At 51.7% G+C, this 140,078-nt stretch overlaps 5 protein-coding genes across 11 annotated transcripts in view; 2 read left to right on the top strand and 3 right to left on the bottom strand.

The window, feature by feature from the left end:
- The first annotated feature begins 21,797 nt into the window (after nucleotides 1-21,797).
- ASPHD2 (aspartate beta-hydroxylase domain containing 2) lies at nucleotides 21,798-33,056 on the top strand. The gene is given in 5 exon segments (XM_019426495.2): nucleotides 21,798-21,997; nucleotides 25,732-26,018; nucleotides 26,020-26,836; nucleotides 31,835-31,948; nucleotides 32,741-33,056. Coding segments are annotated over 4 exon segments (1,113 nt in total). The 5' UTR covers nucleotides 21,798-21,997; nucleotides 25,732-25,946; the 3' UTR covers nucleotides 32,851-33,056.
- An 8,232-nt stretch (nucleotides 33,057-41,288) lies between these two features.
- On the bottom strand, nucleotides 41,289-68,942 carry HPS4 (HPS4 biogenesis of lysosomal organelles complex 3 subunit 2). Of its 4 annotated transcripts, none has more exons than XM_019426501.2 (14): nucleotides 68,840-68,942; nucleotides 66,843-67,345; nucleotides 65,071-65,161; nucleotides 62,927-63,070; nucleotides 59,274-59,381; nucleotides 58,494-58,610; nucleotides 56,561-56,655; nucleotides 54,329-54,401; nucleotides 53,383-53,419; nucleotides 52,345-52,441; nucleotides 50,933-51,824; nucleotides 45,569-45,701; nucleotides 44,970-45,078; nucleotides 41,289-42,527 (listed from the first exon to the last, which is right to left on the bottom strand). In XM_019426501.2, exons 2-14 carry the CDS (start codon nucleotides 66,881-66,883, stop codon nucleotides 42,356-42,358), a joined length of 2,109 nt encoding a protein of 702 aa, XP_019282046.2. In that variant the 5' UTR covers nucleotides 66,884-67,345; nucleotides 68,840-68,942; the 3' UTR covers nucleotides 41,289-42,355. The 4 variants fall into 4 exon arrangements, with proteins under 4 accessions (XP_019282046.2, XP_019282047.2, XP_019282050.2 ...); XM_019426502.2 differs by having other exon boundaries at nucleotides 68,844-68,932; XM_053902221.1 differs by having other exon boundaries at nucleotides 42,410-44,273.
- Nucleotides 68,939-98,204, top strand: SRRD (SRR1 domain containing). Of its 2 annotated transcripts, XR_008422178.1 has the most exons (8): nucleotides 68,939-69,124; nucleotides 79,906-79,946; nucleotides 81,266-81,525; nucleotides 81,614-81,712; nucleotides 83,666-83,820; nucleotides 84,266-84,311; nucleotides 84,698-91,464; nucleotides 92,511-98,204. XR_008422178.1 is itself a non-coding variant. In XM_019426506.2 (7 exons), the coding sequence occupies exons 1-7, from the start codon at nucleotides 68,964-68,966 to the stop codon at nucleotides 84,917-84,919; spliced, it is 984 nt and encodes a 327-aa protein (XP_019282051.1). In that variant the 5' UTR covers nucleotides 68,939-68,963; the 3' UTR covers nucleotides 84,920-98,204. The 2 variants fall into 2 exon arrangements, 1 of the variants encoding a protein (XP_019282051.1); XM_019426506.2 differs by having other exon boundaries at nucleotides 84,698-98,204.
- Nucleotides 84,571-98,033, bottom strand: TFIP11 (tuftelin interacting protein 11). 2 transcript variants are annotated; one of them, XM_019426499.2, is made up of 12 exons: nucleotides 97,825-98,033; nucleotides 95,676-95,829; nucleotides 95,209-95,365; nucleotides 93,396-93,523; nucleotides 91,788-91,940; nucleotides 89,702-90,229; nucleotides 89,514-89,620; nucleotides 88,741-88,909; nucleotides 88,156-88,399; nucleotides 87,541-87,683; nucleotides 86,906-87,071; nucleotides 84,571-85,608 (listed from the first exon to the last, which is right to left on the bottom strand). In XM_019426499.2, the coding sequence occupies exons 1-12, from the start codon at nucleotides 98,031-98,033 to the stop codon at nucleotides 85,253-85,255; spliced, it is 2,514 nt and encodes an 837-aa protein (XP_019282044.2). In that variant the 3' UTR covers nucleotides 84,571-85,252. The 2 variants fall into 2 exon arrangements, with proteins under 2 accessions (XP_019282044.2, XP_019282045.2); XM_019426500.2 differs by having other exon boundaries at nucleotides 91,794-91,940.
- Nucleotides 98,205-111,017: 12,813 nt separating the features above from the next.
- The window catches only part of TPST2 (tyrosylprotein sulfotransferase 2), a 44,056-nt gene continuing 14,995 nt past the window's right edge, over nucleotides 111,018-140,078 (bottom strand). For both annotated transcript variants that reach the window (XM_019426508.2, XM_019426510.2), the window contains 6 exons: nucleotides 128,343-128,414; nucleotides 123,860-124,765; nucleotides 120,762-120,960; nucleotides 116,314-116,364; nucleotides 113,505-113,553; nucleotides 111,018-111,535 (listed from right to left, as the gene is read on the bottom strand). In XM_019426508.2, coding sequence (XP_019282053.1) covers nucleotides 113,512-113,553; nucleotides 116,314-116,364; nucleotides 120,762-120,960; nucleotides 123,860-124,701 — 1,134 coding nt within the window. In that variant the 5' untranslated portion in view covers nucleotides 124,702-124,765; nucleotides 128,343-128,414 and the 3' untranslated portion in view covers nucleotides 111,018-111,535; nucleotides 113,505-113,511. The remainder of the gene's footprint in view (nucleotides 111,536-113,504; nucleotides 113,554-116,313; nucleotides 116,365-120,761; nucleotides 120,961-123,859; nucleotides 124,766-128,342; nucleotides 128,415-140,078) is intronic.

Below are 140,078 nucleotides of genomic sequence, written 5' to 3'. Positions count from 1 at the left end.
CAGGGTCTTCCCCAAATCACGTCCTATGAAAAAGCATTGAGGGCCTAGGAGAGGGGTCTACTTTGGGGCAGAACCTGGTAGGCGGAAAGCTGTCCAGAACCAGATCTAGAAACCTCCCAACTCAGCCTGGATACTCCCCTAGGGCCCTGGGCTTGCAGAGGCATGGAATCATCATTGGCCCTCAGCCTGCAAGGAGAAAAATGCAGGAGAGAGAAATGGGGTGCCCGGCCTGGCTGCCTGAGTGAGACCCCTCCCTCCTCCTCCCTGCCTCCTTTCTGTCTTCGTTTTCCTTTTTCTCCCCGCTCTTGGAGCCTCTTCTCAAGTTCTCTCCCACCTTTTTTCTCCTCTGTTTTCTCAGGTCTCTCTTCTCTTTCCCTTTATTCATTTTTTTAAACTTTATTTATTTAAGAGAGACAGAGACAGCACAAGCGAGGTGGGGCAGAGAGAAAGGGAGAGCGAGAGAATCCCAAGGAGTCTCCACTCCGCCAGCTGTGGAGCCTGACTCGGGGCTGGAACCCATGTACCACGAGATCATGATGTGGGCTTACACCAAGAGTCGGACGCTTAACTGAGTCACTGAGGGGCCCCTCTTGTCTTGCCCTGTGAAGTCAACGGGTACTTTAATCCCTTCTTCCCGGTTCATTTTGGTTCCGTTTTTTATTCTTTCTTGGTCTTGCTTTCCTGTCTTCTCTCTCCCTCCTTCTGATTCTCTCTTTGTGGCTTTGAATCTCATTCAATTTCTCTCCCTGCCTTTTCCTGTGCGTTTCTCTGTCTCCTTTCTTGCTGCCTCTGTCTCCTCCCTGTTTCTGTGTCTCTGTTTTCCCTCTGCCTCTGTCTCTCTCGCTGTCTCTCTCATGGTCTCTGTCTGCATCCCGCCCCTGATCGGAGCACCCACCCCCACCCCCACCCCCGCACCAGCCCCCTCTGCCAGGGACCTGGCTGTCAGGCTGCTCGCGTTGTGAGCTGCCTTGAAATTCTCGACATTCTCACATTCTCGCGGCTGGATTTTTTCTCCCGTCCACCTCTGCTAGAAAAATCTTTTGACCTTTGAGATTCCCACAAAAAGAGCAAAGTACCACCTGGGGAACAGGCAGCACCTGCAACAAAAACCCCACTCCCAGGCTTTGCGTTTTTTAAAAAAGACTCACAGCCCCGGGGTTGTGTGGGCAGACCTGCCTCTGGCTGGTTCCCCTCCCACACCCGCTGTCACCACCAAGGGGAGTAGAGCTGGTGACAATTTTGTTTTCTGGAGTCAACATGTGCAGCAGATGTGCTGAGAAGTGGTCTCTTAATCCTGCTGAGCCATTTGCCACAAATCCCTCTTGTCACAATTTAGCTGTGAGTTTAGGATCGTGACAAGAGGGGCGCAGAGGGGAAACGGGACAAGGCTGTGAAAAGATCCTGGGGAGATGTTAAGAACACAGCAAGAAAGCCAGACATCCCCAGGCTCAAGGCTGGCCATCTAAGTAAGGGCTGGAAAACCTTGGGAAGCGTGACTGCCAACAGTCACACTGTGCCTGGTGTCACAATGACCTCTGCACGGATAATCTGGTTTAATCCTCCCAGCAACCCTGAAAATAACAAACCAGGAGAGAAAAGGAAGCTGAGGCCCAGAGAGGCTGGGTAAGTGGTCCAAGGTCACACAGCTACGTGGTCACCCTTCAAAGAGTCAGATTCCTGAGCGTGGGGGTCTTTGGGGAGGTCGTGGCTCCTGGGACCTCCTTCCCAGTGCCCTGACCACCACCTCAGTCCCCAAGGGAAGGTCTCATCCATCATAGGCCGGCCCCTGAGAACCGCCCCGCTGCCTCTCCTGCTGTCCTTTGCTGCGGAACGGGGTCCACGCGGTCCTTGCGAAGTCAGGGAACCAGAAGACCCTGGCTGTCAGGAAAGATGGGTATGCGAGGACGGACACTTATTTTCAGCACGTTTCCGGGGGAGGCTGGGTCTGTTTCATAAGCACCCAGAGCTCCAGCCAGCGGCCTCCCAGTGAGTGTTTCTGGGCCACTAGAAAGGAGGCAACCACGTGTGGGGCGTCAGCAACTCCCTTCCGGAAACGCAGCCAACGCCTCAGACAGGCTGTTCTCCGGGGAGGGAGGGCAAGATGGCCAGCAATCGAAGGCATTTTCTCTTTTCGCATTTGAACGCGTCTGAAATCAGGGCGTAGCTTACAAACGACGCGCCTTCGAAACGAGCGGGCGGTACCTTCTCGGGGGCCTGTAAGAGGACGGCGAGTCCTGCAATCAAAGACGGAGGCCTCCGTCCCAGGAGCCAAGGGAGCCCAGGGGCGGGCTCTCATTGGCCCAACCTGGATCACGTGCCTCGCCCTGGCCAATCACTGCAAGTCTGGTTGCAGTGCCTTGGTCAGGTGCCTCGCTGGTGTTGGGCGCTGGGGCCAGCACGACCTCAGCAGGTGGGCCGACAGAGTGAGGGGTGGTTTCTGAGAGGACCATCAGAAGGGAGGGCTGTGGACTCTGGCGCCTGTGCTACACAGGGTCATCCTGAGATTCGGTGAGACTGTGTGCGTGAAACCCTGGGCCCCTAGTAAGCGCCCATACTCTAGTCTGGTGTTATCATTAAAGATGTTAAGTTGACACGTTTCACCAGACCCACTTCCAGGGGCGGCTGGGTGGCTCAGTTAGTTGAGCCTCCGGCTTCCGCTCAGGTTATGATGTCACAGTTTGTGAGGTCAAGCCCCACATCAAGCTCTGTGCTGACAGCCCGCTTTGGAGTCTCTGTCCCCCTCTCTCTCTCCCCCTCCCCCCACCTCTCTCTCTCAAAAGTGAATAAATATTGAAAAAAACCCACAGGAACGTAAACAGATACTTGTACGTGGAGGTTCATAACGGCACTATTTACAATAGCCAAAAGGTGGAAACAACCCAAATGGCCATCGATAGACAAATGACTAAATACATTTTGGTATATCCATGCGATGGAATATTACTCGGCCGTGAAAAGGAATGAAATATAACACATGCTACCATGTGGATGAACCTAGAAAGCATTACCCTGAGTGAAAGAAGCCAGGCACAAAAGGTACCATATTATGTGATTCCATTTATGGAAATGTCTAGAACAGACAAATCCATGGGGGAGGTAGAGTAGCTGCGTAGCGGGTGTGAGGTTTTCTTTTGGGGTGATTAAAATGGCTCGGGCTAATACAGAGAAAGACAGATACCATATGTTTTCACTCTTATGCGGATCCTGAGAAACTTAACAGGAACCCATGGGGGAGGGGAAGGAAAAAAAAAAAAGAGAGAGAGAGGTTGGAGTGGGAGAGAGCCAAAGCATAAGAGACTCTTAAAAACTGAGAACAAACTGAGGGTTGATGGGTGGGAGGGAGGGGAGGGGAGGTGATGGGTATTGAAGAGGGCATCTTTTGGGATGAGCACTGGGTGTTGTATGGAAACCAATTTGACAATAAATTTCATATATGAAAAAAAATAAAAAATAATAAAAAATAAAAATAAATAAATAAATGAATAAATAAATAAATAAATAAATAAAATGGCTCAGGCTTCAGATAGAGACAGTGTTGCACAACACTGTGAACGTATTACGTGCCGTTGAATGGCCCGCTTTCAAATGGCTAAGTTTATGTTAGTGTGTGAATTTCACGCCAATGAAAACAAACGGGGGGGAAATAAAGTAAAAATAAATATACAAAAAGCCCGCGCAGGACGTATCCACAGGTAAGGAGGGAAATGAGGCAGGGAAAGAGAGGCGGTCAGTATAAGGTGCAGCAAACAAGCGTGTAACTTGCTTCATGCTGTTCTTTTCCACCTGGGTACCCTGGGAGCCAGTGTAGACACCCACCTTAGTCTCTGCATCCCAAACCGGGAGAGAGCAGAGATAATTGCTTTTCCCTTCCCATCAGTCTTTGCGGGAGGGCAGCTCTCAGAGGGCGCTAATTCCCCGACACTGCTGGCCTGTCACCTGTGCCAACAGATGGGACTGTCCGGAGAAATCCCTCGGGGCAAGGAACACAGGTGCAGAGAAATGGTAAGGGCCGTTGAGGACACGCGGCATCTCCTGCAGATTCTAAGACAAGAGTACAGACGACAAGACAGACAAAGGTCTAAGGTCTAAGGTCTTAGACAAAGGTCTAAGACAAGACAGACAAAGGCCTTTCTTCTGTGCCCAGATGGCTGGTAAAATCCAGACCAAACAAATACAGGTGCCTCCATTTGCATTTGTGACAGTAGCAATGTCTTTTGCTGAGTCTCACTGAGGATTATTATTATTATTTTTTTTAAACTGTGCCACACCCAGCTCATTAGGAAGCTGGAGAGGAGGGTCCACACTGCTTCGCTCTGAAAATGCCCCATCCCCAGGCCACCCGTAATTGGACTTTTGCAGGTGGGTCATACCCCTGCTGGGAATGTCTCCCCAAATCTAGCAGGACCTCAGGGGCTGTGAAAAATGTATGCCCCTCTCTCACCCTCACACACCAATATGTGAAACTCATGAATTCTTGAAGAACTAACGCAACCCGAAACTCCCTAGCAAGACAAGCTAGGGCTCCCGGGAATGAATTCCACAAGGAAGGAAATGCCAGCCAATGGGCATGGAACCGCCCCTTGCCAGAGCCGGCTGGTCCAAGCGCCGCGATCACACGTTCACAGGCAGCAGCCGCCGCACCTGTTCTGCTGGTGGCTTAAAAGTGGGACCGAGATGAGTGGGAGCGACTTGGTGAGGTAGAGAGGAACAGTCTCCAGGCCCAGAATGCTGGGGTGAAAGAAATGACTTCATCTCCATCACTCTGCTTCTCTTTCTTTACAAGGTCAAGTTGACCGGGTCAGAGAGAGCCTCGGGACGCGGTACTGTTGCCATTGACTCCCACCGATAGACTGACGCGCGCTCCCCGTGGTAGCTGATATGTGCTGAACCTGTCACCGCCTCTTCAAAACACTGCTGGTTTCCATGGAAACAAAAAAAGCACTTAGAGCCACTTGGAAATCTCAAGGCGAGATGTCCAAAACGATGCCTGCAGGATATTTTTTTCTACGACCTGCTCTGAAAGAGACACAACAGCGCGGCTTTGCGAAGAAGACACAAGAAGATACGTGATCATAAGAATGGCTTGACACCGTTTGTGGATCCCAACAGCCTGTCTGGAGTCTGTCCCTTTAAAAATAAGCTCAAGGGAGATATTGGGGGAGGCACATCCACTGCTCCACAGGCTCCTGACCTCAGACACGGTTTTGTTATGGCCACAAGCCTACTTGGTGTTCACGGAGCGTAACAGGACAATACAGCGACAGGACTCTTCATACACTTGCCAAATGAACCCAGAATTTCTTGCACGCCAATCTACCTCCTACTCTCAGAGCTAAAAAAGAGCTTCTCAGCTCGGATGATTATATATCTATTTTTTCAATCCACTCTGTAAGGCGGTAAATGTGAAACAAAAGATAATGTCTGCCTTTAACAGCTGTCAGATTGGCATACCATAAGGTGAGATTGTCTCTTAACCCCCTAGAGAAGATACTCAATTTGTTTTTAAGAAGTAAGTTCAAAGAAATAACTAGACAAACTTGAATTTAAAATCTTCTCTATTAATGTGTATAAAAACTCGCCAGCCACATCTTCCTATTCTGACTTTAGAATTTCGTTTGCACCATTAGAAAAGTGTGGCTTTATCCTCTTGGGGTTTTTTTGTTTGTTTGTTTCATTTTTGTTTTGTTTTGCTTTACAGATTTTATTTTTCAACTAATCTCTGCACCCAACGTGGGGCTCGAACTCACAATCCCGAGATCTAGAGTTGCATGTTCTACAGACTGAGTCAGCCAGGCGCCCCCCTCATCCTCTTGGTTTTACTCCTGATTCGAATCATCAGTGGAAAACTTCTGGCTTCTCCACTTCACATGGTGGAATCAGCATTTTTTTTCCTTCCAGATACCCTGGGGTAGAAACCTGGAAGCAACCTAGACTCTGCTTTCTCCCTCAACCGCCCTGTATCAGTCAGCTCAGGCTGCCAGGACCAAATACCATAGATGGTATTCTGTCTTAAACAGCGGAAGTGAATTTTCTGGTGGTTCTGGAATCTGGAAGTCTGAGATCAGGGCGCCAGCACAGCTGGGTTCTGGTGAGAGCCCTCTTCCTAACTTGCAGGTGGATACCTTCTTGCTCTGTTCTCACATGGCAGAGAGAAAAAGAAAAAAGAGGAAGAGAGAAACAGCAAGCTTTCTGGTGTCTCTTCCCCTTCTTAGAAGGACACTAATCCCATCATGAGAGTCTGCTCTCATGACCTCATTTAAATCTCACTGCCTCCCAAAGGCCCACCTCCAAACACCATCATGTTGGGAGTTAAGGCTTCAACACGCATTATAGGGGAACACAATTCAGTTAACGGCATCCCTGGATTCATCAATCACCAAATCTGGTGCATTTTATCTTCCAAATACTTATCTGGTTCTTTTTCTCCTCTCCATTGCCACTACCACTGTCCTAGTTGAGATGTTTATCATCTCTTGCGAAGACTATTGCAGTAGCCTACTAGCTAATCTCTCTGCTCTTGAACTTGCCCTCTTTAAATCTGCCCTATTATATTAGCCTTGTTTTTCAAAAGTTGAGGCCAGATAGCATAGAATGGGAAGCCAGCCATCATGGGAAGATATAAGTATAGGGGGTGGATTGTATTAGTCACAGTTGGTGCTCTACCTGTTGGAAAGCCCAGCCGCCACTACCACAGCCAAAGCCTCCACTGTCCCAGTGCTGGCTACCTTGCCTCTTTTGGAGTGAGGTTGAGGTCAGGCATGACCTCCATTCAACTTGCCATGGCAGGAGCTGTGGCTCCACCACCCAGGTCCATGACCACACCAGACTCCTTAAGACGCTGCTCTTCTCATCACGTCTACACTTGGACAAAGCTCCATAGGATAGGGCCGGGGATCTGGCCTGCCCAGCAGCTTCCCAAAAAGGCCACGTGAGTGTGTGGATTTCTTGCCCCATGGGATAAATTGGATCCAATGAGCATCAAGAGACTCTCTCTTCCTTTCTTCAGTGAACTGGCCTGAGGCTCAGTATTTCTCTGCAGCCTGTCCAGAGATATCCTATGTGACTGAACAACTGGCTGGACCTCTTCACAGCCCCTTGATATTCACTCACTTTGCCTCCTCCTTTGGCTTATCCCCACCCTCTTATCATCACCTGCCCATCCAAATATTGCTTCCTCTGTATCAACTTCCCTGTCTCCCCACCATCCCTACCCCACAAACAGGTCCAAGCCAGATACCCCTTCTGTGTCCTTCTACAGATATCTGCATTGTTGAAACGATCAGCTTTACTGAATGCTACAGCCCCCATCACTCTCTAATAGACACTGAACTCATTTCTGTAATCTTCAATGCCTAGCACCATGCCTGGAACACTCAATAAGGATTTGCTAAACTGAAAGCCCCATTTTTGATTACTTTATGAGGTCTAAAATAGTGAAAGAGATTTCTACAGACATAAGACACTGAAGAAAGGCATTCCTGGACATAGAGACAGCCTGAGCAAATACTCATTGGCAGGAAATTGCCACTGTATAGGGGATAGGCTAGGCCAGGTAGGTTGGGGCCCTCTTTTGGAAGGTATGGACAGTCAAGCTGATGAGTCTACATGTCTTTTTGTGCATAAATTGGGAGACTTTGAAACCGGAGAGTTGTTTCAGAAAGCTTAAGTTGTTGATGATGTGTGGCATGAATGGGGGTAGGGGGTTGCAGACTAGGGAATGGTGTGGCTCAGAATTGCTATGACAGCAGAGACAGTGGGAAAGAGACAGGGGAGGTAGGGTCTACTGGATGTTGCAAGCACTCAGGGGTAGAAGGAATCAAAGTTGGCTTCTAGTGTTCAGAATAAGGCTCTGGGAGGATGCAGGGGCCAGCAACAGAAACTGGAAAGACAGGAAGAGTTTTTGGTTTGGGGCTGGAAGGTGTTAGAAGCCTTTTCCTAAAGGAGAAGACTATTTGCTGTAATACACACACCACCGCCGCCACCATCAGCAACAGCCGACAGCCAGGGTGGGTGGTCCTAACTTTCATTTTTGCCCCTACTCTATCATCAGTGATGAGTCTAGGAGTAAAATAACATTTCCACAAATTCAGAGGGCAAGAGCCATCTGTCCGGCCAGTTTATGCTTTAAATGTAAGGTGAGTCAGCAAAGGCAAAAGCGTCAGCCCCCCACCCCCACCCCAGCCTTTGCTTTCCCTGAAAATCCAACTAAACATTCATACTGAGGGCATGTGCTCTTGAGACTCAATGATATATTCCTTTAGGGACAGGTAATTAATGTTTGTGGGGCAGGGAAGCAAGCCAAAGAGGAGGAAAGAGAAAGGGGAAGTTACGTAACAATAGGAAAATTCCTCTTTCCTTACATCAACTCACCGAGCTTCTGGAAAGGAGGAAACGGAGGTTGCTATCCAACAAGCTGTTACTATTACTGCAGTCATCGTCATGTTCACGTTTCAAGCACAGATTCAGTGCCCAGCTGTGGCTGTTAATTGGTCAGTAAGTTAAGAGCATTCATGGAGCATCACTTGGACAGCTGACCTAAAGGGAAGAAGAGAAGTCCAAGTTGCAAATCCCTGTCTCCCAAGCTTACTCTCTCAAGTGGGCGCTCCAAACACACAGGATCATTTAAAATTAAGAGACTAGACACTATCCAACACAGTAAGAGGCTAAAGGTAAAAATTCAGTGTTTTCATAGCGTGCAAGCAAGGAAAAGTGTTTGGGGAGCCCAGGAGCGCCATCTTGGGATGGACAGTTTGGAGAACATTCTCTCCTATTTTTCATCAAGTTATTCTCGGCGGGCTTCCTCAAGGTGATATATAAAGACGGGAAAAGCTGGGGCGCCTGGGTGGCTCAGTTGGTTGGGTGTCCGACTTTAGCTCAAGTCACGAAGATCTCACAGTTCGTGAGTTCGAGCCCCACGTAGGGCTCTGTGAGCCTCCTTTGGATTCTGTGTCTGTCTCTCTCTGCCCCTCCCCCGCTCACACTCTCTGTCTCTCTCTCTCTCTCTCTCTCTCAAAAATAAAATAAACAGGGGCGCCTGGGTGGCTCAGTCAGTTAAGCGTCCGACTTCAGCTCAGGTCACGATCTCGCGGTCCACGAGTTCGAGCCCCGCGTCAGGCTCTGGGCTGACAACTCGGAGCCTGGAGCCTGCTTCCAATTCTGTGTCTCCCTCTCTCTCTGCCCCTCCCCCGTTCATACTCAGTCTGTCTCTGTCTCAAAAATAAATAAACGTTAAAAAAATTTAAAAAAATAAAATAAAATAAACATTAAAAAAATTTTTTAAGACATGAAGAGCTGATATATGGAGTGCTCGGATATTACAAAGTGATCCTGACGTAAGTGAAGAGGAGAAGTCCATTCCAGAAGTGAGAATGGTTGAGAGGATCCATCTGTTTCTATAAGGCAAGGCCAGAATGTCTGTGTGGAGTTCAGAACCTCTGCACCAGAACCACCCAAGCTACTGGTAAAGGCAGGCCCCCGCATTCCACCCCGAGACTCTGATTCAGCCGGTCAGGACCAGGGACAGAGAATCTGCACTTTGAACCAGCCCCTGGTGGTGATGAGGCGCCCTAAGTTTGAGAACCCCCGCAAGCCTTTCTCCTGAGCCCTTCCATTGCCACCAATGCGTGGAATCACTCTCTCATATTCAATTATTTGTTCAAATATAGGTACTGAGCCTTGCTGCCTGCCAAGCTCTGTTCTAGGTGCCGGAGATGCACGAGACAACAAGAGACAAAGTCCCTGCCCTTCTGGAGTTTATACCCCTGGTGGAGGAGACTAACAATAAATAGATAGATAGACAATAAATGTGTAATCTGGTGACAAGCACCATCGGGGAGCTAGGCGGGGGAGGTTCTCAAGAGGACCAACAGAGTGCTGTTGCACATCCAACGTCGAGGGGGACCTCTCTGACAATGACATCTCAGCAGAAACCCGATCCTTCCAAGTCCCCTGAGACTCTTCACTGCTTTTCCCCTCCCCTGGTCCTCCTTCCTTATCCTCCAAATTCATTCCTTCACCAATACTTACCCGGCCTCCCGTGTGCCAGGCTGATCTCTCCAACACCCTATGCCCAGCCTCATTAGGGTTGTTTCTCAGCCATTCTTAGCAGTTTTTCACAAATTTTCACACTCCTTCCTGGCCCGCCAAGGCTCCCCCGCACCCTCACATTCGACGACCCTCCACCTATCCACCCCCTGTGCTTCCAGGTGTTTTGCTCTGGATTTTCAGCCTCCCAAATCCACATGGTACTTCCAACATCCCAGTCTGTATGACAACCTACAAGGGTTCCATGATGGCTGAAGGGAGGGAGCTATGCAATGAGCTTCATGATCCTGCTAACTCCTCTTGTGGTTAAGCAAGATCCTCAAGTTGGAAACTTGGATACAAAGGGTTAAAATGTGTATGCTTTGGCCAGGAAGGAGGCTGGGGACAGGAGGAAATGAATATTTGCGAGCACCTTTAAACCAGACAGCGTATTAGTGATTTGCCTATGCTATCTCATTAATCCTTACAATAATATATACAATGGAATACTACTTGGCAACGAGAAAGAATGAAATCTGGCCATTTGCGGCAATGTGGATGGAACTGGAGGGTATTATGCGAAGTGAAATAAGTCAGGCAGAGAAAGACAGATACCATATGTTTTCACTCATATGTGGATCTTGAGAAACTTAACAGAAGACCATGGGGGAAGGGAAGCGGGAAAAATTACAGAGAGGGAGGGAGGCAAACCATAAGAGACTCTTAAGGACTGACAACAAACTGAGGGTTGGTGCAGGGGTGAGGGGGAGAGGGGAAAGTGGGTGATGGGCAGGGAGGAGGGCACTTGTTGGGATGAGCACTGGGTGTTGTATGGAAACCAATTTGACAATAAATTATATTTAAAAAAAATCCTTACAACAGTATTGTGAGGTACGTATTAAGCCCATTTAACAGACAGACAACTGAGACTCAGAGAGTAATCCACGTCTAAGACCACCTGGCCAGTGATGGATGGAGCCGGGATTCAAACTCTAGATCCCAGCCTAAAGCTCCTTGCTTTCTTCCACCAAGTGAACTGAGAGTTTGTAAAGGGGAAAAAAAAAATTCTGAACGGTGCATCTCAGGTTAACAGAAATCATGACAACTTTGCCAGCTAAAGACTCAGAGGAAATTTGAGTCCACAGCCTTTCAGTTCTAGGTAGGGCTATATGTCAACCAGCAAGTTGAGTTTTCAACAGTCACATCGCGACCTGACCACCCTCCCACGCCACTGCCAGATCAGCTAGATAGATTCTGGCAGGGCCCATAAATTACCAACTTAGACAGGCATAAGCAAGAAAAAAAAATGCAGACAAAAAGACAAGCCAAAAGGAAGCTTACAAAATAAAAATAAAAATAAACTAAATCCTAATGCATCCGGTTCAGGCTGGTGCAAATCCCCAGATGCATGAGAACCAAATTAATTAATGAGAAATGCAAAAAAAAAGTCTTAGCGCCGTGGAGCTGTCCTAAATTGATTTACTGTGCTAGGGCTTGTCCCAGTGAACCAGGTGACTTCCAGGTAGGACTTGGTGGTGCTCACCTTCTCCCTCTAGGAATGTGACCTACCAGGAGGAGGCTGAGACTGTCTGGTCTCTTCCAGACAGACTTCTTTCCCCCTGGAATGCAGGAAATTCTGGCTACCTGCAGTGTGTGGAGGCAGCTGGCCCACCAAGGATGCTGACGCCAGGTCCCCGGGCCCCTCCCTGGAGGGAACCAATGCCTCTCGGGTTGCAGCTGCAGAAAGAGGGAGGAGACTCGGGGGACAGGATGGTGAGCTGTGGAGGCAGTGGTTTGGACATCCACTCGGTGAGTCATGCCCCCGGCAGCTTTATTCAAGAATTGCAAATTCCAGTAATAGCAGATCAGGGACATCTCTCGAGGGACTCCGGGCCAATCGAAGGTGCCTCCTGCCTCATCTTGGCAGTTCTGAGCCTGCATCTGAAAGGCTTATCTTCAAAACCAGATCCTGAAGTGTTCCCTTGCTTTGATCTCTGGGCTTCCTGCAGCCCGGAGGCGATTCTGCCCTGAACGTGAAAGTCAGATGATAGCCATTGTGGGTAGACATCACGCCTGAGTGTGGCCCCTAGTCCAAGCAGGGATGCGATTTTCTTTTTCCACGTCCTGGAGGGTGAACCCGGTATCTTCCTTTCGCCCCTCCAGGTCTGCTCTCTGGCTTTCTCCTCCCAGTTCACTGCCTCTAGCGAGGCTGACCTGTGTGGTCCCCACCAATGGGCTCCCTCCCCTCTGGCGTCCAGTTGGGTATGGCCCATGGGGAGCCCCAGCAGGAGATCGAAAGGCAGGGGGAGAGTGAGGTCGCAGCTTCCTCTTTTGTGGGGTCCCCAAGGCTGACTGTGTCCCTTATGAGAAGACAGCAGACCTCTCTAAACAAATACCTCTACCTCCAGAATCTGGGAACCCCTCTCTCCCTTGTCCCTTTAGGCCTAAGTGGGCAACAGCGCCCCCTGTCACTAGCCCGAGGTACTGCACCATCCTTGAGATTGCCTTAAACTGAGCCCAACCTCTTTATTAAAACCCTCTCAAATGATCCCCTGCCTGCTTTCGGGGCACCTGAGTGCTACTAACCCCTTAGGTGAAAGCCAGCCTTGCCTGCCTGTCTCCTCCCCTGATGTTGCTGCCATCCCCACCTACCCCAACTGACACGGGGGCTCGTCGACAGCAAAGACTTGTTCGGGAGCCCTTGCAAGTGTCAAGCAGGACCCATGGCGGGCCGCTTAGAACAAAACTCGAGCTCCTTCCCGTGGCTGAAGAGGCCTGAGCCTGCTCTCCAAACTCATCCCCCCACCCCATGCTCCCTCTTCTCTGCCGCAGTCACGTGGGCTTCTTAGCACCTTCGAAATGTGTCAAGCTTGTTCCTTCCCTTTGCATTCACCCTTCCTTCTTTCCCTCCACCTGCTACCAGGTCTTGGGGGCGGTGGTGGCACAGGGCAGGTGTGGATTCTCATACTTGTCAAGTTTAATCGAACTCCTGCAAGTTCCCTGAGGCAGACATTCATTTTACTTTTATTTTTTATTTATTTTATCTTTCGGCATCATTGTGTTCTGGGAGCGCCTACAGAACATGTCAGGTAACATAAACAAGGCAAGGGGCCAAGGCTAATAAAAACCATTCAGCCCTCTTGGTCTGGCTTTTGTTTTCCCACTTTTGACAGAGACACGGAAACAGAGAAAATTTTCTTCACTTTTTTATACACACACACACACACAGAGAAAAATTTCTTCACTTTTTTATACACACACACACACACACAGAATAATTTCTTCACTTTTTTATACACACACACACACAGAGAAAAATTTCTTCACTTTTTTATACACACACACACACACAGAGAAAAATTTCTTCACTTTTTTATACACACACACACACACACACAGAATAATTTCTTCACTTTTTTATACTCACACACACACAGAGAAAAATTTCTTCACTTTTTTATACACACACACACACAGAGAAAAATTTCTTCACTTTTTCATACACACACACACACACAGAGAAAAATTTCTTCACTTTTTTATACACACACACACACACAGAGAAAAATTTCTTCACTTTTTTATACACACACACAGAGAAAAATTTCTTCACTTTTTTATACACACACACACACACACACACACACACACACGGTGCAGAGTCAATGATGGTGGCAAGTGACAGTCGTCCTTGGTGTTGGGGAACAATAGGGAGTGGGAGGAGACTAGAGCAAACCACCTGCCCGCCAGTTTGCTGTTTTGCAGTCATCTGGCCCCCGTGGTGACCAGACGTTGCCATTTTTCAAGAGAAGCTGGGAAACCAGAATTTTTCGTAGTGTGTCCTAATTTTTAAATGTGGGCAATTTTAAAACCCCACGAAGGCCACGCCGAACACATTTTTGTGCCGGATTTTCTGCATGGGCTGCCAGCACTCAACCATTTCCATATACACAATGAGCATAGCACATAGTACATGTTCCACAATTAGGTGTTCGATAAATGAATTGTCTTCCCAGCTGGCTTTGCAGAGCTTAGAACTAGTTGACGAGCAGTACAACTTCCCTCCATGGGGAAGTTAAAAAGGTGAAAAGGTAGAAAAGGTGGGTTCACAATGGGAGGAAGTTTCTCCATATCCTGGAACTTCAGGATATGGCTGCTCTCGGGCTAGGATGCAACCTACATGAAATTTCATGAAGATTACATTTCTATACCACTTGGTCTGGGGCTGATGTGGCTTAGCGTTCGTTGATAGGGTCATGCCCACCTTGTAGTCCCCATCCATTCTGATGATTCTCACCATGGTGTACTGGTTGCTAAACAATCTAGGTGCAAAAAATAGAAACCTAGGGGCGCCTAGGTGGCTCAGTTCGTTGAGCATCCAACTCTTGGTTTTGGCACAGGTCATGTTCTCATGGTCGTGGGACTGAGCCCCGCGTCAGGCTCTGCACTGGCCATGGAGTCTGCTTGAGATTCTCTCTCTCCCTCTGCCCCCTCCCCTGCTCGTTCTCTCTCTCTCTCTCTCTCTCTCTCTCTCTCTCAAATAAAATAAAAAAGGAGACATATAATGATCATAATCTCTTACCACCAAGAAAGGCTCTTAGAGTTGGGACAGGAAGCATGCTGTCACGACATGAGCTAATTCATTTAGTGGTTGAATTCTATTCCAGGTTTTGTAGAGGGCTGATTCTTATGTAGAGGGCTGGCCTTATGAATCTGGCCATGCTTCTCATGTCTGTCTTCCCATCTCGGAGAATTCTCGGTTCTCACACCTACCTTCCACGCCCAGCCAAAGCTATTCCAAAGCTTCCAGAGAACATGGAATGAATGGAGTACTCCAGAGGTAGGTAATGAGCCAAATCCAGTGCCAGGTGACCCAGTGGAAGGCAGTGGCAGAAACAGGTGATGGTTTGGGGAAGAAGTTTTAATTAATTCACTTACTCCACTCTACAGAGCAAGCTCTCCCCAGGCTTCACGAGCAGCAGGCTCACGCCTGGTTCTAGCTATTTGCACGGTAAGCAGGAAGTTCACCGTCTGTTCAAAGGCTAAATAGGTGTTAGCTCGGCCCTTTATTGGATCAGCTCAAGGTGATTTAGATTTGTTCCGGAACACATTCAACATTTGATAACATGCAAGGGTGGTTCTGCTTTCTGGACAGATAGAATCACTCAGTGTATTTTCTAACCAAGCAAAGTGCACCATCCAGTGTGATAAATCTATTTCAATCTATAAACTCATTCCCTACAATTTCTGATGCAGGCTTATCCTGATATTTCCCAGAGCAAAGCTTCCCAACTTTTATTTGCCCTACAGGGGCTACTGGGAGCCTCACAGTTAGTTGGAACACAGTTGAAACAGCTGTGTTCTTGCAAATCTTCAAATAGCTCAAGTCATGTTGGAAACCCACAACCCAAACTTTCAAACCCAAAGTTCATCTTACCTGATCAAATTGCCTTTTCTTTTTTTTTAATAATTTTTTTTAATGTTTATTTATTCTTGAGAGAAAAACAGACAGAGACAGAGTGTGAGCAGGGGAGGGTCAGAGAGAGAGGGAGACAGAATCTGAAGCAAGCTCCAGGCTCTGAGCTGTCAGCACAGAACCCGACGCGGGGCTCAAACTCACAAACTGCGAGATCGTGACCTGAACTGAAGTTGGACGTTTAACCAACTGAGCCACCCAGGTGCCCCTCAAATTGCCTTTTCTAATGTATAAATGTGTCATAATTCAGACATTCATAGAGAATAATAGCACACACATTTATGTGCCTGCCACCCACCTTCAGCTAATCTTAACATTTTGCTTTTTTCCTTTTATCTTTATAAAGGAATAAAATATCACAATGTGCCCCTCCCTAATTCCATTCCCCTCCCCTCTTGCCTCCTTCCCCCAAAATAACCACTACCCTGAATTTGTATTAATCATTGCCACACAAGACTTCAGTATCAATACATTTATTAACACACGTTAATGTATATATTTCCCCCAAATATATATGTATATATGCATGCATATGGAATATAGTCCTATATTTTATATATATATATATATATATATATATACACATACATGTATACACAAACACACACACACACACACACACACACACACACACACACATAATATTCCCTCAACAGTATACTGTATTATTTGCATGAGTTCACACTTTATGTTATGTTTCACATGCCAATCTGCAGTTTGCTTTTCCAGCTCAATATTGTATTTTGGAGATTCATCCACATTGATACATTTAGCTCTGCCTCATACTGTAACTGCTGTCACATTTTGCTTTGTTCAAATTTTTGTGTGCATTTTCCTCTTGAATGTTTGTCGCCTCCAATTTTGCACATGTCCCAATGTGTCTTCTTGTCCCACTCTGAAAGCGTCTCTAGGGCAAAGGCTTTCAGACTTACCTGACTGCCACCCACTATCAGAAATGGATTTCACAGAGGCAGCTGTGCAACACACACATGCACACAGACATACAGTATAAGACACTGTCAGAAATACTCTCATAGGGGTGCCTGGCTGGCTCAGTTTGGTGAGGCATGTGATTCTTGATCTCAGGGTCATGAGTTTGAGCCCCACACTGGGCACAGAGTTTACTTGGGAAAAAAAAAACAACACATAAGAAATAAACTTAAGAGACACCTGGGTGGCTCAGTCAGATAAGCATCTGACTCTTGATTTTGGCTCAGGTCATGATCTCACAGTTCATGAGTTCAAGCCCCATACTGGGCTCTGTGCTGACCGTGGAGGCTGCTTGGGATTCTCTCTCCCTGTCTCTCTCTCTGCTCCTCCCCAGCTCGTGCATGCACATGTGTGCCCTCTCTCTCGCAAAAATAAACAAATCAACATTTTTTTAAATGAAACAAACTTAAAAAAAAGAAATACTCTCATAATTTCTATTGTAATTCATTATGTTTCATTGTCTTAAATCGTAGTCACGACTTACTTTATTCATTTTAGACCCGTCAGTGAGACCCCCCAGTCTGAAAATCCATGCCCTAGAACCAATGCCAGGAAGCTGGATGGCAGGGACGAGTGTGTGTGCTCACCTGTTGTGCTCATTTATACTTCCCCAGTGTGTGCAAAAGCACCTAGTACTCCACAGTCTCTCTGACACTTGGCATCAGTTGGCGTTTTAACATCTGCCAACATGATGAATGCAAGATGGCATCCCCCGGGACTTACTCTGTATTCCCGTGATGAACGGGCATCACAGCACCTTGCCCTGGGTTTCTTGGCCATTTTGTTCCCTCTTGCACGCCTTGCCTGCTTGTACCTTTTGCTCAATTTTTATTAGGTAGCTTCATTTGATCTTTAGACTTCTTGGCCCTTTGCTTTTCTATATAAACTTGGTGACCAATGTATCTTGTTGCACTGAAAACACTGGGATTTACATTAAAAATTGTTTCAATTTTAAAGATCACTAGGGGAATCTGTCATCTTTATGATGTTGTCTCTTCACATCCATGAATTTTGCATACGTGGTCATTATTCGCGATTTATTCTGGGCCCCTCAATATTTTTATTTCACTTTTTCCATCTTCCCCATTTTAGTTAAATTCTTTCCTGAGTTCTTTACAATTTTGTTGCTATTAGGAAGAGTTTTTTCTGTACCTCTTTCAAATGCCTCGTATTTCTTTTTCTTGCCTTATTGCCTTGGCAGAAAATCCAATACAGTGTTGGATAGGAGTGGCAAGAGTGAACATCCTTGTCTTGGGTCTGATCTTTGAGGGAAAGCATTTAATCTCTAACCATCAATATAATATCGGTTGCAAGTTTTTCATCAATGCTCTTTAAAAATATTTTTTTAATTTTTTAAGTCTATTTATTTATTTTGGGAGACAGCGAGGATGAGTGGGGTAGGGTCAGAGAGAGGGAGAAAGAATCCCAAGCAGGATCCACACTGACACAGCACAGAGCCCAATGTGGGGCTCGAACTCACAAACTGTGAGATCGTGACCTGAGCTGAACTCACGAGTGGGATGCTTAGCCAACTGAGCTACCCAGGTGCTCCTCATAAATGGTCTTTATCAGACTGACAGAGTTCCCTTCTCTTCCTACTTTGCTGAGAGTCTTTCCTCACGAATGGATGTTGAATTTTGTCAAATGCTTTTTCTGCACCTATTTTGTAGTATTTTACTTTAATTTGTTAATCTGATGAATTGTATCAAAAGATTTTTCTGGTGTTGAGCACTTGTTCGTTCCTGAAAAATAATTTTTAATGTAATCTTGAAATGTATTTTAAAAATCCATTTTTAATACTGCCAACAACATACTAATATTTCCTTTTCAAAAGCTAAAGTGTTTCTGTATAGTATTTGCAAACACACAGCATTTTCCTAGAGGATGCATGAAAAATTGGTTATAATGATTGTCTCAAGGAAAGGGAACCGGATGGTTGTGGGATAAGGGAGAGAGGTACTCCTAGTAACCATTTATTTATTTATTTATTTATTTATTTATTTATTTTATTTATTTATCCTTTTTGCATTTTGTTCCAGGGGCATTTAAATCCTTTTGAATCAAATTACAACATTCCAGAAAATGCTGGAGTTCCTTGTGTCCTCTGTGCCTAATGCTTTTTCCTTCTTGACCTCCTCCCAAAGTTACAACTCATGAATTTGGGGTGCTTCCTCTGCGGGATATTCTTTGCATTTGCCAATATTGTAATATTTTAAGTTTTAAAAAGGAGAACATACTAGTGTATTCCTCTAGTGCTTTTCTCCTGCTTTTGTATAAATATATGTATATTTATATAAAGTAGAGTAATGTTTTATGTTGTGTGTATGTGTTATGTAGATGTAATCATACTGCAAGCATAATTCAGAATTTTTTTGCTCTATTATTTGTTGAGGAGCACTATATATATATATATATGTATATATGTGTATATATATATACATGTATATACACACGTGTATATATGTGTGTATATATATGTGTGTATATGTATATATGTGTACATATATTTTTTTAAGATTTTATTTTTTTAAGGAATCTCTACACCCAACATGGGGCTCGAAACCACAGCCCCATGATCAAGAGTCACATGCTCTATGGGTGCCTTCATGGCTCAGTTGGTGCAGCCACCAACTCGCTTTCCAAACAGGTCATGATCTCCCGGTTCATCAGTTCGAGCCCCGCATCAGGCTCCATGCTGGCAGTGTGTAGCCTGCTTAGGATTCTCTCTGTCCCCCCACCCTCTCCCCCTACCCCACTTGTGCTCTCTTGCTCTCTCTCAAAATAAATAAATAAACTTAAAAAAAAAGTGCTCTACCGACAGAGCCAGCCAGGCACCCCTAGGAGCTTTACGTTGTTACATATACATCTAAGCTCCTCCTTTTAAACAGTTGTACAGGATTATATAATAGAAAACCATCACTACTTTGTAATCTATTCTAGAGTCTCTCCAGGATGGATATAGAGCAGTGAAATTGTTGGTTTTTAAGGTATACACATTTCTTGTTTGTTTGTTTGTTTGTTTTTAACAAATACTACTCAATTTCTCTCTAAAGGGACTATATTAGTTTCTTTAATGCACCAAGCAAGCATTTTCTTGAGTGACCTCGAATGAGCAAGGCATGTTTCTCTCTGGACCTCCAGTGACTCCATCTGCAGGAGGAGGGAGCTGGGTGGACTCCATGAGTGTATGAGATGGCATAATGATAGGTTGTGCAACCTCAGAGTGGGTCGGGAAGGACTGCCCTGAGGAGACAGCCGGAGGAGGAGGGCGCGGGCGGCAGCCAAGCTGGAGGCAGGCAATTTAGACTCACTTGGCCCTTATCGTGGCTCCTCCATTAGTGCAATGACAATTTATGTGGAGTTCTCATCCAAAAGCCCCCCCGGAAGGCCTGAATACCGTTTTTCTCTGGGAGAACTCCCCTCCCCTCCCCACATCCCAGTATCTCCCACAGGCAGAAATGGCAAGCAGGGTTAGCAAAATGTATAAATGGTAACACTGCCATTGAACAAATAAATACTTTTAACAAATACAGAGCAATATAATTGTGCCGGTCACAGATAATTACAGGATTTATAGATGATATTAATTCGTAATGCACTACAGATGGTGTGATCCAGGAATGGAACACACATTTACAAGTCTATGAAGAATGCTTTCCTTTTCAACCCTGTCGGGGTGATGCTCTGACTCAATGTATAAGCAACTTCCTGAAAGTGAGATGGACCAAATTCCCTCCCCCTTTCTCTTCCCTACCCAGGTTCAACTACTCTGAGGCTGGCAGTGAAAAGAGACATCTTGTTTAATGTTTCTAAATCGGATGACTGTGTTGATTACCCACACGTTGAACAAATCTGGATGTATTTTATGGTTTCCCAATGTATGCATTCTGGTTATTTTAGTAGAATAAGAGAAGGGGAAAAAGGTTCTTCCTCCTTTGGAGTAAAGACAAGGGAAGAGATGACAGGGATGAAATGGATTCTAAGATGTGGTAGAAAAGGGTTAGGGGCCACAGCAGATGTGGATTCTGAGCCACAGTCGAGGTGGGCTCCGGGGAAGAGACAAGATGGACTCTGGGACATGGTAGAGGTGAGTTGTCAGGTCAGGGACCAAGTGGGTTCTGGGACAAGGATGAGAGAGATATGTTCTGGGACAGGGATGAGGTGCATTCTGGAACATGGTGGAGGTGGGCTGTTAGGTCAGGGATGAGAAGTGGGTTCCTGACCAGGTCGAGGTGGATTCTGGGACATGGTAGATGTTGGTTCGGGACAAGGGTAAGGTGGATTCTGGGATGTGGTAACGGGAAGTTCTTAGGTCAGGGATCAGATGGGTTGTAGGACATGTGTGAGAGGGGTATTCTGGGACATGATTGAGGTGGGTTCTGGGACAAGTACAAAGTGGATGCTGGGACAGCCACCAGTAGATTCTGGGTCAGGACCCGTGGACTGTGGGCCAGCCATCCCACTCGCGAGTTCCCAGAACCTACCCATGCATAGTCCCCCTGGAGCCCCGAACATGTCCCATGGCCTTTGTTAGCTCATCCGTCTCCCACAGGCCCGAGCTCAAACATCACTTCCTCATGGAGTCCTCCGCGGGGAACCTCCCCGCCATCACGTTGCCCTTTTGCTTCACATGCTCATTCTCCCTGTACTTTCTCTTCTGCTACTCTGCGGGCCAGGTGATGGTGCATTTACACCTGTGATTCCTTGGGTACCCTTGACTCCTGGCCAGACTGTGACTTCTCATGGGCAGGCGCCGCGTGTGCCCCGCTCCCCACGGAGCACAGGGCCAGGCACAGAGAGGCTGCCCAACAGTCGCTTGCATCGAACGAAGGAGTTTTCCATGACACTAGGGATCCTGTGTGATTTACGGTTTCTTTCCAAGTGCCTGAGCGGCCTTCTAAGTGCGCGGCGAATCAACAAATAAAGGAAAGAAGGGTGTCGGGCGAGAGGAAGTGAGGGAGGAAAGAAGAGGGAGGGAAAGTGAAAGAGACTGGAAGGAGGAAGTGTAGGAGGGGAAGCCGGGGCAGGGACGGAGCCCGGGGGAGGGGGAACAGATTGGGGCCCAGAGGGAGAAACGCACAGCGAATGAATGAACGCCCGCCCGGCCGCGCGAACCACCCCCCGGCCCCGCGGGCCAGTGCGTCCTGCGCGCCCGGCCCCCGCAAAGCCGCGCGAGCAGCCCCGCGCGCTGCCAGCGCTCCCCGCGCCCGGGGGTCCGGGCTCCGCCCCGCCCCGCCCCCGCGTCGGCCCCGCCCCACCCGCGCCCGCGCCCCCTCCCCGCGCCGGCCCGGCCGCGCACGGCATTGTGGGAGTTGTGGTCCGCGCGGCCCCGCGGAGCGCAGCGCGGCGTCGGCACCGGCGGGGGCACCGGCTCGCCTCCGGCTCGGGCTCCCGCGGCGTGGGCCGGGCGGTGGCCCCGCGGCGCGGGCAGGGGGCGTCTGCGCGTCCGCGCCCTCGGGCGACGGCGTCGCCCCGGCCCCAGCGTCCGCCCCCGCCGCCCGCGCGCAGGTAAGCGGCGTCTCCGGGGGGCTGCGGGGAGGCGGGGGGGACGGCGCGGCGCCCACCGCCCTCCCCCCGGGGAGAGTGGGAGGAGGAGGGGGACGGGCGGCTGCAGGCCCGCGGTCCCCACGCCCGGCGGCGGCGCGGCGGCTGGGGATGCTAGCGGACGCCGGCGCCCTCCCGCGCCCCGCATCCCGGCCGGGCCGAGGGGCCCCGCCGCCCCGCGTTCGCTACGTGCTTAGCGCCGCCGCCGGGGCTGGCTGTGTTTGCGGCGTGCCGGGCATCACCCTCCTCGAAGCCCCTGCCCCGTAGCGGCGCCTTCCCCGGTGTTACCCGCGCCACCCCCCCCAACCCTCCTCCTCTTGACCCTCCTCCCCGGTCTCTTTCCCAGCCTGCTCTCCCCCCTCCCCCCAGCCCTGAGCGTCACCCACTTCCCAGATTTCCCGCGGTGACCCTCCTCCCCTGTCCCATGAGCTATCACCATAAGCCACTTTCCCTAATCTTTAGTTGATTGCCCACTTTTCCAGTCAATAGTCACCTTTCCGTGGCCCCATCCCCCTCCTCCCCTGACCTCCTGGTGGTCACCATCTGTGTTAACCCATCCGCTGCTCCCCCGTTTGCCCCCACTCTCCAGAGTGGGTGGATGCTGAGAAAGGTGGCCCGGAAAGTGAGGAGGAGAGGTCTCCGGTTGCCCATGGGGAAGGGCTGGTCCTGGGCAGCTCAGTGGGTCCTGGGTGGAGAGAGAGTGACCTGCATGGCACACATTGCTTGGGGTTGCTCTCCTCCTTGGGGGGCTTCTGGGGTGGCCTGGCCACACCCTGGGAGTGACCAGAAGCCCTTTAGCACAGGGCAGCCACTTAGGTTGTAAGGTAAACTGCGTTAGCCAGGTTAGAGCTGAGTCTGTCCCCCAGATGTTCATCATATCAGAAGTTATATTTCATTGGACTCGCTCACCAGCTGGTAATGAATTTGGACCCTGTTCCCCAGAGCTGACTGACCTTTAAGATCTGGAGTTCTTAAAGTGCAGGACTGCAGTACAGGTCCCCGTCCCTAACGAGGACAGACATGAAACAGATGTGTGAGGAAACTGAAAGTCACTGTGGTCACTGAGCTGGGAACTGGGGAGGGGGAATCCGTGCCCTTCCCACTGGAGCCTTGGGGGTTGTTCCTGCGTCCTGTTGAGTGTCAAACGTTTGAACCAGTGCTTAATACGCTGTCAGTCACCCTGCAAATGTAAGGTTGGGTTTTTTTGGGTTTTTTTGGTTTTTTTGTTTTTTTTTTTTTTGTTTTTTTTTTTTGTTTTGTTTTGTTTTTTTCAGTGTCACATTTCAGTGGTGAGCTTTTTAATCCATCTTTGGGCTCAGGGGCCTGCCAGCATAATTTGGGTAAAAGTAACTGGCAGCAGGTAAGACAAGTCCTAACTTCAGCTCTCAGTGCTGTCTATGAGGACAGAGTCCGAAGCTGGGTTCAGGGTATCTGGATCTTTTGCTGCCTTTTGTTTATAGCTCAGCCCAGGGAGCGCTCATGGCTGATGTTGTGTAGAATGACGCTGGAGAGGGTAAGCGGCCCGTATGTCCAGTGGAGAGATCCCCTCATCACCCGCCCTGTCTTCCAAGTCTTTGCTGTGCTTGGGTTAAGTGATTAGCAGGGCTGATGGGAACTGACACGTAACAGGTGTTTGTTAAATTATCACCGTCTCACTTCTCATTTAAGAAAAGCCTCTTCTCCTGAGAGACTCAGTTTAAAAGTTCCAATTAGAGGTTTAGCTCAGTGAAGGGGGAAATCCTTTTAGTAAAAGTGCTGGTTTATCACGCAGATGACAGTTTCCTGCTGAATTGCAGGAACCCCGGGGTTCTGTTTGGGAGACAGGCTTGCAAACAAAACAGAGGAAAACCATCCAGATTTTCTTTCCCTTTTCCTTGAGAGGAAACGTGCCAGTTATGGCTGGGACAGAAGCAGGGGCACGGAGGGGTCTGTTTTCATGCCGTGGGGCCCAGACCTGGGAAGAAATGGAGAACAGGTGCCAAAGAAAATTGAGCTGCTAGCCTCCCCACTCTTGTATTTTTCCTAGAAACATACAAATGGCCCCGAATATTTAGCATGTGTGTTTTCTGACATAGGAAACCTTATAGTCAAGTGATCCTTAATTTGACCTAGGCAGGGAATGTGCAAGTAGGCAGTTATATGAGCACCTGAGGTTTGTTCTTTTTCATTTTTAGTTTTGCAAGTCTGGGACCGAAAAAACAAAAACAAAACAGATGTGTGGCGGTGACAATGTCCAGAATTGGCCTTCAGGGTTGCTAGTCCTGAGATACCTTTCCCCAGTGCCCCACCTTTGCCTTGCTGGCTGATCAGCATGGGGGTGCCACATGTGTAAGCAGTCGTCAGCACATATTAAACGCCTGCCGTGACATCCTAAGTTCTTTCAGCTGTCATCATTCACCTCCCTCCAGGGGGATGAGCATGACCCGGTCTGAGTGATGAGGAAACTGAGCAGGAAGGCAAATGACCCGCCCAGGGTCCAGCCCACCCCCAGTTTGGGTTCTTGGCCTGTCTGCCAGCCTTGCAAGAATTTTCCAGCCAAATGTCATCCCCAGAGAAAGGGGAGGGCTTTTAGAGTTTTTAAGGAGTTGTTTTAGTTGCCTTCTATTCCCAAGAGAGAGAAGAGAGAAGGTAGAGCACAAAACGATTTTTCTGAATTTATTCGGCCCCTGGCGCCGAGGGAATGTATTAGGCCTGGAGGAGCTCACAGACCTGGCTGTTCTTGGATTAGAAAAAAAGCAGCCTGGACAGAGGGTTTCAGCTGGGAGACACGGCTGGGGTTTGATAGACACGGGCAACCTGACTGCTGGGCTCTGATCATACTCTTGGGCTATTAGGATGATCAGGGTGCTAGGCACCGGCCCTTAACCATTGGTGGGATATGTGGCAAAGAGACCCGAGAGGGCTTCTGTTTCCTTCTCCCCCATCCCTTCTCTCATAACCTGTGGGTGAGACCAGCGAGGAGCCTCCCAAGCAGGTAGAAACACCCTGTGTCTGCCATGGGGATGGCGTCCTCTTCCAGCTCGGTGTAAGCCCAGTCCGTGTCCAAAGGGCAAGAGAGATTTAGAAAGAATGCCCAAGTGCCATGAAAAGAGAAAGTAAAATGGGGATTTACGGCTCCTTTGCCATTTTTAAGGATTCTTTATTTATTTAAGTGATCTCTCCACCCATCGTGGGGCTTGAACTCCCTGACCACAACATCAAGAGTCGTGTGCTCCACCGACTGAGCCAGCCGGGCGCCCCCTCTTTTGCCATTTTAAAGATGCTTTGGAACCCAGGCCGCTCTGTAAAGGTACAGAGACCAAAGGAAAACAAGCATTTATGACATAGCTACTGTGAAAGAGCAGAGCAAAATGGATGGACCTGATGCTGAAGCCAGCGGTTGAGGTCCCTGTCCTGGCTGCGTGAACCTCTCTGGGCCTCAGCTTCCCCATCTGTAAAATGGAGCTAATCACACCCCCTAAGGATGACACAGAACAGGCCGGGCGTCTGTACTTCTCAGACAGTACTAGATAAAGATTAAGCGCCACCGGCCCTTTGGGCCCCGGGGGCTGTGATAAAGTGGGAGGGGACACACAAGATTGAGAAGTGTGCCCCCTGCCAGCGGGGACCTTACAGGATGCTCCGGGACTGTGCGCTTCAGAGGATTTGCCCAGGTATAAAAAAATTGACGCTGGTCTACTTTCCTTTTCCCATCTCAGGTTTGGACGTCCTAAAAAAATCCTTTCACGGTGACCGACCCCGCCTGCCAGGGTGACGTGAAGCGTCTCCTTCCAGCCTCCGTGCAGTGACTTTTGCCGGGAGTGGAGTGGCGAGCCCAGACGTCTGTCGATGCCGCCCTTGGCGGGCTCCGAGGAACAGTGGCCGCCATGCCTCCCCCCGCCCCAGCTGCCCCGTCCCCCGCGCGCTAAGCTGCATGGTGTGGGTGCCCCCGGGACCCCCGAGGACTGACTGCCTGACCTTGCTTCACACCCCCACCGACAACCCGGCCCCCCAAGATGTCTCTCGAGTGGCTGGTGGCCTGGAGCTGGTCGCTGGACGGCCTGCGAGACTGCATCGCCACGGGCATCCAGTCGGTGCGGGACTGCGACACCACCGCCGTGGTCACCGTGGCCTGCCTGCTGGTCCTGTTCGTGTGGTACTGTTACCACGTGGGCCGGGAGCAGCCCCGGCCCTACGTGTCCGTCAACTCCCTGATGCAGGGTGCGGACGCCAACGGGCTGCAGAACGGGTACGTGTACTGCCAGTCGCCCGAGTGCGTGCGCTGCGCCCACAACGAGGGCCTCAACCAGAAGCTCTACCACAATCTGCAGGAGTACGCCAAGCGGTACTCGTGGTCCGGCATGGGCCGCATCCACAAGGGCATCCGCGAGCAGGGCCGCTACCTCAACAGCCGGCCCTCCATCCAGAAGCCCGAGGTCTTCTTCCTGCCCGACCTCCCCACCACGCCATACTTCGCCCGGGATGCGCAGAAGCACGACGTGGAGCTGCTGGAACGGAACTTCCAGACCATCCTGTGCGAGTTTGAGACCCTCTACAAGGCTTTCTCAAACTGCAGCCTCCCGCAAGGATGGAAAATGAACAGCACCCCCAGCGGGGAGTGGGTCACCTTTTACTTGGTCAATCAGGGGGTTTGCGTTCCCAGGAACTGCAGGAAGTGCCCACGGACGTACCGCTTGCTCGGAAGCCTTCGGACCTGTATTGGGAACAATGTTTTTGGGAACGCGTGCATCTCCGTGCTGAGCCCCGGGACTGTGATAACGGAGCATTACGGACCCACCAACATACGCATCCGATGCCATTTAGGTATGTCGCAGGGACGGGGGTCTCCTGACTCACGGCGGCCCAGGCGGCGTGAGAAGCTCGGTAGCCAGAATTGTGCCTTTTCGCTTTCTTCACTGTCCCATCAAAGATTGATGAGTTGCATGTAAACGTGTCTCACAGCAGAGATTGAGCCGAGAAGGGGACTTGAGATCGGTATTACCCGACAGGTAATACAGAGAAAGCTCTGTCCGGGGGACGGAAGTGGTGATGGCAATGGTCTCTATCTGCGCTGTCCAAGTACAGAAGCCACTAGCAGCGGGTGACCGTTGAGGGCTGGAAATGTGGCCAGTGCAGGCGAGGAGCAGAATTTGTCACTTAATCTGAATTTAAATCGGCCCGCGTGGCTAGCGGCTACCGTATTGGACAGCGTATCTCTAGAGCCAAAGGCTGTTGTAACAGTCGCTGAGGTTCATGATGACATCCGGGAGGCCGCGAACGATGCCTTAGCGCCTCCCGAATGGAGGGCGAAGTCACGCTTGGTGTTAACACTGATTTTGTTCCGCTTCTGGGGAAATCGGTAACTTGCGTGGCGGTGGTTTCGAGAACAAGGTCAGAGTCCGCGTGGCCGTGTTTGCATCCCGGCCCCACCGGCAGCTAGCTGTGTTACTTCGGACAAGTCACTTCACCTCTCTGGGCCTCAGTTTCCTCATTTAGAAAAGAGGAGGGGAAAAGATCGTCCCCTACAGAGTTGCCTTGAGGGTCTGCTAAGAGGAGTCTTTAGTCATGTGGAGCGAGGACTCACCCTTTAGGGGGGTTTCACGACAACTCCTTGTTGTCACTTCCCCAGGATGCCCTGTTCCTGGTGAGTCTCTAATGGGATGGTTACCGGGGCGAAGGCGCCACCAGTTAGCATCCCAGACTGGGGGAGCGCGCCCAGAGCCTACGCAGGGTCCAGCTTCGGGAAGTCTGCGGCGCGGGCTGCCTTGGCTCCAGAATGGAGGAAGAGAGAGCACACGTGGGGGGTGGGGGTGGGGGGGCGACCTAGGCTGGAGCAGGGGGTTCATGAGTGTCCCGCAGAGGAAGCCCGGGGCTGCCCGGGGGCACCTGAGCCAGACACCTGGCCCTCCAGCCCTGCTTCCCCCAAAGCCCTCTGCTTCCCCTGCCCCTGTGTGGGGATCCCGAGGAAGAGGTGACTTGGACAGAGGGCTTTGCCGCTTCTAAAAACAGCTAGATTCGAACAGTTGACTCTTTGAATATTTCAAGAGCAAAGGGCAGGGCCGAGGCGCGCCAGAGGAGGTGTCCTGGCTCCGTGGGCAGCTGTGGGACTCTGGGCAAGTAACTGAGTCCCTCCGTGCCTCAGTCTCCTCCTCCGTAAAATGGGGAGGCGGCACTTACCTCCCCAGGATCGTTGACCGGGTTAAATAGTCTCTTCTGCGGCTGCAGAAGAGGCAGCTCTACCTTTTGTGACGAAACACGTGTTGGGCAGTGTAAGAAAGGCTGCCTAAGACGTGGGGCCTCAGGAAACCATGGGAAATGATCAGGTTTCGGAAGCACGCACACTTGGACTCTGCTCTGTGGGCCCCACCTGCCAAGTGATCTTGGCCGGGACCCCGGAACTCCGAGCCTCCGTTTTCAAGGAGAAAACGGAGGTAAAAATACCTGCCTGGGGGCTCTCTGGGGGGTTAGAAGTGGCACATGTGAGGTATTGGCAGGTGGAGGGCAGTCAGGTAAAGGGCACCCTGATCCAGGAGGTGAGGCGGTCACCTAAGCCATCTCAGTAAAGTCACTGTGCAACGCACCGGGGCACGCTGGGGTCAGAGCTCACGGGGCCACCAGGGTGGAGTGGAGGAGCCACCCCCCTTCCCCCACTCCCTCCGCACGTGGCTTGCTGTGGAGTCCACGGTCAGGCTGAGGTTAGACCGCTTGGGTGGGAGCAAACCGCGGAGGGCCCCCGTGCGGGGCTTCGGAATTGAGGCTGTGGGCCGTGGGGAGCGGTGCTGGCTTCTTGTTTGAAGGTTGGCTTTGTAGGTTTTTAAAGAGCTTCGGAGTGACACGTAGGGAGGGGCGTTTGTGGGTTGATACAGAATCCAGGCAGGTGCGTTGAGTAGCAAGGGCCGGGGGCCACAATGCCTCTCGTGCGTCCGCGCAGTAGATGCGCATGTGTAACCCATGCCCGCGCGGGCCCTCGTTAGGACCTGTCGTTCCCTCCTCAGCTCAGCTCGTTCTCGCCACCAGCAAAACTGGGCCGTGTCATGTTCCCTTGGACAGCCAGCAGCCTTGGAAGAGGTCCCGCTGGATTGTGGCTGCTCCCCCACGGCCAGGGCAGGCTCCGTGGTCGGGTTTGCTCAGCATTTCCTTCTTTCCACTGTCATGCCCACGTTCACATCCACCCCGGAAGGAAACAGAGGTGTGTTAGGCTCACGTGACCTTGTCGGTGACCAGAGAGGGAGTCCGGAGAACAGGGTCGGAAGCAGAGTGACGGGTACGTCCCTGGCAGTCACGCCTCTGCCAGCTTCCCTGGCTAAAGTGCAGGAAGCACCTGGAGTCCCTGAACCGAGCTCCTGACTCGCCAACCTTTGTCCCCTTTTCCTGCCTTCCGTCTGGGTCGGGTGAGGGGAGCTGTCCCCGCCGACAGTTGAAACCCCAGCCACTGCCCCGCCTTCGCCCAGTCTCTTCATTTGCCAAGGACGGCGTGGAGCCGCCTCCAGAGGTGGCGTCACTCCGTCTGGACCCCACGTAGAGCCCTGGGACGAGCTGTCACCGAGCGTGTCACAGCACATAGCACAGGGCTGGGACGTCCCGACCGCGTCACCGCAGACCTCCAGTAAACACCGTCTGATGCCAACTAGGCAGATTTACCGGGGAGGCTGCTGTCCTTGCATGTGGCCAACCCTCAGGAAAGGGCAGGTGAAAACGCACGAGGGTGTTCAGCCCATTCACACTAGTAAATAAGCAGTTAGACTCTCATCGCCTCCCGTGTGCACGCTGTTGGATCTCTCGGCCGGCCGGCTGGGTGGAACCAGCTGGTGTTCGCCTTGCCCACCTGTTCAGCATCCTCAAGTGGGGGCCGGTGGTGGACAGAGCCCTCTCTCTGCCCTTGACCTGCCTCACTGAGTGGCTGGGGACAAAGCAGCAAGCCCTGCGCCGGAGGACACGGGGCCTGTCTCTGTCCCCGAGAGCCACCTGAACACTCTGTCTTGGGAGTATCGATCGTTTCTGCCAACCGAGCTGGTTTGTGGGCAGGAGGCAGGAATGGTGGGCCGCTGGAAGGCGGGGCCAGAGTGAAGGGGAGAACCCGAAGAAAGTGAGCAGGGGGCTGGCAAGCCAGCAAGCCAGGCCATTTTTCTCTTGTACCGTGGTGACTGCTGATGAATCATTCGGTGGCCCAGAGGAAGGAGGGCTGCTTTCTGAAGGCCTGGGGTGGACTGTCTCTGCAGAGAGCGGCCAGTCCCCTCAGTGAGGGGCACCCGTGGAGAGACGTGGCTTGGAGGGCCCTCTCCATCTGGGCCCATCACAACCCTAACGCCCCCTCCCTAGCCATTAACAGTAGCAGGAGATGGGAGAGTGTGGTTCCGGAGTCCGTCACTCAATGAAGTGTCCCATCCATAGTCAAAACGGTAACTACAAGAAGGGTCCCTTTCATACCACAACTCCTGATGGGTGACTAGTATTTATGCCGCAGAGTCCAGTGTTACAAGAGCCCGTTCTTCGGAGCCAGGAGGATCTGGATTGAAATCCCAGGTCCCGCAAGGACTGCGTTGCAACTTCCGGCAGGTCACTGACCTTCTCTGAACCTCGGTGGCTCCATCTGGAAAATGGGTAGGGTGATGTCTGTAAGTGCTGACTTAGCCCGGACCTGCGCCCAGCTAGGCGTTACGTTCTTGGTCACGCGGCCCTGAAGGCAAGTGTGTTGACGTTCCCCTTCACAGAGGACGAGGCCCTGGCTCAGAGAGGTTCAGTGACTTGCCCGAAGTCCTACAGCACATAGGGGTCAGAGCCAGTCATCTGGCCTCAGGTCCCATGTCCTTGTCACTCCCCTGTGCAGCCTCTTTGTGTGACTTCCTACTCTACCTGTGTTTCCAGCCATGCATTCCTGGTTCAAGGAGTGAGTTAAAATGCTCCGTTAGAGAGAACTCTGTCTCATGCTTGTCCTGAAGACTAAATTGGAGGGGGTGCCAATTGGTTCTGGGCCACGGCTGTCCCGGTAGTCACCGAAGACAGACCGGAACACCACGATCCCACCCCCTCTGCCGGTTTCCTCCCAAATCATCCTTCTTGAGAGCCGTAGGGCCGGCGCCGCCTCTCGTGAATCGTAGATGGCTGTGGTGGTGCCTTCATTGACAGACGGCCGTGCACTGACAGGGGCCAAGTGTTTCCTGAGACCCTCGTATGTGAAAGTGCGTGCACGGCGACATTTCAGCCAGGCCCCCTTTCTGGGGTTACGCACCGAGCTGGGCGCCGGCCGCTTGCAGTTGGGCGCATATGGCCCCTTACGAAGGTGTGGGCCTCTTTCTTCTTGGAGCTCAGGCGTTTCCTTAGGGGCGACCTCCAGTTTCTCGGAGGGAGGCCGGAGGAACTGAGACTAAGAGCATGCTATCCTCAGGCCCCAAAATGCATTTAAAGCTCGGAACCCAAAGAGGAGGACACTGTGTCAGCTCTGCCAGAACAGCCCTGGAGACAGGGCTGTAGTAAACAGAGTTCTGGGACACGGCAGGCTGTGAACCTGGCCTCCCTCGATTAACGGGGGGTCCCACAGATGGGCTTCGGGGGTCTCACAAGTGCGGCGCAGAGCCTTGACCGAGAAGCCCATGACCCCAGACCCATTAAGCCAGTGGAGGAATGCGTGCCTCCAGGGAGTGACGCTCAGGGTACGCAGCCTGTATTTGCCCGGTCGAAGTACCCCCTCCCCCCACGCCCCCAAAGAGGGCCCCGAGGGGTGAGGCAGAAGGCCCGGTGCTTTGGAATGGAGAGCTCACCCCAGAACAGGCCACCCCCGATCCCACCCGCCTTCATTGTCTCTTCTCTCCTTTTGCCCCAAAGGTCTCAAAACTCCCAGTGGCTGCGAGCTGGTGGTGGGGGGAGAGCCCCAGTGCTGGGCGGAAGGACGCTGCCTCCTCTTTGATGATTCTTTCCTGCACACTGCATTCCACGAGGGTGAGTGCCCGCGGTGGTGGTGGGGGTGGTTTTAGTTAGAGGCGCGTGTTTTTAGCACGGTTTTAGGTTTCCAGAAGAACTGAGCAGAAAGCACACACCATCCCCACACACAGTGTCCCCTCTTGTTACCCTCTTGCATTAGTGTGGCACGTGTGTCCTAACTGATGAACCAATATTGACACGTTATTATCTTTTTTAATGGATATTTATTTTTGACAGAGAGAGAGAGAGACAAAGCATGAGCGGGGGAGGGGCAGAGAGAGAGGGAGACACAGAATCCAAAGCAGGCTCCAGGCTCTGAGCTGTCAGCACAGAGCCTGATGCGGGTTTTGAACTCACAGACCGCGAGATCATGACCTGAGCCGAAGTCGGATGCTCAGCCAACTGAGCCACCCAGGCGCCCCAACACATTGTTATTAAACAGACTCTCCAGTCTCCGTTAGGGTTCGCTCTTCCTGTCACACGTCCTGTGGGTTCTGCCAGATGTATGGTGACATGTATCCACCGTGACAGGATCCCACAGAATAGCCTCGCTGCCCTAAAAGTCCTCTGTGCTCCACCTACCTCGTACTCACCCCTACCTCCCTGTGCCCGCTTCCCTTTATACGCTCTGCCCAGAGCCTTATGGAGCCGTGCTAGAGTCCTTGTTGAGAAAGGAGGTGATCTTCCCGCCTATGCCAAGGGACAGGATGGGTCCCTGCCCGCAAGCTCACTGTGTGCGGTCCCGCGCTGCGCGGCTCCTGGCTCCGGGACGGTTCAGACCTCTCCTCTCTCGCGCCCTCCCCTCCCCAGGTTCGGCAGAGGATGGCCCGCGGGTGGTTTTCATGGTGGATTTGTGGCACCCCAACGTGGCAGCGGCCGAACGGCAGGCTCTGGATTTCATCTTTGCTCCAGGACGATGAGAACAGTCCCCGTGCTGGAGTCGGCGAGAGCGGCCGCGGGTCAGCCTGGGCAGGCTGGGGTCCGGTCCAGCCCCCAACCCGTGCTGGGATTCCATGCTCAGAAGCCTGCCTCGACGGAAAGTCCTTACTTGGGATTTTGAGATCACGTTGGGTCCCTCTTTCCTTTGATTATTGTAAATGGGAAATTTTTGGCTTGTATTTCCTTAGATTTGTTTTTTTTTTTTTTTTTTTTTCCTTCCAGTCATTTGCTCCCGCGACTCCTTCCTGCCTAATAGCGCATTACTTTGCTCCGGGGCCGGAGGCTCAGTGCCCCTGTCCTTGCCGTATCGCTGCTCGGTTTTCCCAGTGCTCTGAAACAGCGTAAGCAAACGGTTATGTGTCTGAATGTAATAACGTGAAACTTCTTGTGGTCATCTTAAGAGAAAAACAAAAACAAAACTCGACCAAAAAACTGCACACCAGAGCGCTAGAGACCTTGGCCTCTGTTGCTGTCACGGCCACACAGGGGATCCTTCGGCCACGCTGGGCCGGCGGCCAGGAGAGCGTGCCGCCCCCACGCCCGGCCGGCTTCCCGGGCAGGGTGGACCCGGTCAGGGGCGGCGCGTGGCGGCCGGGCCCCAGCGGGACCCTGTCGCTGTCGCTCACCTCACTCCGAACCCTGTCAGGCCCCTGACGGCAGGGAGCGTCCGGCTGGTGGGACTGGCGGCTTTTCCGTAAACACGGCTTCCCCGCAGAGCTGGGGCTAGTGTCCCCGGCAGCCAAGTCGGGGCTCCCACGGATCAGCTGCGGATCGTGCGATCCACTTACCTCACTGCCTACCGAAGCCCTACTGCCAAACCGGGCCTGGAAAATTCCCCGTGCAGCTGTTTCGAGTCCACGGTGACGAACGTCAAGACCGCCAGGTTGGCTGGTAGGAGCCGGGGGGTGTGCGGTGAGACCTCGCTCGTCCAAGTGACATTCCAGGAACCACCTTCCTCTGGCAAAACTGGAATCGTAGATCCGACCAAAAAGTGTCCGTTCTGCTTTGGAGTTCTGTTGCCTATGAGTGTTTCCATTTATCCGTCTGTACATAAATGTTCAAGCGCCGGACGCCGAGACGGTGGAGGCATCGGCCCCGTGTCCCTGTCACCGCACGGGTGCATGCCGAGCGACAGCGACCCAGGCCAGTGTGTGTGAGAGAGAGAGGCCACCGGGAAGACCCACGAACCCGAAAGACCCACAGTCACGGTGCTGGCCTCTTGGTCGCCTGTGAAGGACATGGCCAGTTTGAGGCACCGATTCTAGAAACGTCCTCCTGTTAGCCGACGTGTGCAAGAGTAGCCTGCGGCCATACTCGAGACGCCTTTTTTGAATAGTGCGTTACGAGCAGTGTCCGATTTATAAAGCCGTGGGGCCGTGTGGAACATGCAGTTTGTCCCGCGGACAGGGCCGGGGCCGTGCCTGAACGGAAACCGGCAGCGCCTGCGAGGAACAGCCGTCAGGAGGAACCGTGATCCAAAACGCAGTAGGCCGTTACTGGCACGCGAGCGAAGAAAACCTGTCTCTATTTGGGTAAACTTTCTATACAGACGTTTTTCAGCGATCAGAACGCGGGACAGGGCAGACGTTTCGAACACACCTGAAGTCTTTTTACTCATTAAGTATCTTGTTCCGGAATCACCGAGGTGCATGATTTCTATACATACTGACTGCTGTACGTTTACAAAGCCAACAGCCCACGCAGGTACCCGGCTACCTGAACTCATGTCACATGGTTGGGGAACAGGAGATAAATAAAGGATCTTGCCGAAAACCAGAGTGAAGTGGTCAAGTCTGTTGTGGTGGGGCTGGGGGGAGGGGGGGCAGGTGAGGAAGAAGGGTTTGTAAGGAAGAGGCAGATACACGGGAGGAAGCAGGCCCCTCAGTAGCTACATCTTGATTTTTTTTTTCCTTTTAAAGAGGGGTGGGTGACGCGGGTGGCCTGGAGCCCCAAGAACAGCCCAGCTGCCTGGTGTCTTCCCAGCGCCGCAGTCCTGGCTGGGCTCCCTCAGCAGGCGGGAGGGAGGAGCACCACTCGCCCCGGGGCCAAGACATCTCTCACTCTCCTGAAGTGTGCATTGCCAACTAGGCAATTGCTAAAGTAATTTACACGCTACAGCTAAGGATGCTCAAGGTGAGAAGAGGGAGCCCGTGTGCCCACCCGGCTTCAGATGAGAAGCCTGCATCGGCTTCAAGGCCAGACTGCACTAGGTCACGTACCGGGTCTCCCAGGCACCTGCTCATTATCCCCCAAAGTCACCCGGCTTGTCTGGGTTCTGGGTACAGTGACCACACTTGTAACATCGAATGCCCTACAGCATATGGTCTGGGAGGGGAAGGGGGATCCTAATCTGCCGGTCCTTGACTTTGCGTGATGCGTGATGCGTGATACAGTCACCGGCTTTTGAGAAACACTGATGCCCCGCCCCCACCCCAAAGCCACTCATTTCTTTGTTCAAGGGGTGGGGCCCAGGTCTCAGTGTTTGTTTTAACTCACTTCCTGCCCTGATTCTAACATGTAGCTGGGGCCGAGGGTCCCACTCAAGAATGGCAAGGCCTTTGAAACCAGCCAGCTCTAGGTGAAAGTCTGGACTGTGCCCCTGTGCAACGCTGGGCAGGCTACTTAACCTGGGTCTCTAACAGATGGCCCCTATTTATTTTTATTTTTTATTTAAAATTTTTTTTTTTATTTTGAGAGAGCAGGCAGGGCAGGGGCAGAGAGAGAATCCCAAGCAGGTTCCTGTCACCGCAGAGCCCGATGCAGGATTTGAACTCACGAACTGTGAGATCATGACCTGAACCGAAATCGAGAGTCAGATGCTTAACCAACTGAGCCACCCAGGCGCCCCAGATGGCCGCTGTTTGTTTTTTTTTAATGTTTGTTTATTTTTGAGAGAGAGAGTGTGAGCAGGAAAGGGGCAGAGAGAGAGGGAGACACAGAATCCAAAGCAGGTTCCAGGCTCTGAGCTGTCAGCACAGAGCCTGACCTGAACTCCCGGACCGCGAGATCATGACCTGAGTGGAAATCGAGAGTCAGACACTTAACCAACTGAGCCACCCAGGCGCCCCAGATGGCTGCTATTTTTAAGACTCTTCCAGCAGTACCTTGTTGAGCCTCTTGTAAGATGTAACACCCCCATTCTCAGCTCTTGGGTTTCTAGGATCTGACCAGCCCCAGCTGTAGGACTGGGCTCACCATCCACACCCAGCCAGTCAGAGCCTTCCAAACCCCTGGCACTCAGGCGCTGGGTGAGTTGCGGTTGCTGTCCTTTGCCACCAGGAAGTCCTGATCCATTCTGTGAGGTTCACCTATAAAACGGGCCTGATGCCTACTTTCATAGGCATAAAGTGAGGTTCGAATAAGATAATACTGTCAAGTTCTGGGTGGATGGGAAGGGCTCCGTTCGCATTTTTTAAATGGAAATATGAGAAGCGAAAGCTGAGCACAAAATGCTGTTTGTGAGGACCATCGGGCGCTGCTGCTCGCAACCTCCCCCTACGATTTACCTCCCAGCTAAATCTTGCAAACCAGATGTAAACACAGGGAACGGGACAGAATAAGGCCATATATTTTCGAGCTGCTGACAGATGGCAGTGAAAATACTCAAGCAGATTGGAGCATTACGTGGCAGGAGGCGACACACACAGAAGCTGATTTACTTTCTGCCTCCTTCCCAGGCACCCGCCTTGGTCCTGACTTCTGATCGCCTCCCCATCCCCCTGTCCCCCCGCTTCTGATGCGTTAGCCACCCCGGATCCGAGGGGAGAGTCCGTTTCTTCCTTGGGCACAGAGAGCACCGTGCACTCTTAAGAGATTCCTTTGCAGGTGTTATCATCCCACGAGTACTGGGGGCCAACACTAGGGTAAAGTGGAGACAGTTGTGTGCATTTAACACAGAAGATGTGGGCTCAGAGCAGCAGTTGCCGGGAACAAGGTCACGTGGCCAGCTGGAAGAGGAGCGGGAATTAGAAGAAAGGTACCAAACGCACGGTCTGGCAGCATTTGGAACCCCACCCGTATCTTCAGCTCTCATCTTCATCGCTGGCACGGGGTCCCCCCTGGAGATGCCATTTGCCCTCTTGGGACACTCACCGAACCCCCCACTTTCTGAGGGTCCCCACAATATGCCACCCCTTTACATAATTACCCTTTCCTCTCCGTTCCCAAGAAGAAGACACTGAGGTTCCGGGAAATAAAGTAACTTGGCCCCGTTTCCACAGCAGTAAAGTTAAAGGGGGTGTGATCTGAGCTCCGGCCCTGTCACCAAAGCCCGCGTCCCTCCACTGCGGCAGGAACCCCTTTGGGCTGGTTGGAGCAAAGGACATACGCAGTGCCTTGTCACCAGTGCGTGGGAGGTGGGGGCCGGCTTGTCTCCTCCTCCCTCCGGCCACGGGGCCTTGTGGGGTCTAGTGTTCAGGTCCCCCGGCCCTCCCCTGGGAGTGCGGGGCCCAGCTGAGCGGGAAAGCAGGGCCGAGAACACCACCGGCTCTCTGCTCGGACCCGAGGGCACACGGGCAGCCAGCTTCTTGGCTCTAACAGGATCCAGAAGCTCCGTGCATTTCATTCCCAGGAGAAAGCTGATTTCAGGTTCTGACACTTAAAGTAAACAGAGGGGAAATGTTCTTTTTTTTTTTCGTTAGCCTTGAAGCCCTCGGAACCTTCCCCTTCAGCTTCCCAGATTCAACAAACGCACTGAAAAAAGATCCAGAGTCTCTTTTTTTCCTCCTCGGCCTCGTAGTCAAGTGTCGGCTCCCCAGTGTCCTCGCAGGGGCCCCAGGGGACTTGCCCCTCCCGTTGTCCTGCTTCTCATCCATTCAGGAGCCGATGGACCCACTCCCCTTTGCCCCAGGATGTTTGCATGGGGGCAATGCTGGCAGGGCGGCGGGGCGCGTTAGTCTCCCGTGGTTGCTGTGACCAGCTGCCACCAAAACAACAGAACTGCATTCTCACGCACTTCTGGGGGCCCACGTCCGCAATCCGTTTCACTGGGCGCGAATCAGTGCGTCACCAGAGTGGCCCCCCCTTCCGGAGGCTCTAGGGCACAAGCCGTCCCTCACCTCTCCGGGCATCCAGCGGCCCCCGGCGTTCCTTGACTTGTGACCGTGGCGCTCCAGTCTCTGCCTCCACGTCTCCCCCTCTCGGTGTGGATCGTCCTCCTCTGCCTGTCAGATGAGGACACTTGTGGTAGCACTGAGATAATCCAGAACGTTCTCTGCATCTCCAGATTCTTAATCATGCCAGCAGAGCAGTTATCGTACGAGGTAACACAGGTGCCAGGGATGAGCACACGGTACCTTTGGGGGCCACCATTCGCACAGCACAGCACAGAGCACGTCACACCCCCTTGCTGCGGGGTGTGCGGTGTCAGAGGGGGTGCGAAGGGCTTGTTAGCCGCCGAAAAGACCGCCATGGGGTTGGCACTCGAGAGACCCCGGAGCCAGTCACTGCAGCCAGGCCTCCCGTGCTACCACTGTCAAGGTGACGAGAGCCAGTGATCCTAGATGCTTCCCTCCAGCAAGGAGCCAGTTTGATGAGGCTCAGGGGCCCCCCTAGGGACTGGAGGTCCTTTCCCAGCAGGAATCTGGTTGTCCCTATTAATCACTCCAGGGGAACTTGATCCTTAAGGTTCACGAGCTGTAAATGCTGGGCAGCAGGTGCAGACTGACCCCAAACAGACCCTTTCACTCCCTGCTCATCCTGTGTTCCCCGCTCGCATAAAGCTGTCATCCAGGATGACCGGGGCATTCAGGTGTCACCTGTAAACCAAGGCAGGACAGGATCTGTCCTGCAGATGCCACCAGGGAGCACCTCCCTGGGGGCACGGGGCCCGCTCCAACAGAAGGGCCCCTGCTCTGGGGAGCCTCGAGTCTAGAGGCTAATTTTGAGGGTAGGGGCCCTCCGGGCTGTCATTAAGTGATGTCCTCATAGCCACCGGAAGCTCTGCAGTATCACACAGGAAGACGAGGGGTTAAGCGTTCCTCTTCTAGCAGCCTTGGGGCCACAGTCATGATCAAGGCTGCTGCTGAGGTCCCTGAGCCAGGCTCCACTGCAGAAAGTAAACGGGACCACAGAAGCAAAGGGAAGGGGTGTACAACGTGTATGGACTTCACCTTTTCTGGATTAATCCCGGGTGGATGAGACTCGGTGGCGGGGGGCGGGGGGGGGGGGGTGGTCCTTTTCCATACACAATGGGTACGTATTGGACAGTCCCATCTTGGTGGAGAGTGGAAGAAGGTTCTCAGCACAAATTACTTTATAAAGCTGTCTTCTTCGGTCTGGTGCTGGGGGTGGGGGTGCCGGGGGGCACTGGCTGAGGGCAAGTTGGAGCCAGAGGACCGTGTGCCAAAGCAGCTGCAGCTGGGAGCCCAGAGGGCTGGGCCAGGGTGATGGTGAGCCGTTCAAGGCGTCAGCAGTGGGAGGCCACCCTCCAGACTGACCCCACCTCCTGGACAAGAAAAAAGGTGAGGGGGCTGGCCCTCACCCCCTCTTCTTGCTGCCTCCTGCCAACTCCCCCTTCTCAGCTCCAAGGCACGCATTCTAGGACCAAGAAATGATCATCCAGGGACCTTCCCAGCTTCCTCCATCGTGCTACCCATGCTCCAGCTGCAGCTGATGGGTTTCCTCAAACTGCAGGGGAAAGCCTCACTGGTGCCCACACACCTCCATCACAGGCCTCCCAGAAAAGTGGGACAGGTGGGGCCAGGAAGTCTGGGGGCCTGGGGCCATTTGGGTGGACATTCACTTTCAGAAGAGGGTAGCCTGCATGGGGGCACCTGGGTGGCTGGAGTAAGAAGAGGGGCCAGGGCAGGGCCCAGACGACAGGAAGCGGGGACCCGGCTATCAGTGTCAGGCTCTGGGAGCCGTAGGGAGAAAGCTGAGGGAGTGATCACAGTATGTTCCTCAGTTTTCCAGCCCGGCTCTCCAAGGTGGGAAAGGGGGTACCCGGCGTCTGAGAAACTGCAGCTTTGTCTAGCATCAGGCTAAAAAGCAGTGCCGAAGCAGTACGGAAGCTAGTTTGGTGGATGGGATATTGGCATAAAAGTTGTCTTAATCATCTACCACCATGTAACAAATGACCCCCAAACGGTGGCTCGGGACCACATACGTTTATTAGGTCACATGCTTTCGGAAGGCTGGGAATCCGGAAGCAGCTTAGCTTGCTGGTTCTGGTTCAATTTCTCCAGAGGCTGCACTCATCTGAAGGCTTGACCGGGGCTGAAGCAAGACGGCTCCCTCACACGGCCGTGGGCAGGAGACCCTCACCACGAGGGCTCCTCCATGGGCTGCTTGAACGTCAGCTTGCCCCAAATGAGGTGACCCGTGAGACGGAAGCTGCCGTGCGTTGTGTAACCTGCTCCCAGAAGTCATACTGTCGTTGTTACAATGTTCATTAGAAACGAATCACTAAGTACAGCCCACGCTCAGGGGAGGAGGAGCAGATCCCTCATTTGTAGCAAAGCATCTGTGGATGTGTTTTGAAATGACCATTGCATGTGGCTATCCATGTAACTGTTAAGACTTAATTTGGGGGGGAAGGTCTAAAGGGGGAGCATCTGGCTGCTGCCTCGAGCGTGGATTCTCAGAAACAGAGACATTTTGTATTAAGAGTGTTTTTTTTTTGAGGCTCAATGGCTGCCCTGAGAATGTAGAAGGAGAGAGAGGTTCCTGAAAGCAAACCCAGCAAGATTCAGGTCTGCAGATGGCGTGACATCTAGGAAAGCCAAGCAACTTGCTCGTGAAACAGATCCGGTCTGGAAGAGTCCTTGAACTCGGGCAGTTAGCTGAGCTGTGAGGAGGCAGATGACCATGGGTTCCGGGCTCCAAATTCTGTCCCCGTTTCAATACGTGACAGGTTGTGATGCCCCTGAGCTCAGAGCTGGGGCCCTCGGAATTCTGGTGTCCCAGCGAGCAGGAGGCAAAGCACGGCTACTTGAAAACACCCCACAGCAGGAAAGGACTGTGTGGTGTGTCTGTCAGTCATGGGAAGGTTCCTTGGCAGGCTGGCACAGAGGCTCATAGTGAATGTCTTCTTGGAAAATTTAGCGGAGCAGTAGGACAGTACATGTCTGCCCTAGCTTGGGGAATGGTCCTCCATCTGGGAACAGGACCCTTGTAGGCCGGCCAGTGGCAGCAGGGACTCCAGGGAGAGGCGGAAGGAAGGGTGGCTGGGCCTGGTGTGCGGGGCCAGCCACGCTGACGCTGACACAGCAGCTGCGGCCGGTCACCCTCACGGACAGACCATTCTGAAGTGCGCCTGCACTCACCTGCCTGCGTCGGTTCAGGCATGGCAAACCGCGTCCGTGCCAAATGGGTGCATGTGCGTGCACACACACACACACACACACACACACACACACACACACAAAATATCTTTACCTTAACTTTCTCACTAGAGAGGTCACCATGACTCACAACTCAATAGCATCTGGGGCTGTTTTATTTTTAGCCCTGGGCAACTCCTTTCAAGACAAGACACGGTCACAAACATTAGGCACTTGTTCACCGACATGAAACTATTAACATTGCAGTTTCCAAACGGAAGTCTCAGGTACTCCCAGTAAACAGTTCAGACCCTGGTAAAGATCTCATCCTGTGTTCTGTATCACATTATTGTAAACTTTCTGCCTGGAGCATGGGCCCGGGAACACGGATGAACGCTGCTCCCTTTCATGCAGCCACTGCTGGAAAGCACAGCTTGGCTTCTGCCCCGTTTTGAGAACTCCTGTTTGAGGACCTTCACTGGAGAGGGGCCAGCTGGATGGCCCATGTCGCACCAAAGCCGCATGGCCCAGTGTGCCATCACCCAGTTCCCGGGGCTCACGGCTGCCTTAGAACCCCAGGCTCCCACCCATTTTGTCAAGACTTGCCCCCACTGTGGGTGTTCCAAAGAACAGAACTCCTGGTTTTGAATATAGTTCTAGAAGCATGCAAACGAGGTGGTTCTGGCATCCCTGCCTGCCTCCCTGCGTTGCGCGTCCAGACCTCCCAGGGGGGCCACTCCAAAGAACACCTACCTGAGGTGTGGGGGTTCAGTCTGCTGGCTGACAAATCCCACCCCCTGCAGCCCTGCCTCACACCGCCCCCTGGACTCAGGACAACAGGGTTGCAGAGAAAATGCTCATGGTACTAGTTAGGGTCCAGATGCAACAGCAGCGAAAAGTGGCAGGTGCCCAAGACCGCGTGTGACGGGTCAACTACCTGGCCCTGCCCCTCTTTGGTTGGGAGCCAAAAGCACCCGGCCCGGCCGCAACCTGGCCAGCGTAACAAAGCCCTTTATCGCGTGCTCTAGGTCCGCTGCCCCGAAGAACTACCCGCTCAAGCCCCAGCCTACAAAAGGAGTGACACGCACGCACGTATCATCATGTTCCTACAAGGGGAATATGCCGAGGAAACTAGAACACAGGGACTTTCAAGAAGGCGCAACTTCTGTGCTGTTCAACTTGCTCATCGTCTCCTGGGGTGATGAACTTCCTGCCGCGGCCCGGTTCAGAGCAAGTTCACCCCGTGCTTCAGCAGCTTCTGCTTGGCTTTGCCGGGGAGGCTGAAGGCACCGTCCTGTGGGCTCGGGAAGCCGGAGCTCCGCGCCGCCACCGCCAGCTGCTGGAAATAGGTCTCCTGGACGGGGCTGCAACAGGCATACACGGCCGTGGAGGCGTTTCTGAGGGGGAAGAAAGAAGACAACGGTCCCAGGCTGCCTGGGCAGGCCTCTGACCACACAGAGACCTCAGGAGGTGCTCGGCAGGGGCCCAGCGACGCCAAATGCTGGGGGGGGGGGGAGGGGGGGGAGGGCAGCTGCTGCGGTTCTGGGTTCGACTTGCACACTCGAGTTCCAGGCTTCGGTGCCAAGAGCCGTCTTCTTTCCTTTTGACTCACTGGAGGCTGGCGCCGTCCGTGGCGGCCCCGGCCACAGAGCCCGAGGTTAGGGTAAGTGCAGGACTGCGCTGGCGGGTGCACGTTTGGCTGACGGCAGAGCAGCTCCGCCAAGTGCGCTTGGGCAGCCTGGCTCAGTCCCCGCCCAGCCTTACGCAGCAGCGGTGAGGGCACCCGGAGGCGCAGGGCTGGGCGATGCCGCCAGGACGACAAGCACGGACAATGTCCACGGAAGGCGGCTGGATGAGTGGGGGCAGTGAGGGCAGAGGAGAGGGCTGCGACATCAAGTGACAGGAAACGTCACAGAAGCGGAAGGAGGGGTGAGGGGCCCCGGGCAAAGGAGGACCCACTAGGGAGGAAGTGACTCCAGGGCCAGGCAACCACCTGGTTCCCTGATCCTGCCTGTCTCGGACTGTTTCCCCACTGGGCCTTAGTTTCTCCAAGTCTAGTAAAAGGGAGTGGAGTCAGGGACCCCCGGGCCCAGCTCACTGGGATCGCTGCTTCCAGGGGAGGTAGGAGGAGAATCCCGTCTTCCTCCAGCTCCCCCCTCTGGGACCTCAAGGGGCCAGAAGGGTCCACCTGGCCTACGTGTTTTGTGGTACTCGCTGGACAGCGGGATGAGTCACGGGCGAGTCCTCACAGGCACCCGGAGGGAGCACCGCGGCCTGGTGGCTACAGGCCTGGAGCTGGGCTCACACACGCATGATCGCAGCCCCGTGGCTTCCTAGCTGGGTGCCCCTGGCTAAGTTACTCCTCCTGAGTCCCAGCTCTAAGTCCCAGATCTGCAAAGTGGATATGACAACAGTGAATCCCATTGCTGAGATTTTTCTTGAGACTAAATGAGGAAAACACACAGAAACTGCTTAGTACATGGTGAGTGGTTAAGAAATGGTGGCAGCTGTTTCTGTTACTATTAAAATAAGCCACGGATGCCAACACAAAACCCCACTTGGCTCCAAAATACCGCAGGGCCACAAGGTGGTTAATACATCCCAAGCTGACATTTGACTCATTTCCATCCCTCTCTAAACAACCCCCCCCCCCAAAACACACCCTGACACAATCGGTTCCCAAACCAGTGACTGTAAATGTCCCTCTAGGTTGCCAGCTTGGGGCAGCTCTGACTTAAAGCCAGAGGAGGCACATTTATTATGGGAAAATATCCTGAAATACTGACCCCCAGGTACAGGGCATTAGCACCACGTCACCATGACGGCCGAGGCCCCCGTGTGCATCTGTGGGAGTCCAGAGCCCGTGCCCCTCCCTCTCGACCACCCTGCCCGCCCCTGAACTGGAAATATGGGGACACAATGGGCACTTCAGAGTCAGAGAGACGTGGGTTCAAATCCTGGCTCTGCCCCTTAATCAGAATGTGACCCTGGGACAAGTTGCTGATCCTTTTTGTGCTTCGGTATCCGCATCTATACAATGAAGAGGAAAAAACACACTTTCCCAAATCGTTGCCAGGATTTGGTGGAATCACAGACACACAGTGGGCCCTCCCCTTCTGCCCTCTAACTTGCCTTATGTTCTCCTACCGGTTTCATAAGAGAAGCATGTAGGGAGAGAAAGGAGAACTCAGTTGGTTAAATACTATAAATTACAATGCTAATTTATGGAGCTATACCTACCGACGTGGCGATGGGTAGGATACGTCATAAAATGAAAAAAGAAACTTATAAAAACAGCATGTTAGTGTGATCCTGTTTTCTAGAAGAAAAGCTATTAGCATAATGAAAATACTGACCGTCTATGTTTTATAAGCAAAAAAGCAAACCCCAAACAACAAAACCTGGAGTACGAGACACCAAACGATTATCTGTGGGGATCTTTTGGGTGTGTGGCGGGTGAGGGGAGACGAACGTTTTACTTCACAGATTCGGATCAGTCTGTTTTGCTGTAAGCACGTGACTCAGGTCAGATGGCAGCAACAGCACTCAGGCATCGCTCCAGGCAAGGGACAGAGGCCCCCTGTCCCCGCAAGGCGGTGGGGACCTCAGCTTTCCTCACTGTTGCAGCTTATCGTCTAAATAGGTCCGAGCCCCAGGCAAGTCCCCAGAAAATACAGGACGTAGGAAAGCGTGACAGGAGGTGATGGCGGACAGGGGAGCGGACCCAAGGAGAAGCACTGGAATGTTCTTCATCTCGTGATGCGTAAGGCTGTGGCCCGGACCCCTGGGAAGGCCACTCTGGGTGCAGGACTTCAAGAGGGACCCTGGGGGACGCTCACCTGATGGTCATCTCATACAGCGCAGGCAGCCGGGCAAAGTCCGAGTGCATGAGGCCGACGGCCCGGAGAAAGCGGCGGTCCTGGGCGGTGGCCACCTGTGGCAGGTTCGCTTGCGGAAGAGGACACAGAGGTTGTGGCAGGGGACTCCCCCGGCCGACCGGCCCACCCCCGGCACCGTAGGCTGGGAGAGCGTGTGGCTCGCGGCCATGGGCGCAGGGGCCCAGGGTGCCGGCCACCTACGGCTGCCACCATGCGACGCAGCACGCGCTGTCCCTGTGAATGAGCGACGCCGGGTTTCCGCCCATGGATCCCACCGCTTTGAGGCAGACCTTATCACAGATATTTGAACATGTGTGTGCTTCTCTCCAAATGTTGGAGAAACAACCAAAAAAAGACAAATGAGTAAGGGAGTGTTTGCCAAGCGGATTCTAAACTCAGTGGGAGCTGGCTCCAAGCGAGAAAGCAGCCTCTTAACCGCGGGCCACAGCTCCGGGCAGAGCACCAACAACGGGGCGCCGGCCCCGAGCATGAACCCCCCCCCACCCCACCCCCACCCCCCACCGCGAGGAGACACCCCGGCCCCGCACGCCTCTCCTTACTGGTCAGCACGTTCTGGATGCGGTCATAATGCGTGAAGTTGTACGTCCTGCTGGGGAAGGCAGCGGCGTCTTTGGGCAGCGTCTCCTTCAGGTGGACCTCCAGCCCGTTCAGGGACGCCAGGCTGCTGTGGTACTGCGGACGGGCAGCGGAGACTTAGGGATATCCCCGCGGCCATCCGATTGAGCAAAAACGACCCTTGGGGCGGCGCCTGGGCGGCTCAGTCGGCTAAGCACGCGACGCTCGGTTTCGGCTCAGGTCGTGATCTCATGGTTCGGGAGTTCAAGCCCTGAGTCAGGCGCCACGTGGAGAGTGCGGAACCTGCTTGGGATTCCCTCTCTCCCTCTCTCTTGATCCTCCCCCGCTTGTACACGTGTGTGCACACACACTGTCTCTCAAAATAAATAAACTTAAAAAGAAAGGACTCTGACTGGCGTTTTTACCGGTTTTTAGGGAAGTACTAACTCTTGCCCTTATGTTTTGATGTTTTCCTAAAATGGCAGAAAAATCAGAAGACAGGGGTGAACGGAAAAGCTGAAAAGGAAGCAGAGAAAAATGGTCCATAACCCGACCACACAGTCGTCGCTGCTGCTGGCATCTCGGTACATCTTCTGACCGTGACTTTCCCGCCCGGGCACACATTTTCACGGCACGGGTGGCCGGTCCCACCCCCAGTGCTTCTCGCCAGGAGCCTGGGCTGAGAAGCCCCTCCCACCCCCACCCCCCCGACCGTCTGCAGTGAGTTTGCCTCTCTCTGGGGCGTCTAGAATAGTTTACCAACCACACCCCCAAACAGGGGTCAGATGGATTTCTGTGCTCTGTGGTTCAGAGGAGGAATCTGGCTGAGGAAAGCTGTCTGGGAGGGGAGGCCCAACCACCTGTATTTTAAAACAACCTCCCAGGACGAGTCACGTGCAGGTACAGCTGAGAACACAGAACTACACCATTTTGTAGGATTCTTTCTTGTTTTTTTTTTTTAACATTTATTTATTTTTGAGACAGAGAGAGGCAGAGCATGAACAGGGGAGGGGCAGAGACAGAAGGAGACACAGAATCTGAAACAGGCTCCAGGCTCTGAGCTGTCAGCACAGAGCCCGACGTGGGGCTCGAACTCAAGGACCGTGAGATCATGCCCTGAGCCGAAGTCGGATGCTTAACCAACTGAGCCACCCAGGCGCCCCGTAGGATTCTTTCTTTATAGAATAAAAATGGGATCAAACCATAAATAACGATTGATATGAGTTTTATAGCTTAATGATACAGCATGAACTATGCTCTCCGTCCTTAAAACTATTCTCTTGCAACGTCAAATGTCATTCTCCAACGGCTGTCTGGTAGTCTTTGAGTTCCACTTTGGACTTGACCAAATACATCGGTCACAGCCTGAGGGACTCGGTCTGAAGCAGGGCCCCCTCCCGCTCCTGTCCTGAGGCTGCTTTGGCCACGAGAAGGCCGCTGCCGCCCCAGGGAAGCAGGTGGCTCATCCTGGCCAGATGATCAGGGGCAAGTTAACTGAATTTTCTGTGTCTCACTTTTTTTTTCCATCTGCAAAATGGGACGACGACAGGGCTGTTGAGTGCAGTAAGTGAAAATAACACACATAAAAGTCCACTGTAAGCTCTGAAAGTGCTACCCTGGGGGAAAGGCATTTTTACAGAGTCAAGAAAGCGAAAGTTATCGTCAAAGAAGAGGGATCTTTTTAACGGGCACTTTTAACCACCACTCGTCTGTGGACTGTTACTCAACAGCCGTGTAGAAAAATAAGCACACGTGAAAAGTACAGAGTTGGAAGTGTACTGGGCTCATGTTAGTTCTTCTCTCTGGGTGTCTTAGAAGTGATTTGCGGGGCGCCTGGGTGGCTCAGTTGGTTGAGCGTCTGACTTAGCTCAGGTCACGATCTCGTGGTTTGTGAGTTCGAGCCCCGCATCGGGCTCTGTGCTGATAGCTGGGAGCCTGGAACCTGCTTCAGATTCCGTGTCTCCGTCTCTCTCTGCCCCTCCCCCGCTTGTGCTCGGTCTCTCAAAAATGAATGTAAAAAAAAAAAAAAATTAAAAAAAAAAAGAAGTGATTTTCAAAGGCAATACATCTGCACACAAGGGTTCAACCTTTATATCCCCAGCGCCTAGCACAGTGCCAGGCCCCTAGTAGGTACGCGATAAACATCAACACAGTGAGCAGATAAAGGGGCACATCCAATGCAAGCACATCCCACTTATGGGCTATTGCGTTTAAACTGAGGTGCGTGGTAAAAAAGTCAAAGGACCCAGACTCAGGGATCTCCTGGTCCGATCATCGCTATAGCATAACAGACACAGCCCTTCACCGATGCTAACGAGACTATCTGAATAGATGGGTGCACACGCCCGCACAACCCATCACCAGGAAATCAGACCACAGACTCGCTGGAAGTTTCTGGACCTCAGGAACCTCGTAACCGTCATCCCTTCCATCCTGAGCTGGTGCCCAAAGGAGGGGATAACGGGGACAGAAAGTGAGGTGTGCTAAAACCCGAGTTTTTCCTGTGGGTACTGAACTCTGCTTCTGGAATTTTCTGCCCAACTTGTAGTCAAGGTAAAATCACTTAAGCAAAAACACACATTCACACGATGTTGTGTCAAATGATATGCAGACGAGTTTTTACTGGGAACCAATGCTGTCATCTATATGAGGGGTCAGCAAACCATGGCCCAGGTGCCAAATCCAGCCAATTTCCTGTTTTCATAGAGCCTGAGAGCTAAGCATGGTTTTTACAAATTTAGATGGCTAGGAAAAAAAAAAAATCAAAAGAATAATATTGTGACATATGAAAATCATACGAAGTTCCAATTTCCGTATCCATGAGCAACGTATTATTGGAACACAGCCACTACGTTTATTTACATATTGTCTGTGATTGTCATTGTCTTACAGGAGCAAAGCCGAATAATTGTACAAAGCTGAAAATATGTGCTAGGTCTTGCTTTACGTTCCAAGTTCGCCAAGCCCTGATATATGCTGACACACACGTGATCCCCACGACGGCCCCAGGATATACAAAGCTGGGCTGATTCCTGGACCCTCCAGCTTCCAATCCACAGTAAAGCAAGGGGCCTGAATGTCAGCGTGTGCCTAAATGTGCCGAAGAAATGATGCACTAACATGCACTCACCCAAAGCACTAGTTTCATGGGGGACGGGTGCATTTTCATGAGGTATTTTGTGCTAACACCGTGGCACTAACCTCAAGCCTCATCTACTGTGCACAGACAGCTCAAAGTCCTACTGTCGCGATGAATAACTGATCTGATCACTGTACTTGAAGGTCGGTGAGATTATCTTGGGTTTTGAGAAGGAAACTATTGGTGGCTCTATGCTGCCCCCTGGTGTGAGCGTACTCCGTTTTCTCCGAACCATTCCCCACCTCTCTTAGCGGCTCCCCCCACACCCCTTTCCACCTGCTCCCCACCCCCGGCCGAGGCAAACACGAAGAGGTGGCAGATCATCTGCTGAAAGACGAGTGCGCAAATGACACGAGGATGACCTGGTGGTGTGTAACGTGACCAAGGAGTCCTTTCAAAGAGGGCGGGGGAGGGGGTGTCCTCACTGCCACATCTGAACTGTAGTTTACCATTCTTCAGGGGACTGGCTTTTCTAGACAGCAACAGAGGGTCTGGAGGGAAATCAGGTCAAGTGTTTTGGATGCAGGCCCAGGACAAAAAGGCAATAAAACATCTCTCCCAATTATAAAACAGGCAACCTCTGGGCTTGGTTAACAAAACCTGCTCTCAAAACGGCAAGCCGATCAAAGTTAGTTATTCCTGACCCTTTTTAGAAAAGACGAGTTTTTCTTCTTCATTAAGCTGCCTCTCTTTCCTGGGGCCCACCCATCTGTTTCTCCTTTGCATGAAAGCCCACAGAGGCCGCTGTCCTGATATGGAGGACCTGCACGTGATAAACCAAGTCAGACCCCTCCAGGGTCAGATCAGTGGGGGAACAGACAGGCAGGGGCGGCGAGACGAGGAACGAACAAAAATTCCAGACCCTCCACTCCCATCGGGTCTCCTGGCGAGGCTGTTTTCTTCCTGGTAGAACGGGGATTACAGTGCCTACCCCCAGTGCTGTTCTCAGGCTTGGCTGAAGTAACAGATGTAAAGGCTTCAGCATATAGTGAATGCAGAATACATTTTAATCTACTTCCTTCCTCAGGAGCAGCCTGTGCTATTTTTTCTTTTTCTTTTTTTCTTTTTTTTTTTGGTGGGGGAAAAGTAAAGGTATCATATCCACTTCACTGCACCCGAATGCTGGGCCTTCAAAACAACCTGTCTACGGCTTGGCACGGAGCAGAAGAGGCCATGAAAACTACGGCATCGGGGAGAGGACGCCCACAGAACCACCACCATGCGTCCCCGTGCAGTGTCAGAAGGAGACGGATAAGTCACTCAGAGCTGTGGGGAAGGAGGGTGCGGGAAGCGAACAGGCCGCCCCTGGGTACTGCGGGGTCTGTGAAGCGGGGAGATAAGCCAGCCAGGGCTGGAGAGGGGCAGCGGCTTGCCTCGGGGCTCTGTGCAGAGGAAGCTGCCTTCCCTCCTTGCTCTGTGCTCCAAGGTGACCCGCTCACTTATGGAGGGTCACCAGCCCTGCATGCTAATGAGATCAGCTTAGAATAATATAGATTTAAGAACAAAAGCAAGGCAAGCCCCAGGACACCATCTGCCCTGCAGCAACTTCTGCCAACTAAGGCAAGACTGTTACTATAGCAACTGGATCTCCAGCGTGGGCCTAAGCTCCAAGCTCAGAGCAGGTCAGTTCACTGCTACAAGCAGGGAAGGGGCTGGAATGCTCAAAGGGGAGCCTTCCGGAGCCAGTCAGCATTTCAGATGCCCAAGGTCCTTTAGGAAGGAGCTACAGATCACCGCGGTTCGGTGCAGGGAGACTACGGCCTCCAGAACACTCTGCACCCGGGCTGTGGCACGTGCAGAGGACAGACTCCAGCCGACACAGAACACCCAGGTGCCCGGGCTGGGAAGTGAGGCCCCGGGGGACGGGGGGGGGGGGGGACGCACGACAACGGCTGTGCTCCCGGTCTCCACCTGCCAGTACCCCCCACACTGCCGAGGGGGAACCAGAGCATCGCAGCCCTGCGCTCTGGGAAACTGGAGGAAGCAGGGAAGGGCCAGAGAACGGACTCCTGTTGGACACCCCAGCCCCCGGCACTGTGCTCTGCGCTGGGCGCACTCGTCCCCACCGAACCCAGGGCGTAGGTACCACCCTCATCCCCTCCTCGTAGAGCGGGACTTCGGTGCAAGGTCACGCGGCACCTGTGCGCCGCCCTGAGGGGAGCACCTTCCTGCCCGTCCCCTCCCAGCAGACAGGTCTGTGCACACTCACCACTTCCTCGATGGCTGCGTCGTCGCCCAGCAGCGGCTCCTCGGCCAGCAGGGACAGCACCAGCCCGTTGACATCGTGGGTGTAGAGGTTCATCGGCACAAGCCCCTCACGGGATGTGGAGGCTGACCTCGGGTCATTTCTGTCTGCAGAGGGACCATCGTCCTGAGACTCTGCCAAGTCAGAGCCACTGGGTGTTGAGCGGCTGTCACGAACCCCAACAGGCTGCTCTGTGCCTCGTTTGCCCACGGGAAGCGTGGTTCCTTCCTGCCTCGAGTCTGAGCAAGGCCATGACCACGGTCTGCTCGTCCTTCCAGGGAGGCGGTCTTCCCTGGGAGAGGGGGCTGGGCTGCTGTCCCCTGGAGGGTCGTTGTGCCGCTCCAGGGCTCCGTTCTGGGGGGGGATCTCAGGAGTGGACAGAGACAGGAAGCTGCTGAGGGCATCAGGCGGCTTGGGTTCCTGGCTGCCAGAGTCACTGGCACATTCCTCAAAGCAAGGACTGCCACGATCTGGGGTGCACGTACTCGGGAGGGCAAAATAACCTGGGCACATTCCTGTTTCCCGAGCTTCTGGAATGTGGATCTCAGACAAGTCCGGTTCCTCCTCCGCCCAGGGCAGACGAGGTTCCCTCGCCAGGGAGCCGCGGAGACCAGGACCCTTGTCCCTGGCCGGGCTGTGCTGTCTTGCAGGCTTGACATTCTCCAGATCATGGCCAGGCAAGCGCCTGTTCTCCCCCTTGCCATCTGGCCATGCTACGTCAGGACCCGGATGCTCGGGAGTGGTTGCCAACGTCCAGGCCGCAGATCCCACGTGGCCAGTGGCGTTTTCGGTGGGGGCAGATGTGCTCCAACGCTGGGCTGAGTGCTCCTGGAGTCCGGCCGGCGGGGCAGCCGAGCTAGCAAACCAGACAGACGGGAGGGAGGGGCACCCGACTGAGGGCAGGACAGGTGCCCTTCCCCGGGGGAGACTGAAGCATTGCTTCTCTAAAGAGCAGGGCTCTCGGTGCCAAGTGGGTGCCCAAGGCCACAGAGCCCAAGAGGCCATCGTGGTCAATCCACAGGAGTAAAAAGTAAGGCGATGTCTGGCCCTCGGGGCTTCACGCGGTGCTACGAGACCGTGTACCGGCAACGGCAGGACCCCTGCTGAATGAGAGCCACCCCGCCTGGAAGTCTACTCTGAGTCGAGCCTTATGCTAGATGTTGTACGTATGCTATTTCCAATTTTGACTCCGAGCCCATGAAGTAGGTTATTACTGGGTCCGATTTACAGCCAGTGAATGGACTTGCCCAAGGTCACACAGCTGGTAAGCGGCAGAGCCGGGACCTGAAACCCACACCCATCTCGCGAGGCCAGCCGCCCCAGGTGCCCCTTCCATAGCAGAACGTGGGGAAGATGGAAGGCTGGCCTGTTTGTACCTAGTTTCCTGCTCCATTGGGAACTCGTGGAGACTGATGGCTTCCTCTTCGGTCAGGAACACAGGCAGGATCTGGACATTTGCGGGGAGTGCCGCTCCTAGAATCACAAAGCAACACAGACAGGGCTCTGCCATGGGCCGGGAAGATGGAGGGACAGTAACTACGCTTGGGGTGACCCATCCAAACGACACGCCGACTTGGGAGAGCCGCCCCCGACACACTCCTCAGCCCAGAACAAAAGACGCAAAACCGCAGCTAGAGTTCTGTGCCCGGTGGGGAAGGAGCTCTTGTGGGCAGCTTTCTTCCTCGCTGTGGATAAAGGTGACTTTGGGGGAAGAAAAGCTACTGGCACTTAAAAAACAAACAAAAACAGAATAAAAACTGGAAAAATCTCCTCCAACTGACAAAAGGGATCTGCCCTAACTTATGCTTCAAACTAAAACAAAATCACCCGCTCAGGGATGCCCCTACATCCTGCAGAAGGTCTTTCTGGCAACTGCTGTTTCTCTTGGTCTCCTGTAAGCATGATCCCCTGGACCTCGTTTGGGCAGTCCTAACAATGAGGTGGTGAGCATCTGAAAACAGGGATTGGAAAGGTACACGTAGACTCAGGAGCTTTACAACTAGGATTCTGATGGGTAACTTTGTTCTTTTTTTTAAGTTTCAAAAAAAACTTTTTTAATATTTACTTATTTTTGGGAGACAGAGAAACAGAGTGCAAGCAGGGGAGGGGCAGAGAGAGAGGGAAACACAGAATCCAAAACAGGCTCCAGGCTCCGAGCTGTCAGCACAGAGCCTGACGTGGGGCTCGAAGCCACGAACCGTGAGGTCATGACCTGAGCCGACGTCGGATGTTTGACCAACTGAGCCACCCAGGCGCCCAGGGTAACTTTGTTCTTAAAGCTCTAGTCTGTTTCCCTAATCTCTGAGCATAGGAAGTAACGCACGGGACCGCTGGGCCTCTCCCGTGACTTATGTAGGGACAGGCGGCATAAAAGGCTATGTTCTCAAGAGGCAGCGATGCACCTTGCTACTTACCATGTTCCTGCAGGGCACCCCCTCCTGCAGGTATTCTCTGAAAATAAACACACACAGAAGTTGGCTCCGGGTTCCGCCTTCTCCTCCGGACCGAATCATCGGCACTGTGTGGTGCCATCTGCTCGTAAAATGTAGCCAGGCCCAGAACGCTTGCCCCGGCCACATGCCAGCAGCGAAGCAGACGGCACAGAAGCTCCCCCAAGCTGCTTGCTCTCCACCACGGCCGGGGTCAGGCGAGAACCTGCGCCTCCCCAGGCCGCGGCTCCCCGCAAACACACATCAGGCTTCACGGTCTGATCTATTTCCCTCCTCTGGGAATGAGGGCGAGGATTCCCGGTGTCTTTTCCACCTCGGGAGAACTCACCTGCCGTGGTATTCCCACGCCTGCCGCAGCCCCGGCGTGGAACGCACACACATTCCACCGTAACAAATACAGGAACGTCCGGGACCCTCATGATAAAGGATGTGACCTAAACCAAATGCTGTGCTAGATCTCTCTTGTTTATTCTGATTCACAGTCAAGGTGACAAGCCTAATTTTCTCTGAAACTGGGAATTTTCTCAAAAGAGCTTTCCAGACAATTCATCCAAAGGTTCCCAAACAACCCACAAAAAAAAAACAAAAAAACAAAAAAACAAACGAAAACTCTTCCGGCCAGTATGACTTTTGCTCCTAAGAAATGGTGGCTTTCTTTCTTTTTTAGTGGCTTTTTAAAAAACTTATGTTTCAAGTTATATAATTGTACTTGAGACAAAAATCAGCTCCCCAATCACATAGAATTCCCTCACCCACAAGCTAATACTGTTAATCTTGGGTATATTTTCCTTCAAGGTTATGCATTTTTTTTAATGCCTTGAAATCACAGCACATAAAATTCTATTTTTCTGCTTGAAAGACTAACGCTGTGGACGAAGCATCCCAGCCAGGTGGGTGGACTTTACAATACCTGGTCCCGAGGTGCAGCTGGATGGATCAGGACCTTAGCCGTGAGGGACGGTGGGAGCTGGGTGCTAACAATCCTAGGTCACAGGAGCAAGAACAAAAACAAGGACACCGTGAGACAAAATACACTGCAGGATTCTTAACACCCCATGTTGGCGAGGGTCTTGGGGACGCAGACAGTGGGAGTTTCAGCTGACAAAGCCCTTATGGAGGGCACTCTGGCCATTCCTACTTAACTTCAGAATGTCCAAACGCTTTGACCTGCCTTGTACCAAGATGCATACTTAAGAGTATTCATTACAGGGGCACCTGTGTGGCTCGGTCGGTTAAGCATCTGACTCTTGATTTCGGTTCACGTCATGATCTCACAGTTCGTGAGTTCGAGCCCCACATCAGACTCTACAGACTACTTGATATTCTGTCTCCCTCTCTCTCTCTGCCCCTCCCCTGTTCGCTCTCTAAATCTCTCTCAAAATAGGAGTGCCTAGGTGGCTCAGTCAGTTAAGTATCTGACTTCGGCTAAGGTCAAGATCTCACGGTTCATGGGTTCGAGCCCCGCATCGGGCTCTGTGATGGCAGCTCAGAGCCTGGAGCCTGCTTCGGATTCTGTGTCTCCCTCTCTCTCTCTGCCCCTCCCATGCTCACGCACGCTCTCTCTCTCTCTCTCTCTCTCTCACACACACACACAAATAAACATTAAAAAATTTAAATCTCTCTCAAAATAAATAAAAATAAACTTTAAAAAAAAGAGTTACGTGCTACAGAAAAAATGGTAAAATAGTCACAAAATGGATGAACACCTAAATGTCCATCGAAAAGAAGACGCAGTGAAGTGAATCATGGCACAGCTGTAATACCAAAAACCGTGCGGCAATTACAAGAATGAAGTGGATCAGCACGGACTGATAAATCTCTACTGTACACGTTGAGGAACCGTATGGGTTCGTTGACAGAGGCAGCAAAAATAAACAGAAGCAACATATGTGACGTTGTACTGGAACCACATGGAAAAGCAAAGGATACAGATCAAACTGCTAGCAGCAGCAAAAATGCGTTCGTGCATTAGGTGTCTGATTTAAAAATACACCAGAAATGCAACATGAGGGGAAAATACCATTCTTGATGCAAGGCCACTGGTGAGCCTGGGGGCACCACAAGCAGGTTCGGAACCATCATAATGAGAGGGGCGCCTGGGTGGCTCAGTTGGTTAAGCATCTGACTTCAGCTCAAGTCATGATCTTGCAGTTTGTGGGTTCAAGCCCCGCATCAGGCTCTGTGCTGACAGGTCATATGCTGGAGCCTGCTTCTAATTTGTGTCTCCCTCTCTCTCTCTGCCTCTCCCCCACTCACACTCTGGCTCTCTCTCAAAAATAAACATTAAAAAAAAATTTTTTTAAAGAGCCATCATAATGAGCAAACGGGGAAAGCATGAGGGTCTGCTGTGCCAAGGGCCACCGGAAAGCAGGGCCTGTGCTCCGTCTGTCCACATCTGCCCTCTCTTTTCATTCTCCACAAAGGTGCTTTCCCAGTAGAGAAAATTCGAAAAGCAACCTGTCCGAGGCCAGGACTGGAAACCCACCAGGCTGTCAGGCCCCCAGACCTTCTCCAGTCACACATTCATCCAGGCATCAGAAAGCTCTGGACGCAAGCAGCGGCCATCCATGAGGAGAGTGGCCTCAGGCCACACCCTCAGGCACTCGGGCTCGCTCTGATGCCCTCAACCACATGAAGAGGTGTGGGGAGATCTCAGAGGCCAGCCAAGAGATGGACCCAGCCAGGCGGCAGGCAGGAGCCCAAGCAGAAGCAGGTGAGGGCGCTCTGTGCTGTGCAGAACCGGCCACAGAAGGGCAGCAGGGCCCCAGGCAGCGGGAGGGGGCTGCAGCAGGCTCCCACACCCCTTCACCTCCAGTGCTGTTGGCAAGCTGGGGTGCCCCAAGTCAGCACTTTGTAGACTGATGACTATAAAGGCACGCCCCATCATGAGACTCACGCGGATCTCTCTAAAACGTGCCTTTTACATTCCTAGCCCTTTTCTGGACATGATTGCCAATTTCCCAGTGTGGCCGAAAGACAGGTATGTGCCCTAAGTCAAATCTCGACTATCTGACATTTGCCAAAGCAGCCCTCTTGGAACGGGCCAGGGATGGGGCTCCCGGCCCGTGATCTGGAGGAGGCCGGGCCGGTCTGGTTCGGCGGCAGGGGGCTGGGGTGTGGGGGAGACGCTGGCGTTACTCACAGTCCCTTGTAGAGGATACAGCCGGCCAGAATGTGAGGCGAGCGCTGGCACGTCTGCAGAATGAGGGCTGCCTTCAGCAACAACAGGGGCTCCACCTATGCAGGGCAAGAGGCACACCCACAAATCAGCGTGCTCACCATCGGCAAAGGTGGAGAGAGCAGGGGGCTTCATAGAACACGTGGACAGGTCCTAACCCAAAACTGGGGAAAAGGACAATGTGCCACGTGGTAAAATCTGTGTCACGCCTTGGGTCTATGTTCCACCTCTCTACATCCGGAATCCCGGCCAACACGAAATGCCCAATTCTTGGAACGAGGAGGCTTCTGCAGAAGCGAGGAGGTGCGGCGAATACGGCACACGGCCACTCGTGGGGACAAGGTAGGTCTCCCTCAGGAGAAGGACTACGGATGCTGAGACCAGGAGGCAGTGGGAGAGGGGAGCCCACCCCTCAAACACACGGCGTGGCACCAGGTAAAGCCACACACCCCCTCCTCTCCCCTCCCTCTCAAGCACAAGCCACAGAGCTGGCTTCGTGTCCCACCAAGTCCCATAACTCTGTCCCGTCACATAAAATGAAAGCATCAAGGTCTCTCACTCAGGGAAATAATCCTCAACTCGACGTTCCTTGCAAGGAGTCCGTTGCCTAGAAGTCCCTAAGAATACCGGAAGAGGATCTGAACCTGGTCAAGAGTCGCCAGCAGTAGCTAAAAGCTTCTTCCCATTACCTGCCGACAGCTAGAACCTGCAAGCACCATACTGGTCAGAGTTCAGTGCCAAGGGAGCAAGCTCTGGAGCTGAGTTTGCTCTTTCAAGCCTCAAGACAGTGCCTGGTCCCAGCCAGCCATTCCGCAAAGCTCTGTGGCCAACTCTGAAAATCCCTCCAACCGGAGCCAGGAAAGCCCGTCTCCGATTCCAGCCAGAGTCACGCTCTGTGAAGGCACAGCCACGACCCCACCTGCCCATTGACGGGACCCTCTTAACTCCTGTGGTGAGACACGGCCCACACGCCTCCTCAGGTATTGGGGCGCAGGAGGACCATTCTTCAGGGGGCACAGCCTCGCGTCTCCCTTTGGCCTTGACAATGAGGACATGATGTTCACCAAGATCAAGGCCACTGAGCAACAGGCAGCGTCGGTGGTCAGGCCAACCACGCAAGCTGCCTATGTGTCACTGAACACCGGTGGCCAATGGAGCGGCTCTGGGACAAAACGCTCCCAAGGACTCCCTCCCAGACAGAGACACCTTGTTTGTAAAATGGTACCACTGGGGGCGGGGGGGGGGGGGGGCGGTACGCCTGGGAGGCACAGTTGGTTGAGCATCCAACTTCGGCTCAGGTCAAGATCCCATGGGTTGTGGGTTCAAGCCCCACATCCGCCTGTGTGCTGACCGTGCGGAGCCTGCTTGGGATTCTCTCTCCCCCTCTCTCTCTCTGCCCCTTCCCTGTGTGCTCACGCACTCCCTCTCTCAAACTAAACTAAACTAAAAGTCACACTGGGCATTTCTGATGGTGAGAATACAAGTCAACTGTATCATACTCACATCAAAAAAGATGTGGGGACCTTCAGATGCCAGAGTCCAACACTTCTGGGGCACTAGCAAAATAACACCACCCTTTACTGAGTATTTACTTTGTGCCAATTTAGCTATGGTCTCGCTGTACTTTCAAAACAGTCCTGGGAGCGGGCATCCTGACAGCAGTTTGCAGATTGGGAAACCGGGGCTCTGAGAGGAGACCCGGGCTGTCCAAGTTTACACGGCTGGCGAGTGGCAGCGTGGAAGCAGAGCACAGGTCTTAATAACCCTCCCCCTCCCCACCGAGAAATGACACGTTCTAGTCTCTTCTCTGGATAGAGAGGTCACAGAAAGGGAAGAAGAAAATGTCCAGAAGCTCTGTTCCTTTAGGCAGAATGGGTAAGGGGGAGGAGGGTGTTACTTTAGTTCGGTCCAGGTTCCAGAGGGAGTTGAATATCTTGTGCAGGTCACTGGTGTTCTTTAGGACCTGAGCAATGAAGGTGTCCCAAGCAGCGTGCAAGTCTTCCGGAGAACGGTTCTACAACAGAAACCACTGGAGGTCAGCATCCGAGATATGGAGAGACACCCCCTTTGGCAAGGATCCCTACTACTACGAAAATCATGGGGTGCCTGGAAGCCTCAGCCGGTTGAGGGTCCAACTCTTGATTTGGGCTCAGGTCACAATCCCACGGTTTATGGGTTCGAGCCCAACGCCAGGCCCTGTGCTCGTGGCACGCAGACTGCTTGGGATTCTCTCTCCCTCTCTGTCTGCCCCTCTCCCATGTGCTCTGTCTCAAAATAAATAAATAAAAACTTAAAAAAAAAAAATCGTTCCTGACACAGGAAACTGGCCAGAAGGTTTTAAACTTCTGTTTTAAACTTCTCAGGCACACGGGACCCCCCCCCCCCCCGCCCCAATAACTCACCCACCACAGACCCAGCGCTCGTGCTGGGGGTGGGGGGCAACCTGGTCTTCCAGCCGTCCCAGGGAGGAGGACATGGGGACGGACGTTCGCAGTGGATGTGACCTACACCACTGGGGAGCAAAGGCACCTAGGAGGGACTCCCGGGGCCCTTGACGTTGCCGCTGGATGTGACGTGTTTATGAAAAGTACGAGAGACCCTAGAGCAATGCTGTGCACTGGCGATCCTGGACCTGCTGCAGAAGTCCGCATGTGACTCCTCACCACCATCCTCATACCTGGTAAGCCAGAGAGACGGGCCCATTGTAGAAATTAAAGACACCAATGAGCTGATCCAGAAACTGCTTGCAGCTAACGTCAGGGAGCTCCACAGCACAGCCCAGCACCTAGAAAGAGGGAAACCAGGAGACAGGCATCTTCCTTTGCTCTGAGTCCAAACCTGGAATCCCGGCATCCAGGGCTCCACAGGGCTAGAAGGTACTGACCCGCTGAAAATGGACGGGTCTACACCAGGCCTACCGTGTCCACTCCAGCCCCGCTGGTCTCCAAGAGAAGAAGTGCTGTTTGTATCTACTCAAGTTGTCCAACCTGGAATGTCCTCCTTTCCTCTGTCTGTCCAAGGCTCACCCATCCCCTCTGCGCCCACTGCAGATTCCAGCACCTTCACGGTGCCCGTTCAGGTCACTCTGACCAATGCAGACCTCTTTGCTGACCCCTTATATTATCAGGACTGTTAGTCGCACACTGGGTGTTTAATGTGGGTTCTGTTACAAACGCTGGACGAGACTTCGACTGTTTCGTGAATGGCGTTCTCGTCTCCCGAGCTGGACCAACTGCTTCGGGAGAGGAAGCAAACCAATCATCACACAGTTCTAGACTTCCAGAGTGCCGCGGTGCTCGGTTCCGCAGAAGAGAAACGTGTGCTCCGTCAAAAAGCAATCCGGCTGCATATTGAAAGAGCCTGAGAAGAGTCTGTATTCTTTGACCCGGTCATTCAACCTCTAGGGATCTTTCCCAAAGGGAATCACCAGAAACCAAGAAACAAACAAACCCTGACATAAGACAAACAAATTCCCGACTGTAAGCTCCACTGAGGCCAGGATCTTTGCTTTGTTCACTGATGCAACCCAAGGGTTTACCACGGTCTGCACACAGTGCTTATTTCTTCCGTCATTGATCCATTAACCTATCGAATGCAACTCTAACAATCCCACCGGCAGAAACTGACATACTGAAACCCAGAATATAAAATAGCTAAAGCTGCCCTGGAAAAGAATAAGGCTAGAGGACGTGGACTATCTGATTTCCAGACGGTGCAGTACTCGTACGGGATCTTCCAATCGATCAATGGAAAAGAACAGAGCCCAGAAACAGACCCCCACTGACGTGGTCACCTGATTGTCAACAAAGGAGCCAAAAGAAGCCAAGCGGGAGAGTTTTGTCAAGAGTGGTGCTGGAACCACTGGATATCCACATGGAAAAAGAGGACCTTTGACTCTATTTCACACCACGCACCAGTAATAACCCAAGAGGGATTACAGACCTAAGTTTAAAAGCTACAACTACGGGGGCACCTGGGTGGCTCAGCTGGTTAAGGGTCCAGTGCTTGATTTTGGTTCAGGTCATGTCATGAAATCGAGCCCCGTGTTTGGCTCCGCCTTGACAGTGTGGAGCTTACTTGGGCTTCTCTCTCTCCCTCCCCTGCTTTCGTGAATGCACATGTGTGCGCTCTCTCTCTCAAAATAAATTTTAAAACAATCAAAGCTAAAACTATAAAGCTCAGAAGAAAAAAACTGGAAGGCAGCTTCTCCAGTAGGATAGGTAGTGGTTTTACACAGGATACAGAAGGCACTAACCACAAAAGATAAAACTGGTATGTTAGGAATTAAAATTAAATTAAAACTGAGACATTCTGGGGGTGCCTGGCTGACTCAGTCTGTAGCATGTGTGACTCTTGATCTCTGGGTTATGAGACCGAGCCCCACGTTGGGTGTAGACATTAAATAAGTAAGTGAACTTTGAAAAATAATTACAATGTTCTGCGCATCAAAAGACATCATTAAAAAAATTGACAGGCACATCACAAAGGGGGAGAAAATATCTTTAAAATATATATCTGACAAAGAGCTGATATCCAGGATATATAAAAGTCTCACAGGACTTAGGACTCTGTAAAGAGAGAAAACCCAATTTAAAAAATGGACAAACGGGTGGCTGGGTGGCTCAGTCAGTTAAGCCTCTGTCTTCGGCTCAGGTCATGATCTCACGGTTTGTGAGTTCGAGCCCTGCATCGGGCTCTCTGCTGTCAGCACAGAACCTGCTTGGGATCCTCTGTCTCCCTCGCTCTCTGCCCCACCCTGCTTGTGTGCACATGTGCGCTCTCTCTCTCTCTCTTCAGAAAATAAACATCAAGGAAAAACAATTTAAAAAAGTAAAAATAAAAAATGGGCAAACTTTGGGCAGATACTTCTTGAAGGGAGACATACCAGTGGCCATTAAGCACACGAAAAAGACTTCACAGCATTGGTCATTAGGGAAACGGAAACACAAACCAAAATGAGATATCAGTACACCCCCAGCAGAGTGGCTCAAACCGAACAGGCTGACAGCACGGTTGACAAGGACGTACACGAACGGGTATTCTCACACACGGTTGGCAGGACTGTAAAATGGAACAACCGCTTCGGGAAAAGGCCTGGAAGTTTCTTATAAAATCAACCTACACATAGCCCGTGACCTAGCGAATCTCCGCCTAAATATTTACCCACGAGAAATGAAAAGTGATGTCCACAAAAAGACTCGTATAGAAGCGCTCCTAGCAACCTTATTCTTGACTGCCCCTAACTAGAGGTGGTTCACGTATCCAGAAAAAAGCAAGGGCGGGAGTGGAGGGATATATTCAGAAAATGGACATTCAGACAATGCTGTTCCACAATACAGAGAACAAACTGTGGATGATGCCCAGCGAGGTCACAGGAACGACAGAAGCCTGCAGAGAGGGATACTGTACGTACTCTTTCACTCCTATTGACAGTCTAGAACGGGCACAGCTCACCTGCGGTGGGAAAAAATCAGAACGATGGTTGCCTAGGACGCGCGAGTAAGGATTAGCTGGACATAAGGGAGCTGCCCGGAGCGATGCTAACATTCCGCACCTTGATGGGGATTCGTGACATGCAGGGTGTCATCCGTCCAAATGTATTAAGTGGCACGCTCAATATTTGTGAGTTTCAGGGTATGTAAATCTTACCCCAAAACAAAACAAAAAACCAACACAAACCACTACTGAGCTCTAATTAACGTCATACATAATGAGGTCCTAGGGGTGGGGAGGAGTATACTAGTGTGTGCAACTTTGGCAAGCATTAAAATAAAAACTGGATTGCCAGAAGATGAAGGCATGGATGGAGAGATGTGATAAAGCGACTATAATAAATTATAAATAATACATGTAATGAAATGGTAACTGCAGAACCTTGGAAATACACAGGACTGTTCACTGTAAGATTCCTTCAACGGTTCAGTATGCGCCTGGGTGGCTCAGTCAGTTGAGTATCTGACTCTTGATTTTGGCGCAGGTCATGATCCCAGGGTCGTGGGATCGAGCCCAACGTCGGGCTTCACGCTTAGCGTGGAGCCTGCTTAAGATTCTCTCTCTCTCTTTCCCTCTGCCCCTCTCCCCTGCCCATGCTCGCTCTCTCTCTAATAAAGAAATAAAAAAGAGACGTTCTGGAGAGTGCTCAGTTATGATGGCACCTGCAGAGAGGGACACAGGAAGCGTGGACGTACTGCATGCGGCACCTGGGGGTGTGGAGGGGGTCCCAGGCTCCAGAGCCACGGAAAGCACTACCTTCTACACCTTACCAGCACAACACTCATCACCAAGGCAGATGGCCACCCTGTCGGCACGGGTTCTGTCTGGCAAACTTACCCAAAGGTACTCTCCGTCAACCTTTACGGCGAACTTCAGTTTCCGCAGACGAACGAGGGTGGGAGCTGAGGCGGAGAGGTCAGAAATACAGCGCACCACGCCCGCAATCTGTCCACAGAGCAACTCCTGCTGGTCAAGCAGAGTCTGTGGGAAAGCAGCAAATTCCAGAGGGGAAGGTGAAACCGCTGAACTCGTGTATCATTCATTTAAAAAAATTTTTTTTAACATTTTACTTATTTTTGAGAGAGAGAGAAAGAGAGTACAAGCGGGGGAGGGGCAGAGAGAGAGAGACACACACACACACACACACACACACACACACACACACAGAATCTGAAGCAGGCTCCAGGTTCTGAGCTGTCAGCACACAGCCCGATGCCGGACTCGAACTCGCGAACCGCGAGATCAAGACCTGAGCTGAAGTCGGATGCTTAACCGACTGAGCCACCCAGGCGGCCCCACTCATGTGTCATTTCTTAGAGCAGAGGCTGGGGCAACAGCAGACTGCAGCCTGCAGGCCAGATCTGGGGGGGCTGCCTGGTTTCAGAAGGCCCAGGAGCTAAGCATGGTTTTGATATCTGAAGGCCGTCAGGACAACAACAAAGAACGTGTGATGTAGAGCTCACATGGCCTGCAAAGCCTCAATACTCACTCTCTGGCCCTCTGCAGGCAAAGTGTGCTGACCCCTGCCTGGGATAACAGAGCTGTCTCAGAACGTCCCCGGCTGCGTGCATAAGGTGACTGGGCAGAACTTCATTTTCGTTCCGAGGACTCGGGGCACTTGCACACGTAGGAGCAGGAGCCGTTCATCCCCATTCAGATCCCCTGCAGAGTGGCCAGAGCAGCCTAGACTAATCCCAACTACCCCAGCGGGAACGCGATCACATGAGCGAATGCAGATGCCGTCTGAGCGTTAACTAAACTGCAGGACAGCCAGACGCTGTGTGACGCAAGAGAAAATGTACATGCCACCTAGGAAGAAGTCCTGCCTAAAAGAGCTTGAATCTACTCGAGGCTCTACGTCTTACTAAGAGCGTAAAGGAGACACAGGGGAAATAAGACCTGAAGTGACATCTACCACGAGGAAGTGATTGGGCAGAGATCAAAACAGGAAGGCAAAATTTGAATATAGTATCACATGATATTAAGGGATTATTGTGACCAATTAACCGGTGACGGGCACAGGAGGGTCCATGACACTCTCCTCTCTGCTTTTGTATACGTTTGAATGAGACTGTTTTGTGGTTGTTGGCGTTGTTTTTAATTTTTTTAAGCTTATTCATTTTTTTGAGAGTGAGTGAACGGGGGAGGGACAGAGAGAGAGAGAGCGAGAATTCCAAGCAGGCTCCACGCTGTCAGCACAGAGCCCGATGCAGGGCTCGAACTCACAAACCGTGAGATCGTGATGAGCCGAAACCGAGAGTCAGGCAGTTAACCGACTGAGCCACCCTGGCGCCCCATGGAAGTGTTTTCGATGAGCCGATCAAGGGGTGCCTGGGTGACTCAGTTGGTTAAGCGTCTGACTCTTGATTTTGGCTCAGGTCATGATCTCACGATTCTCAGTATTCCTGAGTTCCAGCCCCACATCGGGCTGTGTACTGCGGGTACAGAGCCTGCTTGGGATTCTCTCTCTCCCCCTCTCTGTCCCTCCCCCACTTGTGCTCTCTTTCTCTCTCTCTCAAAATAAATAAACTTAAAAAAAAAAAAAGAGCCGATCAAAACTTGGGAGCAAGGAGAGGCAGACAGAAAATCAGCATGGTGGGACGGCCTGGGCGGCTCAGTTGGTTTAAGCACCAACTTTGGCTCAGGTCACGATCTTGTAGTTCCTGAGTTCGAGCCCCATGTCCGGATCTGTGCCTGTCCTGCTTGGGATTCTCAATGTCTCCTCTCTCTGCCCTCCTGCCACTCGCACTTTCTCTCTCTCCCAAAATAAATAAACACACTTTAAAAAAAAAAAAAAAAAAAAAAAAAAGAAAATCAGGACGGTGGCAGAAAGCCAGAGAGGACGGAAGTACGGAGCTGTCAAGGGAACGTCAAGAATGCCTGGCTTACAAACTGTCCCGATGTAAATGCTCTGCTTCTGAAAAGCCACCACGCTGAGGCAGCCGCATCCCCACCGAACAATAACGTGCTGTGGCGCTCACCTGAGGAGGATAGAAATAACAAATGCCAGCCCTCGTCGGATCGCCTTCTTCCTTCACCTTTGAACCATCATAAAGGAAAAAATAATTCCACCTGGCAAGAGAACAGAATGGAGCCATGTTTCCTTTCATCCGGCGATCGAGGCATTTTAAAACACAGCTTCCTATGCCCCAGCGCGAGAAGGGCTCATTACTCAGGATTTGAAGAGCCTTCTGGTGGCCCCAGAGAAGAAAAAAATCCAGTGGCTACAAATAGATAACAAACCACTTCGAAAGTGCTGTCGAGTCCAACTAAAAATATGCCTCTATCCCGTCGTCAGACCGTCTGGCCCAAATGACCAAAGTGTATCTGGGGGAGAGACAGAGCGCCCAGGGACATCTCTTGTTTGAGACACTGACCCTTAACCATACCACCACGTGGTTTGGAACACTGTCATTTAAGGCTCTGATAACCAAATTAGCTGGGGACGTCTTAGCCACACGCCCTGCAACTGCTGGGCACCACAGTCTCTGGAAATATCCCTTTGACCAGAAATCCACGTGTTCATTTAACAAACAATGAGGGCGACAGTGTGCTCTCCCCTTTGCCAACCCTGGGGCCATGGCGCTAAAAGAGAGACTGTAAACATTTCATTTCAACGCAGGACAGTGAGTCTATAACAGGAAAATGGGGCTTATGAGAGCTCACAGAGGTGCCCCAAACCCCTCTCTGCCCTCACGGTGTGTTAACTCCAACACGACCCGTCATGAAACTTCTGATTTCCTTCCAGAACCCTCTGTTCTTTGCTAAGGACTCTTCTAGTCTACTCTGCAGTATAATTACCTCTTTAAGACCACAAAGCAGACCCCCCCAAAGGCTGAACCTGGGTTTTACCTCTCCAAAAGCACACCCATCAGGCTAGAGCATAAGGAGGAACTGTGACCACTCTTTTGCCACCTGCGCTCTTCTCCCTGGAGCTACACCCTCCCCCTATCACCCTCCCTGGCTCCCAGCTTCTCTTCCTGATGACAAGGCTAACTCTTGTTTCCAGCCGCAGTCTGCTTTCCTGAGTTGTAGCACCAGATGTGGAACCACCTGCAGGGCAAGCCCAGATCAAAAAGCCTCAAAAACGTGTCAAACCCAATTCAGAATCCCACTGCCGGGCCCCACTGACCCTCTCCTTACATCGTCGGGGCAAAAGCACCCTCACGCTTTCTGGCAATGCAAAAGACACCCTGGGCGTCATAATGGACGGCTCCCTCTTTGTGCCTTCCACACACATAACTGGTCACTGAATCCTGCTCCTAGTTAAACCAGCCCTTTTGTTTGCATTGTTCAATGAAACGTTTGCTGAGCCAAATTGGGAGAGAGGCTTAACCCGTGTGGGGCTGAGAAGGGAACGGAGTTTCAAGCAGACGTTGTGTAATAGCCTTCAAGAGGCAGACGGGCCAGACCTCTTCTCGTGGTGTAATTCTGCACTGTAACCGTTTCTTGTCTCTTACAAACGAAGATTACAATGCCCACAGTCTCATCGAAGCTGACTGCGTGACCCAGCCGCGGCCGGCTTTTCTGCAGTCAACCAGTAATGCTCGACTCGCTTGAACACTGCAAGGTTTGAGCTCTGGAGAGAGACCATCGGCTCACATGCCTGACTGGGCTGCTCTGAGAAAAATGCCTTCTTTTTCCCCCCCACCCTTAGAGAAAGCAAGACGGTCTGGCTGGGGATTTTCAGTTCATCCAAGGCATCGGTCCAGCAGCTGGGCAGGAGGCAAGCCACACAGGCCTTGCTACTCACCAGGAGGCTGACGTCGGCTCCGTCAAGGTAGAAGTGGCCATTTACTTGCCAGTGGCCCTCATTCTACTTTTTTGGGTTTTCTTGTCCAGTATCGCCTCTTGCGCCCCAGCAGTAAAGCCAGACGTGAGAGATTTAAGTGTTTTCAGCCACAACTGTCACCTGCTTGGTTTTCACGCAGCATGAAAAGTGCTACTTCCTTCCTCGCAGGCTCTTCGGTGCCATGAATACCTCCATGCCTCTTAGAACTCTGGGAGAGAATCTAATAAAGCGAGAGAAATCTACCAGAAAAGTCAAATCCACTAAGCTGGTTCCATGAGGATCAGCATTCTGGCTCCCTGCAGAATGGACTCTTCAAAAAGCTCCTGGCCAGGAAAGCCCAAGGGGGGAGAAGCATGCTGAAGGCGGTGTTCCGAAGCGATTTTCTAGTTTGTCTGATTCAAAGCCATTTGGAAGATTCTTTTAAACATTGTGAAGCTGCCTGTTCAAACATCAGTGCCTTGGTCCTAAAATAAACACAAGGAATAGATTATTTCAGAAACCCATGAGACAGCATGTGACCCAGCAGGGTTAGGCAAACGGTATACTTCAAAGAGTCTTCTAGAAAGTTGAAAATTGTGTTTCAGAACAAAAAAAAGAGAGTGGGGCAGGACTTTAGAGTAAGTTCTTCAGTTTTTTTTGAACAGTTCTGCCACACAGAAGACAAAACTACACAAATAGTGTGAAATAGGGACACTATACAAATAAGGTCCCTATTTGTATACACTATACAGGGACAGCTATACAAATAAGGTGGTTGTTGCAGTAATCACGGAACTCAAATTAAGGAACTGTCACCTTGACAGCTCAAAAGTCATCTGAATGTTAAATCCAGAGCTGGGCAAGTTTTTCAAAACAAAAAAAGAGTTTAACAAGTGGCTCTCAAACTCCAAGAGAACAGGCAACAGAGCACCATGGAATTTCAGAATCAGAAGGGACCCCGGCATCTTACCCTGAGGCTTCTCTCTCGTACTGTCAAAAATTAGCTGGTCCCTGGCCTACTCCCTCCAGAGACACAGGCAGCTCGTAGTGTTAACTTTATCCTGCCACCAAACCAAAACTGGCCTCCCAGGAACCTCCCAACGCCGGTCTGGATAACACACCAGGAAAACAAAACAGGGTCTCTAATTCTTCCTCAAGAATTAGAGTGGTCCCTTCAGAACTCTATTTCTATTGTCACTTTGTCCAAGCTGGATGTCTCAGCCACAGGGTTTCAACTGCTTGCTCACCATCTGTCGTCCTCCTGAGAATACTGTAGTTTTCCTAAGGCCCTTTTCTTAGAAGTACCTAGAGAGGACCCCACTGACTCTCTGAGGCCTGTGAAACCTCTTATCTTTCCTCAGCTTTAGGCATCTTGAGGTAGGCCTCCACAGGCCATACTCATGGTGTTCTCTGAAGCATTATCTGGGGCATGTCAGCTCTTGGAATCCAGGACAGCAGCCTGAGACCCCCATCCCTCGTTCCCCTAGGACCGAGCCCCAGGCTGCCAAGGTCCACCCTCCTAACTCTAAAAGGTCCAGGGGAGGCCGGTAATGTCCCCGGGGTAGGGCAGGTGTTGGGATGCGACCAGAGAAGGCTCCAGCAGTCTGGGAAGTTGCAGTAACGACCCGGAGGAGCCAAGAAGTGGAGGCAGGAAGGTGAGGTGTAGGAAGTGGCCTCAGTGAGTCAGCGGGCCAGGAAAAGGGGCGCTAACGACTGCGATCAGGAACGGGTTAAGGGCACTGAGCAGTGTCTGACCTCAGCTCCAGGGGGCCGGGAATTGGTGGGCAAAGGCGAGAGGGGACGTCAAGCGGGGCCGATTGCCGCGCGGAGAGGCCGCCAAGAGGCGCTCTCGGCCGGGGTCCCGCCCCTCGGTGTCCCTGCACCGCCCACCCGCCGGCATAGCCGGGCAGCCCGGGGTTTCAGGGCTCGGGCCCCGCAGGGTGGGCAGCAGCGGGGCGCCAGCGACTCCCGCCCGGTACCTACTCGCGAGGCGGACAGGCCCGAGGATCACGCGCCGCCAGCGCCTGCCGCCCCCTACGATTCCCGGAGAGCTGGCGCGCGGTGATGACGTCAGGCGGCGCGCTCCGCTGACGTCAGAGGGCCATGGCGGCGGCGGCGTTGGAGCCCTGGCGGGCTGCTGCCCCGCGCAGGAAAAGGCGCTCGGCGGCGCGGCGTCCGCGAGGGAGGGAGGCGGCGGCGGGGGGCCTGGACGCCGAACCAGAGACGGACGGCCGAGTCGTGCTTCGTCGCATCCGGGAGGCCCGGTGAGTGCGGAGTTGGCCCTGGGACCGAGTCTTCATCCTTGGGAGGACCGCTCCGAGCCTCCGTCTCGCCACCTGTAAAGTGGGCATATCTGCAAACCCTTAGGGTTATTGTGAGGGTTTTACGCAGGTGAGGAGCTTATTACAGACTGAATCGGAGTCAAGGTCGTCACTCCTCTTGTTGCACTTCCAGCTGCGCGACGTTCGGCAAGTTCCATAATCTCTGTGCCTCAGTTTTCTCATCTGAGAGATGGCCCTGAAAATAGTACCCGTATAGGCTTGTTTTGAGGATTCAGTGAATTAGTAAATGTATGTAAGTGTAAACCACGGTGCCTGGAGCGGGGTAAGTGCAGAAACAGTGTTTGGTATTAATATCACACGAGTGTTGGTTATTATTGCTGACGCCAGGGAAGCAACACCAACGTGATTGACATCTTCATGGTGATCATCATTAGTTAATTGAGGAGCTGCTGTGTGCCTGCCGCTGGCTCATGCATTCTACTTAATACATCTTTATCAATTTGAACATCTCAGACAGCTAGGATCCTGTCAGGGCTCAGAGTCTTAGAGACACCGGTAATGTATGGAACCAGATTTGAAACCCATAGCTTTGCAGCTGCAACACCTGTGCTTCAAAGTTCTCCATTATTCGGGCTTAGCCCAGACCCTCATCCCTCCATGCTTTGCTCTGCACCTTGCAGTTTAGAACAGTACCTAACAGAGGAAGCACTTTAATAAATGTTACCTATTTTTGTTACTTATTTTTGTTGCCATTATTTATTTGCAGTCCTTTAAGGGCCCAGTAAATAACAGCTTTTGTTAGTGCTTCAGATCAACAACTGGGGGAAATTAGACTAATTTTATATGCTCCTCTCCCCCAGAATTAAGGTCAAGAGACAGTTGCTGACTCCGAGGTTACCACTGAATAGAAAGGAGTTGGCTGACCAGTTGATTGAGCCTGAGTAAACAAACAGCAGCGACTTTTTCTAGGATCTTGGAAGACGTCTCTGAGAAGGAGTGTGCCCAGGGATTTGGAAAACCCTTAAGGCACTTTCCCTACACCTTGCATTGTTATTCTTCCTCAGCTTCTCCGGTATCCCCCCCCTCCCTTCCTGGGAGCTCCCTGCTTCTTCTTGTACCCATAAATGTGGTGCAGACCCCACTGCTCTGAGTAGAGAGGAGCCCAGCACTTTACACGCTGTTCTGTGCGCAAGCTCACCAGTTTCCAAAGCACTCCCAGTACATTAAAGCTCTCCTGTACCCTCTGTGATGAACATGAGGGCAGCCTCGGGCAGATGTTTTCAATTCTGTATGGTAAACGCTGGTGTGTGGCTTGTCTGTTCAAATCCAATTTTGTTTAAATTTTTTTTTTCTTTTTTTTTAGTATTTATTTTTGAGACAGAGAGAGACAGAGAGCGAGTAGGGGAGGGGCAGAGAGAGAGCAAGATACAGAATCCAAAGCAGGCTCCAGGCTCTGAGCTGTCGGCACAGAGCCCAAAGCGGGGCTCAAACTCACGAACCGCGAGATCATGACCTGAGCCGAAGTCGGACACTTAACCGACTGAACCACCCAGGCGCCTCCCCCCAAATTTTTTTTTTCTTATGAGAACTTTTAAGATCTACTCTCTTAGCAGCTTCCAAGTGTTATTACCTATAGGGGCCATGCTGTATATTACATTCCCATAACTTATTTATTTTATACCTATAAGTTTTTACCTTTTGACCCCCTTTATCCATTTCACACCCATCCTCCCCTCCACAACCATCAATCTGTTCTCTATCTAGGAGCTCAGTATTTTTGTTTTTTAGATTCCGTGTAAAAGTGATGTCATATAGGGGCGCCTGGGTGGCTCATTCGGTTGAGCATCCGACTTTGGCTCAGATCATGATCTCGCGGTTTGTGCATTCGAGTCCCACATTGGGCTCCGTGCTGCCAGCTCCGAGCCTGGAGCCTGCTTCGGATCCTGTGTCTCCTTCTCTCTCTGTCTCTCAAAAATAAATAAATGTTAAAAAAAAAAAAAAATTTTTTTAAGTGATGTCATCTAGAATTTGTCTGACTTATTTCGCTAAACATAAGGCCCTCAGGGTCCATCCCTGTTTTTGCAAATGGAAAGATTTCATTATTATGGGTGAATAGTATTTCATCTTTTTTCTCGAATCATCCCTCCCTGGACACATAGGCTGTTTTCATACTTAGCTATTGTAACTAATGCTGCAATGAATATGGGGGTTCACATATCTTTTCAAATAGGTGTTTTTGGTTTTGTTTTGTTTTGTTTTGTTGATAAATAGCCAGAAGAGAAGCTGCTGGGTCGTAGAGTAGTTCTATTTTTAATTTTTTGAATAACCTCCATACTGTTTCCCATAGTGGCTCTGCCAACTTATGTTCCTACCAACAGTGCGTCAGGGTTCCATTTTCTCCACACTCTTGCCAAAGTTTGTTATTTCTCGTCTTTTTGATATGAGCCCTTCTAAACTGGTGTGAGGTGAGATCTCACTGTTTTGATTTGTACTTTCCTGATGGTTACTGATGTTGAGCATCTTTTCACGTACCTGTTGGCTCTTGGTATGTCTTCTCTGGATAAATATCTATTTGGATAATTCCATTGTTTAATCACATTGTTTGGTTGTTTTGTTATTCAGTTGTATGTGTTCTTTATATATTTTAGGTATTAACCTTTTATCAGGTATGTGATGCACAAATCTTTGCTCCCATGCAGTAGGTTGCCCGTTTTTTTTTGTTGGTGGTGGTTTTCTTGCTGGGCAGAGGCTGTTTAGTTCGGTGTAGTTTTGCTTATTTTATTGTTGCTTTTGTTGCCTTTGCTGGAGTCAGATCCAAAGCCAGGCCTTTGCCTTTGTTGGAGTCAGATCCAAAGCCAGGACCTAGGTCAAGCAGCTTGCCGCTTATGTTTTCTGGTAAGAGTTTTATGGTTCCAGGTCTTCCATTCACGTCTTTAATCCATTTTGAGTTCATTTTTGTGTATGTTATAAGATAGTGGTGCACTTTCATTCTTTTGCATGTGGCTGTCCAGTTTTCCCAACACCATTTATTAAAGAAATTGTCCTTTCCCCCTAGGATATTCTTGGCTCCTTTGTCATAAGGTACCGGACCATATATGTGTGGGTTTATTTCTGGGCTCTCTCTTCTGTTCGGTTGATCTGTGTGTTTGTTTTTATGCCAGGATGCCAATAATCATTATAGCTTTGTAATAGAGTTTGAAACCAGGGAGCATGATGCCTCCAGCTTGGTTCTTTATCAAGATTGCTTTGCTGTTCAGAGCCTTTTGTGACTCCAAATTTTAAAGATTGTCTTACGTGAAAAATGTGATAGGAATTTTGATAGGAATTGTATTGAATGTGTAGATGGTTTGGGTAGTGTAGACATTTTAACACTGTTCTTCTAACCCCTGAGCACGAATGTCTTTCCATTTATTTGTGTTGTTTTCAATTTTTTTTCCTTAACGGCTTATAGTTTTCTGTATACAGGTCTTTCACCTCCTTGGTTAAATTTATCTCTAAGTATTTTTTTTTATGCAATTGTAAATGTAATTGTTGTTTTGTTTTTTAAGTTTATTTATTTTGAGAGTGTGTGTGCGTGTGTGTGCACACACATGCACAAGCGGGGGAGGGACAGAGAGAGAGGGAGAGAGTCCCAAGCACAGCTCCCACGCCGTCAGTGCAGAGCCCAACACAGGGCTCAGTCCCACGAACTGTGAATCATGACCGGAGCCAAAGTCGAGTTGGATGCCTGACTGAGCCACCCAGGCACCCCAAAATGTGACTGTTTTTTAAATTTATTTTTCTGATAGTTCATTATTAGTGTATCGAAATGCAACAGATTTTTGTGTATTTTTTATCCTGCACCTTATACTGAATTTGTTATTCTAGTAGTTTTTGGTGTCGTCTTTAGGGTTTTCTTTATAAAATACCATGTCATCTGAAAATAGTGGCCGTTTTAGTTCTTCCTTTCCAATCTGGATGCCTTTTATTTATTTATTTTTCTTGTGTAATTGCTCTGGCAAGGACTTCCAATACTACAGTTGACCCTTGGCAACATGGGTTTGAACTGTGTGGTCCACTTAATACGTGAATTTTTTTCCAATAAATACAGTGCTGTAAATGTGTTTTCCTTTAGCATTTTCCTAATAACGTTTTTTTTCTAGCTTACTTTGCTGTATGAATTCAGTATTTAATACATCTAACATACAAAGTAGTGTTCATTGACTTTTTTATGTTATTGGTAAGGCTTCCAGGCAACAGTAGCCTATTAGTAGTTACATCTTGGGGGAGTCAGAAGTTATACTCAGATTTTCGACTGCACAGGGGTTTGGCACCCCTAACCCCTGTGTTGTTCAAGGGCCAATTGTATGTCGAATAAAAGTGGCAAGAGTAGGTATCCTTGTCTTGTTGCTGGTCATAGAGGAAAAGCTTTCGGCGTTCACCATCGAGTACGATGTGGCTTGTCATATGTGGCTTTTCTTATGTTGAGTTACGTTCTCTCCGTACCTGCTTTGTTGAGAGCTTTTATCAAAATGGATGTTGAATTTTGTCACATATTTTTTCTGTGTCTGTTGAGAGGTCATATGCTTTTTATCCTTAATTTTGTTAATGTGGTATATTATTTTGATTAATTCCTGGAATAAATCCCACTTGATCATAGCATATGGTCCTCTTACTGTATTGGGTTAAGTTTGCTGATATTTTGTTGAGGACTTTTCCATCTATGTTCATGACAGATATTGGCCTGGAGGCCTCTCTTCTTATGGCATCTTGGCTGGTTTGGACAAGGGCAATGCTGGCCTCATAAAATGAGTTGGGAAGCATTCCTTCCTCTTGTTTTTCCTGGAAAAGTCCTGGAAAAGGACTTTCCTTCCTGGAGAAGGATTGGTATTCATTCTTCTTGGAAGATTTGGTAGAATTCACCAGCGAAGCCATCTGGTCCTGGACTTTTGTTTGTTGGGAGGATTTTGATGACTCATTTAGTCTGCATACTGGTGATTGGTCTGTTCAGAATTTCTGTCCTTGTGATTCAGTCTTGGAAGGTTGTATGTTTCTGGGAATTTACCCTTCTTGATTGCCCAACTATTTGGGGTGAAACTGATCATAGTAGTTTCTTATGATCCTGTGTATATAGTATTGGCAGTAATATCTGTTTCTTTTCTGATTATATTTGTTTGAGGCCTCCGTTGTTTTTGTTTTTTTTTTTTAACCTCGGTGAGTCTAGCTACAAGTTTGTCAGCTCTTTTGTTGATCTTTCCATTGTCTTTTTAGTCTGTATTTTCACTTATTTCCTCCCTTCTGCTAACTTTAGGCTTCCTTTGTTCTTTTTCTAGTTCCTTGATGTGTAAAGGTAGGTTGCTTATCGGGACTCTACTTGTTTCTTGAGGTAGGCCTGTTTCACTATAAACTTCCTTGGAACTACTTTTTTTTTTTTTTTTTAAGTAAGCTCTACACCCAGTGTGGAGCTCGAACTCACTACCACATGAGATCAAGAGTCACGCGTTCCGCTGTGAGCCAGCCAGGTGTGCCATTCTGAGAACCACTTTTGCTGCATTCTATAAATTTTGCTAAGTTGTATTCCACTTTCATTTGTCGTGAGGTATTTTTTGGTTTCTCTTTTGATCTGTTCATTGACCCATTGGTTGCTCAGCAAGCTCCGTGTTTGTGAATTTCCAGTTTTCTTCTTAGAATTGATTTCTAGTTCCATACCACTGGGGTCAGAAAAGATGCTGGATATGATTTCAGTGATCATTTTAGAAAGTTCCAGTCTCAAGTTTATTAAGGCTTGTCTTGTGGCCTGGCATGTGATCTGTCTTGAGAATGTTCCATGTGCACTCGAGAGGAATGTGTTCCACGTACTGCTTTTGGATGGAGAGCTCTAAATGTACCTGTTAAGTCCATCTGGTCTAACTTGTTGTCTGAGGCTGATGTTTCCTTACTGATCTTCTGTCTGGATGGTCTATCCAATGATGTAAGTGAGGTGTTAAAATCCCCTACTATTCTTGTACTGCTGTCGATTTCTCCTTTTAGGTCTGCTCATATTTGCTCTACGTATCTAGTTACTCCTAAAATTGGGTGCGTAAATATTTACAAATGTTACATCCTCTTGTTAGATCGATTCCTTTATCACATAATGTTCTTCTTTGGCTCGAATTACAATGTTTGGGTTTTTCTTTTCCCTCCTTCATTGGACTGAGAATCAGAAGATGATTTGTTAGCTGTGCAACCTGGAACAAAGCACACCCCTTCTCTCAGTCTGTTTTTCTCTCTGTAAAATAGAAACAACAAATTCTTCTCCCAGGCTCAAATAAGAGAGTGTGTATAAAAGAGCTTTGTGAACTATGAGGTGCTGTCCAGATACGAAAAGTGACAATGCTCGTGATGATTATGCAACAACCAGATGTTCAGGAGAAGATTTTTTTTTTTAATTTTTCTAATGTTTATTTCTTTTGGGAGAGAGAGAGAGAGAGAGCAAGCATACACAAGTGGGGGGGAGGGCAGAGAGAGAGGGGGAGAGAGAATCCCGAGCAGGCTCTACGTTCAGCACAGAGCCCAACACGGGGGGCTCAGTCCCAGGAACCATGAGATCATGACCTGAGTGGAAAGCGAACCAGACGCTTAACCAGCTGAGCCACCCAGGTGCCCCCATAGATTAAATTATTTGAACCTTTCACAAAAAATTGAGCATCAAAAGATGCTATAATTGGGGGCACCCAGCGGGCCCAGTCAGTGGAGCATGCAGCTCCTGATCTCGGGGTCCTGAGTTCGAGCCCCAGGTTGCAGGGTAGAGTTTACTTAATTAAAAAAAAAAAGGGAAGAAGATGCCATAATTGGACTTGTTTTCCTTTTGACCCCTTTAGGCATTTCTCCCACCTCCCACCCCCTACCTCTGGCAACCACTCATCTGTCCTCTGTATCCGTGAGCTCGGTTTTTTGGTTCTGTTTTTTTTGTTTTGTTTCGGTGTTTTGTTTTTGTTTTTTAAGATTCCACATGTAAGTTATTTAGAATATTTCTCTTTTTCTGTTTGGTCTGTTTTACTAAGCACAGTGACCGTAAGGTCCATCAATATTGCAGATGGAAAGATTTCATTCTTTCTTATGGCTGAGTAGTATTCCATTGTGTATATACACCATAGTTTCTTTGTCCATTCATCCATTGATGGACACTTAGGTTGTTTCTATATTTTCATTCATAAATAAGGCTTCAGTGAACATAGGGGTGCATGTACCTTTTCCAGTTAGCGTTTTCATTTTCTTCAGATAAATACTCAGAAGGGGAATTGCTGGATCATATGGTAGTTCTATTTTTATTTTATTTTTTAATGTTTATTTGTTTTTGAGAGAGAGAGACAGAGCGTGAGCAGGGGAGGGGCAGAGAGAGAGGGAGACACAGAATCCGAAGCAGGCTCCAGGCTCTGAGCTATCAGCGCAGAGCCCGATGCGGGGCTCGAACTCGTGAACTGTGAGATCATGACCAGAGCCAAAGTTGGACACTAAACTGACTGAGCCACGCAGGTGCCCCTATTTTTAATTTTTATGAGGAACTTCCTTACACTTTTCCATAGTTGGCTGCACCAATTTACATTCCCACCAACAGCGAATAAGGGTTTTCCTTTTCTCTACATCTTTGCCAACACTTGTTCTTTCTTGTTTTTTTGAAAATAGCCATCCTAACAGATGTGGTGTGGTATCTCATTGTGGTTTCGATTTGCACTTCCCTTGTGATTCATGATGTTGAGCATCTTTTCACGTACTCGTTGACCATCTATATGTCTTCTGTGGAAAAATGTCTATTTAGATCTGCCCATTTCTTAATTAGATTGCTTGGGTTTTCTTGTTACTGAGTTGTAGGAGTTCTTCATATTTTGGGTATTAATCCCTTATCAGATACATGATTTGCAAACGTTTTCCCATACCATGGGTTGCCTTTTTATTTTGTTGATGGTTTCCTTTGCTGTGCAGAAGCTTTCTGGTTTGATGTAGTCCCACATGTTTGTTTTTGCTTTTGTTTTTACTTTTGGTAATCAAATTTTGAAAATCACTACCAAGACCTATGTCAAGCAGCTTTTCCCCTCTGTTTTCTATGAGGAGTTTTATGGTTCCTGGTCTTACATTCAAGTCTTTAATCCATTTTGGGTTAATTTTTGTGTACGGTGTAAAATAGTTGTTTCATTCTTTGCATGTGGCTGTCCAGTTTTCCCAACACCATTTGTTAAAGAGGCTGTCCTCTCCCTCTTGTATATTCTTGGCTCCTTTGTCGTAAGGTGTTTGACCCTATATATTTGGGTTTATTTCTGGGCTTTCTCTTCTGTTCCATTGATCTGTGTGTCTGTTTTAATGCCAATACCATATTGTTTTGATTACTGTAACTTTGTAGTAGAAATCTGAAATCAGGAAGTGTGATGCCTTTAGCTTTGTTTTCCTTTCTCAAGATCGCTCTGGCTATTCAGTCTTTCATGACTCCATACCAATTTGGGGATCCTTTTTTCTATTTCTGTGAAAACTGCGATTAGAATTTTGATAGGAATTGTGTTGTGTCTGTAGGTGGCTTTGGGTAGTATAGACATTTTAACACTGTTCTTCCAATGCATGAGCATGGAACACCTTTCCATTTACCTGTGTTTTCGATTTCTTTCCTTAATGTCTTATAGTTTTCAGTATATAGGCTTTCACCTCCTTGGTTAAGTTTATTCCTCGGTGTTTTATTCTTTTTGATGCAATTTCAAATGGGATCACCTTCTAAATTTCTTTTTCTGATAGTTAATTATTAGTGTATAGAAACGGAACAGACTTTTGTGTATTGATATTGTATCCTGCAACTTTACTGAATTCATTTATTAGTTTGAACAGGTTTTGGGGGGGAGTCTTTAAGGTTTTCCATATATGTCATCTGCAAATAGCGAGTTTTACTTCTCTCCTTTCTTGTTTCGATGCCTTTTATTTGTTTTTCTTGGTAATTGCTCTGGCTGGGATTCTAATTCTATATTGAATAGAAGTAGCAAAAGTGGGTATCTTTATCTTATTCCTGATATTAGAGAAAATAATAACAGCTGAAACTTCTCGCCATTGAATGTGATGTTACCTTGGGCTTGTCACATGTGGCCTTTATTATGTTGAGGTATGTTCCCTCTATACCCACTTTTTGGGTAATATCCATCATAAATAGATATTAAATTTTGTCAGATTCTTTCCCTGCATTTCTCAACATGATCATATGATTTTTATTCTTCATTTTGTTAATGTGGTGTATCATGTTCATTAATTTGCATGTGTGAACTATCCCTGCATCCCTGGAGTAAATCCCGCTTGATCATAGTGTATGATTCTTTTAGCATGTGGGTGAATTTGGTTTGCTAGTATTTTGTTGAGCATTTTTGCATCCAAATTTATCAAAGACAGTGGCCTGTAATTTTTTTGTAGTGTCCTTGTCTGGTTTTGGCATCAGGGTAATGCTGGCCCCAGAAATGAATTTGGAAGCATTCCCTCTTCTGTGTTTTGGGTTTTTTTTTTGTTTTTGTTTTTTATTTTGGTTAGGGGGAAGCTTGGGAAGGATCAGTATTCATTCTCTGAATGGTAGAATTCACCATTAAAGCCGTCTAGTTCTGGCCTTTTGTCTTTTTGGAAGTTTGAAATTGCCAATTCTTTTGGGTTGTCCAAATTGTTGCTGTGTATTTTCACAGTAGTCCCTTTGATCTTTTGGTTTTTTGTGGTGTCCGTTGTAATATCTCCTCTATCATTTCTGATTTTGAGTCCCCCCTCTCTCTTTTGTTCTTGGTGTGTCTAGGTAAAGGTTTGTCGATTTTGTTCCTCGTTCAAAAAATCTGCTCTTCTGTTGATCTTTTTTCCTATCTTTTTTTGGAATCTATTTCATTTATTTTTGTTCTGGTCTTTGTTATTTCCTTTCTACTAACTTTGGGCTTTGTTCTTTCTAGTTTGTGAGGTGTAACATTTGGCTATTTATTTCAGACTTTTCTAGCTTCTTGAGGTAGGCCTGTATTGCTATAAACTTACCACTTAGAACCGTTTTTGCAGCATCCCAAAAATGTTGGTCTGCCTCTAGGTTAAATTCTATTTTGTCTGATATAAGTATAGCTCTCCCAGCTCTCTTTTGGTTTCCACTCGCACAGAACATCTTTTCTGTCTCCTCACTTTCGGTCTGTGTTGTCCTTATGTCCAAAGTGCGTCTTTTGTGGGCATCGCATGGATGGGTTGGTGTTTTCAGTCATTGTATATCTTTTGATTGGACAAATTCATCAGTTTGTTTTAAATCACTGTTGACAGTGTTTTGCTCTGGGTTTGCATAAGCTGGTAGACCTGAATAAAGAAAGCCTAGACACTGTTTTTGTCTCTCCTTTTACTTCCACCTTGGAATTAGTTGTGATAAGGCAAAGACTGTTTATTGAGTACCTGCTGCATGCAAGGCACAGTGCTGTGTGTTGACTCATTTGATCCCTTTCATAATCCTGCTTGATAGGTATGATTCTTTTCCCTATCGTAGGGGTGAGGAAACTGAAACTCAGAGAGCTTAAACCTGGGCAGCTAGCAACTATTTATGGAGCTCTGCATCTGTGCCAGGCGGTGGTGTGGACTGACTCAGACCAGTCCCTGGGAATTGGGTCGTCCTCCAGCCACCCTTCTGCCCTCTCGGAGTGCCGGCAGTGCTGGTCTGGCTCTGGACATGCATACTGTGAATCCCCGCATCCAGCTCATGGTCAGGAGGAGGGCCACTGGTGGGGCGGCCTGGAGAAGGTTGGGAGATGACCATGCCTTTTTTTTCTTAACAGGGAGGACCTGCTTCTCTCTGATTTCTGGAGTCTGGCCCTAGGTGGGTACCGCCTGGCGAAGGCTGGGGGTGGTAGGTGTGGGAGGAGAGCCTGAATGTGGGCAAAGGAAGGAACGTAGTCCTCATTGGATGATATTTTCTTCACAGAGCGGTGTCCATGCTGGGTTCTCATTCTGACTTCCCACTTATAACCGTGTGCCTTGGCACTTAACTCTGAGCCTCAGTTTTTCTTTGAAAGAGAGGTAACAAAGTACACACCCTGTGGTGTAATTTTGAGGATTAAATGAGGCTATTCAGTTAAGTGCTTGGAACAGTGTTTGCCTGTGCATGGGAGACCATACGTTCAGCTGTCACTGTCATTGTTGAAATGTATACTTAGCGAGCTCTTTTCCCCGACTTTGCAGTGGAGGCTTGTTTTTCCCCACGCGGTTGTAACCTCCTCCTCAACAGAACCTGTGGCCATCTGAATATTAACATGTGCGGCAAACATACCAGCAGTCACAGTCTGTATGGAGGGACATTTAGTTATTTATTCCTTCATTTTTCAGTCATTCTACATAACGGTGCAGGGAGCACCTTTATGCATAAAGCTTTTACCAAATGTAGGGTGATTCTCTTCGGACATCTTCCCGGAAGAGGAATTATGCAGTGAAAAGGCGGTGACTGAGTTGATATCTGTTGTCAGGTTTTTCCAGAACTTCTTTTACCAATCAGTTCCTCACGTGCCCTTTCCCAGCCGGGGGTCTCATTCACAGATCTCTTTGCTAAGAAGTGAAAACTGCCGTCTTGCTGTGGAAATATAGGGCCTTTTGTTTTTCGGGTGCAGGTTTGTTCAAGTAAGTTCAGTGCCAGTAAAATGAGAGACCAGAGAACCCACTGCTGTAGGAGAAGATGTAAACAGATTATTTTTTGTTAGACTCAAAAGCCCCAGTCTACCTTTTTTATTCTTTGAACTTTTTACACGATGTTGAGAGCTCTGCTCCTCGGTTCTTTGTTATCATCAAAAAAGTACGTACTTCAGAGCATAGCCCGCACTTACCAGGCACCTCCCACCAAATTAGAATGAGCTCCCATTAGAGCTTTAGGTGGAAACTGTGCCCATAAATGAAACCTATTTTTTGCTGGAAACATCTGTGGGGTTGCAGGCCGTGGGCATGCAGGGACCAGGACAGCCTGTCTGTGTGGGCAGGCGTGGCCGCAGGCCCCAGGCATGTTTGGGAGCGAGGCCTGCAGCCTTCTTTCTGAGGAGCTGAAGCCTTTGCTGACCTCCTTTTCTCCCTGGGGCTGTGGCCTCACGTGGATGGTTGGGTTCACGGGGCCAGAGCATGCCCGCTGACACTGTTCCGGGCCTGCTCTTTCAGAAACCATCAACGGCTGTCTGACAAAACATCTGGAACAACTGAAGGCCCCAGTGGGGACTCTCTCGGAAGTCTTTGGAAACCTGCATCTCGACTCCTCACCAGATGAGTCGGATGCGGCCCCCGGCTCCCTCCCAGGAGAGACCGTGGTGCCAGGAACCTGCCGTCTGAAGTGTGTATGCTACGGCCTTGGGAACTTTGCCACCTGCGTCATGGCTAGAAACCAGCTAACATTTTTGCTTCTCTTCCTGGAAAAGTGCCAGGTAAAGTTTTGGATTCTTCTTTATCGCCCCTCCGCTGGTCTTGCACACGGATCTTCGGGTTGACGGGACTCATTCTTCCCTCCCGCAGATTCCCAGAAGGCACTGCTGGGTGTACGACCCTGTGTTTAGCCAACTAGAAATTGCAGTTCTGAATAGCCTCGGTGTGATTGTCCTCAGTGAGAACGAGGTGAGTGGGGGAGGGGAAGGGGAGGGGGGAGCTGTGTAACTGACGGGACCCCGGGCTCTGCCATGTGGACACCCTCGCTCGGAGACAGCAGTCATCCCTTCCCACCACGCACTTGCCTTCCCAGTGCCTGGAATGTGGGACCCGTCAGTACCCACGTTGTGGCCTACGTGGTACCCATCACAGAAAAATAAATCGTACAAGTGGCATGAACTGAAACCTGTTATATTTGCAAAATTCCTTTTATTTCTTTTGAGAAAGTGCAAGAAGGGGAGGGGCGGAGAGAGAGAACGAACAAGAACGAAGCAGGCTCTGCACCAGCAGCATGGAGCCCAATGCAGGGCTCGAACCCACGAATTGTGGGATCGTGACCTGAGCCAAAAGCAACAGTCAAGGCTTAACTGACTAGGCCACCCAGGCGCCCGTTTGCAAAATTCTTGTGAGAATTGTGTGTCCAGGAACTATGGTAATTTACTAAATTGGTATTTACTGTGGGATGAAAAAATGAAGGGCTACAGTCTCGGTGCCTCCAATGAGGGCCTCCTGGTTGGAATTGACTATCCTAGGGGAGGTTATGGAAGGGGACAGAATAGCTCTCTCTGAACCTGTAGCCATCACACCCGTAGCGTCGGGCTGGGTGGCGGGTAGATGCTGTGCCCTGCATGCCCTAAATGGTTGGCATGTGAAATTTCTGAGCCCTGGAGGACAGACAGTCCTTTCCTAGGCAGAGGGCAGAAGCCAGCATACAGGCACAGACTTCTGCAAGTAGTTTTGCCTTGTTTGGGGGATTGCAGACGGAATAATCCTCTGATTCCTGTGTTCCAAAACAGCCATCTCCTTGCTTTTTACGAAACTCGAACGCTAGGCCCGGCTGAGAGAAGAGAATCCTTCGCCGGTGTTGGCGAGGCCCTGAAACGCTGCCGCTCCCTTCACCCCATCTTTTCTGAGTGCCTGCCCCGTGCTGGGCGAGATCTGGGGGGAGGCCAAGATAAATGCAGGCCCCGTCTTCAGGGAGCCCACGGTCCCATCAAGGCGTGTGGCCTGTAACCAGTAAACGGCGAGCAGAACAGTGAGGGGGAGCCACCACATGCTGGAGCCGAGAGGGGAAAGCACCCCGCGCCAGCTGGAGGGAGTCCTGGGTCAGAGCCGAGCCGGGACCGGAGGTCCACCGGGTGTCTGCTGGAGGGACTGAGGCAGGGGCACAGGCCGCCTGTGCAGAGCGGCTGTTGGGGAGCCACTGCCTGTTCGTGAACACAAGGGAGAAGAGGACGGAGCGCAGAGGCCCAGGGGAGGCAGGCCCAGGCAGCAGGGGGAGGGCCTGTGTCCCTGCCGCGGGTCTGGCTATGGAGCCACGGTTCTCAAAGAGGGGACAGTTGTATCCCCCGGGGGACAGCTGGAAAGGACCGACTGTGATAGGGGTCTGCAGAAAGGGACACAGGAGGCCTGGAGTTCACCAAGCACAGTCCACGGGCACAGTAACCGTTGCCCTCCATCCTGCCCTTGCTGTCACGGACCCAAAGGCCCCTCTGCGGACCCAGAGCTGCGTTCACAGGACACACATTTATTCAGTCGACACAGGTTCTTTCTGGACATCGTGATTTCCAGACTTGTAGCCCCATGTCGCTGTATAGATTTCAGTCGTGCTACATTAGGACAGAAGTGTTCCAGAGAGGGGGGCATCTGTTTCCAGGGGATAGGTCAGCCTGCCTTCCCCGCAGCTCACTGTTCTTTCCAGCGAGGCTGACCCAACCTGGAATACGGGTTGAAGGCGTCCGGGGTGATCGGACACACGTGTCCGTTGTGAAGCGACTCCAGCGAGGTTCGTTACCACACGTGTCCCCTCACACTCATCCGCTTTTATTTACTTTGTGGTGAGAACGCTCAGCTCGGTCCTCCCCTCCCCCTCCCCTCGTGCTCAGAGCGGAGGGGTTTACACTGTGTGTGTGGCACCCCCAGGAGGGAAGACGCAGCGTGTGGGGCGAGCCCACCGTCTTTTACATGCCCCACTGCGGGACGGCCCTGTACAACAACGTCCTGTGGAGCAACTGGTCGGTAGACGCCCTTTCCAAGATGGTCGTCATCGGGAACAGCTTCAGGGGCCTTGAGGAAAGGTGAGCGGGGAATGGGGACGTGCCCGTTCCTGACGGACCCGCAAGCGGGAGACGTTGCCATGACTCTCGTGCCCAGAGACACTTTTCCGTAGGAACCCGGACGGGCTCAGAGGGGGGGGCGTGAACCCCAAGTCGGGCTGCGGCACGAGTTAAGGAGTCTTTTGCCAAGATTCCCTCCCTTCCCTTATGACGGACAAGTTTCCGAAAGTGGGGGAAACCGACCTCTCCCACAGCTGCTCACACCTACACACGCCCGGGTGTCCACCGCCACATCTCCCTTGATGAAAGGGGGGGTGGGGGGGGCTCACGCTTTCTCTGATTACTGCACCTGTTCCACAGTCCCCCTCCTTTTTAAAACGTTTGTTGCCTTTAAGCCGCCTTGCCTTCCTGTAATACGCTCTCATTCCTCCTAGTCGTGACGGGTTTTGTTTTCTTTAATTTCTAGGTTGCTGGCAAGGATTCTGCAGAAAAATTATCCCTACGTGGCAAAGGTATCTAAACAAAGGGGCGGGGATGGGAAAGGGTGTGGGACCAGACCGCTTCTCCCTTCCTGTGAAGAACTCTGCCTGGACGTGCGTGGGAGAACGCTGACGAGGGGCTCACAGAGGGCGCGGTGACGGTACCGCGCCCGCTGAGCTTTCTCCATCGCTCTGTGTCACAGAAAGCGATGACCTGCCCTTCGTTCTCAGTATCGAGCCCTACATACTCACTGCCCTTGGACCTTCCGGTTCATCACCAAAAGCACTTGAGTTAAAATATCCTAGTCCTTTTATTTTTTTTAAGGTAACATGGGGTGACTAACAGATCACGCACAGGAGCGTGGGGTTTACTGTGACCGTCCGGTTTGTACATTTTACATCTGAATGTTCCTGCTCAGGTTATGCAGGGACTGGAGGAGCTTGGGCTGCCGGAGACGCCACAGTACGCGGACGTATTCAACGACACCTCCGTCCACTGGTTCCCTGTACAGAAGCTGGAACAGCTCCCCACGGACACGTGGGCATTTCGGGAAGAACCAGACTATGGGGACTGTGAGGACCTTGAAATCATCAGGAACAAGACAAGAGGTCCTTCGGCTGCTGACCTGAAGTCGCCATGACATGGTGCCAGCCGAGGCAGAAGCAGCTGCCCCCGGAGAGGACGGGGGAGGCTCCACGGAGGGAGTGCCGACAGCCCCCTTCTTTGCAGTGGGCCAGATTGCAGAGCACCGGGAATATTCCATTCGGTTCTCCCCCTTAGACGAGGACGTGCTGTGGAAGGGCTCGGCATAAAGATGCACCTCCTGAGCGTGTGTCTTATGTCCTTTGCTGGCAACCTGACCCGATAGGGAATACTCCCGGATGGAGAGTAAGTACTCTTTCAAGGCCGGTTTCAAACACTGTTTATTCATAACCACGTCCGTCTCCAGTGCATGTGTCCAGCCTGCTGCCCTCTACTTGGCCATGTCAATCAGGCTCTGCAGGGAGGTGGGCACCCAGGTCTTCTCGCCCTGGACGAACACCACCCCGCGGTCGATGTAGATGACGATGCGGCCAAACGTGTAGAGCTGCTTCCCTTCGTGTCGCTTCCCGATGACCGGCATGAAGACGATGTTGTGCTCCTCGGCCTTGGTCTCAATGAGGTCCTTGAAGTTCATGGGCACAGAGCTGGCGGCCACGCCGATGCCCCTCTGGGCCATGTTCTCAGCTTCCCGTCGCTCCTGCATGGCCTCATACTGGAAGTCCTTCCTCCTCTCCGTGTGGGTGAGGTAGGCAATGTTCTCCCGTGCCCCGGGCTGCATGTAGGCACCTGGGAGACGGGAGGGGAGGGGGGGAGTGAGGACAGGTGTTGCGACACACAGAGAAACAGAGACTGCTTTGGCAAAACCTGCCTGTGACTCTGTGAAGGGTGGCGGGGCCTTGGGGGCACAGAGAACTGAGACGGACACTAAGCACCTTCCGGGAAGCTCGGGCAGCTGTCCGCCGCCACAAGAAAACTGGAATGATGTGTAATAACCAGAGAGATGCTGAACATAAAATACCACAAGAGATTCATCCTCCCAGGGCCGGAAACCTTGACAGCACACGGCCTAGCCTAGTTCTATTTTCAACGTCTCCATACAGGCCCGGCCCCGGAAGGATTCAGAATGCAACTGGGGAGCCAAAACAGCTGCTGAAGGACAGCACGGGGCCCCAAATGCCCGGTGCAGAGGGGTGTGGACGGGAACGGCTCTGGGAGGTGGCCTGGGCCTGGGGTGGCTGAGGAAGAGTTTCTAGAGAGGGTGGAAAAGGGAACAGCCCCCTGAAGGACCTGGGTAAGTAAAGAGCACAGAAGTACACCCACCTCATTAAACAGAACGTATAACCTACGAACTCAATTTTTGTGGAACAGACTCAGTCAAAGGATTAAAGGCTCAGGAAATAGAAACTACAACCCTAGCTGTCACTCTGGCTGGGTAACCTTGAACAAGCTCTCGGCCCTGAGGAGCTTATCTGGGAGGCAGCGCTGGCCTGGGTCCTCCAGTGGCCTTCACGTGGAGACTCAAGCACACTGACACAGGACTGACGGACCTGGTCGGGAGCTGGGGACGGATATTAAGTGGACAGGCACCTGCCTGCTGCGGAGACAGCAGAGACCCCGCCCGCCAAGTGCGACACGCACACTGTAGCTCACTCCATCCCTGGAAGTGCGCATTCGGCCTGTTTCACAAGGAAACAGAATGGGCCAGGCGGGCTTAGCAACTGCTACGTGTCAGGCTGTGCTCCGGCTCCTGGTCGGGGGGCCATCACGCCTGAACAGCACACACAGCTGTTCACGGAGGCATGCTGGCGAACGTGAAAAGCCACACGGCAGTGATCGCGAGGGTGGCCCCAGAGGTAGGCCCCCTACAGTGAATCCAGCCACAGTCAGACTCGGGTCAGGGGCAGATGCCCCTCCCAGTGCCGGGAGAGCTGGGCAGCGTGTGCTGGCTAACCGTGTAACAGGGTCTGCTGGGCGAGTGTCCGCGTTGGAGCGGGCCGCCCACAGGGACTTGATTCCGCGTCATTTACGTGATCAGAAGCACGGCGCTCAGGGCCAGGATGTCCAAAGCGGACTCTCCACTCACCAACGTTGGAGGACACTGCCCTGTTCATGATATCGAGCGCTTCGTTGAATTTGTCCTTGACGGATGGGTGTGCCAGCACTTGATCTGAGAACATGGACTTCCAGCCCAGGTACCACTTGGTGATCTCCTCGTAATTTGGGCTGTTACTAAGCCAAGAGCATAGCACCTGCCAAAAAGACAACAGGAACCATGCATCCATTAGGCAGAACTTCAAAGGGACCTTTTACTTTTGTTCTGATTGTGGTCCTGCAAGCTGGTGACACTTGTAGGGGTTTATAGGGGCTGAACAGTCTGGCATTTAGACGGTGGAATTTGGAGTCAGCTTGGCAGCTAAGTGCTTTGAACGTAAACTCCCTGAACCGCATCCGCCCGTCTAAACAAGACGCCAGTCCCTACCCCCGAGTTTCTGTGTGAGGAGTGGAGGTGACGCACATCAAGTACTTTGCATCTGGCACATGGCAAGCGTCCAGTAAATGCTGGTTTTACTATTCCTGCTTATTTCTGTTACATATCACAGCTCTGTCATCTGACAGTTGTCCAAGGATCAAGCTCCTAGTCAGACCTTGGCAGAAAACTGAGTGAAGCCTCTCTGCCTCCAGCCCATCCCTCAGAAGACACAGCAAAGCAGGGTGTACCTGAAGCCACTTGGGGAAGAAGTGCTTTTCGAGAAGCCCCACCAGGCTGGAGACGGAGATCATCCCTTCCCAGTCGATGACCCAGTAAAAAGCATCCATGTGCTGCTGGTGAGGGTTAATGACTAATTCCCCAAGACACATCCCTGCAAAAGAAGCCCGGTCTTTAAGGCAAAGCCACAGAAGCACAAAGGGCAAACTCTCCAGCGGACAATGCTGGTCGTTAATCCATTTCTATACATCAATCCCAAGCTCTTGATAGGGCAACTCTTAAAAACCATTTTCCTCTATAACCCAGAAATACTGTATATTTAAAATCAAACACCACAAAAAAAGGCAGAACGCCAACGTTTCTCATGTTACCAGAAGCCCAAACGAGACCAGTTAGGAACCAAGAGGCACGGGGGCTCTGATGTCCCTGATGCCAGAAGAACCCCGGGCACGTTTATATCCCAGCTCTGTGCACGAAGCGGCACTCGTGGTAAGCAGCACCATGTGCCGGGCTCTCTCACGGAGCTCCAAGAGCGGGCCTTACAGGGCACGGATCACGTCGCCGCTGGCCACAGACACCACGGTGCCACGGCCGCTGGACCTAACGCACCTTCCCCGTGTGCTCACCCAGCTTGGGCACTATGTTCTTGACCATGAATGCCTCCCAGGAGCCAGGGGTGAAGACGTCTTTCCAGGGCTGGAGGATGAGCTTGGCCGAGGAGTCGCTGGGGTGCCACTTCTGCAGGGCGCTGGACAGCTTGCTGCGGATGGGGGAGTAGAGCGGCTCCAGGCGCGCCTGCATGAGGGGCAGCCACGGGTGGACCCACGAGTGGATGGGCACGGTGTCCGTCAGCGGGTTCCAGTTTTCCACCTGCGGGAGCAGTTCACGATGCGCCGTGCGGTCAGTGGCACGGAGGCCGAGTGCTCCCCTGGCCAAGGCCCACGGGCCCCTCTGCACGACCAAACTGACACACCCACACAACTGCGGGAGGTCTCACAAACGGCACAAATTCTAATTAGAGAAACCAAAGAGATGAATTCCCTGCTAGGGGACTCTGGGGGAGAAGTGCCGACAAAAGGGCCGGAGTTGCCCGCAGGACAGCAGCTGCGTCAGCAGATTCTGTCAATCCCAGGCCCTCCGACAGCACTGAGGGACTGGAGAGGTGCCCCTGGTCCCTGCCGACGGCTGCCCCCTGCGGCTCTGGGCCCTACCTCCTTCTGCAGCTTGGGGAAGATGAGCTGGTCCAGTATGTTATCTAAGATCCACACGGGAATAATGTGCACCCAGCTGTCCAAGAAGTCCACCATCGGCTCACAGTTCCTCGGCTGCCACTGAGTGACGATATTTCGAACAAACGGCATCCAGACTTCCCATATCAGCCTGCGGGGGAAAGGCGAGGGCAGCATGGCGGCACCCATGGGGTTTCAAAGCAGACAAAGTCCACCGCCAGCAGCCCTCCAGAATAAGAAAGAAAGCGGCACGGACGTCCAGGCACAGCAAACCCCCAGGCCAGCCCCCAGACTGCCGGACCTGCGCCTGCCTCCCCCTTGCCCTGCCAGCCGCCTGCTCACCCCCCAGGCCTGTCTCCCCGGCAGAGCTCACCTGCTCGGCAGTGATGCTGCGGGGGCACAAGGGTCCCCTCTCCAGGGACTGCAGGCCTTCCCACCTGGAGCTCTGACGCCTCACCTCTCGGGTCACAGCTTCAACGTCCCTCCTCTCAGAGACCTCCACCTCCAACTACTCCCGGCCCCCAAGGAGGCATGTGTCCCGGCTTTATTTGTACGCTTCCTTACCCCCACCTACCTCTCCCATTCCCCGCACACTGAGGCTGGCCGCCACCTGGCACAGCACGGCCCTGACAGACACGTGACAAGCACGGTGTGAGCGAGCGGACTCCCGGAACGGGGCCGGCACGCGCGGAGGAGGCGGTAGAGGCCAGTCCCCGCCTTCCCCAGTGGGATCGTCCCCCGCCCGTGCCCAGTACCTGTGAAAGGCGTCCGCCGAGAGGTCCTGCCCACCGTGAGATAAGAGCTGGTCATTCTCAAGGAGGCTCTTCCACCTGGAGATGACCTCCGTGCCGTACGCGCAGTCCTGGGGAGAGACGCAGCCGTCAGCCGAGCTCCCTGCCCCGTGCGGCCCTTCCAGGCCGGGCCCATCCTGCCAGCCACTCACCTTGAGCGGGTCCCACTCCTTAAAGTACTCCTTCACGAGCGGGTAGACGATGGCCACAGCCAGGTCCACACGGTCGGACATCCGGTACTCCTCGTAGTACTTGTCCTGCAGGGTCTCGAAGACACGGGCGCACTCGTCCAGGGTGAGGGGGTCGCCGCAGGCGGGCTGCATGCGCCGCTCGCACTCCTCCACCATCTCCAGGACCTTGCTGAGGTTGGCGATGACCCGCTCCTCGTGCTCCAGGACCTCCGACATCTTCTCCAGCTCGTGCGACAGGTTGACCACCATGTCGCGCTCGTACTGCAGCTGCCGGTCACTCTGGATGATCTCCTGCTCCGTAAGGTCGATGAGCAGCTGCAGGTTGTGCTCCAGCTCGGGCAGCGCGAAGCCCGGCGCCTTGGCCTCTTTGCCGGGCAGCGGCAGCGGCTGGGACTGCGGCGGCAGCCCGTCGTCGGGGACGCTGTGCTTGTGGCTGATCTGGCTGTAGCTGTAGTAGACCTTCTGCTCCCGGCCGGTCATGTCGATGACCTGGGGGAATGCGGCAGGGGGGACCCGGGTCAAGGCTCACCATCGCTGCCCTGGGACAGTGCGCGCCAGGCCGGGCGAGGGCAGGGCGCCGGGGCAGGTGCTCACGAACCACACGCTACGGCAAGGCCAGGAGGGCGGTGTTTCCCACAGTGGAGCCCCTGCCGCACAGACAGGACGGTCAGGGACGGAAGCACCGCGCGCAACCAGCAGCTCCAGACTCGGTCCCTCTGGACAAGATGGACAAGGCTTTCTAGGAAAAGCCGTGAAACTGGAGTGCAGACAACTCAGCTGAGGTGAAAATCTATTGCCATGCATAGTAGAGGCTGTACTGATCAAAGCGGGTAATAAAACACGTATGATCAAAATATCACACTTGCTGTAAGAAAAATGCATATTTAGGCAGACAGATCTAGAAGGACGTGCATCAAGATGTTAAAACTAGTCGCCTATAGGAAGGAAGGAAAAGAATACTTTTGCCTCTGTATTTTCTAATTGTCTAGAAGGTACCACACCCTGCTCCGTAATAATACAAAAGTTGTATTTTGATTTGAAAACAAAACGTCAAAAAAAGTTACCGGACCAAGGCAACCTAGGTGAGCATTTTGAGAAAATAGGGGAAACTGGTCTATACTGGAATATAAACCGTACTGAAACACAGTGACCCATCAGCACTTGAAGTAACAGTACGACCCAAGAACCACGTGCATTAGAATCAGCTGGAGAAAAATGAACAGAGTTCTCATGCCCTGCCTCGATCCACGGACTCCAAATCTCCGACGAGAACCCACACGTTGGCATTTCTTACCAGTCCTCCCCGCCCACAGCTGGCGCACGACGCCCTGACATTTGAGAACCCCACGCGGTGACACACACAATCTGTCCTACGCCAAACTGCACCAGACAACTGTCACCACCCTCGTTCTCTGGCTACTCAGGGGAGTAACAGAAAACCCAGGACTGGATGCACGGAACAGCGGCTGAAAATTCCATCCATTTTTACAACTGAAGATACTCCAGTGCTGGTATGCCCTGAGGACTCTGTCCTGCGCTCCCAGTCAGGGCGAGCTCGTGCACCCTTTCCAGTAGTCGGGAGCCTGAGAAAGCTTCCTATGTTTAACCTGGCGACTGTACTTCTAAGGATCTATCCTTACAAAACGTCCGAAACAAAGACAAGACTTGACACAAACCGGCCAGCCCGAACCGAGCCAGGAAAAAGCTGAAGGTCTAGGACGGAGGTAGGACCAAGTGGCCTAGTACTTCATTGTCTGGAATCACACACTCACTAAACGTGACGTTCATGCCAGGTTTTCCATAATGGAAATGTTTTTAAGTTCACGGACCGGGCGCTTCGGAGAGAAGTGGTTTTGCACCGCTGCCGCGTAACGAAGAGCGCCCAGCATGGGGCGGGACAGCTCTCGCGGGGCACACGCTACCGCCGAGCGATAACGAACAGAACAGAGCAAGCCCAGAAGACCCCACGGGATCCGAGAGAACGCTGGGTGATTGACTTGACGCGGGTGTGGCAGTGTTTCCCAGCGCCCCCCTCCCCGCCCCGTACCTTGACCTGAGAAAGCTCCTTCTGGGGGGCGGCGAGCTTCTTGCTGATCCTGCCCTTGGCTTTCAGCTCCTCCACCGTCTTGTAAGAGTATTTGGGCTTCTTCTTGCTTCCGCTGGGGTCTTTCCTCCACTGGCTCAGCTCCTTCTGAAACTCCTGAAGCAGGGGGAGGCGGCCAGTGACACAAGGCAGGCCGCTTTTCACAGCAGGTGGGGTGACTGAGACCGTTCGCAGACACTCGCTAGGCACGGTCTGAGACATACGCAAGGTTCTGCGCCAAGCGGCGTGCCTGAGGGACACTAAAACTATCTCCTGACACGCCCCTGACACTCAGCCCCTCGTAGAAACAAGAAGGTTCAGGAAGCAGGTACTCCAGACACCCAGGAAACGGCCACCCCCACTGCGGGCAGGCACTACGCTACTTTTAAATTCACCTCACGTAAAACTTAAACAACATACGGGATTTAAGTACATGAAACCTTGGTTCTAATCTAAGATGAAGGCAAATAAACAGGTCCCTAAGTATTAAGGCCAAGACACCTTCTGTAAGCAAGGTCTGCAAGCCTCTTCCACAGGAAGGCCTACGGTAGATAGAGAAGGAAGCGTGGTCGGGGAGAGTAGAGTCCAGCCCACCGAAGTGGGTTTTGTGCATGTCCTTCTTTGTTTCTTACACTGGTTTAAAACTTGTACTCGTTTTTTCCAAAAATGTCTGGACTTCTACTCCAGGAAAACCAAAGATCAGGCACTACTGGGCCAGGTCGATGGCAACAACCGCCCGGACCTGAGTAGCATCTACCTCTTTAGACAGCGAGGCCCTGGCCTGTCCGCCTCACGCCCGGCTCGCCTACTCGCTTCTGCTGCACACCTGCTACCTGCCGTCCCACGCCATCCAACGTCTCCCGCCTCAGCAAAAGGAGAGGGTCGGCGACGAGCAGTGACAATACGAGGCTCTGCAGCATCCCGCTGTCCCTCATAAACGCAAAGGGGAAAAACGGTGTCGAGACAGCCGGCCCCTCGGGGGCCAGAGCAGAGCGACCCCCAGCTCACAGCTGGCTCCCCGCGACACTGGAGACGAAAGCCCAGCACCTACAAGTGGCCTTCGGGGCCGGTGCCGTGACCCGCCCGGTCGATGCGCCTCGTCCCCTCCCTGCTCCGTGTGCTGCCTTCCCACCACAGCCCCCTCCGCGGCCTCTCCGCCACCAGGCTCGGAGACGCGCGCTCGGTGGCCTCTGGCCTCACGACTGGCCCCACGCTCGCTGCCTTCTCCTGCCGGGAATCCACTGAAGCGTCTCCTCCCTGACAGGCCTTCCCTGACCGCCCTACCTAAGTATGTCACCCCTCCACAGCCCCCCACTCCCCACCTCACCTCCTACTCTGACCCTTCTCAGCACCTACTGCTCTCAGCAACCACACCACAGCTGCTTGTTGACTGTGTCTGGGCGCCAGGCTCTAAGCCGTTCCTCGTGGAGGAACCTCCGGCCTCCAGCACAGCGTGACACGTCACGTGTGCAACAGACCTCTGAAGGCCGACAGACTGAATGAGCGAGCGAGCGAGCGACGGTGGGAAACAGCACAGACACCCCCCGCCCGTGACCCCTGACTTCTGCTTACCTCTTCCGCTTCTTCTTCTGAGTCAACCACGGGGAAGTCTTGCAGGGACTGAGTGGTACGCTCAGAGCCGTAAGCGCCCACGGCACCTTTGCCCTTTCTCTGTCTGGCTTCGATTGGGTTAATGATACCTGACAGATTTCAGCAAAAGGTAAAAAGATTTCAGATGGTCACAGCGATTCCTGTATTCGAACAAGGCACTCAGTGAAACCACCCTTCCTCAGTCCTGACACAGAATAACACAGCCCAGGAGGGAGGGCTCTTCTCTGCCCCTGGAACCCTGTCTGAGTCCCCTGTGATGTGAAATTTCTAAGCATTTATGGTACAAGAGGATGCAGACATCAGCGTATCGATGTCCTAAATACAGATTTTCGTATCTGCTTTGGATTTGTCTTTTTGAGATACTGGGAGAAAAAAGAACTATTCACATGTAACTGGGAACTCTGGAGTACTAAATTCTACACTTTCCTTGGAAGAAGGTTCCGGTAAGGAGAGTGAATTATTCGCAGAATATACTGACTGAATGAGGCGAGGTGAAGCAGCAGTTCAGTAGGAGACCCCGTCAGTTTTCCTGGGTAGCTCCTGTCTCCTGGACTTCGCTTGCTTTATAGCACGCGTAAGCCTTGGAAATAAGTATTTTCCTCTAAGAGTCAACAGACAGGACTACCGCACTTCAGTGAAAACTGCCCAGCCTCCCCTTCAGCTAGTACTGCTGAAATCTCAAGTCAGACCTCGTTCTCCTTCCGGGTCACCACTGCCAGCTCCGTGAGATTCATGACTTTTCCTCCAGCTAACGCTGGGTGTAACCTGAACAACTACGTAGGAGTGGAGCCTGGACTCTTACAGACTATTACTGTTTCCATCCAGTTGCTGCCTGTTCACGGGAAACAGGACAAGGAGAGAGAAAGCAGGTTCCTGCAGGAAGAACCCAAGTGCTTGGCTTGTGCGGCTTTGATGTCAAGGAGACAGGGACATGTGAGAGGAGCTGTCTGGACGGGGCTGGGGCCTGGGGACAGGAGGCAGGGCTGCTGAGCGCAGACAGAGGGCCCCACGTGGGATTTGCTCAGCCAAGTTTACGGCCACACAAGGGCGCATAAAAAAGCTACACGAAAGGGCACCTGGGTGGCTCAGCTGGTTAAGTGTCTGACTCTTGATTTTGGTTCAGGTCATGATCTCATGGTTCGTGAGCTCAAGCCCTGCATCAGTCTCTGCGCTGATAGTGCGGTGCCTGCTTGGGATTCTCTCTCCCTCTCTCTCCACCCCTCCCTCACTCACGTGCTCTCAAAATAAATAAACTTTAAAATAGCAAAAAAGTTGGGGCCTACAACCCAATGCTCTAAACTCTTTATCTTAAAAAAAAAAAAAAAAAAAAAAAAAAAAAAGCTACACACAATGTTTCATGGATATTCCTGGACTACAAACTCCTATGCCTCCAGGGCCCAGGAAAGCTGACATAAAGTAAGGGGTATCGGGACCAAAGACCACAGGGGGTGGAGACTGCTTCCCCGAGGCCACGAGCACTGTCTGTGGCAGCTAAAACCAATTCCTGCCAGACAAAGTCAAAAATGTCAGGTAAAATTATCTTATTTGTAAATGCTGGCAACAGGCTCAGTCTTAAAGAAGCCTCTCGTCTGCAGCCTGACTGAGCCTCTTCCTCCTGCTCAGACAAGCTTCCGTTTGGGTCTGAGAAAGCAGACAGCCGAGGAGCACAGCCATCAGGTGCCAGCGGGCCAGGCCGCAGACTCCACGGACTCGGAGAGGAGAAAAAGCAAGCCTTGCCTCCGTCCCTCAAGACTACAGGGTGCCCGCGCCCTACCTTGTGCATTCTTCCCGAGCCCCCTTCCAGGGACGTAGCCCATCTTCTGCAGAAGCTTCTGTCCAATTCCCTTGGTGTGTCTTTCCCAGCTGCCAAAATCCATGAAAGACTTGGTTCCTCCTGCAAAGCCTTTCTGGCTGGGTTTAAAATTGCCACCCTGAGGAGGAAAAAAAAAAACAAAACCAAAGCTTAGTTGACAGGGAAAAAAAAAGAAAAATCTAAGAAAGCTTACTCGGACGATGGGGAAATGGCCTGGCAGTCAGAGCATTATAAAAAGTGTCACACAAACTAAAACCAGCTCTGTGACGTGCGTCAGGAGAGCAAAGAGCCCGCGCTGCCCACGTCACACCTCGCAGAAACCTGCCGCCATGAGGAGAAACCCACACAAGCCCCCCGCCCGCAGATGCCTGGCCGCATGACCTTCCGAGGACGTTACTAAGGTCACAAGCCTGAAGCAAAGATGCTACCGTCTTTAACTTCTTGGGTCCGAAATCCTTAGGAAAGTCATCCTGCTTAACAGGCTTCTCCTCGTCGTCGGAATCTTCCAGCTCCGCCTCCTCTGCTGCCCCTTTCTTGAGGCCGGCGCTGATGAAGTTGACTGGTGCGGAGTAGTCTCGGGCCCTGCGAGCAAACACAAGGCCCCCAGGGGGCTGTCAAGAACCTTCCGTAGCCATCCCTTGTAGAAACTGTGCTGGCCAGGGAACCCCTTAGGGTGGACCTCCAGGGATCGTTTTAAAAGAGCAATACATTCACTTATACCCAAAGGGCCCCAGATCCTGTAATCACAATAACATTGTTACCTGCTGGGTTCAAGTCAATTCTGCGGGTGCAGTTATCGATGTCAGTGTCAGGGTGATTAAAAATGCAAAGTGTCATCTTATACAGTATGTGTATCAGTTACGTCTTCGTAAAAGTGAAAGGAAAAAATGCAAAATATGATATAACCCAACTTTCTTCTACATTTTTTTAAAATGCTTATTTTTGAGAGAGAGAGTGAGAGAGAGAATCTCAAGCAGGCTCCTCTCTGTCAGCACAGAACCTGATGCAGGGCCCGAACTCATGAACTGTGAGATTGTGACCTGAGCCGAGGTCGCGAGTCGGAAGCTTAACCGACTGTGCCCCCAGGCGCCCCTCCTTTTACATTTTTAAAAATTAAGCTATTTTAAAAACCATGTGTCTTGGAGGCTATTTCAAATACAAAAACCAAACGAGAAAAATTCTAGTAAAAAATCATCACAGTAAAAGAAATTCTATGAATGGAAAGTATATTAACAATTATATCAAACTCTGAGAAGAAGTTCGCGTTCATTACATTCATTTGTATGTGAAAACTAAAGTAATAACGAAGAAACGAACTCCGTGAGATGGCGAGTATCGATGCCGACCACGACGGTCACAAGGACAGTACTTACAGTGTCATAAACGTCAGCTCCCTTTATAAGATGACCAGCCTAGTCACTGCACAACCCCGTGGCAGTAACAGAACTGAGAGGATTCTTTTCTAGAAGATGCAGTCAGGTAAGAGCCCAAACTCAGGAGGGAGGCCCAGATTCCCGAAGCCTGGCTGTGCGATCACGGCCTCAGTTTCTTAATGTGGAAAATGGGATGGTAACAACGGGACCCTTCTCACAGGTAAATGATACCAACCATGTAAAAAGCACAGAACAAGTAAAGCGCCAACAGATGTTGGCTATTTGGCTACGATCATCTTATGGTTAAGTAATCCTTGACCTCTGAGCCATCTGTCATCCACTTTTAGATTTCTTGCCACATGAGAAGGGGCTGTACCGATCTCCATACTCTTTCCCCCCAGGCTCCCCAGACCGTGTGAAACAGGCACAGTCTCAAAGGGCCGGAGCCTACAGGCCACAGTCGAGGCCAAAGAGACAAACCCATACTGGCTACACACGCCGGTCAGGCGACTCGTGGCCAGTGCCCACGTGACTTCACGCTGAGGCGGAAGACTGTCAGCCTGAGTCCTCATCTCCCCGCCACCACGCCTGCAGGGACCCAGTCTCGGCCCCACACATCTCCCTCTTCCACCAGGGCCCCGGGCCAACTTTGCACACCAAAAGGTCTCCTCCAAACATAAGCGCGCCCACGTCAGCCACTCGCTCTCTCAGACCCGGATACCTCGTGGATACCTGGTGCTTCCCCTCAACGACCTCTGTATCCTCATGCCGTCACCCTCTGTGGTCATATATGCTCAAGGATCGCCTCTCTAGGGACCTCTTCCCTCGACTCCCAGAACACGTCAAACGTCCTCTCAAACGTACTCTCTCTCAGGTCCGAAGTCAATCACAAACTTGCACTGTGTGAGTCGTCAGTCACAGCCTGTCTCCATGCTCTGGTGTCTGAGCTCTCAGAAGGCAAGGAATGGACCTGCGGCCCAAGACCCGCTACATATAATTGCTCACTGAACACCTGCCGATGGTTCAGTCAGCAGAGAGCCGCCCTCCAGCCCAAAGAGGAAGCTGGGCCTCCCCGGCTGATGCTGCAGCTCCAGGACTCAGGAAGGCCAGGAGAGAAGTATGTTTAGTGGTTATCCCCCCAACTCCCTCTCCATCACCCCCCACTTCCCTAAAGCAACGGAAAGCAGCCCCAGGCGCCCAGTACCGTTTGCCTCCAAAGCTGGGCCTCTCTTCATCTGAGTCTCGCTCTGCCCACACTCCGTACGTGGCCTCTTCCTTGGTCTGCCAGTGGCGCTGCCGGTGGGGGTTGAATTCATTCTGGAGATCCCAGTCGGTGATCTCAAAGTTCTCCCGCTCGTCCTCGTCATCATCCATGTGGCCTTCACCGTCCCGGTACAAGTGGGACAGCGACATGGCCGGTCACTGAAGGAAGGGATAAGAAAGGCACGCGGAGTTTGTGGTGAGTTCTGGAAGCGGCAGCAGGCTTCCCTGAGTCCCCGCTCCTTGCTCCCTTTGAACGTCCTCCAAACACAAAGCTTGTTAAAATCGTCGCTACAATTCAATAAAGCAGACATTGAAAACATATTTTAGGAAATGATCCGTATTTAAACAGGCGGGACAAAAGGCTTCTCAAAGACCAGTCCCAACGATGTATGTGATTCTTAAGCATCTATTTCTCTGTCCTAGTCAATGTCATAAAACATCACACATACTCATATATATAGAAACCACATAAAAATACCTACGTATGTTACTCTATTTATTATTGCCTCAGAACCTGGGTGGACATCTTCCGGGATCCCAGATTATTTTGTTGTTGCTGCTGTTGAGGAAAGTTGTATCTGGACCCTTGGTCCCAGGAGTGATTGTTTTTAGAACATGCTTTCTGAACTATATTACTTGGTGAGACCCTAAAACTTAGATTTCCTCCCAAAACATGAACCTCTTCTGAAGGCAGCAGTAATTATAAACACTACCTTAACAGACATCTGTGTACTGCAACAGAGAATTCAACTCCTGAGAGCTGGATGATGAGATTCAGCTGTCTCTTTCTCATAAAATTATTTTCTTTGGAGTTTATTTATTTATTCTGAGAGGGGAGGGAGGGGCACACAGAGACAGGGAGAGAGTGAGAATCCCAAGCAGGCTCTGAGCTCTCCCTGCAGAACCTGTCGCGGGGCTCGCAACTCCGGAAGCGGTGTTCAAACTCAGAAACTGTGAGGTCAATATCTGAGCTGAACTCAAGAGCCGGACCCTTAGGACCCTTACCCCTCAGGACCCTTAGTCGACTGAGCCACCCAGGCGCCCCACATCTCTTCTTTAAATGGATTAATTACTACTGCACCAAGCTTTACAATGCCTTGTAAGGCAGATTAAACAAGACGGTGCTTAAAAAACACTTAGCTCAGAATAAAAAACGCTCAAGGAACAATAGCTGTGACAGTAGCTCCATGATTAGCTTCATCATCATTACTATTACGGGATTAGGGAAGGAACCTAACAAACTGCTAAAATCACAGCCTGAGTTCAAATCCCAGCTCTGCCAGGTACTCAGTGAGTGTGTATCAAACACACACGAAGTGCCAAGCGTGGTGCGCTGCATGGTATACATTCAATCTGTGACAGCAACTGGGATTCTTACCAACCAGTTGCTTGCTGCAAGCAGCCCTCAGGGACAAGGAGTTCACTACTTCCGGTCGCTTCTGTGACAGAGTTCTCCCTGCTTGGGGTGCCTGGGTGGCTCAGTCGGTTAAGCCTCCGACTTTGGCTCAGATCATGATCTCACCGTTCATGGGTTCGAGCCCCGGGTCGGACTCTGTGCTGACAGCTGGGAGCCTAGAGCTTGCTTGGGGTTTTGTGTCTCCATCTCTCTCTGCCCTTCCCCCGCTCTCTCTCTCAAAAATAAACATTCAAAGATTAAAAAAAAAAAAAAACAACCACAAAGTTCTCCCTGCTTACTCTACTCACTGGCACACTGCTTGGGTGCAGCTGGTCCCAACCTCAGCCAGCAGTGCAAAGAAGGGAAATGTTGTCAGGGGAGGCAGGGAGTCCCAGACACACGGGAGTCAGTAATATCGCTGCTTCCCGGGGCAAGAAGCAAAGGACTGTTAGGAGTTACAGAGCCTTTGGCAGGTACCAAGTACTTGCCGGACGCTTCGAGCCGATAATCTAACGTAAGCAATCAAGTCACCACGTACAGTTGGCGTCCCCACCCTTCCGATAAGAGAAAGGAGACGCGGGGACGTCGGACAACTTGCCCCAGGTTCTACGCTGGCAGGCTCCAAAGCAGGTGGGCTTGAAGCCAGGCTTCCGGCGGGGCTCGGTCCCTAACCTGCTCAGTGGGTCCCTCGCGCACACTCCCACTGGCGGGGGACCCCCCCCCCCCTCCGCTCCCCGTCCCTTCCCTCGCCCCGGCCCCACTCACCTCTCCCGGGTCCCGCCGACCAAAACCAGATACCGGCTCTGGGCGAGCTGCGCGCCACTACAGCAGCCGGAACCCGGATGCGCCCTCGGACGGCGCGCCGGAAATGACGTATAGCAGCGGAAACGGCGCGCTGGTTGCCATGGCAGCAGCCGAAGGCTGGAGCGTCTTCGGCTGCAGAGCGGCGGGGCTGAGATGCAAGAAAGAAGGCGGGGATTTCCAGGGCCTGGAATGGCTGAGGGCTTATTTCCTGGCCTCGCGGGCCTCCCTCCCGCGCCCGCTGGGTGTGAACGGGGCCGAGCCACCTTGGCCTACGGAGACTCCCTTTGCCAGCCTGAGATTAAAAATCTGTAAAATGGCGATACAGCCCTAGCTCGCTGGGTAGGTAGTTGTAAGGAACAGCGTGAGACGGTAGAGGGGCCGGGATACATTGCCTGCAAGCGGGAGTAATGAAGGTCAAGACTGTCTCCTGATACTACTTGGCAATGAGAAAGAATGGAATCTTGCCATCTGCGACAAGGTTTCTGGAACTGGAAGGTGTAATGCTAAGGGAAATAAGTCAGAGAAAGGCAGATACATGTTTGCACTCATACGTGGAATTTTAGAAACGTCCCAGAAGATGGGGGGGGGGGGGGGTAATAGCTACAGAGAGGGAGGCAAACCTTAAGAGATTCTTAAATACGGAGAATAAACTGAGGGTTGATGGGGGGGGGGGGGGGGAAGGGAGGTGTAAATGGATGATGGGCATTAAAGAGGGCACTTGTTGGGAGGAGCACTGGGTGTTGTATGTAAGCGATGAATCATGGGAATCTACTCCGGAAACCAAGAGCACACTGTATAGCATATAGCTAACTTGACAATAAATTACGTTTAGAAAAAAAAGAAAAAAAGACTGCCTCCTGTATCTTGAGGGTCCTTTAGTGTAAGCACCGTCATGGGCACAGAGCAGTTGCCTTCCACAGAAGCTTGAGAGAGTGCAGGAATGAATGGGCCAACACTTAGAGGTCCCAAGTGTGCCCTCCAGGAGACTTCCCCATGCTCTTCCTCTCCAGCCAGTTGTTAAATACACTCACCCATTCACTGATCTAATAAAAATGTACTGGTTGCCTACCCTGTGCTAGGCTCAAGGGATGCAATGAACACACAGGCTCCGGAGTTTCCATCTCAGCTCTGCCACGTCCAGCTGTGGGCCTCAGGCAAAGTCACCCACACCTCTGGGAGCCTGTTGCCTCTTCTGCAAAATGGTTGAGGATCTATGAGTTAAAATACGTAAGCAGCTCCAACGGTACCTGCGACGCTGTAGGTATTTAGGAAGTGTTTGCTGTTAATTTTTGCATACGTTCTTTCTCACTCTCTCCCCTCCATATGATGAAAAGATTCAAGAGGCACTCTTAGAGTACACAAAGTGCACCTGACTTCTGGTCAGAGGTTTGGGTCTAACTTCCCGTCCTTGTTATGAATGGAAGAAGAGCCTACAGAAAGGCAATCAACTGCCAGCTTCATGGGAACGGGCTCTGTGACTTCATGGTCTCTGTGTCCCCACTGACCTGTAGCGTCACTGTGCCTGACACATGATACGCACTCAGGAAATAAATTAGAAAGTGAGGTGGTAAGGGGCACCCGGGTAGCCCGGTCGGTGAGGAGTCTGACCCTTGGTTTCAGTTCAGGTCATGATCTCATGGTTGGTGAGGTCGAACCCTTTATTGGGCTCTGTGCTGACAGCGTGGAGCCTGCTGGGGATTCTCTTCCCCTCTACCCCTCCCCTACATGTGCTTTAAAAAAAAAAGAGAGAGAGAGAGAGAGAGAGGCATCTGGGTAGCTCAACCGGTTAAGCGTCTGACTCGATTTCATCTCCGGTCATAACCTCACAGTTCATGGGTTCAAGTCCTGCGTCAGGCTCCATGCTGACAGCATGGAACCTGGTTGGGATTCTTTCTGCCCCTATCCTGCTCATGCTCTCTCTCGCTCTAAAAATAAATACATACATACATAAACTTAAAAAAAAAAAACAAGAGTGAAGTTTTAGTACAAGAGAAGGGGGTGGGGGGGATGGGGGGTGGTGAGAGTCTAACAGACTAAAATTTCCACCAGGCAGCAGAGGGAGGAAAAACAAGGAGACAAGATAGACTGTTTTGAGCCTGGGCCCGGAAATGTGTATGCGTCTGTTTACAGGCCAAAGCCAAAGGTAAAAGTAAGCTTGTGTTCAGCATAGAACGTGTTCGTGTGACGGGCATTTCTGCCCAGAGCCGCACGTACACAATGGTGGGGGGCTTAGTTGGCTCGCGTTCCTCGGGATCAGAACTGGCCCCTCTGTTCCTGACGCCCAGAGGGATGAACTTCCCTCATCGCCTTGAGCCAGACCAGGCTGGCCCCCTGGAAGGGCCCAGGGAGGGAAGAGAACTATGCAGAATGGCATCCTCCTAAGATTGGGAGATGGATAAGAGAAACAGAACAAAAGCCAGCTTGCTCAGGACTGCCCTTCGGCAAACTTAATGACTGACCGTAGATCACAAGTGGGTACTGTGTATATTGCCCTGGAAGGAATAGTTGGAAGCCTCACCTCAGGGGAGGATACTCTGCCCCGGGGGGCCCTCCATCGGGACTCCAACCTGGCTGTATGGAGGGGTGGGGAAGGGGGAGGGGGCTTCCCCAGCCAGAAGGTTGGATGATGTGCATACCCGATCGGATGTATTAACCCTTCTCTGATCTTCTCTATACTCCTTTCTGTGTTTACTCTAGTTGCGTATTTCTGTATATTCCCTTTCCCCCATACTTGATCAAGCTTTCTGCCACGAAACCAAGAGTGGCTGTCGTGAATTACTATATTCAGAAGAGCCGGCTTCTCCGTAGCTACCTCTGTAGCGATCCAGCCAACTTTATTGAGCTGCCGTCACTCTGACCGCAGGGAAGTGATGCTCGTAGATTGGCTTTACCAAACGGACCCTGCCATGTGGCTTCCGTGGACTGTGGCAGAGCCACTAAGAGTACAGGCTCTCTGATCACATGATCAGAGTGTGCCTCCCCCCCCCCCCCGCACTCCCCCCCCCAGCGGGACAAGTGGACATCACCTACCGCGTTGATAGGATGCCCTGAGAAGATCTGTGATGTTCCTGCCAAAGACGCGTCACTGGAATGGAATCGGGACACCTAAGACGAACCCAAGTAACGAGACGTTCTACAAAGCACCTGGCCTGTGATCGTGCAAAGTGCCTGGGTCGTGAAAACCAGAGCAAGCCCCTGGCACTGCTCCAGACTGAAGGGTAGGTCTAAAGAGGTGTGGCAGCTCAATGCAACCCGAGACTCTGCACTGGACAGTGTTTTGCCATAAAGGAAGTTACGAGGTCAACTGGCAAAATGTGAATGGGGTCTGAGGTTTCCATGGTCGTGATGTGTTGGTGTTCATTTTCTGATTTTGACAGTTGTCCTGTGGTTACACTGGAAAATGTCCTTGCTTGTTGGAGAGACTAAAGTATTGGGGGAGTGATAGGGCATTCAAGTAGGGAGCTTCATCTCGCTTATTAAGGGGGACAGAAAGTCCTCTCTATACTTAGGATTTTTAAAATTTTCTTATTTAAACAAATTTTAAGACTTCTTTTACGATTATTGTTTTTTTAAGTTTATTTATTTTGAGAGAGAGAGAGAGCACAGGAGAGGGGCAGAGAGAGAGGAGAGAGAGAATCTCGGGCAGGCTCCGTGCTGGCAGCACAGAGCCCGACACGGGGCTCGAACTCACGAACCGTGAGATCATGACCCGAGCCGAAACCAAGAGTCAGACACTTAGCCCACTGAGCCACCCGGGCACCCCTAGAGTTTCTTTTTACTGGAGTAAAACTTCAAGGATCCAAATCGCTTTGCTGCTTCCTAGATGTGGGACGGGGGAAGATAGCTTTGCCTCGCTGCACCTCAGTTTTCCCATCCGCAAAATGGGCACAATGATGGTAGTGCACTAAAAGGGTTGTCTTCAGGACCAACAGAGGAGGGTGGTTAGTTAATGCACATGAAGCCGCTGGCCTTCGTAAGAGTAGCAAAAGCTTGGCAAATGGTTATGACTATTTTCATTTGAAAGACCCAACCTCACCGCTGGGCCTGGGAGGCCCCCGTTTTTCAGGATTCCTGAGTTCCAATGCCCGGTCTCCAGAACAGCCAGGGGAGAGGCAACCAGAGGTTTAGATTTATGATTTCGTGCCAGTACATCACGGTCTCCAGCCACCGCCCACAAAAACCCCTGCTTTGGGCCTCAGGGACGCCCGGGCCCGTGTCTACATTCCCCACGAGGCGCTCAGAAAGGGAGCCATCCTGGAAGGGGTGGCGGGGCCCTCGACACTCGTCAGAGGAAGCCGCGGAAGAGGCCGTGCCCCTAGGGGCGTGCGCAGGGCGCTCAACGAGTTCAAGGACAGAACCAGCCGCGAGACCCGGGAGTCCAGACTTCTGGATGGGTGCGCGCCCCCCTGTGCCCTGCCTGGGGCCCCCCACACCATTTCTGCCCACGTCCTCGAGCTGATCCGTGGAGAGTGACTGCAAAGAACAGACGCTCTGCGTACATCGTCCCCTGGGTTCCCCAAACCTGCCCGATAGTTTGTTACCTGAGTCCACGCTTGCCATCACGCCCCCTGCACACAGCCTATGCTGGACAGCGCTCTCTCCACATTGCCTTCGAAAGATTTGGGGGCCAAAAAAAAAAAAAAAATCCTTCCTCAGCGACAACTTTAAATAGGTTGGTTCCATAGAAACAATCTGCAAGCAGCATTTCAAGGCTGATGTATTTAAAGTCTAGCACAAGTTCCTTTTCTAGGACGGTGACATTCTACAGTTGCCTGTGGCTTATTCTTAGTTCGACTTCGGTCACAAAAATATACAGCATGCCCCGCGCTGGGGAGAATTGGAAAGCCAGATGAGCTGTGATTAGCAAACCTGGGCTCCCTTTAGAGGTTTTGCCCAGATGGTTGGTCCCTTGTTTCCCTTTCAAGAGTTTGTGAAGACTCTTTTCTCACACAGAGAGCCGGGACGTGAGGTGACGCAGGCCTGGGCGCTCTCTGTAAAGCGAGCACCCTCACAAGCACGCAGGGAAGGGGAGGAACCGCAGCCTTCATCATTCATTCATTCATTCATTCCTTCATCCACTAGCTCGTTCACTCATTCACAGATATCTCACAAGCTCCCAGGGATTTCTTATCGCGGCATATTTCCTATTGCGGCGTGACCCAAGTCCCTCTACACTTAGCGGCTTGGAACAACAGTGAATATTATCTCACGCCATTTCTTTGGGTAGGAATTCAAGGGTAGCCCAGCTGCCTGGTAGTGACTTGGGATCTCTCTTGGGGTTGCAGTCAAGCTGGGACATCTTGCTTGGCTTGACGTCCCGGGGCTTGACCACGGCTGGGGGATCCACTCACCCGGCTGGCAGGAGGCCTTGGGGAACTTGCCACGTGAGCTTCCACCTGTGGCTGCTGAGTGTCCTCATGACATAGCGACCAGATGCCCCCAGAATGAGTGACTGAGAACAAGGTGGATGCCACAACATATTTTATCACGGAGCTGGAAGTCACCCACTGCCATTTCCCTAATGCTGGTTACACGTCCAGCCCTACTTAGGGTTGCCAGATTTAGCAAATAAAAATACAGGATTCCAAGGGGCCCCCCGAGGGGCTCAGTGGGTTAAGCATCTGACTCGATTTCGGCTCAGGTCATGAACTCACGTTTCATGATTTCGAGCTGTCAGCATGGAGTCTGCTTGGGATTCTCTCTCTCTCTCTCTCTCTCTCTCCCTCTCTCAATAAATTAACAACAAAAAATACAGGATTCCCAGTTTTGAATTTGGATTTCACATAAACAACAAATAAGTTTTTAGTATAAGTATGTCCCATGAAATACTGTAAAATACTGAAAATTTATTGTTTTACCTGAAATTCAAATTTGTTCCTACACTCATACAGTCTACAGTCTAGTAAGACCAATTTGAATCAAACCACCAGGCCAATCAATGCAAACCTTTGCTATGAGCAAGTGCTTCAGAGGGAAGGGTTGGAGCTTGGGACGGGGCTGATGTTCTCACCAGAAGAGCCACTTTTATGTTTCTTTTTTAAAAAATATTTATTTAGGGGCGCCTGGGTGGCTCAGTCGGTTGAGCGGCCGACTTCAGCTCAGGTCACGATCTCGCGGCCCGTGAGTTTGAGCCCCGCATCGGGCTCTGGGCTGACAGCTCAGAGCCTGGAGCCTGTTTCAGATTCTGTGTCTCCCTCTCTCTGCCCCTCCCCCGTTCATGCTCTGTCTCTCTCTGTCTCAAAAATAAATAAACGTTAAAAAAAATTTTTTTTTAATATTTATTTAGGGGCGCCTGGGTGGCTCAGTCGGTTAAGCATCCGACTTCAAGGTCGTGAACTCGAGGTCCATGAGTTTGAACCCCGCGTCGGGCTCTGTGCTGACAGCTCAGAGCCTGGAGCCTGCTTCAGATTCTGTGTCTCCCTCTCTCTCTGCCCCTCCACCACTCATGATGTCTGTCTCTCGCAAAAACTAAACATAAAAAAACTTAAAAATATTGGGGCGCCTGGGTGGCTCAGTCGGTTGAGCGTCCGACTTCGGCTCAGGTCATGACCTCGCAGCTCGTGAGTTTGAGCCCCGCGTCGGGCTCTGTGCTGACAGCTCAGAGCCTGGAGCCCATTTCAGATTCGTCTCCCTCTCTCTCTGTCCCAACCCACTCGCATTCTGTCTCTGTCTCTCTCAAAAATAAATAAACATTAAAAATATATATATTTAAAAAATATTTATTTATTTTTGGGGAGAGCGCAAGTGAGGGAGGGGCAGGGAGAGGGAGACAGAGGATCCAAAGTGGGCTCTGCGCTGACAGGATGCCAGCACAGAGCCCGATGTGGGGCTCCAACTCACGAACCGCGAGATCATGACCTGAGCCGAGGTTGGACGCTCAACTGACTGAGCCACCCAGGCGCCCCCATGTTTACATTTCTTAGATTAAGCTTTTGCATATGATTTTGTGCGTGTGTGTGTGTGTGTGTGTGGAGCGGGGGTAGCATATGGAAGGTTCTGCCACTGAAAGGAAATGAAACTCTGAAAATACACACACACACACACACACACACACACACACACACAATGGTGGAAGTGGAACAAGGTCTGTGGTCTGCAGTCTAGTTCACAGCACTGCATAGGACTGTTCGTTTCTTGGTTTTGATAGTACCCTCCCACCAGTACAAGACGTCAACATCGGGGTGGGGGGGACCCTGCCAAGAAGCCACCGAAGGACCCTTGGTAGTCTGTACCTTCGCAACTTCATGAGAGTTTATCGTTCTTTCAAAAGAAAACAGTCCGTCAGCAACCTGTGGAAAACACCAGCTGTTACAACGGAAACGAGGTCACGTCAGAACAATGCGGACTTGTGGACGGATTTAAGTTGGTGTAGGGCGCTGGGTCAAGAGCCAGCCCTGGGGGGGAAGGGGGGGGTGGACTGAGAGGGCTTTCACCCAAAGGAATGGGCTTTCTTTGTTAACTGTCCTGAAAAGTGTTCCTTTAGAAGAGAGAATGCGGGCGGGGGGGGGGGTGAGAGATGTCTTCCTGGTTCCAGGCCCAGATTTGGGTTTCGGGGAGGCGTGGAGAAGCTCCATCAGTGGGAAGAATCGTCCAGGCTCCCAAGGCATAAGCTGGGCAAACCAGAAAGCCTGGGTTTCTTAATGAGGAGGCCTTTTGGGGGGGGGGGGGTTGGAATCACTGGGATTTAAACAGTAAAGGAAAGATATGTCATTCTTCTGCAGCCTAATGGAAGAAAGGGAACATTCTGTCCACATCACATTTTACCAAAGAGAAATTTTACCATCTGATGAATTCGTATGTTCTTTGACGCCCCTGCAGGTGAGGCTGATACATTGGTTTTGATGAAGACGGTGGCCAGCTGTATTTTCCCAAGAGGCCACAATGGTATCTCTCACCATGTGGTGACCTTGCCACTCCAGCACCAAGAGGAGGGATTTCTCTATTCCTTTGAATGGGGGACAACCCTCCGACTATGACAAACGGAGCGGAAGTGACCCTGGGGCAGCACATCCCTGCAGCGACTGGCTGTTCTTTCTGCAACACCTACACGGGGGAAGCCAGCCACCACGTAAGAATCCTGGCTGTCCTGGGGCGCCTGGGTGGCTCAGTCGGTGAAGCGTCTGACTCTTGGTTTCGGCTCAGGTCATGATCTCACGGTTTTGTGAGTTGGAGCCCCGCGTGGGGCTCTGCACTGATGGTGCAAGACCCTGCTTGGGATTCTCTCTCTCCCTCTGCCCCTCCCCCTATCATGCTGTTTCTAGGAAGGAAGGAAGGAAGGAAGGAAGGAAGGAAGGAAGGAAGGACAGAGAAAGAAAGAAAGAAAGAAAGAAAGAAAGAAAAGAAAGGAAAGAGAGAGAAAGAAAGAAAGGAAGGAAGGAAGGAAGGAAAGAGATAAAGAAAAGAAAGAAGGAAAGAGAGAGAAAGAAAGGAAAGAAAGGAAGGAAGGAAGGAAAGAAAGAAGCGGAGAGAGAAAGAAAGGAAAGGAAGGAAGGAAGGAAAGAAGGAAAGAAAGAAAAAGGAAAGAAAGAAAGAAAGAAAGAAAGAAAAAGAAAAGAGAGAGAAAGAAAGAAAATAAAGGAAAGAAAGGAAGGAAGGAAAGAAAAAAGAAAGAAAGAAAGAAAGAAAGAAAAGAGAGAGAGAAAGAAAGAAAAGAAAGGAAAGGAAGGAGAGAAAGAAAGGAAGGAAAGAAAGAAAGAAAGGAAAGAAAGAGAGAGAAAGAAAGGAAGGAAAGAGAGAGGAACAAAGAAAGAAAAAGAAAGAAAGAAAGAAAAAGAAAAAGAAAAAGAAAGAAAGAAAGAGAGAGGTCTGGCTGTCCTGAGATCACCATGCCGCGAGGAAGCCCGGGGCCAGCCATGTGGACAGGCTGCACGATAGAGAAGCCCCTAAAAGCCTCTCCAGGCTCCAGCCCCCCGGGCCCCCGCACCAGACACGTGAACGAAGAAGCCTTCGGCGACAAAAGCCTCTCCAGGCTCCAGCCCCCCGGGCCCCCGCACCAGACACGTGAACGAAGAAGCCTTCGGCGACAGCGGTACCCTCCGCCCCCCGACTGCGGGAAGCAGCCAGCTCTACTGCAGCTGACTTCCGGGACCGTCAGATTTCACAATAAGCCGCTGTAAGTCACGGAGCGTGGGGCCGGCTGGTTTTGCGGCCGACAGGTGCCCGGGACAATGAACGAGGCTGGGTGTGTCCCGCGGCCCCGGGGAGCGGCGACCGGGAGCTTCCCCGGTTCAAAGCTCCATTGGCTGTCCCTCTACTACGGTTCCAAGACCGGGAGAGGGAAGAGTTGCCTCGCGCTACGGGCTCACCACCCGGCCCCCCTCCCCCAACCGCTGCCTACAACCACCACCGGCCTCTCCCGAGAAACCCATGAAGTTTTGACTTCCCCATTTTGTAGACGAAGAAAGGAAGGCCGAAGCCACACAGCCAGTGATGTGGGGGACACAGGCAGAAGGCAACAGCAGATAGAACTAAATTTCCTTACAACCTGCAGCGCATTGACACATTTGAGGCTCCCTGCTGTCTTACTGCTAAAGCTTCGCTAGAGGGAAAACCACCTGAGTTTGACAATAGCTAGGCCTCCGGGATCCTGTGCACATGAAAATCTCTCTGGAAACTTCCCCTGAAAGTTCCCCCCAACTCCATGGTATATAACCAGTCTCTCCTCAGGGTCCCGGGGCAGCTCTTCCTGCCCACGGGTCCGGTCCCCGTGCTTCGATAAAAATCACCTTCTTGCACCAAAGACGTCTCCAAGAATTCTTTCTTGGCCATCGGCTCTGGACCCCACAAACCCCACTATCACCCCCAAAACCTCATCAGGCCAGTAAGGGGGCCTGACTCCCCAAAATCTACGCTCCAAACCACTGTGAGCCATTGCCTGCCCAAATCCTGGAAGGCAAGGGAGTGTGGATAGAATACCTTCACCCTTAATAAGGTATGAAACTGCTCTGGGCCCAGCCGGTCCCTCAGCATTTGCGGGCCGTGCAGCAAAGGCCTAACTCAGCGGGCTTGTACGTGCCGAAGAAAAGACTGGCCCTCGAGCAGCTTTTGAGAGGTTATCTCTCAGCCCTTGGAATATCCTAATAAAAGTTGTCTTTCCCTAGCAGGGACTCTGGGCCACAGCAGGTACGACCCAGTGGGATCTGTGGGGGAGCCTGGGAGCACGCTGTATCATTTGACGACCGCAAGGGCTGGAGACGGGGTCACTAAGGTCAGTCAGATGGGTGCCCCATGCCTACGGCTGACGCCCAATGAAAATGCTGAGCACCACGGCTCAGGCGAGCTTTCCTGGCCGGCCATACTTAATACACCGTGTGCACACTGTGGCTGGTAGAGTTGAGCCCCGTCCGTAAGCCTCCACCGGGTGATAACTAGAAGCTCACTCCTGGTCTCTCTGTGCCTGTCCTGCCTACTTTTTTCCTTTGCAGATTTTAATCCGCATCTTTTCGCCGTAATCAGCGGTGACTGGGGCGCCTGGGTGGCTCAGTCGGTTAAGCGTCCGACTTCGGCTCAGGTCACGATCTCACCGTTCGTGAGTTCGAGCGCCGCGTCGGGCTCCGTGCCGACAGCTCAGAGCCTGGAGCCTGCTTCGGGTTCGGTGTCTCCCTCTCTCTCTGCCCCTCCCCCTGCTTGCACTCTGTCTCTGTCTCTCTCAAAAATAAACAAACATTAAGAGAAAAAAAAAATGTTAAAAAAACAAACAAACCCTGTGACTGTGGGTCTCCCAGCTAATCTGGGAGTCCCTCTACCAAATCACCGATCCTGAGTGGCCTCGGGGGACCCAACCCAGGAGCTCAGCTGTGCCTTGCTGAGCCCCCAAGATGGGAACCTTGTTCGCTGGTCATCAATCCACCTGTCAAAATCTGAAATGGGAAAAAAAAAACAAAAAACAAAAAACAAAAAAATCTGTTCACTCTGTAAAGTAAGGCACAGACAAATGAGTCCCTGGTCACTTTATTCAAATAATTTTTTTTTTTCCTCTGAAATCTGAGAAGAACTGAGGAGGAATCAAAGAAAACCTCATATATTAAATTCTTAAATAGATTCTTTGAATTCAAAAGTAAGTCAATAGGAGAGAGGCACAGGTGTGGGCCTTGTCCCCGCCAACAAAGCCGCCAAGGCAGTCCTGCAAATTAAGAAAAATGGCAAATCCATTTCTTTAAAAAAAAGTTCTTGAGGGGCAAGATAAAAAATACCGAAGTTTCAAAAGCCAGCCTACTTCCCACACTCTTCTTCGTTCTTCTCCATCCTGGGGGGGGGGGGGGGGGCTGTCCACAGGTAGAGAGTCTCCAGGTTAAGTTTTCGGTGATTCGGCTTTTTTGCAAACATATGCAAATACATTCCTCGTTAGCAGTCCTGTTTTGGCGATTAAGAGCAAGCAATATGCTTGGATTAGAGGTCCGATTTCCACTCGAATGCAAGGTGTCTTCTCCTCTGGGCAACAATCTGCAGAGATCTGGACAGAGGATACAACGGCATTAGGTGCGGAGTCAGAATTCGGAGACGGACCTTTTGTATTTGTACGTGTGATCGGGGAGGGGATGGTCTCGCCACGTTCACACACACAAACAGGTGCAGTTTCCTCTACACGTTCCCCATGGCCAGAGAGAATTTAAATCGAAAAGCGTCCCTCGGGTGGCGGGGGCGGGGGGCACCTGGTTGAGCGGTTGAGGTCATGATCTCACAGTTTGCTGGTTCGAGCCCCACCTCGGGCTCGCTGCTGTCGGCATGGAGCCCACTTTGGATTTCTAGAAGTCCCCTTCTCCCTCTGCCCCTTACCTGCTTGTTCTCTCTCTCTCTCTCAAAAACAAAAATAAAAATAAATAAATAAATAAATAAATAAATAAATAAAAGCTTTCCTTGGGTTCTTACCCACATCTCAGCCTGGGTCCACCTGACCTCAAAGATCTCTTTTGACTTATGAAGAGACCAGTGGCAATGACGTGATAAAACACCAGTGGGATTTTTGGAGGTGAGGGAAGGATCAGCATTTAATGCCAACTGTTCACCAGGGATGAGCTAAAAAAAAAAACAAAACACCCTGTACGTGGTATCTCATTGAAACAGCAAAGGGAAGAATATATCTGGCTTCTGTCAACAGGAAGGTTCAAAATTCTACGAGTGAATTTTGCGGAAGGAGCACGAGGGGATGGGGTTGAGGAGAAACGTGGAGAAGGAATCCTCGCGGTCCGACTCTTGATTTGGGCTCAGGTCACGATCTCACGGTTCGTGGGCTGGAACCCCGTGTCGGGCTCTGTGCTGACAGCGTGGAGCCTGCTTGGGACTCTCTCTCTCCCTTTCTCTCTGCCTGCTCCTCCCCATTCTCTCTCTCTCTCTCTCTCTCTCTCTCTCTCTCTCTCAAAATAAATAAATACATTTTAAAAACTTTAAAAAATTAAAAATAAGATCGGGAGACCAAAACACAGACTCCAGGCAGGGAGCGTCTTCATAGTCTAGAGCAACGGAGAACAAGTGGGTTGTGACCTCTCTGTGGGGTCACCCGAGAGGCAGAGGAAGTGAACTTACTGGAACCTTAACGCCAGTGCCCACAAGCACAGCGAGGGGGCAAGTCTTCCTGGATTCCCCACGCGCCCACCTGGGCCAGCTCACTTCACCTCTCGGCCACCCTCGCGGGGCGGACCCGCGTGAACCCCTGTTCTCCAGACGTCAGAAGCGGAGGCCGTGAGAAGTCCAATGTGAAGTGAGTGCCCGAATCTTTGACTTCCCAAGGTCAGAACCTGCGCCTCTCCCCCCCTTCGCAAAATACGGGTGGATGGATATGCCCTTCAAATCGGTCCCCCAAAGCGAACTCTGGAAGAAGGTGACCTTGGGAGGGATTCTGCCGTTTGGTGACTCTGTGGCCTTGGGCAAGTCAAAGCCCTCTCTGGGCTCTAGTTTCCTCCGCTGTGTCCGCTGCCTTCCCAGGGATACTGAGGGTTAAATGAGTCCCACAGGAGTAGCCCTCTGTCCAATGCCCTGGGGGTTATTCTTGGACCAGACTTGCTTAGAGCTTTATTAGAACATTAATTGCTCTGGGCCAACCTGATACTGTTTATAGAAGCAGGATCAGCAGGCAGCGTTCTGTGCAAAAATGTTCTGGAATCCCCACCCCACCCCCCATCACATTGGTCCCTGGCACCCCCCCCTCCCCAAAGGCAGACAAACCTTTTCCTAGTTGGTTCGGCACTGGTCCCTGCCCCCACGGGATCCAGAGCTGGGTGACTAGTCTGTGATTCTATAAATAGCTCCCCCGGCCCGTCGCCATGGAAACCCCCACAAGGGCCCTGGTCAGTCCACCTGGATGGACACTCCCCCCCCATCAAGGGAGGCTCTGGAAGGACAAGCTCTTCAGGGAGGGGCTCCCGAGCTGGGAAGGGCAGCCCCTTCTCCCCAGCCCCCTCCCCCGGGGAAGTCTGCAGGCCTACCTGGAAATCATGAACTTCCTAAGTGGGAGGAGGTGCTGTTCTGGTTCACCTGGAGGAAGACAACACACAGAGGAAGGGGTCACGGCCAGGCTGGGGGGCCAGGGTCTCACTGCCCTGAGGTTCAGCCCTCAGCCTCACTGAGGCAGGCACACTCTCCCTCATCGGGGATTTACTGCACACCTACTTAAGACGGGCCAGGTGCTGGGGATGCCGTGAACATGACCGACCTGGTCCCACTCTTCTACAGGGAGAGGCTTAACAAATACATCTGCAAGATAACGTTGCGTCCACCCACTCGTGGGCCTATACGAGTGACTTTGGAGCTACTTCCCATAGGGTGTCAGGAAAGGCCACTACAAAGCTGTTTGAAAAACAAATATGTGCTCTGTGTCCTGGGTTCCTGGCACACAGCTCAGAAAACCCTAGACTCTCCCTAGTGAGAACAAGCCTGTCTTGTATGCTAATGAGGTGACTGGCCTCTGGCCTCAGGATGCAGGCTGGTGGCTAGAAGGACGGAGGCATGACTCTGGGGAGGGGAGAGGGGCTGGAGGGTGAGTTAATAACCAGTGATTTAATCAATCATCCCTGCTTCATGAAAGCTCCATAAAACCCCTAAATAACAGCTTCAGGAAGCTTCCAGATTGCTGAACACAGCCCAAAGAGGGCGTGGGAGTGCTATACCTCTTACCCCACACCCTGCCCGGGGTAGCTCTTCCGTGGTTGTTCCTGAGTCGCATCCTTTATAATAAACCAGTAATCTAGAAAGTAAAGTGCTTTCCTCAGCCCTGTGAGTTGTTCTAGCAAATTCCCAAATCTGAGGAGGGGGTCATAGGGACCCCCAAATGGTAGGTGGCTGCGCAGAAATGTGGGTAGCCTGGGAACCCTGCCGTGGCTGGCGTCTGAAGTGGGCGCGGTCTTCTGGGACCGAGCCCTGAACCTGCGGGGTCTGCCACTAACTGTGGGGGTGTCACTGTGCAAACCGAACTGAATTTAACACCCACTTTGGTGTCTGTCTGGAGAATCAGACACTGGTTGTTGGGGTTGGAAAACGCCCCCTAAGCCGAGGTCTAAAAGATGTAAGTGAGGCCAGGCACACAAAGATCTGGCTGGAACAGCAATCCCTGGCAGAGGGAACAGCCAGGAACAAACAGGGAGGGCGTTGGGTGCCTGGCGAGTGAATATCCCTTTTTGTATTCGCAGCAATGGCAATGCGCGAGCTGCTTTGGTTTGCTTGCTTACTATTCTTCCATCTTTTGGGGTTCAGGATCATCATTCTAGAGGGCTATAGAGGACCCGGAAGACTTTTTCTTGTGCCACCATTTACCTAACGGTTGCTGTTAAGACTGAATCCAACTTATGCGATGCCCTGAATGAAGTCATGTGCACTCTAGAGGCCAGGGAGGGAGATGGGGGGAGGGAAGCAGGGGTTGGATGCGGTCTGCAGGGCAGCTCTCCCGGGTGGCAAGGTTCACGATGACAGGGCACATGCTGCGCTTTCACATTTTGCTCCTAAGCGAGCACGAAAACAGTCCCAGGCCAGCCAGCTAGACGTCTTGAGTATGGCCACACGTTCGGGTACGGTCCGACGTTTTTGTGAAACAATTTGGCCTTATGCTTCCAGAGTCTTCCAAAGAACTGGACCCTTGCACCCACCTATGACATTCCGTGACAATGGATTCTAAGGGAATGGCCCAAGAGAGCCCCCCCCCCCCCCCAGCAGGAGGGAGGCAAAATCAGGATGATGGGCACGTGCCACCATTTCTGCGAAAACTGGACAGGACCTTAGGACAACAGTTAATTGGTGGCCCATAATGCGTTCCAGAGAATACTATGTAACCATCGGGAAGGGCAGTAGACGGAAAATCCAAAAGATGGGAAAATACGAAGAACGCGAAACCAAGCAGCCCATGCAATGGAATTGCACGGAATAGAAGGTAAATACTCAGGTGGGCCGAGAAAGGATAATCCGCAAAACTGAAGGCGTTCTGGACGGTGACTAATTCCCCTCACCCCGGCTTGTGTTTGCTGCTCGTTACATCATCTCTTTGGTTAAACCAAGGGCTAAATCACCGCTGACTAATCTTGGCAATATTTGTTCACAGCGGCAAGACGATGGGGTCTCTGACTCCCAGAAAGGGAGCGTGGAGCCCTCCCCGAAGAACTGAGATGTGTGCAAAAGCCAGGGACCCCGGACAAGGAGCATCTGTGATTTTGATTATCAAACTGGGGATTGGCACGGGGTGGCCCGCTCTCTCTCTCCCAAATTAAACACACACAGACTAAGAGTACTAAGCTTGGTATCACCACTTCATTTAAATGGGAGCTATCGCGTCCGTGAAGGGGGCAGTCCTTCCCGACATGATCCATGGACTGTGCCCCTCGGACGTGCCCAGGATGTGTGGGAGGCAGGGCCATGGAGATGTGCCTGAGGACGCAGGGATGTCTGTACGTCTACATTCGCGGGGACGCCCACACCACGTAAGCCTTACGGGTCTCATTTTTTGGCTGACTGATGAAAATTCTGGGCTGGGTCACATGTGGGAACTGCCACTTTAAATAAAACTGAATTTAAGGCTAGAGACAGAGGGCTGGACAGAAAGTCCCCACCAGGGGCTCGCGCAGAAGAGCTGTTGAGATTTGACCCTAGCTGGATCAGACACTTGGAGGGCCCCTGGCCCGGCTCCCCACCCCAAATTTTCTGACGAGGAAATGATCAGCAGATTAGGGAAGCAAAGTGTCCGAGGGCATCCGCAAGCTGCTGGGACAGCCCAATAAACCGATTTCCAGAATTCCCCTTGGGGTATCTAACCTGAAAATATCCTTTCAGATTGGCTGGTGTTTTATAGTCCCCTTTCAAGACCTAGGAAAGAGAAACAAAGTATCACTATCATAGAAATTATCAAAAATAAAATTCAGTCTGTTACCACCACCTTCCCATCTACTTATTTATCCACCCACCTATTTATCCATCTACACATCCATCCATATACATTCATCCTCCTACCCACCCATCTATCCACTCATCCATCTACCTATCCACCCACCCATCCACCCATTCACCTACCCATCCACCCATCCATCCATTCTCCCATCCATCCACCTATCTTTTCATCCATCCATCCATCTAACCATCCATCCCCTCTCCCATTCATCCACCTACTCTCCTATCCATCCACCCATCCAACCACTCATCTACCCATTCATCATCCATCCATCCATCCATCCATCCATCCACCCACCCATCTACCCATCCACCCACTCTCCTATCCATCCACCCATCAAGCCACTCATCTACCCATTCATCATCCATCCATCCATCCATCCATCCATCCACCCACCCACCCATCCACTCATCCACCTATCCATCCTCCTTCCCATCCATCCATCCATCCATCCACCCATTCAACTACCCATCCATCCATCCACTCTCCCATCCATCCATCCACTCTCCCATCCATCCACCTATCTTTTCATCCATCCATCCATCCATGCATCCATCCATCCATCCATCCACCCATCCACCCTCCCATCCACCTACTCTTGTACCCACCCATCTACCCATCCATCCACTCTCCTATCCATCCACCCATCAAGCCACTCATCTACCCATTCATCATCCATCCATTCATCCATCCACCCACCCATCCACCCATCCCATCCATCCATCCATCCATCCATCCAACAAACATTTATTGACCTCCTCTTATTTCTAAGCATCATTCTAAGCTCTGGAGGTACAAAATTAACCAGACAATTAAAATTCCTTTTCTCCTGCAGCCACCATTCTAGAGGAGGAGCTAGATGATCCATAAGTAATACACCAATAAACAAGAACATATCAAACCATGAGAAGTACAGTAAAAAAAAAATAAGACAAAGGGATGTGATCAGGAGTGACCAAGGGGCTTCTTTTGAGCAGATGGTCACAAAGGACTTCTCAGAACAAGTGACCTTTAAGCTGAGCCCTCAATGACAAAGAAAACTAGCCAAGCCGAGCTCTGAAGGAAGAGCGTTCCAGGCACAGCACACAGGGCAAAGAAAGTTCTAGGCCTTTCCATAACTGCTCCATAGATAAGCCATCATATAGACCAGTATCGTCCACTAGAATATAGGATGAACCAACTATATACTTCTAATTTTTTAGTAGTCACATTAAAAACAAAGTGACCAAGGGGTGCCTGGGTGGCTCAGTCAGTTAGCGGCCAATTTAGGCTCAGGTCATGATCTTGTGGCCTATGAGTTCGAGCCCCACATCGGGCTCTGTGCTGAGAGCTCACAGCCTGGAGCCTGCTTCAGATTCTGTGTCTCCCTCTCTCTCGGCCCCTCCCATACTCGCACTCTGTCTCTCTCTCTCTCTCTCAAAAATAAGTAAACCTTAAAAAAATATATATTAAAAAAACAAAGTGACCAAAAAAAAAAGTAAATCAAGTGAACTAATTTTCGTTAGATCTTTTATTTAACCTGATATATCTAAAATATTCACTCTTCGACAAGTAATTAATATAAAAATGATTAATGACAAACTTCACATACTGTTCTCCGTACCTGGACTTCAAAATCAGATACGTGTTTAACACTTAACAGCAACCCTCTATTTGGACCAGTCAGATTTCACTAGGCACATTTCAGTGGCCACACAAGGTTAACGGCTAGAGGCTGTAATGGACAGTGCAGGCAGAGACAATTTCATTAGCACTGGGGTCCTTCCAGTGCCCAAGTGTCCTGCACCCCAGGATCTGTTACAGGAACACACAGTGTCTGCATAGAAACACACACACACACACACACACACACACACACACACCACACACACCACACGCAGTTTTCAGTGAGGGAACGTATCTTTGCAGTGACAGCAAAACTACCAGGAAGACTAAACAAGCGTCTGGCAACCCCTGGGAAGAAACCTCTTTGGAAGAAAACCAGGAGCAGCTTCCGTTTTAAACAAACAAACAACAGAGCTTCAAAGAGTTGGTCTTCCTCATCAGAATTTTTTAGAAGATACACAAGGTCAGGCCTTATTCTGGGAGCTTCCGACCTGCATTCTGGAACAAATCAGGGGCCTTCGCCTTTTAATTTTTTTTTTTTTTTGACGTTTGCTTATTTTTGAGAGAGAGAGAGGTGGGGGGGGGAGGGGCAGAGAGAGAGGGAGACACGGAATCTGAAGCAGGCTCCAGGCTCCGAGCTGTCAGAACAGAACCCGACTCCGGGCCTGAACCCACAAACCGCGAGATCACAACCGCCAGTCTAAGTCAGATGCTTAACTGACTGAGCCACCCAGGCGTCCCAGGGGCCTTCACCCTTTAAAGAGGCTTCAGAGAAGTTTCCATGGGGCCCCTGGCTAAGAACACAGAGTCGGGAGAGCCCTCTGTCAATGAGGCCCTCATCCTGGTCCAGCTACTGCCCCTGAGAAGCACCCTGGGTGCTGGAGTTCAAGATCATGCTCCCAGCTGCCGTTTCTTCTGTTTAATCTAATTGTTTTCTCATCGTATGAAAATATATGCAATACATTATACAATAAGATAGCCCAGGTACAGAAAAGTGTATGAAACACATTAAGTACAGCTTAAAGAGTACTTTATGAAAGCATACGAATAATAAATAGCAAAGGCTTAGAATAAAAATAATGGAAAAATAAAAGGGACCACATGGAGGTTGTGAATAGTCACACTGTCAGATGCAGTCTGAGCATCATGGAAGAGGACCTCGGGGTATTTTTCCACAAAGAGATGTTTGCAGAATCGATAGGTGTCAAGGGGGAGAGGAAGTGCTGGGACCCGCTGCCCTTCCCGCTTCCCCGCTTCCCCGCTTCCCCGCTTCCCCGAGGGCACAGCCTGCATGTGTCAGAGAGGTGTGAAAGCCTTGTTAGCACCAAATGGGGTCTTTCTCCTCCAGTCACTGAACAATTAAAGGGGAAGAGGGAGAAATGGGACTTTCTCCCTTTGCCGTTCAACACAAGAACTGTTCACTTCCTAAAATCAGCATGTGAGGGGCCCCTGGGTGACTCAGTCGGTTAAGCGTCTGCCTACGGCTCAGGTCATGACCTTGTAGTTTGAGAGTTCGAGCCCCGCGTCGCGTCGGGCTCACTGCTCTCAGCACAGAGCCCCGCCTCAGATCCTCTGTCCCCCTCTCTGGTTCTCTCTCTCAAAATAAAGAAATAAAGATATTTTTTGTTTTGTTTCTATTCAGCACGTGTTTGGAAATGCTGAGCGTAGCTGGAATTAAGACTCTTGGGGCGCCTGGGTGGCTCAGTCACTTGAGTGTCTGACCTCGGCTCGGGTCATGAACTCTCGGTTCGTGGGTTCGAGCCCCGCGTCGGGCTCTGTGCTAACGGCTCAGAGGCTGGAGCCTGCTTCGGATTCTGTCTCCCTCTCTCTCTGCCCCTCCCCTGCTCCGCTTGTGCTCTCTCTCAAAAGTTAGTAAACACTAAAAAAAAAAAAAATTAAAAAGACTCCAGGTCTTACTGGTGTAGGAGCTAGGAGCTCACGTGTCCCCAGGCACAGGCCCCATGCTCAAATACTGTCCCTAACTTCGTGCCTCCAAGGAAGTTAGCATACAGCACCCAAAGTAAACTAGAAGCTGTGACAGTCAAGGACAGACTTGCTAACTGTTCCTTTCCCCAGGATTACCTGACTTTAAGGCTTCAGAAACATCTAGTAAAGTCATTTCCCTTGACCACCTTAACCAAGGAGAGCTTAAAGAGTAATTCCAACTGCCCCAAGCTCCCATCTGTCTGAGAAATCAACATTAAAATTTAAGGGGGCAGGGGCGCCTGGGTGGCTCAGTCAGTTAAGCGTCCGACTTCAGCTCAGGTCATGATCTCACAGTCTGTGAGTTCGAGCCCCGCGTCGGGCTCTGTGCTGACAGCTCAGAGCCTGGAGCCTGCTTCGGATTCGGTGTCTCCCTCTCTCTCTGCCCCTCCCCTGCTCATGCTCTCTCTCTGTCTCAAAAATAAATAAAAACATTAAAAAAAAAAATTTAAGGGGGCAATAAAGTGACCAAGAGTTTATTTCTATTCAGCCTCAACAAAGACTTGAAGTACTTTCTAAACAGACAAATAGCCAGGGAAATGGGGGGGAGAGAGGGTAAAAGAGAACAGAGAAATAGGATGAAATTAGGACACATGGACCTGCCGGTAGAAAGGCTAGCAGTTGGATTTGAGCTTCCCTGTGGCCCAAGCAAAAACGGCCGTCATACAGATACAACCACCCCCATTCCAGGCCGGGAGCACATCTCCGCGCGAGCACACGTACTCACCCGGTGGGTGTTGTTGACCACGATGGGGTCGGGGTTGCCGTAGTTGGGTGGGTTTGCGTAGGGGTCATAGCCGAGCCGCGCCAGCATGGGGGCGATCTGGGCCATGTCCCTCACCACGTCCCCAGGGATGTGGCCGGTCCACTTGGAGAGCGCTTCAAGGTTCACGGGCTTGATGACCTGGTCTGTGGATCGCTCGATCCTGGGGAGAAAAAACAGGCCACAGGGGGCACAGGGAGACCCAGATGGCACCCAGGTGACCTGTGCCCGCCTCGGCTGTGAGGCTGCGGGCAAGTCACTTGCCCTCCTCAGCCCTCCTCTGTACGATAAGAGCCTCTGTGGCCAGAAACTGGAAACTGGAAGACAGTGGAAGGCGGTGAGCACTTAAAACCCTGCTCCCTTGATGTCTCCAACTTTTTAAAAATAACGTTTTATTTCTGTGACTAAGATGGGTATTTCGTTCTGGAGAAATAATTATAAAACACGGACTGCCCCCTCCCAGCCTATCAGTTCCCTACTGAAACCTAATCTTAGCATTTGGGGGTCCACCCGCTCAACACCGTCTTCTGTGCTTTCAATGGGAGAGTGGCCAAGGGCAGACTCGGGGGCCGGGCCGCCTGGGTTCAAACGCCAGCTGTACCGACACTGGCTGCGTGGCTTTGGGGGGGTTACTTCACCTCTCTGAGCCTCCGTTTCCTCATCTATCGATGGGAATAATGATCGTGCCCACCTCACTGGGCCGTCCTGGGGAGTAAATGAGTTAATGACAGACAAGGCTATGGAACACTGTAAGGTCTCAGTAAGCACCAGCTTTCTCTCTCTCTCTCTCTCTCTCTATCACACACACACACACACACACACACACACACACACACGGAAAACCTATGGTTGGTCTGCAGTTTTAAAACAGCAATAATATGCTGTCTGTATCAGCTGATAACTTTGTTTCGCACCCGACACCTCCTCCATTTCTCCAGCTGTGTAGCATCCCTCCAGAGTGTATTTTTCCAGCCCCTAAAGGTGGCCACTTAGGTCGCTGTCACTTCTGCTGTCACCGTGGAACCACCACCACCTGGGACGTGCGTCCTCGCTCGCCCCTAGGACGGGCTTCTCGCACTGTCTGAATCACAGGACCCTACTGGTCACTGTCCGAGGGCCTTGTACGGCGGAGGGTGGGGCACTCCCGGGATCCAGGCCCTGTCTCCAGGTGCTTCCATCCCAACGAAGAGAGAAATTGGGAAGAAGACCAAAACCCAAAAAGATGTGGCAAAAGGAAGGTGGGACCAGGAGTGAGGAGAGCGGGGAGGCTGGGGGGGTGGGGACGGGTGGTACGAGCAAGGGTTTGGAGTGTGCGGACCAGGAGGGAAATCTCAACTCGGCCCCCTGTGTCTAAGGTTCAACTACATGCGTGGCCTCTGCCACGCCCTTGAACCTCCAGGATTTTATGAGACAGAAGCGACACAGGTGCATCCCAGAACATGAATGGGACACGTGCTTGATCTGAGTAAAGAACCAACGTGTCCCGGGGCGCCTGAGTGGTTCGGTCGGTTAAGCATCCGACTTCGGCTCAGGTCACGATCTCACGGTTCGTGGGTTCGAGCCCCGCATCGGGCTCGCTGCTGTCGGCATGGAGCCCGTTTGAAATCCTGTCTCCATCTGCCCCTCCTCCCCTGCTTGCGCTCTCTCTCTTTCTCTCAAAAATAAATAAACATTAAAAAAAAAAAAAAGAACCAATGTGTTCCAAAATACGGGGCGTGAGACAGAATGCTGTGCTCCGCGGGGTAGAATATTACACAGCCGTCCAAAATGACGTCACGGTGGCAAGCCGGGGCCCGGCGGGCAGGTGGTCCCATACACAAAGCGAAGAAAGGTTACAGGGAAACATGTTCCTGTTTCAGGAGGACTCCGGTTTTATCAACAGCCCCTGACAAAGGACCAGTAGGTCACAGATCAAAATCTGGATGGTGAGATTTTGGATTCTTGTTCCTTACCCTGGGGGGAATCGTCTCAATCTCCGACAGTAAAGATATATTCCTTAAGTTATCTGATTTTTTGGCTAATTTACAAAGATCCCAGCCCCAGCACTGACTGGCTGGGGTACCGGGCACATGGGCACTTCACTGCCGGGAGAGTTGCTGTACGTCCCCAGCTCTGCTCGGGGCTCAACAGCTCTTGGGGATGGGGTCTGACAGGGCCCAGCCATGAGGGAAAGGAGGTGACGCTGTCCCGGGAAGGACTGCTCTCTCACTGGCCTCTCAGGGATGCTTGGGCCAGATCGGGATGGAGACCGACAGACAAAACCCTCCGATCCTGCATTGTTCAAGCGCTCTGGGTCTCAGGAGAGGGACGGCCTCCCCAAAGGAGGAAGGCGGAGAGGAAGGGACAGAAGGGGAGAAGGAAGAGGGGTGTGGAGAGCTTGTGAGCACACACCCTGGAGTCCAGCAGACCTGGGTTCAAATCCTGGCACTACCCTTTGCCAGCTGTGTGGCCTCAGGTAACGTCTCACTGCGACTCAGTTTCTCCGCCTGTAAAATGGGTATAACAGCTGTTCTCCTGTCCTCAGATTGGGAATTAAAGGAATAACGTGTGTTGGGGGCTTAACTCAGTGCTTACTACACCTCAGGCACGCATTACGTGGTCATGCGGGTGAGGATAATGAGCGGGCCGATGAAGGCGGTCTCTATGCTACCATGGTGACAATAATAATAGGAATAATCGCACCTAACGTGTCTTGACCTATCTGATACTCCCAGGTAGCTAGAAGGCTGCTCGATTAGATCCCTGTGCTACAGGTAAGGAAATGGGGGGCACAGAGAGGCTGAGTCACTCATTCAGCGGCACACAGTCAGGCGGTGGCTGAGCCGGGATCGGAACCCAGACAACCTGGTTCCAGATCCGTGTTCTGAATGTAACCTTTGCCCGCTACGACTTACTGCAAAGCACTTTCGCATCTGCTGGTTGGCTCAGAAACAGGGCAAGAGTGAGCGCCCCGCTTCTGCGGGTGCTGAAGCTGAGGCTCAGAGAGACAGCGGCACTCTGCCCACCCACTGCCTCTGACTCAGGCCAGGGGGCCGTGGGCGCAGGGCGAGGGCTCCACTCACTTGGACAGGGACACGCCGCCCGGCTTGCCAATGAGGTCCTCGTGGTGCAAAACAGCGTCGCTCCAGGCAATGCCCAGGAAGTCCAGGATGAGCTTGAGGGAGCGCCTGGGGTGCAGCACCAGCTGCTCGTAGTACACGGGCAGGCACTTGTCCTTGCCCACCTCCATGCACTGGGCGTACATCACCTCGATGGCCTTGTTCCACTTGGTGAGGCAGTCGCGGTAGCTGCTGAGGTCGAAGCCGGCGATCGTGACCTTGCGCGTGATCATGGAGTGCACCGACGCGCGGCCGTCGCGCACCATCAGCAGGAACTTGGAGTTGGGGAACAGGCGCGACAGGTAGACGGAGGACTTGAGCGTGAAGGGGTCCTTGTTGCACAGCACGCGCGCCGGCTCCCCGTGCTTGGCGATCACCTCCAGGATGAAGGCCTGCATGGCGGCGTCCAGCACCTCGTCCGTCACGCCCGCCTCGTCCAGCCGCAGCTTCTCGCGGCCCGACTTGGACCAGGCCTGGCGCATGGCCAGCACGCGGGGGATGATGCGCGTCTCCTCGCCGCAGCGCACCTCGGGGTGGGCGTCCAGCATGGCGCGCATCAGCGTGGTGCCGCTGCGGGGCACGCCGCCCACGAAGATGAGCGGCATGGCCTTGCCGTAGCGGTACTCCACGCGGTCCGCGCCCACCATCACCAGGTCCTCCTGCTCCGGCCGCATGGCCCGCCGGGGCCCCCGGGGGCCCCCCAGCACCGCGCGGCACTCCAGCACCTGCTGCCCCACCTGGACCGCCAGCACCAGGGCCAGGGCGCAGCTGGCCGCCAGCAGCGCCCTCCGCACCGACAGGCGCATGCTGGGCCTGGGGTGGCGGGTGGGCCTTAGCGCCAGGTCAGCGGAGGGCGGGCGGGACTCGCATCTGGGGAGAGAGAGGGAGGCAGGAGTCAGGCAGGCCTGGGGGGGCTGCCGGCCCTAGCCAAACACGCTGCGATCGTATTCCTCACCCGACAGACAGACAATAACAATTATTAAAAAAAATTTTTTTTAACATTTATTTTTGAGAGAGAGAGACAGACAGACAGAGGGTGGGTGGGGGAGGGGCGGAGAGAGAGGGAGACACAGAATCTGAAACAGGCTCCAGGCTCTGAGCCCTCAGCGCAGAGCCTGACGCGGGGCTCGAGCTCACAGACGGTGAGATCATGACCTGAGCGGAAGCTGGATGCCTAACCGACTGAGCTGCCCAGGTGCCCCATAAGAATGATTTTTCAATTGACTATTAAAGTATGGAAAATAATAATGCCCTGGGATGTCCGAATTCAGCAGCACGCCCACTTTGCAAGGACAAGGTTTCTGTGTGTCCTGTTCACGGCGGGCTCTCCAGAGTCTAGCACAGAGCCTGGTGCCTAGCAGGTGCTTCGTATGTATTTGGGGGATGGGCCTTGGTTGAATGAGCAGGACAAGGTTCCAAGTGCTGTGACATGACGGCCGTAGAAACAGAAGGAAACCGAGGGCGCCTGGGTGCCTTAGCATCTGACTTCAGCTCAGTTCACGATCTCACAGTTCATGAGTTCGAGTCCCACATCAGGTAAGCTTGAGCCCTGCTTCGGGTGAAGACGCCCGCTTTGGGTAAGCTTGAGCCCCACTTTGGGTGAGCCCTGCTTCTCTCTCTCTCTCTCAATCCTTCTCTCTGCCCCTCAGGGGATTCCCTCTCTCCCCCGCCCCCGCCCTTCTCTCTCTCTGCCCCTTGCTCCCTTGTGCTCCCCGCCCCCCCCCCCCCCTAAAATAAGAAAAAACAGAAGGAAACCAAGAAATGGAGAGGCTGATCCCAGGTGCCCAGCTGGGGAGCAGCCAGGCTGGGGTAGAACATTCTAGCCCGGGCCAGCCAGCTCCGATGCCTGCTCTGAAGGACCACACCGCCTCGGTGAGAGATGCTTTTCAGGAGACGGTGTGGAATACGCTGTCCTGTTCTGGGCTTCTTCTGGAATCACTACTCACTCCCTCGGTCTTCATTCGGTGAATGGGGATTAAGTACAAAAAAGGTGCTGGGCACCGTGCGCAGTGCTGGGGACAGGAAAGTGGGTAAGACAGCCAGGCGGGGGAGCGATACCACACAAGCTATAGGCACCCAGTGAAAAGGGCTTCTGCTGTGAGAGGGATCGAGGAGGGGAAGGAGGAGGGAGGGCAGGGAGGGCCCCTCGGGGAAGGTGGCATCCAAGCAGAGTCCTGGATGAAGCTGGCCACGTGAAGATGCATGGAGGACTGATCCAGGCAGAGGGAACAGAGAATGCAAAGATCCCCAGGTGGGAGAGGGTGGCCCCACACCTGGGAGGAGGGGGTGACAGCTTCTACCCGAGGAGGTGAGGGAAGACTTCTTGTAGGAGGCGGCCCCGGAGCCAAGTTCTGAACAGTGCACAGGTGGTTTTCAAACAGCCAGGTAGGGAAGAGAGAGGAGGGTGTTCTGGCAAAGGGAATGCCCAGTGCAAAGGCCACAGGCAGGTTCCTTGATGGATGCGAGCTTCAGCCGGAACCACCGAAGGACCGACCCAGCCTGCATCCCCACTGCGGGCTGTAGCAAGCGGGACGTAAATATCAGAAGGAGGGAATGCACAATCTCGGCCCCGGGGTCCAAGCTGTCGAGAGCTTCAGCATTTCCTGGCTGTGTGGCTTTGGGAGAGTCACTTCCCCCATCTAAACCACAGTTTCCTCAGCTGCAAAGAGGGGTGGGGTGCACTGACCTCAAACGCTGAGAGGATTCTAGAAGCAACTAAGAAAGCAAAGATGAATCTCAGCCTGGGGTCACTGGCCACCGTGGACATCAGAAAATAGCTGGGGACGCTCTCCCCAGGAAACTGTGCTTATCATATGTTGCTGACAATGGCGGGGGTTCATTGGTGCCCTGAATTCAGGGTCGGGGATGGGGAAATCTAATGCCAGGGCTCCTTTCAGGGAGAAGGCAGGCTGGGAAGGACAGAAAGCCACTTGGAAATCCCTCCCAGGACCCATCAACTTGTTCAAGTGCTCACTGAAATTCTCCTCTTCGACTTGAGACTAGAATTCTGTTATTATGTCAGTGTCTGTGCTCCTGGGGACCAGTCCATCACACTTTAGTTTAAATTAGAGCAATCACCCTTTCCTCCTGACACTTGGTGGGCCACGAGAGAATGGACCAGAAGGTGATGGGAGATGCACAGAAAGGAAGAAAAGGGGTAAGCTTTGGGAAAGCTGTTTCCAGAAAGAGTAAGTACAGTATCTGTGCCCGTGCGTGCGTGCGTGCGTGCGTGTGTGTGTGTGTGTGTGTGTATTCTCTAGTGTATATTTGGGGTCAGAAAGTGACTTGGATACTAAATATCAGGGGAAAGGACTAGAAGAATGGACAGGCAGAATAAGAAAAATGTTACCAACACACCAGTTTTGGTTAATATTGGTCATTCCTGTTCAGTTTAAACCAAATCACACGAATTTTGGGTTCTTACATTTATGACGCACATGCTCGGCTAAAACTTTTACTATGCATTAGCAGCATTTAATGCAATCACCTCTATCACCCCTGGGGGAGGGACGCCTCGCCCTCAGCAGCTCAGAGAGAAGAAGCCACTGGCCTAGGGCCGTGTGGCCAGAGACAGGCCTGCATCTGACCAGGCTGAGGCAAGCTGTTCACTGTCCTCAGACAGGACACAGTGACAGGCCCCTCTCTGTCGCCAAAAGAAAACAGCTCAAAGCAGACAGGTCAGGCCTAAGCAGGAGATAGCAAAGCCTAAGGGGTGCCTTGAAAAGAAAAAGTAGGGCAATGTGGTAAAAAGGACAGCCAGGGACCCACAAAACCAAAAGCAACTTCCTGGCCATCTACGGTCAAGGACCCCACTCTGCAGGGGCCAGAGTGCCCAGCCCGGGGATTCGGGCCAGTCTTCTACCCCCCACTATCCCGCTGGACCCCGCCAAGGGCAGTGTCCCAGCGTCCTGGCAGTGAGGATGGCGGGTACGAGACTCAGACGTGGCTTCTTAAAGCCCTGGGTTCAAATCCTGCCTCTGCTGCTTGCCAGCTGGTGACTGAGACAAGGGACTTCACCCCTCTGAGCCTCTGCTTTCCCCTCAAAGAAAGGGAAGGGTAATAATAACCCTTCCTCAGGGAGCTATTCTGAGATTCGGGGAGACTCTGTGAGAGGTGCTGAGATGAGCAAGCGCACCAGAAACACTAGTCAGATGGGACACAGAGGGCTTTGGATTCTGGCCGTGCCTCGAATCTGCTCAGTGATGCCGGCCAAATCCCCTGCCCACTGTGGGATCCGGCCTTCTCCTATTATAGGAGAATCGTCTTTCTAAGACATGAAAAAGAGCAGAGGACTGTCCCCGACATGCTGCTGGGACCCAGTGCTGCATTTCTAACAGAGAGAACACTGGCCAGGGGAGTCTGGCTGCCCCATAATGGAAGTCGGGGGAGTGGAGTAGCTCTAGGGCTCGGGCGGGGCGGGGGCGGGGGGACTTCTGGAGGCACTTACCTCTCCCGGGCACTGTCATCTCTGGGCTCTAGCCCTTGTGGCCGCTCACGGAGACTGCTCGCCAGCTGTCCCCTGCAGAGGCAAAGGAGATGCCGCGTTAGGGGTGGGTGCTGTGGAGGGGGCCCGGCCCCCTCAGAGGGGCAGAGGAGGGTGTCAGGCTCCCCAGGGGCATCCGGCGGTGATTTGGGGTAAGTTTTCTGGGGGGGGGCAAGCTGGAGTGCAGGGGGAGGCCATCTGAGCCCAAGATGTAACAGCTGGGGTCTGAACTCGCCTGGTCCTACAGGGAATGAACTGGCTTACTGTTCAGGCAGAGAGGTATGAGCTGAGAATCTGGGTTCAGGTGCTGCTGCCTTAGGGAGCTGTCGGGTGTCTGCGAACCAGGGTTCTCCCTTCCTCTTGGCCCAAGGACATTGGACTTCAGGAAAAGTAAACCTAAGGATAAGCAACAACTACCACCATTATATCACTAATCAGCATCTGGGGCTGCTGGTACGGTTGAACAGGCTGTGCACTGCCCAACTCCAAAAGGGCACCACATACCTAGCCTATGATAAATAAGGCGCCCTCAGAGTAGGACAGCATCCTGCCACTGCCACCTAATACTGGCCCAATGCCTACTATGTCAGGACCTTGTATCATTTAGTCCCCCTACGAGGAGTGTGTGATGATCCCAATTTTCTCTTAATTTTTATTATTTTTCTAAATGCTTAATTTATTTCCTTGGAGAGAGAGAGAATGCAAGTGTGTGGGGGGGGGGGGGCAGAGAGAGACAGAGAGAGAGAATCCCAAGCAGGCTCGGCAACATCAGCACTGAGCCCAACACAGGGCTTGATCTCACAAACCTTGAGATCATGCCCTGAGCTGAAATCAAGAGTCAGACGCTTAACTGACTGAGCCACCCTGGCACCCCAATCCCAATTTTCGAGAAAGGAAAAAGACCTCAAGAGGAAGAGCAACTCACCCAGGGGACCATGGGAACCAGGATCCCATCCAGATCCATGAGCCTTGGGTGCCCAGCTCTTAACCACGGCGGTAAAGGAACGGGGCCATGGATAGGATGGGGTCTGGCAGGAAGCCGGGCTGATGTGGAACCAAGGGGCTCCTGGTGTACTTGTCATGCTGTGTCCTTACCATTTGGGGGCAGGTGAGGAGTTTTAGTCTGATTCTCACCTTCCCCCATGTTACCGGTGGGATGACTGAGGCTCGCGAGGGAAATTATTCCACAGACTTACACACGGAGTCCGGGGAGCTCCTGGTCCCTTTCCAGGAGGCGGGAGTGGTTACGAACACAGCCCTGAAGCCAGACGGCTCCCTGACTCCATAAATCATTGTTCCTCGGAGCCTCAGTTTTCCTGTTCTGCAAAATGGGTTGTTGTCTGCTGAAAGCTCACGATGGCCTATTTACGGTGAGCGCTCAGAAATCTTTAGCTATTACTGTATCTGTGTCGTGTTGTAAATTATCTGGGTGTAGACTGTTAACCGCGCCTCTCTGTCCTCTCTCCCTTTCTCCTCGCTTACTCCTCGCCTCTGTAGTTTGTGCCTGTCCTGGGAAAAGCAGGCTGATGAGGACTCGTAAACACAGCTGGAGAAGGGTATCCAGATGTAACCACAGCAACCAGCCACACACACACACACACACACACACACACCCTGCCTCCGAGCCTCCTGGGGGATGGGTGGCCCACAACAGAGACCTGCCTCTTGGAAGAAATAAAAACAATTAGGGACAGGGCACTTGAAGCTCTTCCAGAGTCGAGATGGCTGGGGCCCAGGTGCCCTCGGGTGGCCCACGAAATGCCACAGTGCTCGGAGAGGCCTGCCGGGGATGAGAGCTGCCCCAGACTCCCATTATTTACAGCTGCAGTCCAGTGTGGGGCACGGACCCCTTGGAAGGCATTTCAATTTAAATTAAGTAAAATGAAACAAATTAAAAAACCAAAAAAAAGTGGTGGGAGCACCTCAGTGGCTCAGTTGGTTAAGCGTCTGACTTCGGCTCAGGTCATGGTCTCGCGGTCCGTGAGTTCGGGCCCCGCGTTGGGCTCTGTGCTGATGGCTCGGAGCCTGGAGCCTGCTTGGATTCATTTATTCATATATTCTCTCTCTCTCTCTCTCTCTCTCTCTCTCTCTCTCTCTCTCTCTCCCCCTTAACCCTGCTCCTGCTCTGTCTCTCTCTCTCTCAAAAATAAAAATAAGCATTAAAAGAATAAAATAAATAAATTTCAGAAAAGGAAATTAAGGAAAACGAAAGAAAATGTTAAATTCGGCTCCTTGTGTGCCCCGGCAGTATTTCAAGAGCCCAGCAGCCGTGTGGTGGCCAGTGGCTACCGTGCTGGACAGTGCAGATCTAGGATGGGGTCAGTGAACCACGGACCAAATCCAACCTCCAGCCCTTGACTTAAGAATAGCTTGTACTTTTTTTTTTTTTAAGGGAAAGAGGAGGGGGAGGGGCCGCGGGGAAAAGGAGAGGCAGCAAAACCCACCTTACGCACTCAGCAAAACCTGAAATGGTTAATATTTGGATACTTATAGAACAAGTTTGTGGACCCTTGCTCTGGAACATTCCCCTTATTTGCAGAAGGTTCGACCGGACAGCGCTGACTTGGAAGAAAAATGAGGTACACGGGAGGGGGGTTGTGGAGACTATGGACACTGAGGCCTCTTTTCCTTCTGGGAGGAACATCAGCATTTATTAAGCACCACTGTGCACCAGACACCAAACCGAAGGCATTCCGTGCTTTACCTCGATTCGTCCTTACAACAGCCCAATGGCAGGGTGGGGTGGCAAGGGGGCACCCCGGATCTGCAGCTTAGGGATGACAGAGTCCCACGCGGGTGCAGCGTGTGCATAATTATGCCAAAAAGCAAAACCGCCAAATCGGCCGAACCGAACGGCAAACGCAAACCACAGAAGAAGAAAAAAGACAAGAAGGAAATACGTCGACTCAAAATGCAAACAGGAGTGGTGCTTGGTGATAAGTTTTCTCCTCAAGACACACTGTCACAGTCTTTCTCTCTCTGTAATAAAAAAATAAAGCGACTAGTGTGTTTTTAATCATATGCCAGGTATAGTAGGGGGCCAGGCTGCTTGGGCTCAGATCCCGGCTCCACCAGCTACTGGCTGTGTGGCCTTGCCAACTCACTCACCCTCTCTGAACCTCAGTTTCTGCATCTTTAAAATGGGGATGACAGCAATACCTGAAAGGAGGCTCCCGGGGGGGCACCTGGACACTTGAAATGTAGCCAGTGTGAACGAGGATCTCGCCTCGTAGGGGTGCGGGGAGCTGTAAATCAGTTAGAACGTGGAGCTATTCACAGGCTGGCTTTCGCTTTCTCATTTCAGCTGCAGGAGAACCTTCTAAGGTGGGGCCTTTTATCCCCATTTGATAGGCTGAGGAGATTGAAACTCGGGAGAGTTGAAGTGGTTTGCAGAAACCACACAGTTTAGTAAGAAGAAAAGTCAGTTTCCAAATCTGGTTATGTCCCCAGATCCCTGGCATCAATGTCACATGGTCAGTGGCAGCAGGGGAGGGCAGAAGGGACTCTGCTCTCTCTCTGCACTGGCCCAAGGGTTTCCCTGAATGACCGTTGGAAGGGAGGGGCAGGGAGAGGGTTGTTCAGTCTTCCAGACCCCTTTAAACCCACGTGCATTCATTCCACAAATGTTTATTGAGCGCCTACTATCGCCAGGCACTGATCAGATGCTGGGACACATCAAGGGCAGCAGACAGAGACCCCTGCCCGCATAGAGCTCACATCCTGGCGGGGAGCAAGGAGACCAGTGTGTGGGATCATGACGCCTGTGACACATGCTCGGAAGGAAATGCCCACAGCAGGGACCGGGAGATACGCCATATGGTGTCACAGAGGGAGGGGACATTTACACGGAGACCACACCAATCTGGGGTCGAAGTCATTTGAACTTTCTAACTCAGCAGGGTTCCTCCAAGCTCAGCAGATCAACAGGTTCCCCAGGCCGGGGAGGCAGGTCGCCGGACTTACAGAGTGGCCTTGGAGGGGTGCCTGGCACCCCTGTGCCCGGGCTCAGCCACCGGCCCTGCAAACTTTCCCGGTGGGGACCAGCTTCCAAACATTCCATTACCATGGCTACTACCTACCCGCTGACCTCACCACCCCAAGCCCCAACCCTTCCCTGGCAAAGCTGGGGAGACAGGAGACAGGTGATCTCTGGGGTAGGGCCCCTGGCGATCAGAGACCTCCGGAGACCCACTCCCGAGACAAGCCAGCCAGAGTCGAATGGGGCCCAGTTCAGCCCTCTGTTAAGGCACAAGACGGGGATGGGAACTGGGGAGGCCGCGGGTCACACCCCGGCTCCCCCGCTCAGCGGCTGGGTGTCCTGGGTCACCCCGGTGTGGCTCTCTGAGCCTCGGTGTTCCCAGCTGACAAATGGGAATAACACCCAGACCAAAGAGGGTCTTGAGGAACTGGACGTAACTTCTACCAAGCCAGGCACAGAGTCAATATGCAAAACTAGGCGCGTTTAATATTATGAGGACTGTCCTCACAGCACGTGGACAAAGATCTGAGAAAACGAGTGGCCCGGCGAGGTGGGATCGGCAAATCTCCCTGTGAAGGGCCGGGAAGCCAACGACCTTGGCCACGTGGGTCAGACGGTCTCAGACGCAGCTACGCCATTCGCGAGAGCACCTCCAGACAACACAGCAAGGAAGGCGTGTGGCTGTGCTCCGATGTACAAAACCAGGCACTGAGCTAGATTTGTCCCGCGGGCCACAGGGTGCCAACCCCCTGGCCTGCACGGCAAGGTTACGGTACGGGCAGCACACGCGCCCAGCAGGGCTTGGACGAGCCCAGGACGCGCGAATGCAGTGAGCCCCAGCGGGAGCTGGTGTATATTCCGGTCCTGGGTCACCCCCCGCTTCGGGGGAGGCCTCAGGTGGCCAGCCTTTGGTGGGTGAGAGGAAAACGTAAAATTCAGGGGAGCAAATAGTCCATTAAAAAAAAAAATGAAGAAGCACGTGCACAGAATCCTCTGGCATCTGGTCTGTCGCCAAGTAAATAAAGACTCAGGGGGAGAAGCTTTTGTGTATGTCTGGAGCTTTCCTGGACACTCTGCCTCCACCAACAACCGTGGGGGGTAGACGCTGTTACCAGCCCCGTTTTACAGAGGGGGGTAAGGTGAGGCTCAGAGAGGTGAGGTGCCTAGCCCAAGGTCACACAGATGGTAACTGTGCCTGAACTGGAACCCAGGTCCTTCCCAGCCTTCCCCACTCCTCTGGCGTGGCCCCTGGTTCCAGACTTCCTGCTCAGGGGAAACACGGTAAGGGGGGCCCTGCCTGGTAAACAATGCAAACAGGAGAGGCCCAAGGGACCTTGCACTGGCCACACATTCGTGGGTACACACACACGCACACACACACACACGCATGCAGGCATGCCCGAGGCCCCGCCTCCATTCCTCTGCCAAGAAGCTGCCAGAGGGAAGGAAATGAGCACTGGAGCAGGAGTCCTGGTTCTGCTGATTATTATCAATGCAGCCCTTGAGGGGGTAGGAGGGGGAGGTATTACCTAACTTCTTTGTGCCTCAGTTTCCTCATCTGTAAAGTGGGTCTGCTAATGAAGTTGTGAGACTAAACAAATGAAGGGCACAAAGCACTCGGGACAGGGCCCTATGACTGTATCCCTGTGATTTCCCCCCTCAACTCGGTTCTCAAACCCCTGTGCAGCACACCCCTGGGTCCCGCGCCCAAACACTCTGATTCAGAAGTTACATGACGAGGCTCGGCGAGCTGCCTTTTACTAAGCGCCTCTCTCCTCGACCCTGCTGCTGGAGGAAATGCTACTTAGGGCCCTGGATTCGCATGCAAGGTGCCCACCCAGGCCAGGCGCTCACGCAGCAGTGCAAGGCAGCGTCAGGATGCAGCCCCGCAACTCGCTGGTCCTTCCACCTGCTCTGTGCCACAGACCCCTTCGACTGTGACATCGACGGACCCCTTCAGAGAAGAGTGGGTTTTTATTAACGTTTACTCATATATTCTGGGGGTGCGGGGGCAGAGAGAGAGGGAGAGAGAATCCCAAGCAGGCTCCGCACTGTCAGCGCAGAGCCCCACGTGGGGCTTGAACCCACAAACTGCGAGATCGTGACCTGAGCCAAAATCAAGAGTCGGACGCTCTCCGACTTCAGCCAGGTCACGATCTCACGGTCCGCGAGTTCGAGCCCCGCGTCGGGCTCTGGGCTGATGGCTCGGAGCCTGGAGCCTGTTTCCGATTCTGTGTCTCCCTCTCTCTCTGTCCCTCCCCCGTTCATGCTCTGTCTCTCTCTGTCCCAAAAATAAAATAAACGTTGAAAAAAAAATTTTTTTTAAAAAAGAGTCGGATGCTCAACCGACAGCATCCCAGGTGCCCAGGTTTTAAATAGAATCAAATACAAGGATCACAAGGACACCAATTATAGTAAAATCTGGCCAAGGACACGATTACCAAAAAACAAACAAACAAAAGCTCTGATAATGTGACCGCTATGCTCATTTATCAAAAACAGTAAGGGGCACCTGGGTGGCTCAGTCGGTTGAGCGTCCGACTTTGGCTCAGACCACGATCTCCTGGTCTGTAAGCTGAAGCCCCACATCGGGCTGCCTGCTGTTAGCAGAATTCACTTAGATCCTCTGTCTCTCTGTCTCTGCCCCCCCCACTTGCACTCTCTCAAAAATAAATCAAACATTTAAAACCAAATGAAGAACGAACGAACGAAAGAACGAAAGAACGAAAAATGAAAAAATGAAAGAACGGAAGAACGAATGAAAACATGAATGAAAAACAAAACAAAGAGAAAGAAAGAGAAAGAAAAGAGAAAAGAAAAGAAAAAAGAAAGAGAAAGAAAGAGAAAGAAAAGAGAAAAGAAAAGAAAAGAAGAGAAAAGAAAAGAAAAGAAAAGAAAAGAAAAGAAAAGAGAAAAGAAAAAAGAGAGATCTAGAGGCAGGCCCTATAGCAAACACAACGTGCACGCAGCGATGACAAGAGATGCCTGTAGCTGCTGAAATACAACATAAAGGTATGTGTGGCTCCTATTGGTGACCACGACCCAGCTGCCTGGATGTGTCACCTACAAGGACACCTGGAGCAAATATTAAATCAGAGTCAATAAAGATATCGTTGGTTCCCATCCAGACTCCCGGGCCCCTAGGGGGCCCTCCAAAGCTGCACTCCCACCTCGGGAGGGGTTCGGACTTGATGGCATAGTCCCGAGCGCGGCTGGGGTGTTTTCATTTTACATAAAAAAATAAAAGTAGGAGGGGTGGCTGGGTGGCTCAGTCGGTTCAGCACAGACTCTTGGTTTCAGCTCAGGTCATGATCTCGCGGTTCGTGAGTTCGAGCCCCACGTCAGGCTCTCCGCTGTCAACGCAGAGCCTGCTTCAGATCCTCTGTCTCCCTCACTCTACTCCTCCTCCAGCCTCTCTCTCTCTGTCTCTCAAAAATAAACATAAAAAAAATAAAAAATAGTAATAAAATAAAATAAATTTAAAAAATAAAAGTAGGAGGCAATACAACGATTACAAAGAAACATGGCCTCCGCCCACGCTGGGCATCACATGCCAGCAGGTGACCTTGGCTCAAGTCTGAAGTAGAGGACACCGGGGACCAGAGTCGGGGTGACTGTGGCCCCAGACCCGGAACACACGGCCCCGCGGGGAAGCTGAATGAGCTCTGCGTCTCAGCCACCGGCAGTGGAGACCCCAGGTGTGCACCTGCCTCGGCTCTACACCCCTAGCAGTGCCCTCTCCTGTCTCTGGGCCTCAGTTTCCTCATCTGTAAAATGGGCCCAAGAATTCTTCTGAGCAAGACCGCTGTGAGGATTCACAGAGACGGAGGCTTCACGGAGAGAAGGTTAGTTATGCAACCAAGCCCACGGTCCACCTTGGAATGTTTTCATCATCTCAAAGAGAGACCCCAACTGTTAGCTATCACCCCAATCCCTTATCTCCCCCCCCACCCATGGCAACCATGGGATCTACTCGGTTTCTATGGATTTGCCTCTTCTGAACATGTCATATACAGTCAACCCTCGAACGACATGGGGGCTGGGGGGCCGACCCCCCATGCATCTGAAAATCTGCAAACAACGTTTGACCGCCCCTGCCCCAAACTTAATAGCCTGCTGTTGACCAGGAGCCTTACCCATAACATCAACGGTCCGTCAACATATATTTTGTGTGTTACAGGTACTCTAAGCCATATTCTTACAATAAAATAAGCTGGAGCAAAGAAAGTGTCATGAAGAAAATCATAAAGAAGAGAAAATACATTTACGGTACTGTCCTATATTTATATATATTTTTAAAAATCCGTGTATAAAGTGGGCCATGTATTTGAAACCTGTACTGGTCAAGGGTCAGCTGTAAACAGAACAGCCCGACACATGGTCTTTACTGGCTGGCTTCTTTCATTTGATGTGCTTTCAAGGCTCACTCATTGGTTTCGATTTTTTTTTTTTGATTTGCATTAAAATGTTATCTACCTTGATGACAGAATTTTTGGACACCCCCGTACGTTCTGTGCCCAACGCGAGTGCCTCGCTCACCACAGCCTCCAGGACAAACCTGGGTTTGTTTCTACAAACCACAAATCGATGCGTGGCTCTGTTCACACCTGTACTCAGGAGCTGGGGAGCCTGGGGATCCCAGAAATGCCGGGATGGCAGGGGCCACTGGGCATCTCTCCAGGAAATCCACGCACAGCGGTATAACCAGCTTCCCCCACAAAGCCCTGCTCCTTCTGGCACCACTCTGCTCAACTCCCGTTGAGAAATTCTACCACAACTGTGGCTTTGAGGTAAGCATTTATTGAGCTCCAGCTGTATACACTCTGTGTCATCTCCCCCCACACCGAGCTCAGTTCTCCTTAGACAGTCACGGCACACTCACTAAGGCAGGCAGTGAGGCCAGGGGACAGGAGCTGGGTTCATCTCTGCCGCTCCCTGGCTCGCCAGCTCTGGGCAAGACAGTGACCCTCTCTGAGCCTCAGTTTCCTCACCTGTTAAATGGGGTGTGCGAGGAGATTTCTTCCCGGGGGGGTTAAAGGGAAGACAAGAGTCCACGGGGAGTTGTCACTTGATCAAAGTGAATGTGTGCTCACTCAGTGGGCACAGAGCTGAGGGCCATGTGACCATGGCACCATCTGAGGCTCCCAGCCACCCCGAGAGGAGGTACAATGACACCCCACTTTACAGATGAGAAATCAAAGCCTCGGGGAAGTTAAGTAGCTTGGCCACCACCGGGAGACCGGTAGGCGTGGGCCAGGATTTACACTGAGGTCTGGCTCGGAAACACTGGATCTTAGACATCGAGCTGGCTTCATTCGCCTTTTCATGGGCCAGACTCCTTCACTCAGAGGCCTGACGCAGGACGAGGGGAAGGTGCTTCCAGTCCTGCAACCAGGACATGCCTCTTCCCTCTCCGGGACTCAGTTTCCCCACCACTGACTCACGAGGGGTGGCGGAGCTCTGAGACGCCCTTCCCTGCCCCACACCCAACTTCCGCAGCTAGAATCCTCTCTGATCCAACACCTCACGTGGCACACCCTGTAAGATTTCACCCGCAAAAGGAGTTCAGGGTTCGCATTTGAGAAAAGACAAAAGAGGCCAGTGTCCTTGTCTGTAGAATGAGGACAATGGCGGTGCCCACCTCCAGGGGCTGCTGAGAGGGGACAAGATAGCACGTCCCAAGTGTCTTACCAATCCCCTGACTCCAGCTGGAACCCCCAATGCAGCCCAGGATGCCCCCACGCTCCCGGCTCTCCAAGACAAGGGCTGTGAAGGTGACCTTGGGCGAGGCTCTTAACCTCTCTAAGCCTTAAGACGGAAATCGGAAATCGCTTTCCAGGCCTGCTTCGCGAGGGCTCCCCTGCTCAGGGTGGCCACGGCAGGTGGCCCAGCACCAGCATCTCAGAAACTCTTTAAGGCCTGGGCCACCCGTACTCTCCAGTCTTGGGAAAACCGTCCAGCTGAGGCCATCCGGATTTCACCCCACAGGGTTCTGGCAAATTCCCAAGGACAACCGCCTCTCAGGCCTAGGAGGGAGGGCTGTTCCGAGCAAGAACATTCACCCTCTCTTTGGCCATGACTGATGGATCAGGCCACCGCAGACTGCCGTGGCTTCTCCTAATTGGTCTTCCTTCCTTCCTTCCTTCCTTGGCCAGCACCCAGCTCACTTGCCCGCCTCAAAGAGGACACGGGTGATGAAGCAAGGGGCAGGGTGCTCAACAGGGGTTAAGGGCATGGGAGGATGGCTCAGGAGGGGCTGAGTCCACATTTGGCTCCGCCGAGGATGGGCTATGAGACCGGGAGCGGTGGGGGTGGGAGGCAGTTCACATCAAAAGTCTCAGTTTCCTCCTCTGTAAAATGGGCTGAGCTGCCTCCCTCAGAGGGTTGCCAGGATGCCTACTGAGGCACGTGCTTAGGGCTGGAGCTGAGAGGAGTCCAGTACATGCCGGCTATTAAAGCATCATCATCGTCTCTAATTATTCTAATTAAATATTCCATGGTACAAACACAACAGACCCAGATGTGACCCTATAAGAATTCATTACCCCGCAAGGCATCCTGGATAAGTTAGGGGACAGAGGTTAGCTGATCCCATGCTGGTACATATTTAGGTTGGAAAAATACTCCAGAAGGGTATACCCTAAAACGCTTCATTTATTTCTCCTTCCACACCACCCCTCTGACCCCCCGATTTTTCTAACTCTCCAATAGTGAGTATGTATCAGCGGCACGATACAAAAGAAAAGAATGGAAAAATGAAATGTGGGGGCGGTGGGGGGGGGGGGGATGTTCCCAGGTTCGCGGCATAACCTGGAGACCTTAAGCTCTGGAATACAGAGCCAGCCGCCGAGACAACCCACGGCAAGCCCAGAGAGGAGAGTCTGTCTGGTCAAGGTCACGGAGCAGGCCGGGCCTGGGCCCAGCTTTCCAGACACCCAGCCCTGGGCTCCTCTCTGCTGGCCTCATGCTGGCTCACTCCCCTAACGAGATGAGGTAGGTTGACCTCCTGACTTAAAGTCTGACTCTGAAGTCAGGGTGAAGATCTTGGCAGGGCCAGGAGCTACGTGACCTTGGGCAGGACACTCCACTTTTGCGAGCATCAGTTTCCTTTAACTGTAAAATGACAATCAGCCTTGTGGCAGTGCCAGATGGTTTCTGTGCGGATTAAATAAAATAGTGCAGGTAAAGTACTTACTACTCTACCTGGCAAACAGTAGGTGCTCTGCGTCCTATTATTATAGTTATCACTATTATTAGTATTTGGAATCTAGTCATGTCAGGCAGGATCCTTTGAAGGGCATGGAATGCTAACCCAGTAGACACGGGTAGGAAATTGAGACTTAGGTACTAGGGAGCCATGGCAGGTATTTGAGCAGGAGAGGTGCAGTAGAACTCCAAAGCTGCATAGGGCTGGCAGCCAGTGCCCATCTACGGGAAACTTTCTGCCAAGGTCCTCTGTCACATCCTTGGCCATCCCCCTAGCGCTGCTGTGCAAAACCAGCACAATCCCCAAGGGGGATTTCTGGGTGCCAGCTGGGCACCGGTACATGTCAAGTGATCAACAAGCCGGGGGACCTGAAGCAGCCCAGATGGCCTCAGTCCACAGGTGCGGGGACCAGGAGCTCCAAACACCCGGCAGGGGCCCCAGGGTGACAGAGGAGAGATGGCCCCTGTCTCAGAGCCATGAAGAGTGGCTCCCTTCGACTTTCCTGTGTGACCTT

The sequence above is a fragment of the Panthera pardus genome, unplaced genomic scaffold (genome assembly GCF_024362965.1).
Source record: "Panthera pardus isolate Hobbes unplaced genomic scaffold, ASM2436296v1 HiC_scaffold_15, whole genome shotgun sequence".
Taxonomy (NCBI): Eukaryota; Metazoa; Chordata; class Mammalia; order Carnivora; family Felidae; genus Panthera; species Panthera pardus.
This window is presented reverse-complemented; position numbering and strand designations above follow the sequence as displayed.

What these genes read in the sequence shown, in the direction of transcription:
- HPS4 (XM_019426501.2), bottom strand. Translation starts at nt 66,883, where the DNA reads ATGGCCACTTCTACCTTGACGGAGCCGACGTCAGCCTCCTG. An exon ending in GGAACCTGGACCGAACTAAA is followed by an intron (nt 56,656 to 58,493) that starts GTAACACCCTCC and finishes TGCCCTGCATAG; the next exon opens with GTGGAGCCCCTGTTGTTGCT. An exon ending in CATCCAGAACGTGCTGACCA is followed by an intron (nt 45,079 to 45,568) that starts GTAAGGAGAGGC and finishes CTCTTCCGCAAG; the next exon opens with CGAACCTGCCACAGGTGGCC.
- TFIP11 (XM_019426499.2), bottom strand. Translation starts at nt 98,033, where the DNA reads ATGTCGCTGTCCCACTTGTACCGGGACGGTGAAGGCCACATGGATGAT. An exon ending in CCCAGCTTTGGAGGCAAACG is followed by an intron (nt 95,830 to 97,824) that starts GTACTGGGCGCC and finishes GTTTGCTCGCAG; the next exon opens with GGCCCGAGACTACTCCGCAC. An exon ending in TCTTCCCCAAGTGGCTTCAG is followed by an intron (nt 87,072 to 87,540) that starts GTACACCCTGCT and finishes TCTTTTTGGCAG; the next exon opens with GTGCTATGCTCTTGGCTTAG.
- SRRD (XM_019426506.2), top strand. Translation starts at nt 68,964, where the DNA reads ATGGCGGCGGCGGCGTTGGAGCCCTGGCGGGCTGCTGCCCCGCGCAGG. An exon ending in TTCAGGGGCCTTGAGGAAAG is followed by an intron (nt 83,821 to 84,265) that starts GTGAGCGGGGAA and finishes TTTAATTTCTAG; the next exon opens with GTTGCTGGCAAGGATTCTGC. An exon ending in ATTATCCCTACGTGGCAAAG is followed by an intron (nt 84,312 to 84,697) that starts GTATCTAAACAA and finishes GTTCCTGCTCAG; the next exon opens with GTTATGCAGGGACTGGAGGA.